The sequence below is a fragment of the Nomascus leucogenys genome, chromosome 20 (genome assembly GCF_006542625.1).
Source record: "Nomascus leucogenys isolate Asia chromosome 20, Asia_NLE_v1, whole genome shotgun sequence".
In the NCBI taxonomy this organism is placed as follows: domain Eukaryota; kingdom Metazoa; phylum Chordata; class Mammalia; order Primates; family Hylobatidae; genus Nomascus; species Nomascus leucogenys.
In genome coordinates, this window is record NC_044400.1 from 32713024 (window position 1) to 32856045 (window position 143022).

The window sequence follows — 143022 nt, forward strand, 5'->3', positions numbered from 1 at the left end:
GCTTCCTTTGGGATCACCTCCCAAATAAAACCCCTGCACCCAAGTGGGCACAGCAGCACTGTGCTCCATGGCATGGCCGGGCTTGTCTGGGACTCTCCTGTGCCTCCCTGTGTGGGGGTCTGGAGGGAGGGATAAGAGTGAGTGGTCTGTGGGGTGGCACTCCCAGGACAAGGGGATCCTGGGTGAAAGGAGGTGAGTGTGGGCTCCTCTGTGCCAACAAAGAGGTTCTGAAGACCCTCCAGGGCAGCGTGTTGGGTAGGGCCACAAACATGACAGCGGCTGCCTGAGCCCCCTTCAGCACAGAGCTGGGGCTGGACAACAGGGTCCCGCGGGAGCAGCCTTAGGGAACAGGCCGAGATGGGAGGCAGAGAGAGGGGTACAAGGAGAGCAGGCCCCAGTGGAAACCACAACAGCGGCTTGGTCCTGGGAACTCTGACCCCCCTACCCTACAGGGCTCCAGAGGGAAAGGCCTGGCAGAAGAGACCCTAGAGAGAGATGGAATTCGCTGCCAGCCTCAGCCCTGCGGACGTGCCCACGCAGGGTTTAGTTGCTGAGGGAGATTGTGCAGGTGCGGGTGCGAGAGGACAGCTCTGGTCTCTACCCCCAGAGGGGACTACGGGTGTGTGTCCCCAGGCCCACCCTCCCGAACAGTAGGCTCCTTCTGGGCCGTGGTTGTCCAGACGCCCGGAGCCACAGGTGGCTTGGCAGGTGCTTCTGAAGGGGCCACAGCCGGAGCGCCTCGAGACCACCACTGTCCACTTGTGCAAAGCGACGTCCCAGTTTCTTCACGCGTGGGCTGCAGCCTCTCCTCCCACGTGGCCCTGAGCGAGTCTCGGGGACCACCACGCGGGCGTCCAGCAGGGCTTCCTGCCCGGAAGAGGGGCCGCACTCCCCCTCTTCTCTGGCCCTCATTCTCAGGGTCAGCCTTCTTCCCTCCGCAGCCCCATGGGAATTCCACCTGGGCCGCCTCTACCCCTGCACCTTGTAGCTTGCAATGGGTGGGACTTTGCTGGGCCCAGCCCTTTTGTGGAAGCACATCCTACCGTTGTGGAATGGCAGTTCCCACGGAGGCTCAGCTCTACAGCGCCCTTGTGGCAGATTTAATCCCCCCAAAAAACCCATGATAAACAAAATATCAAAATCCTAAGTAAAGACAGAATTGATATTACAGATTTTTCCTTTTCCCTCAGGTTGCAATAAAATAAATAAATAAATCAGTGCACTAGCACTGATCCTGTCCTTATTTAAATTTTTGATATTTTGCTCACCATGGAAATCTCACATTAACTATTTTTTTAATATTGCATTAAAATATTGACGACTGAGTATTTTTGGTGCCTTTAAAATGTTTGCCCCCAGTAGAGTGCCTCACTCATCTCACTCTATCCCGCCTGGTCCCAGAGCCACAGTAGTGAATGGTTCACCCTCAGATAGACAGGGGGGTCCCACCAAGCTGTTTCCTGCTGTACCACTGCAAGACGCATGACAAACTACCGTGCACCTGAGGTTATTAAGACAGCCTTGGGAGAGAAGACGAGACCAGGCAGAGAGACAAAGACAGAAAAAGAGATGCAGGAAAACTGAAGAACAAAGGCAGAAAGAAGTGGAAAATATTAAGAACTCTTTTAGAATTTGTCTAGCAGGTTTTCTGGTTTCTACTGGAAGCTTCTTACCCCATCTCGCCCCCCTCCCAAAAAAAAAAGATTAAAGAGAACAGAATGGACTAGGGTCCAAGCTGGTGACTGGGAATTTATGCAATGCCTTTCTACCGCCAGTGCGGCCTTTGTCCCTGCTTTGCAGGCTTCCCTTCAAAGAACTAATATTTCTAATCTGCCAGACACAGTGGCAGTGTTATAGAACCAAACTGGGGGTCACTCTCCCTGCACAGTAAAAACCAGATACCCACACCAAGCTTTCTGCCATGGTAGAAAGGAGGGTGTTTACTGCAGAGCGCTAAGCGAAGAAGACCAGGCAGCTAACTGCTCAAGATCTGGCGTTCTAGATGGCTCGCAGGCCAGGGTTTTTAAAGGCAGGGGCAAGTTTCAGGAAAACAGAAGCTACAGGCAAAATCCTAAATCAATAAACACAGGTTACACATTGGTATAAGCTTAAAAGGATGGGACATCTTGAATGGGGGCTCACAGATCATGGGTAGATACCAAGATTTGATTTGCAATTAGTTAAGTAAGAGAAGCTTTGTTTAAACATTAGGGCGTCAGCAGCAATACCCAAAGGATTATAAATCATTCTACTGTAAAGACACATGCTACTATAAAGACAAGGGGAACTTCACACATCGGGGCCTGTTGGGGGTTGGGAGGCAAGGGGAGGGAGAGCATTAGGACAAATACTTAATGCCTGCGGGGCTTAAAACCTAGATGACGGGTTGATGGGTGCAGCAAACCACCATGGCACGTGTATACCTATGTAACAAACCTGCACATTCTGTACATGTATCCCAGAACTTAAAGTAAAATTTAAAAAAATAGGGAGTCAGTAGAAAAACGTTAACTTGCTAGAGAGAGTGACTTTCTCGAAGACCCTCACAAAGAAACTTAGAACAAAGGACAATAGCTGAACTTTAGTTTGTTTCTCCCTCATCCGGGGTCTCTATGCCAGCTGATCCATTCAGTGGGGGTCCTCAGGGGGGTCCAAGCTTCTGAAAGGCAACTCAGGGACATATGTTAAGACGTTATCTTTAGTTTCTATGGGGAAAACAAACATCTCTGGAGCTTTAAGTCCCTTGGCTATTATTCTTAAGCTACTATTCTTGTTAAACGAGTTACTTAATTACCTCTTGGGCTACTAGATGCCTGTAATTTCTCTTAAAGGAACTTTGGGATTTTCCTTATTTCCATGCTTGTGGGTTTGCAGGCCCCTAAAAGGGAGAGGGGGGTTGTTCCATCTCAGCAGGACTAAAGTGTGTAATTTAGTAGCTTCTAAAAACCAATCCACTGTTTATCTTGGATTATCTGAGGAGTTGAAATAATCTCTGTGAGGACCAAAAGCACATATTACTTTACAAGCACATTTGACATCATCTTCGGGATGCATGGCAACCCTGCTCACCTCCACCCAGGTGATGACCTGTAAGCAAAGGTCAAGGTGTAGAGGAAGATGGTCTTCCCTAGGAGGGTGACTTTCTGTGTAATTATGAAGTGCATACCCTGACCATCTCAAAACTGGCCCAGTTTGAACAGTAACCTGTGTGATCACCATACATGGTGGCTGAATGAGTTATTTGAGCCCCAGAGCAATCCCTTGGGGGCAGGCAGAACACAAAAGATTGTGTCTATTTTATAGATGAAGAAACTGAGAATCAGAGAGGTTCCAATCCTGCCCAAGTTTGTAGAACTACTAAATGGAACAGCCAGGATTTAAAGATCTATCTACCATGCCATGCAACTGCTATCCAGGTTCAAGGAACAATGGAAAGCCAGTAGGCTTCAAACCAGGTCACACTCTCAACCAGGTCAACCCACACATCCACCCTATGGCACCAACTGCACATACAGGTGGGAGCTTTGCAAACCAGAAAAGGGAGGTAACTGGCAGCTAAAGGAGCCAGCTCAGGTTGTCAAAATCCAGTGATATTAGTGGTGTCCCTCTGCTTTTCAGGTGGTAGAATTGTGATAAGAAACCAGAACAAACTTTCTCTTCTACTGAAGTCTGTGTCCCACAGGCTGGTGCTAAATAATCCCCTTTCTGGCCAAGTCCATTTTCCACTGTTGAACTAGAGTCAGAGCAGAGAATGAGATAAGATAAGGCAGGAGAAGTGGGCAAGGATCAGATCATGTAAGGTTTTGGCCCTGTTAAGGATCCCAACAGCAATGAAAAGCTGTTGAAGAAATGTTAAGTAGAGGGGTGATATATGAAGAGTCAAGTGTTTGGAAGATGGCAGGGGTGAAAATGGAACAAGAGTGTATGCATTCTGGCAGTAGAGGAGAAACTGACCAGATTTAGTTAAGATTGGCTCTGGGAGGGAAGAGAAGGAGGAAGGGGATCAGAATGTCTTAGGCAGCCAGGTGCAGTGGCTCACACCTGTAATCCCAGCACTTTGGGAGGCTGAGGCGAGCAGATCACCTGAGGTCAGGAGTTCGAGAACAGCTTGACCAACATGGAGCAACCCCGTCTCTACTAAAACTACAAAAATTAGCTGGGCGTGGTGGTGCATGCCTGTAATCCCAGCTACTTAGGAGGCTGAGGTAGGAGAATCGCTTGAACCCGGGAGGAGGTTGCGGTGAGCCGAGATTGCGCCATTGCACTCCAGCCTGGGCAACAAAAGTGAAACTCTGTTTCAAAAAAAAAAAAAAACAAAACAGAATGCCTTAGGCTCCTACATAGAAAATGATGCCTCTCATTTAAGGAGGAGCAAGTGTCAGGGGACCTCAAGCCTTGCATTTTGTCTTGGATAGTGGGCCAGATTGGAGATGCCTTTGCAAAATTCATGTTAGTAGCTGTGTAAGCAGCTGTATACTGTGGTTTAAAGCTCAGAGGAGGAGTCTGGGCTGGAGATTAAAAGAAATGATGAGTCATCTGCATAAACATGGTCACTGCATTTTAAAACAGCTTCTAGGTGCAGGTTCATTCAAGGCTATGGCCTTCAGCAGAGGTTGGGAGCATTGAGGAGGATAAAGCCTGGTTCATTTCTTTGCACAAAATACAGCCGACCCAGGGAACTGCAGTATCACTTGGAAGTTAAAGGATTTACCCAACAAAATAATATCTTCGAATACTCCATTCCCTTCTCTGTGCTCAGACCAATTGGTTTCTCACAGTTGTACTGCCCACCACCTCACCCACCACCCCGGCTATCCAGACCCCTTGACCCCTAGTTAATCTCCTCTTGGAAATTCCTCCAATGGCTTTTGTTTTCAAAAGGCCTGCACAGTGAACCTGTGAGCCAAAGGAAGCTCTGGAGGTGTGACACACCCAGCATCTCTCTGCAATGGAGACACCTCCATCAGTGGCTACTCAGGACCCAGCCTGAGGCTGCTGTGGGGTTGACAACACCAGCTCATTTAATCCTCACTACCTCCTGGGAGACCAGGGTTATCCCCATCTGAGAGACAGGAAGTCCAGGAGCCCTGCTCAGACACACAGTAGAACCCGGCATCTATGAAGGGAGATGACACGAGTGAGTCACCAGGGAAATGGGCCAGCAAGGCCAGTCTGCAAGGAAATATGAAACGCCCAAATTTACATCTTCGGCCTTGGCTCTGCTTTTAAAAGGAATGTTTTTGCTCTCGTTTTCAAAGGGAATTTTTTAGAATCCTTTGATGCAAAGCTTGTAAGCACTTTACCCAGGAATACAGAGTCCTTGTTACCCAAAGATGTTGGCAGCAAAAAAATAGTCCACTAAAGTTAAGTCTGCTTAAAGCAGGAACTGTAATCCATAGGCAACAGTGGGAAGAAAAGCTTATATTTAGACTTTATTTTGAAAAATAAAATAAAAAACTATGAAAGCATTTCATCTTATGTTCAATAAAACCTGGTTTATAATTATAATGATCCTTTACTTCTGTTTGGGGTTTTCTTTTTCATTATGAAAAATTTTAAGCAGAACAGAAAAGAGAATGAAACTAGGTTTCACAGTTATTAACATTTTTCTCCATTTACTTTTTTTGGCTAAAGTATTTTAAGGTAAATTACAGGTATTATGACTTTTCAATATGAATCACTTCAAAAAAATGACAATTTACCTACATAAACACATAGCCATTATCACACATGATAATCAACAAAACAATTCCCTAATATCATCTAATACCCAAATCACATTTAAATTTCCCCCAGTTAGTCCCCAAAACATCATATAGTTGGTTTGTTCAAACATAGAACCAATCAAGAACCACTCATTGCATGGAGTTGCTATGACTTCTAGGCAATTTATTTTTAGATGGAGTCACGCTCTTGTCACCCAGGCTGGAGAGCAGTGGCGTGATCTCAGCTTACTGCAACCTCCGCCTCCCAGGTTCAAGCGATTCTCCTGCCTCAGCCTCCCTAGTAGCTGGGATTACAGGCACCCGCCACCACGCCCAGCTAATTTTTGTAGTTTCACCATGTTAGCCAGGATAGTCTTGAACTCCTGACCTCAGGTGATCCACCCGCCTCGGCCTCTCAAAGTGCTGAAATTACAGGCATGAGCCACCATGCCCAGCCTAGGCCTTTTTAATGTAGATAATCCACTGCCCAATACGGTAGATGCTTCCCACATGCCACTGTCTAAAGTCATTGATAATCAATAAATAATAAATAAATAGCATTTAAAATGCAGCTCCTCAGACTCATAGCCACACTTTCAGTGCTTTCTGGTAGCACTTATATGATAGAGTATTTCTGTCGCCACAGAAGCTTCTACTGGACAGTGCTGATCTGGAACATTCCCCTGGCCCTAGGGGGTACTACGTAACATTGACCTGGTGAAGACATCAGGCCAGTTGTTATGTAGAATGCCCCCACTTTCTGGATTTGTCTGATTCTTTCTTCACGATGTCATTTAATTTGTTCCTCTACTCTGTATTTCCTTTCAACTCCAAGTTAGAGCTCATGAGTTGATTACATTTAAGTCTTAGAATGAACAGGGTGTCAAAATATGATTTTTTCTACAAAGCATGTGCAGACAGTATTGAGTGTGACCAAGTGTTCCTGGCTTCATGTTCAATTTGTCCTGTACAATCATACCCTATCCCAGGCCTCATGGTTTTGATATTCAAATTGTTCTTTTCTTTTTTTAATTGAGATGGAGTCTCACTCTACTCAGGCTAGAATGCAGTGGCATAATCTCGGCTCACTGCAACCTCCACCTCCTGGGTTCAAGCAATTCTCCTGCCTCACCCACCTGAGTAGCTGGGACTACAGACACATACTACCATACCAGGCTAATTTTTGTATTTTTAGTAGAAACAGGGTTTTGGCATGTTGGTCAGGCTGGTCTCAAACTCCTGACCTCAAGTGATCCTCTCGCCCTGGCCTCCCAAAGTGCTGGGATTACAGGCATAAGCCACAGTACTTGGCCCAAATTGTTCCATTCTGATGTGCCTATTCCACAGAGGACTTCACCAAAGTCACATTTAATTGCTTCAGAAAACTTTGCACCTTCCACAAGACCCTAATTTGGCTCAACAGTATATTTGTACCATGTGAGATTATCAGCACATGGCGGGGCAGGTAACTGGTGGCCAGGGAACACTCCACACAGCAGTGAGGGGCTTGAGGGGGCCTGGGGTCATACATGAGGAGCCAGCAGGGGCCATTCTCATCTGATGGCAACTGTGGTTGCCTCATGCAAGCTCATAACTGTGGGCTCTCGGAATTTTTTTAAATGTCTCATTTAAGGACTTCTGATAAACAAAAGTTAAATTTTAAAAAATAAACTGTGGGAGGATTTTTTTTACTATTTACTTGAGCTCTTCATTTTAAAAAAATTATTTAATTGACTCAAATGGTAAGAAAAATACTCTCAATGAAGGTTTAAAACAGTACACAGGACTGACTGATTAAATAAACTATCCTTCATCCACACAATGGAATATGGAGCAGCTGTAATTAGGAATGAGAAGTATCTCTATATACTGATATGGGAAAAAATAAATAAGCAAAGGAAAGAAGCAAATAGGGTAATATTTATCACTGGTAATTTTTAGGTAAGTGATGGGGAAGTAGATGACAGAGAGGTAGCTAGATGGTAGAGCATTAGTCAGCTGGGACTACCACAACAAAACACCACACGCTGGGTAACCTAAACAACAGGAATTTATTCCTCACAGTCCAGGAAGCTGAAAGTCCAAGATCAAGCTGCCAGTGGATTCTGTTCCTGGATGAGGGCTCTCTCCCTGGCTTGCAGACAGCTGCCTTCTCACTGTGCCCTCGCATGGTGAAGAGAGAGAGCAAGCAGGCTCTCTGGTGTCCCTTCTTATAAGGACACTAATCCCAACATGAGGGCCCCACCCTCATGACCTCATCTAACCCCAATCACCTCCTGAAGGCCCCACCTCCTAATACCATCACACTGGGGCTTAGCACCTCAACATATGAATTTTGGGGAAATACAATTCAGTTCACAGTGGATAGATAGATATTAATTGATATTATCAAAAGAAACCACGGGCAGATAAACCCAAAACCAAACTGTTTTAATAGTTATCTATTGGGAGGAAAAAGAAACAGGGTGAACGGGAAGTTACAGAAGCAAGATTTCTGTGACTGTAACTGGATAAATAGAGAGTTTGGGAAGACTATAAATGTTTTATGTGATTTTTAAAAATTAAAGTAAACTGAAATGAAAGAGCCTTCCTGCATATAAAGTGTGTGGCGTAACCACATAAAGAAAACAATTACTTAAAGTGGCTTTAAAACACAGCATTTTGACTATACATCCCAAGTGAGAGATATGCTACGGACAATAGAAAAAGGAAAAGAAAAAAGGAAAGAAATCATAAACGGCATTCAGTAGCCATATATTAGTACTGACATTTTTATTAAATTACTATGTTTCCATCATTAGGAACCATAATTTTCAACATAAAAATGACATAGTATAAAATCAAGGAAGCTTAAGTAAAAATCTTGTAACCTTAAAAGTGAATTGGAAATTGCAGTATGAACTCACATTGTGTTTTACTCTTTAAAAAATACATATTTTCTAGTTCTGTCCACTGAAAAGACCCAGAAGCAATGAAAACCCAGTAACAAGGAGCACACTTCCACGGCTGAACTCTCTAGATAACATTTACCAATGAAATTGGCTGATTCTAAGTCTAGGGCAAAAAATGCACAAAAGGAGACTGGATACGAGTCTCTTATTGTACCAGAAAGTGAAGGAGAAATCAAAGACTAATGAGGTCACGTTAAAGTGATACAGGACGACACAGGGCCCGCCTGCAGCAGCTGGTCAATAATGAAGGGATTAATCCATGACTGCAAGACTCGTGGGGAGGAGGGAGTGGGGACTGCAGGGAGGGTCCCAGTAAAAGCAGGGTGGGACTCGATGAGCACAGCATGGAGGGTGCGATTTAAATCCCATCGCTTGTGGGCTGAGCCTTGTGTGCAGAGACAGGAGTGAGGATGCCAGAACCTAGTTATCCCCCACCATCCCACACTCTCCCAGGAGGCGGCGGCAGGAAGCGCAGTCTACAGTAAGGGACAGCAGCCGGAGCTGGAGACAGGCTCTGAGAAGAGCTGGTCCACGAGCAGCGGGGGCCCTGGCTGTCAGACTCAACTTGCAGGAGCATCAAGTGCAGGTGTGGTTCAAGAACCGGGGCCGCTTGCTCTGCGGTAGCAACGGCAAATAATCGCAGAGATGACCAGGGCAGCCAAGCCAGCAGCCGGGACCCCGGGATGCTCTTGGCACGTGATCCGACTCCCTGCCTTTGCGGGTCCTGTACTCCCGCGAGGTCCAGGATTGTGCAGCCCCTCCCCAACCAGCCCTTGGGAATCTTCGCAGCAGCAGAACCCGCTGCCTCCAGGTCCGACCAGACCTGCGTAGGTAGAGAGTCCCCGCACAGGGCGGCAAGCAGGGCTACCCAGCTGCCCCAGGGCCTCGGGACCCCTGGGCCTGGGACCCAGGCCAGACCCTGCCTCATTCGGTGACCTCACAGGACTCCTCCCACCCCAAGACCCTTTCAGGGACCTTGCCTCTAACTCCACGACATGGGAGGCAGGGGCGGGCCTTTTGCATGGGAAAGGCTCCCCCAGCAGGACGTTTACTGAATCTGGAGGGAGTCGCCCTGCAGATATCCCGCGGAAGCCGGAGGGGACCCAGGTGCGCCCCACTGGCTAGCTGCGCCTGCGGGTGTCCGAAGCGGTGTCCAGGCCATCCTCACCGCAGTGACTCCTCCGCAGGGCCAGCGCACTCCATTTTCCGTCCACCCTGCCGGTGGGGGGCGTTTGCTTGTTTTCACTGTGCAGCCACCGCCAGTGGCGCCGCTACGAAGGTCCCCGCCTCGCCATCCGGGTCCTGCGTGAGCATCCTTATTGGTGCTCAGGACTAGGCGTGTATTGCTGCTAGGGGCGCGCAAAGGTTTAGCGTGGGTGGATGCTGCCCAGGGCTTGAGTGGTTTTTAGAGGTCTCGAGTGGCTCACTCTCCAATCAGCGCGTTCTAGAGACAGCGTGGTCAGCGTACTTGCTTACTTTCAGGATTGCGAGACGTCTTTAACCCTTGCTGATCGGCTGACGCTGCAACTTCCTGTGGCTTCATGCTCATTTCCCGGAAGATAGCACTGATAGGGTATTGGAAGTCCTTATGTAAAGTATCTGTTCACTGTTTTTGCCCATTTTCTTGATTTATTTGAACTGATTCTTCTATTCTCTTGAAGTTAATGTGTTGCAATTTTCACATCTATGTTGTTTTTTCATTAGCAGCATTTCTCAATTCCTTGATTTCTTGAATTTCATGTTGCCTATTTCAGTATGTCTTAAATTATCTGTGACAGTGGACCAGTTTTGGTTTGTCTGTTTGTTTTATTTCAATCAATGGCACACTGAAATTCTCAAACATTAAACTGTTGAAAAAATTTAATGGCATTCGCAATCTAAGCCCACCCTCCCCGGCTTTTTTTTTTTTTTTTCGGAGTCACTCTGTCGTCCAGGCTGGAGAGCAGTGGCACAATCTCAGCTCACTGCAACCTCTGCCTCCCGGGTTCAAGTGATTCTCCTGCCTCAGCCTCCCGAGTAGCTGGGACTACAGGCGCGGCACCACCATGCCCGGTTAATTTTTGTATTTTTAGTAGAGACGGGGTTTCACCATGTTGGCCAGGCTGGTCTCGAACTCCTGGCCTCAAGTGATCCGCTGCCTCCGCCTCCCAAAGTGCTGAGATTACAGCCATAAGCCACTGCCCCCAGGCTAAGCCCCATTTTTTTAATCAGTAGATTAAGCAGACATAAAATACATTGAGGCAGGGAGGCAGGCAGGCAGGCAGTCAGGAAGAGAAGGAAAACACACTGACAAATTGACATAAAAGTTTCTAAAAGTTGAGTTTTCAATGCGTTTACTTGCCCAGTCACGAACTGAAAACAGAGTGTGCAGATGGCACTGGTCTCAGGTCTCTCAATACTACTTTAAAAATACCTCCATTTATCTTATTTTCCCCCTCTAGAGTTAATAATACTTTTTATCTTTCTTAAGAAATATTTCACTATTAAAAGACAGTAAAAAAGCAGAATATCAAAGATACTAAAAGATATCAAAGATATTCTGCTTTTTCCCTAAAATCTTTAGCTTTACCTTCCATATTAAAGCCTTTGTGAGTTGGGATTTCAGTTTTTTTCCCATGGGTTTCTAATTGTCAATTTATTGAGAAGCTTGTAATTTACAAGATCATAAACCAAAGGTCTATTAATGTGTGGGTCTGTATCAAAAGCCTGTATTTTGAGTCAATCATCTATATGTCTATGCTCAAAAACATGCTGCTTAATTACCATAGCTTTAAAATAGGTCTTGATGTGCGGTGATTCAATTCTCCCACCTTATTCTTTTAAAATGTGGCTCGGCTTGGCCCTTTGCATTTCCATATACATTTTTGAATGCATACATACATATATATATATACACACACACACACACAGAGATACACATACTACACACACACACACACACGAGTCAATTTGAAAGGGCTCCCACTGCCCTAAGATGGGATCATTTGAGCACCAAAAAGTCAAGTGATTGAAATGGAATGAAGCATAAAAAATATATAAAACTCCGTGAGTTATAATAACATTTCTAAAACTCTTTGGTCATCACTGGAATTTGTTAGGACATTAACACATTACTCTAAAAATTGATGAAGGGACAAAAATCAAGCATTCATTCTGTCCTCCTCTTCAAAATTATATTTTAGAGGGGCCAAAGAGTTGATAAGGTAAAAATTTTTTTAAGAGACAGGGTCCCACTATGTTGCCCAGGCTGGCCCAGGACTCCTGGGCTCAAGGGATCCTCCTACCTCAACCTCCCAAGTAGCTGGGACTACAGGCACACACCACCACACCCAGCCAATTAGGTAAATTTGATGAAGAAGCTTGCAATGGGGGGACAGGTGGACCCCCACTTGAACCTACTAATCAATCTTATCATCACTAAAAGTATAACAAATATGATGAGTCTCACTGATGGGACCCATTAGAAAGTGACAGCGCTACTTATGAAGTGTTCTTGCCTTAAAAAGTGAACCTAAATCTAATCAAGTCTCTGGATCTAATCACCAATTTATAGGAAATATGAGGGACAGCAGAATAAATATTAAAAGCCCTCTAGGCTGCAATCAGCAAAATCCAGGATAAGGGCCATTCTACAGATCCAATGAAACAGTTTCTCCAGTGAACCAGTGGCATCTACGAATAATAAAGAATAAAGCAAAAAGAACAAAGGATATTTAAGATATACCAAACAATGTATTGGTCTTGTTTGGATCTTGATTGAGACAAAATAACTCTGAAAGACCTTTTTGAGAATTTGAACGTTAATTATGTACTAGATGATATTAAGAAACTAATTTAATGTTGATAGGTGTGATAATGTGTGGGGGCCTTGTTTTTAAAATGCTCTAGTTAATTAAAGATACATACTGTGGTATTTACAAGCAAAGTGGCATACCATCTGGGATTTACTTGAAAAGACTCCAGTTTAAAAAAAATAATGTGAGAGAAGAGGTAGGTCAAGTAAAGATGACAAAATGTTTATAATTATTGAAATTGGGGAATATGTACATGAGGTTCTTCATTACATTATCCTCTTTCATATATGTTTTAAATGTCCCATATTAAATTAAAAGTCTTTTATTGTTTTTAAATTTTAAAAATTTAAAATTTCATTTTTTATTTTGCTTTAAGTTCTGGATACATGTGCAGAATGTGCAGGTTTGTTACATAGGTATACATCTGCCATAGTGGTTTGCTGCACCTATCAACCCATCATCTAGGTTTTAAGCCCCACATGCATTAGGTATTTGTCCAAATGCTATCCCTCCCCTTGCCTCCCACCCCCTGACAGGCCCCAGTGTGTGATGTTCCCCTCCCTGTGTCCGTGTGTTCTCACTGTTCAACTCCCATTTATGAGTGAGAACATGCAGTGTTTGGTTTTCTGTTCCTGTGTTAGTTTCCTGAGAATGATGGCTTCCAGCTTCATCCATGTCCTGGCAAAGGACAGGAACTCATCCTTTTTTATGGCTGCATAGTATTCCATGGTGTATATATGCCATATTTTCTTTATCTAGTCTATCATTGATGAGCATTTGGGTTGGTTCCAAGGCTTTGCTATTGTGAATAGTTGTGCAACAAACATACGTGTGCATGTGTCTTTATAGTAAAACAGAAGTCTGTAATTTCAAAAGGCAAATAAGATACTAGGACAAATATTTGTATTTTATGTGATAATCACAGGTTAATATACATTCTAGATATGGAGTTCTTATGAAAATGTTAAGATACAAGTGAACACTGAGAGAAAGATGGGTTAAGAACTTGAAAAGACAATTTACCAAATTACAAATCACTAATAAACTTTAAAAAATTAGAGTCACTAATTATTAAAGGAATCAAATCAAAGGAGTGACAAAATATTATTTTTAGATCATTGCAGTGTAATGAGAAATAAGCACTCACACATTGCTGGCTGGCTTGTTCACTTTCTGTAAGCTTTTTGGTGGATAATTTGACAACGTGTATCAAAAACCTCTAAAAAGATGTACTCTGGGTTCCTTGGAGAAATGGCTGGATCTAGAACTGAGGCAAGAAATGTTTCCTGGAGCATCTTATAGTGCCAGAAAGTAAGAAAATATATGTGTATCCCACAATGATGGGGGCCTGGCAAGGGACGAAAGAGTCAATTGAAAGAGCTCCCATTGTGAAAGCTGGAACAATTTAAGCAAAAAAAAAAAAAAAAAAAAAAAAAAAGCATTCAATTATGACCCAGAGTATAAGATCAATAACCCTGGGTCCATTCTGATATAAATGAACAATTGAAAACACAAATAAATGAGAGATAACAGAGAAACATCACGCAGACACGTTCCAAAAATTTGGGTAACACCTCTGCCTCAAGCAGATGGAACGTTAAGTTCCGACCCCATAAGTGTGGGTGTGCCTAGTGACTTCCTTCTAGAGAGCACAGGGTGGAAAGGGGTAGAGAGGGAAAAACTAAACACTATCTCAACCAGGTGACCAAGGTCAACACCGACAGTAAAAAGCCATGTTGACACTATGCACCCTTGATAGAAGGGAAGAAAATGTCACTTTGCCTCAGTGGTCTTCAATCCCAAAACACAAAACCCCAACCTAATCATGAGGAAAAACATCAAACAAATCCCACTTGAGGAACATTCTGTAAAATGACCTGACCCTTCAACACTATCAAAGTCATCAAAAGCAAGGAAAGTCTGAGAAACTATCACAGCCCAGAGAAGCTAAGGAAAAGTGATGACTCCGCACAGTATGGGATCCTGGATGGGGTCCTGGGACAGAAAAAGGGCATTAAGGAAAAACTAAGGAAATCTGAATAAAGTATGGATTTCAGTGAATGATAATGTATCAGGGCCCAGTGCAGTGGCTCATGTCTGTAATCCCAGCACTTTGAGAGGCCAAGGCAGGCAGATTGCTTGGGCCCAGGAGTTCGAGACCAGCCTGGACAATATGGTGAAACCCCATGTCTATAAAAAATATAAAAATTAGCCAGGCATCGTGACACAGACCTGTAGTCCCAGCTACTCAGGAGGCTGAGGTGGGAGAACCACTTGAACTGAGGAGGCAGAGATTGCAGTGAGCCAAGATCGCACGACTGCCCCTCCAGCCTGGGCAACAGAGCAAGACCTGGTGTCAAATAAATAAATAAATAAATAACGTATCAGTATAGGCTCATTAGTTGTAATAAATGAATCCTACTAATATAAGATGTAAATAAGAAAAGAAACTGGATGCAGGTTATATGGGACTGCTCCCATACCATCTTCATAATTTTCCTACAGATCTAAAAGTGTTCTAAAATAAAATGGTTACATTTTTTAAATGTATGCCCTTTGTTCCAGCAATTCCGTTTTGGAAAATTTATCCTGAGGAAATAAATAAAGACACAAACAGAGAATAAGTTACAGATGTGACGTTTGTAATAGTTAAACCTGGAAACAGCGCAATAGTGCACAACAGGGGATGAGCGATCCACACAGCGCATAGAAGATGATAAGTCTGAAGAGAGGGGTTTCAGACATGCAATTAACTGATATTCACCGTACTTCATTTTAACTGCAAACTAGCAGGTAAGTGTTAATCCGTATTTTAAAATATACAATAAAATATAGATAAATAGACCTCAAAGAACATAGAGGAGATATTAACCGAAGCTGTCCTCACTTGGGGCATTTTCTGGTTTTCCTGGAAGGAGCAAGCTGAAATTTACAGGAAGGAAATAGACTAGCCGGCTTGAGTGAGTGTGCTCACAGCTCACATCGATTCTCATTGGTCAGTGCTGGAGCTTGATTGTCGCTGCCTGTGCCGTTTTGGTTGTTGAGAACTTTTAAAATCACTTCTGCAAGAAGAAAAAAAAGCATATTCATTTTAAAAAATCATTATAGTATTTAATTCTGTGCCAACTCCTCCAACACGTTGAAGATTAATTTTTTTTTTTTTTTTGAAGTGCCGTGGCGCGATCACGGCTCACTGCAAGCCCCGCCTCCCGGGTTAACGCCATTCTCCTGCCTCAGCCTCCCGAGTAGCTGGAACTACGGGCGCCCACCACCATGCTCGGCTAGTTTTTTTTTTGTATTTTCAGTAGAGACGGAGTTTCACCATGTTGGCCAGGGTGGTCTCGATCTCCCGACCTAGTGATCCGCCCACCTCGGCCTCCCAAAGGGCTGGGATTACAGGCGTGAGCCACTGCGCCCGGCCTAAGATAAAATTTTATTTGTGAACATTCCAGGCAACTTCACAGAAAAACTGGGGAAATAGAAAAACCAAGTGTACTTTCCTACAGGAAGCCACAAGCCTGTGTCCTCAGGCAATGTCCCCCTCCACTACCACCCTTCTCTGACCCTACTCTCACCAACACTTTTAGTCTCTTTCCCCAGGAAGAAAGAGGTCAACTCGGAGGAGCCAGGGATTCAGCCCACTCTGGACAACACTCCAGAGCCATGGCACCTACCTGTCTGAAAAAAATTGTTAAGCAGCTGCCACTCCTAGTTACTGGGTGACCGATGCGCTTCTAACATCCTTGTCCCAGGAAAAAAACTTTGTAATGGAGAAAAAAGATGGCAGGGATCCTTTCCATGGAATTTCGGCTGTTGTCTATTGGACCTTCCAGGAATTGTCTGATTCTATGGGGGTGCGCAACTTTGACTGTTTAGTTGGGCCAATTGGCAACACTGTAGAGACGGAAACTAACTTGTGGAGGGCTGAGGGTGATACAGACGTTTTCTGTCCGTGTTAACACAAAAGGTGTTCACAGCAATGCAAATGGGTTTTATCCAACGGCGAAGATAAATATTTGAACGGGCTCTCTTGTTAATTACTAGTTAATCAAAATATTTGACATGTATTCGTTCTATATTTATAGTGGAGTCATGATTCTACCTTTTTGGAAATGACCCTCTAGCAGTTTTATTGGTCCCATGAGATACACAGTGGATTCACAGGCCAGAGCCAGATGAGCTGCACAGCTGCCAAAAGGCACTTCAGATGCCACCAGAGCCTCCCTCACCTCCAGGGTGACTTCCAAGCAGCCACAGAACTTTAATTTTACTCACTTTCTGTTTATCTAGTTTTATTTTTCTAATCTTTACTGAATTTGTGTCTGGGGTTTTATTTCTGGTTTATTCCTGACTATAAGTTATTCCCTATTCTTGACAACAGTGATTGAGAATTTGGTTTTTGGCCTGACCATTTAGTCATCTCTGTAGATGGATGACATAGATCTAGTTCCTTTCGAGTGAGAGACAACAGGAAATCCGGTTTGTTGGTCCTTTCTTGTTTGTTTATTTTGAGCTCCAGGCAGTTAGAAATTTAGTGCCCGCTGCAAAGCACAGCTCTTTGAGACTTGGGATTGGTAAGAGGGTGTGTTGCTTACTTCTGGCCTGTGGCTGAAGTTGCAGGGCCAAAGCCAAAATCTCTCCATATGTCTGGGATCTGTGATCCATGTGTCTGCAAGTCTATCACTGAGAAAAGCCTTGATTCCTCGATACGTGAGTGTGAGATAAATTAATAAATTAGTTATGTCTCTTAAAGGAGCTCTGTTCTTACCAGTTTATAGGAAAAAAGGCACTTATACATCTTATATATCTCATATTTCTAGCTTCTAGTGCTTTCAATGTGTTAGGCTTTTAAAAATATCCTTCATACAGAAACTGCTACCTAAATACATTTTATAAATCCAAGTTCCCATAACTAACTAAGGTAAATCTGTGGCAAGTCAAACCAGCTTAATAATTTTGGTTTTTAAAAAACAGATTGGTCTTGTCTTTGATTTACAGTGTTAAGTATAATTCAGTTGTGTATTTGGTTGAATCTCTCATGAAGAGAATAATCTGGTCTTCTTAAATAGTTTATCAAAAAGATAACATTAGTCTAATACAATGTCACTATTATGAAAACCGAATATTGGTATTACTCTAAATTGAATCACTATTTAGACACATCTGTTACTTCAACCTATGTTTTGTAGTATAATTTATCCAATTAAATAAATTTCCAAGATCTTTAGATAACTTAGAACCTGGAATCTTCAGATAAATCAGAACCTGACCTTGAATGGAGTTAATTAATAGATAATCATCAGATACCTTGGTAAACTAAGTAAGATATAACACTAAAACATGGATTGCTAAGCCTACTTTTAGGCTTATCCACTTTTGCTTTTTTTTTGAGACGGAGTCTCGCTGTCACCCAGGCTGGAGTGCAGTGGCGCGATCTCGGCTCACTGCAGGCTATGCCCCCAGGATTCACGCCATTCTCCTGCCTCAGCCTCCCGAGTAGCTGGGACTACAGGTGCCAGCCACCTCACCCAGCTAATTTTTTTGTATTTTTAGTAGAGACGGGGTTTCACCGTGTTAGCCAGGATGGTCTCAATCTTCTGACCTCGTGATCCTCCCGCCTTGGCCTCCCAAAGTGCTAGGATAACAGGCGTGAGCCACCGTGCCCAGCCACTTCTTATTTTTATATTCTGCAGAAAGGCTGGATCTTTGAGTGGTGTTGACGGACGTATTCATGTTTGCCAGTTGAAGGAGTAAGAGGCCCATGTGGATCTGGAAGCGTGTGGCTGTCCGCTCCTGCAATCTGCTCACCTGCAGAAATGCTCGCGTAGGGTGGCTCTCAATTTTCTGCCACCTCCTCAGCTTTTTCTGTGAAATAGAAGTTGGTTACTTTGGATGAAAATTATCTTTCATATAGGTGGTTGATACACGAAGCAATAGTGACAAATAAATAAAACTCTGTGTGCATGCTTCTGTTTTGTCACGCAATAAAATGTGGTTTTGTTCCAGAATATGAATGAACACAGTGAATGAAGGTCTAAAGAAGTGAATGTTATTTGCCTTGGTTTGTAATACCTGAGTCTGAAAAGAGACATGAAGTATCTTAGATCTTAGCAAAGGTTCCTCACTTTTGATGGGCTTGCCGCCTTGGCTTACTGGTCACTGCCTTCATCTACAGCAAGGGTCCCCAATCCCCAGGCTATGGGCCAGCAACTGTCCATGGCCTGTTAGGAACCGGGCCACATAGCAGGAGGTAAGCGGTGGTTACAGCCGTTCCCCTTCACTCACAGTACTGCCTGCGCTCTGCCTTCTGTCACAATGGCGTTAGATTCTCATAGGAGTGTGAACCCTATTGTGAACTGCACATGCAAGGGATCTAGGTTGTATGCTCCTTATGAGAATCTAATGCCTGATGATCTGTCACTGTCTCCCATCACCCCCAGGAGGGACCATCTAGTTGCAGGAAAACAAGCTCAGACCTCCACTGATTCTATATTATGGTGAGTTGTATAATTATTTCATTATATATTACAATGTAATAATAGTAGAAATAAAGTGTACAATAAATGTAATGTGCTTGAATCATCCAGAAACCATCCCCCCACCTCGGTCCATAGAAAAAATGTCTTCCATGAAACCAGTTCCTGGTGCCAAAAAGGCTGGGGACCGCTGACCTGCAGCACGAAGGCTATTCTTTACCTTCCTTGTGGTCTGCCTGACAGCAATAGTGTGTCTCTTGCCAGAAAAATTTGTGTGCCTTATGCTGACTTTATTCAGTCCTTGAGTATTTAAACAAAACAATACAAAAACTCACTTGTGAAAGAGATGATTATTTAAACTGATGTCACCTTCTGTTTACTTTTACATTTGTTTGCATTACTAAAAGAGTAAGAAAGAATTATTTCTTGAGCACCCATGATACGCTCTGAGTTAAGTGCCTAAATCTTCTCTGACAACTCTTTTGATTTTTCCTCCCAGAGATCAGATCCTAAATATAGAAAGAGTAAAAGAAAACTTTTTATCTTGAACTAAAACATTCTTTGAAACTTCCCAGGGGACCCCTGGAAATTCACAAAGATTTGTACTTTCACCCTATGAAGCAAGAGCAAGAGAAGCCAGAAGTAATTATGTTTGTTATTCTTTAATCAGCATCTGAAGAGATGCTGAGCCTCCCTAGGTTAAGTTTTATCAGTAAACTGTCATTAGTATAAATATTTCAGACACTGCACACTTTGTAGGAAGCCCTGGAGCTTTGCCAGTGCCCTCGTCGCCGTCCGTTGTATGCTTTACCTTTAGTGAGACACTGATCAAAATGCTTATGAAATAGTTATTTCCCAGTAGAGAATCTTACTTTCCTGCGGTTTTGTTTTATTGGTTGCTGTAATAAATTAACCAACAGTCAACTACCAGTAGTTTTGTATTTACTCTGATGTGCACCCGGGACTCTGTTGTAAGCCACTGGCAAGCGGCTGCGCCTTCCACAAGGGGCTCAAGAGGACGTGCAGGGGCTCTGAGCTGAGGACGCTAGTGTATCACCTCACGGGGACACGGTCCTGAGCGGACCTCACTTAGGCCACCTTCAGATCTTCCATCAGATGGAGTCATGACTTCTAGGCCTCTAAGCTCAGAGCAGAGGCTCCCTAAAAGTTCTCTCTTGACTGGATCCAGAGAATAGGAATTATTACTTAGGATTGAATGAGGCAATTTTGTTGTGGTTATTTTTTGGAATATTGCTGATGTTGCTTTGATGTTCTTTCATTTCTAGATCTGTGAGGAAGCTCCTTCTCTTCTTTCTTAACCTACAATTTAATAGACTTTGCTTCTGTCAATTGAAAAGAAACATTTTTTAAATAGTTTCTTATTTTCACTAACCCTCCAGAATTCAGAAAATGACTTAGTCTTAACTTTTCATGGAAATATAGTTATTTTCATAAATTCAATGGAGAACTTTTCTTCTTTTGCTGGGATAAAATAGCATTACACAATAAGGGCTATTGCGGAGTTGTCATACTTGGAAGCGATTCTCATTTAATCAGGTGGGATAAGCCACTTTATATAGAGAATTGATGCCACAAAGCTATTGCAGGAGAACATGCCGGGCCCTTGAGTCCTAGCCTCACTGGTGGTAGGAAAGGTGGCTTCCTGCAGGCCAGGAGCATCAACCGATGTAGGGAACTCTGAGAAGCGAGGAAGCCATCCAAAGTTACAGGTACATAGGTGAGATCTGGTGGCGACAGTTCCTTGAACTCGGTTTCCTAGCAGATAAAAGAGGCTTTTATAAATCCCAGCTAAGATTTTCTATGCAGACAGACAGAAGCGAATTCCAGGGCCATGGCAGTTGCTCAATGCTGCACAGCACTCTAGATTTGAAAGCTACAGGCCAGGCGCGGTGACTCATGCCTGTAATCCCAACACTTTGGGAGGCCAAAGCGGGCAGATCACTTGAAGCCAGAAGTTCAAGACCAGCCTGGCCAAGATGGTGAAACCCCATTGCTACTAAAAATACAAAAATTGGCTGGGCATAGTGGCACACGCCTGTAATTCCAGCTACTCAGGTGGCTGAGGCAGGAGAATCACTTGAACCCAGGAGGCGGAGGTTGCAGTGAGCTGAGATCATGCCACTACACTCCAGCTTGGGCGACAGAGCAAGACTCTATCTAAAAAAAATAAGAAAGCTAACCCAAGGAGTTCTGGAAAGTCTAGAACATTCTCACTGCACCTGTGTAAATAGGCCAAACTGAGACCCATTGTCTTGTGATTGAGAATCATTTTTGGAGACTGTTGTGATCCTGCAGCAGGGAGATGAAGATTGTTCAGTTGTGATAGGCTTTAAATGGGCAAAAATTCAGTGTCCCTTTGATGGATTCTGGGCACTGGCTAGGGACCCTCAGGGATTGTCTGATTCTGTGGGGACACATGCCTTCAGTTGTCTGGGCAGGACTGTTCTGCAGTTCTGCAGAGAGAGCATCAGCTTGTGTGGGGCTGCTGAAGATGCAGAAGTTTCCTGCTCCTAGCTATGCACATAATTCTGGGCCAAAGCAACGCACATGCATCTTGTCCAGTAGAGAATATAAACTTCTGTAAATCCAGTTCTCATTTAAACTGCCTGTAACATCTTACTGCTTCCTTGTTAATTAGTTAAATAAAATGTGTAGCTTTTCTCTTTGTATGAGATGTGTGCATATATATACTTATATGTATATGTATAATTTTTTTTTGAGACACAGTCTCACTCTGTCACCCAGGCTGGAGTACAGTGGCACAATCTTGGCTCACTGCAACCTCTGCCTCCTGGGTTCCAGTGATTCTTGTGCCTCAGCCTCCCGAGTAGCTAGGACTACAGATGCACACCACTACGCCCAGCTAATTTTTGTATTTTTAGTAAAGATGGGGTTTTGCCATGTAGGCCAGGCTAGTCTCAAACTCCTGGCCTCAAGTGATCCAGCCACCTCAGCCTCCCAGAGTGCTGGGACTACAGGTGTGAGCCACTGCGCCCTGCCGAATGACTTAACCTTTTTTTGAAAATTGTCCTGTAATACTTCTTACTTCACACAACAGCCCTGTGAGTTAAGTATTATGGCCACCATCTTACAGGAAGAAAAACTGCAGCCCAAGGCAATGTCTCACCATAAAGGCTAGATGCTTCCAGCTGGAGAGCCCAGCTCTTGACAACTCAACATCTGCCTCCAAGCTCTTGGATGCAACCCAAATATCTGCCTTTTCATTGGCCCTGTGCCCTTGTATCTTCTGGGATCATCCTCTTTGCTTCCAAATAAAACCGCTCAAGGTACCTTCCTACATATTGTGAGGACTTCAGTTCCTGCCCCTCTCCCTCCTAGGACCTTTTCCAGGCAGGGCTGGGGAAGGTGGCATTTCTCCCTTTGCTGGGTCAAACCCTCTCCTCTCCTGTAGCAACTCTCCTCTTGTCTCTGGGTCAGACCTAGTGTGGAACTCAGCCAACTCCTGGAGCCCTTTGAAGGAACACAGACACACTCAGGGCGTAGGGTTACAGGTGGGATGTTCAGCCCAGCACAGAACTAGAAGTAACTTACTACTGAGTAGGAGCTGTGGGCGTCCTACAGACTCACCCGCTGTTTGCTGCCCGGGAGATTTCTCGAGGCTTGGCCCATCTTCAGGCCTGGTGAAAGGTCATCTCCTCAGGCCCCTGTCTCCCTCCACACTCTCCTCCTCATGCTCTTCCTACCCCACCCCTTTTTGGGGGTCTTCCACCCACCTCCCTTTTCTGTCCCCCACAGGCAGGGCAAAATTGTCATTCCTTTTTCAGACAGAACAAGTCGCCTCTTTGGTTTCTTCCACCCAGCCCATGGGGAGGGCGGATTAGCTTTTGGAACCAATCATGCTCTCAAGGTCATTTTTTTCCAACAAATGACCTTGTGACTCCGTCAGAGGAATGTTTTGCTTCTTTCTATTCTAATGCATTCCAACTTCAACCTGTAGGCAACTTTTCAAACAGAAATGTTCTTATTATTACACAAACATCAAATTCCCTGACAGAAGATCTTACCCAATTAGCATGGAATGTATCTGAGCAACACTGCCGCTAGCCTGAAGATGTATCCCAGCGAGGAAATTCTAGAATTCGCTGCACAGCCACAGCCTTTGTTAGAATAAGGACACACACATGGCACATCACCTCGAAAGATGCTCACATTTGTGTGGATGCTTTCTGTTGGCTCAAAAAATTATGGACACACATCTTAAAATGTGAGATCCCTGCCATGGGACCTCATGGTCTCTCATAAAATTCTTGTGAACAAAACAGAGAAAGATTAGCAGATTGCAGGACATCAAGGAGACATTAGATTAGCTGGGTGTGGTGGTGTGCACCTGTAGTCCCAGCTACTTAGGAGGCTGAGTAGGGAAGATCACATGAGCCCTGGAGGTTGAGGCTGCAGTGAGCTATGATCACACCACTGCACTCCAGCCTAAGCAACAGAGCAAGACCCTACCTGAAATTAAAAAAAAAAAAAAGGATAAAAGTTGAAAAAATCAACATTCTGAAAGAGAATATCTAACACAGTGAAAGGCAAGAGTCTACAGTAGTGTGCCCCGGGGTTCTGTGGGTGGAGTTTAATGATTTTATTACAGTGCATCACGTTCATCCAAACTCCTCACTTAAATATGGGGAAGCTGGGCTGGGTGCGGTGGCTCATGCCTATAATCCCAGCATTTTGAGAGGCCGAGGCAGGCAGATTACTTGAGGTCAGGAGTTTGAGACCAGCCTGGCCAAAATGGTGAGACCCCCATCTCTACTAAAAATACAAAAATTAGCTGGGCATAGTGGCAGGTGCCTGTAATCCTAGCTAGTCGGGAGGTAAGGTAGGAGAATCGCTTGAACCCGGGAGGTGGAGGTTGCAGTGAGCTGAGACTGTGCCATTGCACTCCAGCCTGGGCGACAGAGTGAGACTCCGTCTCACAAAAAAAAAAAAAAAAAAAAAAAGATGGGGAAGCTGGGTTTGTGATCTGTAAGTAGGCTACTGGAGGTTACATAGTGGGTTTGCCTGTCCCTCCATCTGTCCACCCACCTGGGCTCAGTCTGGATGACAGGCTTGGACCACATTAGGGTGCAGGCTGCCATGGCCGACTCAGAGAGTGCAGAGAGCCAACAATGCCCAACTGCCGGGTCAACTCTAACCAGGTGAAATGTGGCCAGGAGAAATGCCAGAGCCTGCCCTTGAGTTTTTAAAAGCTTCAATTCACACAGGCAAAAATGAAAAAGATTGCTGGGTTGGGGTGAGGGAATTATGACTCATTTTCTCTAGTTATTAGTGGACAGTGCCCTGTGGCTTCTGCAGTGAGCAGTAAGTGGCCACGTGGCAGGGGCCTGAGGAGAGTGAGGCAGAGCATATCATCCACACGCTGAGCCTGGACCCCGGCCTGGGCCACAGAGCTGCACAGGAGGCAGTGTCCAGGTGGGGTCAGAAAAATGGGCATCTCGACTGCAGGTACACGCAGTGCGACCAGTGCCATGACTGACAGGTGGACAAACCAGCGCACCTGGAGGAGGCAAACCCCCCCTCGGGCTGGGCCCGTGCACCCCGGAAGGGAGGGGGAATCAGCTGGGAGGGGGAGGGCACCTCAGAAATGTGGGACCACAGCATGGCAGAGGAAAGGCAGACACTGGGAAGCAGACCCGCAGCTCACCTGGGTTACCAGGACAGGCCATTCCAGACTAGGAGTGGTGGAAGATGGGGCTGACGAGCTGTCCAGGGGCCAGAGCTTCAAGGGGGCTGGTTAAGGGATCTGGGCTTGCATGAGAAATGGAGGCTATTGGAGGGTTGAAACACGGGGCAATGAGGCCAGAAAGGAGGTTCAGGAAAACCGCCCCTGCTGCCACGGTGCCCTCCAGGGACTGGCCTAGAGGAAGACATTGCAGAGGCTGCAGGCCTGACCAGGCCTGAACTAGGAAGGGCCGGTGCAGAGGGAGAAACCTATGCAGAATTCTCTAAGAGGCCAAATCTCAGGACTCTGGCAGGACATGGCAGCAATCAGGGAGGCTTCAAGCCACAAAACCCCCACAGATGTGATGCCTTTATTTGTTTCATACAAAAACAAGCCAGAAGGAGATAAATGGGGTTGGACTGCATACTCTCTGCAAAGCCATACCCCACCTTCTCGCTCTGCCATCCTCAGTGAGTGGCCCTTCATCCTCCTGAGTGTGGCCTCAGGGTCATAAGATGGCTGCTGCACCTCCGGCCCTCATTCCAGACAGAAGGAGGCAAAGGCCTTTTTCTTTTTCTTTGTGTGTGTGTGTGTGTGTGTTGTTGTTGTTGTTGTTGAGACAGAGTCTTGCTCTGTCTCCTAGGCTGGAGTGCAGTGGTGTGATCTCAGCTCACTGCAACCTCTGCCTCCTGGGTTCAAGCAATTCTCCTGCCTCAGCCTCCCAAGTAGCTGAGATTACAGGTGCGCACCACCGTGCCCAGCTAATTTTTCTATTTTTAATGGAGATGGGGTTTCGCCATGTTGGCCAGGCTGGTTTTGAACTCCTGGCCCCAAGTGATCTGCCTACCTCAGCCTCCCAAAGTGCTGGGATTATAGGCGTGACCCACTGCACCCAGCCCAAAGGCCTTTTTCTTAGCAAGGCTTTGATGTTTTCTTTGCAAAGGGATGCCCTCTCCCATCTTATTGGCCAGGACTATGTCATAAGGCCACCCACAGCAGCAAGGAAGGCTGGGAAAATGACTGACTTTAGCGGACTGCATTGGTACCCTGAACGGAACCAGAATTCAGTTGGGCAAGCGGAGGGGATGAGTATTGGGTGGGCACCTAGCAGCGTCTGCTCCAGGAGGAGGGTGTGGAATGAGTCTGAGGACAGCCCACACTGGACAAGTCAGCTTAGAAGCACTTCAAGTTCAAGGTGCCCACGGGCATGGGGGAAGATGGGCAGCTGGATACCTGGAGGTGAGAACACTGCCCTGAGCCACAGATTCAGGCCCTCAATTCCTAATGAAGGATAGCCTCCCAGGAGCTTCCAAGCCATCTGTGACTCTGCTTCATGGAAAGTGCATGTCCTCTAGACCTGGCAGCTTGAAAGTAGGTGGAGATGCACCAGCTTCCGGGAGACAAAAGTCTGCCGCCTTAGCTCTGAATGGCATCTGTGTGCCAACCTCGGCCCACCTCCAGCCTATCCTTTTCCTCAAGGAAGAGTTGTGCCCTCTCTCCAGCCACCCCTTGCAGGTCACACGGGGCAGGGACATGAGATAAGCACCCCGGGCTGATTGACAGGGGCCTTTAAGTCTCTGTCCAGCCTGGGATTCAAAGCCTCTCCGTGACAAGCCTGGAGGGCCCTCTCTGCCCCCGTGCACTGGCCGTGGCTGTCTAGGAAAGGAGGAGCATGGCTTTGCCCTTCTCCCTCCAGCGGCTGATCCTCACTGTCATTGGGGGCTTTCAGGAAGGCAGCTTTCTCACCCGTTGTTTATTATCCTTTTTAATTGCGCTAAGAAGGGCCTTTCCTCAGTGATTTGCTCTTCTGCATAATCAGGGTGAGGAGTACCGGTGGCAGCAGCCCGCCTGTGTTCCCTGGCTGCCCACAGCGGCCCTTCTGTGGATCCCCAGGGCCTGAGAGCAGGTGGGCAAGGCCACTGTCCTAAATCTCCCAGCCTTCTGGGCCCCATCCACCACAGCTGCTTCTTGAGGAGGGAGCTCTTCCTAAGGATGGCACTGAACAGCTCCTTGGCTGTGCCTGTGAAACCTCCTGCTTCCCTCGTCCTTTTTTTTTTTTTTTTGAGACGATATCTCGCTCTGTCGCCCAGGCTGGAGTGCAGTGGCATGATCTCAGCTCACTGCAACCTGTGTCTCCCTAGTTCAAGAGATTCTCGGCTCCTGAGTAGCTGGGATTACAGGCGCCTGCCACCATGCCCAGCTAATTTTTGTATTTTTAGTAGAGACAGGGTTACACCATGTTGGTCAGGCTGGTCCAAACGCCTGACTTCAGGTGATCCCCCCACCTCGGCCTCCCAAAGTGCTAGGATTACAGGCTTCCCTCCTCCTCCTTTTTTTTTTTTTTTTTTTTTTGAGATGGAGTTTCGCTCGGTTACCCAGGCTGGAGTGCAGTGGCTTGATCTCGGCTCACTGCAACCTCTGCCTCCTGGGTTCAAGCAATACTACTGCCTCAGCCTCCTGAATAGCTGGGATTACAGGCGTGCACCACCACACCAGACTAATTTTTGAGGGTTTTTTGGTTGTTTTTTTCTAAGTAGAGACAGGATTCCACCATGTTGGCCAGGCTGGTCTGGAACTCCTGACCTCAGGTGATCCACCCGCCTTGGCCTCGGAAAGTGCTGGGATTACAGGCATGAGCCACCGCGCCTGGCTGGCTTCCTTCCTCTTAAATGTGGTGGTCACCACCTGCCCCAGCCCTCCTTCCGCCTCCTCTACAAGCTCTCCCAGCATCTTCGCCTCTTCCCGGCCCGTCTCTCTCCTGAGCTCCAGACCTCCCCAGCTCAACCAACCTGGTGTCCACTTGCCTGTTCCACTGGCTGCCCCTGCCCGAGGCGACCTCCCAAGTGCCAGCCCCTCAACCGGGGCACCTACCCTGTGCGAAGCCGAGTGGCGGCTCCACTTCTGTCCCCAGAACCTCAGATGCACCACCCAGACGCACCGCTGTGGCCACGGCTGCTCTGCCTCCGTAGGAACCACATTTTATTATTTTCTCTTTTTCAACTTTTCTTTTAGAATCGGGGACACGTGCAGGTTTGTTACCCGGGTGTATTACGTGATGCTGAGGTTTGGGGTATGTGTTGATCCCATCGCCCAAGTCGTGTGCATTGAACCCAATGGGGAGCTTTTCAGCCCTGCTGCCTCCGTCCTCTCTCGTCTAGCAGTCCCGAGTCCACTGAGGAATGCATTTTAATCTTCTCTGTAGCTCAGTGCCTGCCTGGGAAATGGCCGGTGAATCAATGGATACAGGAGTGACTGAATGACCATTTGGGACACTGGATCTACAGATGCAACACATCCCCAGAGCACAAGCCTCCAAACAGCGCAGCCGAGGAGGGAGGGGTTCAGCCGTCTACCCTGTCTCCAGCGGAGGAGCTTCTTGAGACCAGGAGCGGGGGCCGTCGGGTGAGCATTCCCCTGGAACACGAAGGAGCAAACCTCCACGGCTGCATTCCGCCCTCACACTGCCCTAGGCCAGCTATAGGCTGGATAAAGTGAACCAAGCAAGTGTCCCAGAAACGTCACACGTGCACTCGCCCATTCACACTCACCCATTCCCATGTACACTCGCCATTCACTCAGCCATTCACACGTGCACACATTCACACACACACTCGTGCACACATTCACACTCACACAACCATTAACACACATTTACACACAGACGCACACTCGCACTCACTGATCCATTCACACTCACATTTACACACCCTTTCACACATATTCACACTCCCACATTCACACCTATTCACATGCACATACACTCACATTCACATTCACCTCACCTTTCACACACATTCACACTCACATTCTCTGACCCATTTACACATTCACACCCACACCTTCACATTCACACACATTCACACTCACACATTCGCACACCCACAGCTTCACACTCACACGTTCACACACATTCACACACATTCACACTCACACCCACACCTTCACACTCATTCACACTCACACATTCACACACCCACACCTTCACACTCATACGTTCACATTCACACACCCACACCTTCACACTCACACATTTGCACACATTCTCACACCTTCACACACATTCACATTCGCTCACACCCACACCTTTACACTCACACGTTCACACAGTCACACACCCTCACACTCACATTCACACATTCACACCCACACCTTCACACTCATTCACACCTACACCTTCACACACATTCACACACCCACACCTTCACACACATTTCACATTCACACCCACACTTTCACACTCACACATTCACACACATTCACACACATTCACACACAACGCAAATTCACATTCACACCCACACCTCCAAACACATGTTCACACACATTCACACACATTCACACTCACACACCTTCACACTCACACGTTCACACACATCACACATTCACACTCACATTCACAGTCACCATCACACACATTCACACCCACACCTTCACACACATTCACACCTATTCTCATGCACACTTACACACATTCACACTCACCATTCACACACATTCACACATTCTCTGACCATTCACACATTCAGTCACATCTTCACACTCACATTCACACACATTCACATATTCGCTCACATACACAGTCACACACACTCACGTTTGCCCATTCACACACATTCACACTCCCACATTTACACACATATATTCACACATACTCATGCACTCACACATTCACATTCACCCATTCACTCACACATTTACACTCAGTCACACTCATTCACACAGTCACACATTTACACTTATAGTCACTAACACATTCACACTCACACATCCACACACATTTACATTCATATTCACTCACACACACATTCACACATCTCTCGCAGTTCCCATCCAGGCAAGCTCCCTAGTCTCAGGGCCCTTTCTGGAAGCCACCATGGAGTGCACATTCCCAGATCTGAGCTCCTAGAACCTATCTCCTCAGAAGCCTCACCCCGATTTTCATTCAGGTATTCACCCCTCCCTCACCCAGTTCAGCCCACCTCCAGCTCCAGACCTTATTTGTCTTAATCTGCAAGTGCCACCCCAGGCCACAGCAACTGGCTCAGGGTTCAATGACACAAAAAAAATACTTTCCGGGGTGCTTCTCAGAAGGAAGTGTGCAGGCATCAAACTCGGAACTACTCAGCCCCGAGATGAAGCTGCTGCCCAGAGGCCAAGGAGGCCAAGAGCATCTCGGAAGGCCTTAGCTACAGCCACCCAGCACCCAGCACCCAACACGCCAGCCACAGCTGCTGAGCAGAGGGACCCAGTGTTTGGCCACCCCTCATGATGTCCCCGCATGCAGCCTGGTGTTGGGGTGACTGAGGCCAGGAGTATGGGCACTTAAAACCCCAGAGGCATGGCCAAGGGTCTTCAGGCCAGCAAAACTGAGAGAAGCGACACCAACATGATTAGCATATCCAATCAAGGACAAGGGCCGAGAGGCTGGGCCAGCAGCAGGGCCAGTGTTGGGGCCACAGTGGAAGACAGGGGAGCTGGCAGGAGGGCGGAGAGCAGGGTCGCTCCCTGCACCAGAACGGACACTTCTGAGAGACTCTGGCGGCGGAGCTGGTGCAGAGCCTGAGGCCTCGGGGCCATTTGCACTGACAGGGTGTGTGTGTGTGATAATTTTAGCTGCCAAGTCCCATGACTCAAAATCCTGCTCCTGCTAGCAAACAAGTTTGTAACATAGAGTAATAAATAAGTAAATCGATTTGTAAAGAATTTCATGGGGTTTCAAAAGTTGCCCACACCTTCCAGGAAGCCATGAGAATGCCTCCATGCAGGGCCTGGCCCTCCCTCAGGCACCTGGGGTGCTGCAGCCCACCCCACAGCCCCCACACAAAGGGCGGCCTTCCTAGACCTCACTCTCTCCAGTCCTGGCTCCAAACCGCCACTGTCATGCCCGCCACACGCTGGCTCCGGGAGGCTGGAGGGGAGCCACGCAGAGGGCTGCCCAGGATGGGCCTCTTCCCGAGCTCATGCTCGGCCCTCCCAGGGTGTGGGGTCTGCAAGAGCCCCCAGCCTCAGTTGGGTCCCAGAACTCACAGCTCTGGCCTGCCTGCTCTAAGAGTCAGGAGCCCTGCCCAGGGTCTGGGCCTCTGCGGCCACGTCAGCCCAAATCAAGCCAGATTGCCAAGCCCTCTGGGACATTGCACGTCCAGCTGCGAGGCATGGAGAGCAGCCCGCACCTCTCCCGGCCCCCACCATGGCCGACCTTCACCCCACCTGTTGCTATTTCCTCCATCCCATCCTGGCCTGGGCCCTCTGTTCTGCCCAGCCCTTCAGCTCACTGGCCTGTTTGTTCACGCTGCCTGGCTCTGAATGCCCCCTGCACTACCATGAACCTAGTGATACCCCAGCTCCCAGACACACATCTCAGTTCAGACTTTGGGCCGCTGCCCCTCCCCAGCAGGGTGGGAACCTCACACCTGGCCTCCCTCCCTCTGGATCCTCAGGCTTCCCAGCCCCGATCCTGGCCCTGCTCCCTCTGGCAAGAAGCTCCCTGCAGGCCCTGACCCTGTGGTACAGAGTAGGGCCGCTCCTTACCCCAGTGGCGAGGGCTGGGGGTAAAGCTGAAAGCTGCCATGGAACTTATCTTGGAATCTTATATTGTCATAAAACCTAATCTAAATGCTTTCTCCTGTATAATGTGTTTAGATGAGGGGTTTTTTTGTTTTTGTTTTGTTTTGTTTTGAATTTTCAGGTTGAAATAAAAGCAAAGACTTCCCATGATGGCACTGTGGCCGCACACCTCACAAAGCCCAGGGCACGTGCACCCAGGCTTAGAAGTGGGCTGGGCTCCAAGCCGGCTCCACCCACAATGCACTGTGGACCTTGGGCAGCGGAATGAGGCTGTCAGGGAGGAAGGGATGAAGGAGGGAGTGAAGGAAGGTAGGAAAGGTGGGAGATCTCCAAGCAGGGGCAACCAGAAAGGGGCTCTGTCCCAGCTGCTGCGACTTCCACTGCTCCTGGAAGCCATGGATGGCAGAGCCAACACTATCTGCCCTCCACAGAACCAGGCAGGGCCACAGCAATGACAATCCTGCCACCTAAAGCAAAGCCCAGGGGCTTTACCCCAAAATAAAGCTCAGACTCTGACAGTCACCTCACTCACCAGCTTTAACTATTACTAAAGGGAGCCGTGAGCTCCTTCCACCTGGAAGTGCAGGCTGCTCCCTGGGCCCATGGGCACAGCCCCTGCAGCTCCTGGAAAGCTGCTGCTCCGCTGCTGTGTGTCGCCGCTGCTCAGGCTTGTCCAAGTCTGCCGATGGAACTGAAGCGCCCAGGGCGGGGTCGGCAGGGGTCATGAGATGAGGGACAAGCCAGGCCAGCATGCCTGCCCCCCACCCAGGCCCTTCAGACCCCACCAGACACAAGCATTGCCCTTGGTCTGGGGTCAAGTGCTCAGACCCACAGCCCAGTGCCACCACTCACCTGCCGATAACTGGACCTCCGTGGGCCTCAGCTTCCTCATCTGTGAAAGGTAGTCCTGGTACCTGAACCACAGGTTCTCATGCATATTAAATAAGGTCACTGGGTGTGGTGGCTCATGCCTGTAATCCCAACACTTTGGGAGTCCGAGGCAGGTGGATCACCTGAGGTCAGGAGTTTGAGACCAGCCTGGCCAACATGGTGAAACCCCATCTCTAATAAAAATACAAAATTAGCCCGGTGTGGTGGCTCGCGCCTGTAATCCCAGCTACTCAGGAGGCTGAGGCAGGAGAATCGCTTGAACCCAGGAGCGGGAGATTGCAGTGAGCCAAGGTCTTGCCATTGCACTCCAGCCTGGGCGACAAAAGCAAAACTCTGTCTCAAAAAAGTGAAATAAAATAAAATAAAAAAGGTCACTTAGGATAGCACTCAGCAGACTTCTCGGACGGAGATGGCTCGCCAAACCCCTTCACCCAAGCCCCCAGTCCCTGACCTCCAGCTGACCATCCCTAAAAACCCCAGAGGACAGGGGCTGAAGCCCTGTGGTGCACCAGCCCAGGGTAGCGGGCCTTCAGGTGCAGACCATCTCGGTGAGAAAGCCACAGATAACACGGTTCCATCCGCACTCACGGACAAGAAGAGGGAGAAAAAATACACATATGTTTTCTGAGAGTTTTTATCATTTTTTTGGTTTCATTTTGTTTTGAACACTAAGATTTATTTTCAAACAGCACACAGACCATCTGCGGGGCAGAGCCAGGCTAGGCTGGTGTCTGGGCCCCACCCACAGCAGCTGCCAGGAAAAGAGGGCCCTTGCCCGGGTGGCGCGGCCGAAGCTTCAGGCAAGCATGGTGGCTGGGCAGCCCCCAGCCCCGCCCTGCGGCCAGGCACACATGCGGGCACGGGCAGGGGCGCCAGGAACTCAACTAGGGGACACAGCAGCTTCAAGAACACTGGTGAATTCCGCCGGACTTGCCGGGACGCAGCTCTTTGGAAAACGACCTAATCTTTGGGAGAACGCCCCTCTGCCTGGGGGTCTCCTCTTGATTTCCCTTTGCTCTTCAGAAGATTAAAAACGAAAACAAAACAAAAAAAAGAACCACACATTTTTCGGGAGGAGGTGTTCTTCACACGCCCGGAGGCTTCCTGGGCCCCGCCGTCATGGGACCCTCTCAGTGAAGTTCTCGGGGAAGACACCGCGGCACTTCTCCAGCTCCTTGTGCTGGTTCCAATCGCTCTCCTTCACGCCCATGAGCCAGCCTTCATCCTGAGGGGCAGAGCACCAGGTCGCACAGGGATGAGCAAGGGGCTCGACCCCACAGGGCACACATCCCACTCCAACCTGCTGGGAAGACGGCCCCTCCTCCTGTTGTTCTTGGCCCCTCAGCCTGCCAAGCCCACCTTGAGAACACCTCCTCCGGGCAGCACTCCCTGGTGCTGCTGGCTGAGGCTCCTGCCCACAGGCACCACAGGAGCCAGCCTGTCGTCCGCAGGTGGATCTCACCTTTCGTGGCTGGTTTTGGTGAGTCCCACTGCATGCAAGATGTGCATGCAGAGCACATCAGCCCTTCCAGGCTTCCAGGCTTCTCAAACAACACCAGAAAGTTTTGGGAGTGATAACAAGTTATAAGTTCTAGAGGGACTTGGGGCCATCCCACCAGTCCCTCCAACTTCAACTTGCCCTTTGCTTCAATCCTGACCCCTGCAGGGCTGTCTCTAGGAGTGCTGACAGGCCCCTGGCCCCAGGTGGGTCACGGGGAGCTGTATGGCCATCCACTCCTGCCAGTGGCTGGGCCGAGGCTGCCCCTGCAGCTGGGCTGTGCCTGGGGCCTCCCTGGGTCTTTGTTATTTCCCTCTGTGTCATTGTCAGCCTGGTCACAGACCATACTCATGCCCTATCTGAGCCCCTTCCAGCAGCCCCAGGGCAATTCTCATTGTGGGCTCTGGGTAGGAGTCTGCTTGAAATCCTACCCAGCCAAGGCTGGCCCACTAGGAGGTCCGTGAAGATCTAGGGGCTTAGGAGAAAGGGCCGAATCAGTGCCAGGCCCAGGAGGTCATCATCACTCGGGCCTCCTGCCCCCGACCTCAGTAAGTACCTGGTACCCCTATATCCCAGCCCAGGACTCCCAGTAGGGTCAGCCTCATCCAAGACCCAGGCAGACCCACTGTCACCCTCAGCCGCTCTGATAACCCATTCATACAGATGTGTTGATGGTTAAACATGTTCTCTGGAAGCAGGAAGAAGCCAGCCAGGCCCTCTGTGCACAGCCCAAGGTGCTCAGGGGCTGAGCTGTGGAGGGAGCCAGATGCCCACATGGCACCACCGACCCCCCACAAGCAAAGCTGGCTCTACACAGCAGGGAGGCTCCTGCCAAGAGTCCACGGCCCCCTGGGCGAGGCAACTGACCCAGATCCAAGAGGGTCTCAGACCTAGGAGGGACACAGCACCCGCCCAGGCTCAACAGGAGCCCTCACTTCCAGAAGATTAACACGAAGCCACAGAAGGAGGAGAAGGGTCTGGAAGGCATCGTGGGTGAGCCTCAGCTGAGGACACAGCTGGGAAGCCCATGGCCCTGCGTGCACAGTGCAGGGCCCGCCTCGAGGGAGGGCACACGGGGCTTCATGAGCCCAACCAGTGCTCCGGCCGGCTGCAGGGTGGTCACCTTGTGGGCGGGGCAGGAGGGGTCAAGCATCCTGTCCCAGGAGGGAGGCAGGCCTCAGGCACAGCCGCCAGGAGAGGAGAAGGGGATAGACAGAGGCAGAGCTGAGAGCATCTGAGCAAAGGGGGACGTGGGGAGAAGAAAGCAGAGGCTACAGGAAGAAGGGGGTATGGGGACAGGGAGAGAGAGAGGCCTACAGGAGGGGCCGAGCAAAGGGAGAGGAGAGGAAAGGAGAGAGGAAAAAGCCAGACGTGGAGGGTGGGGAGGAGCAGTTGGCGCGGGAGCCCTGGTGCTAGCGGGCCTCTGCTGCCCCCTGCTGGCCTGCCCCCACCACGGCGGTGCCAGCCACAGCCAGGACGCCTGTGGTCCTCCTGTGCTCTGGCGGCCCCACCCAGCCCTCACCTGCTCTTCAGGGTTCTGGAAGGGGATCACCAGCACCACGTCACCAGCCTTGAGCTGCAGCTCGTCTGTGTCGGTGGCCGTGTAGTCGTGCTGGGCCTGTACCTGCAGAGGATGCGGATGGCGAGTCAGACCTTCCGTCCCACCTCCAGCCCTGCACAGAGCACGGGCCTCGAGTGTGGGAGGTGCAGGTGGCGATATGGAGACCAGGAATACTCAAAAGCAGCAGGACAGTATGGGGCTCAGATGCCACCTTGCTGGCTGGGAGCGACCTAGTAGCGCCTGCACGACTTTGGGCAAACCACAGAGCCTCCTGAGGCTCAGGGTTCTCATCTGCCCACCAGGGCACCGAGGGACTGCAGCAGTCAGAGTCTGTGGGCTTACCTTGAACATGAAACCTGGGGGCAGGTCCAAGCGCCCGGCCCCACTGCTGCCCTCCACGGTGCCATTCACAGTTGCTGGGAAGGTCTCCACCACGACAGCAGGAAGAGAGCTCTGGTGGCAGAGGTACAGGTCAGCTGGGCAGGGAGGTGGTCCAGGGACAGCCAGGGCCACCGAGGAGAAGAGGGGCGGGAAGGGGAGAAAGGTGTCTGCGCCTGGTGCCAGACCAGCCCACCTCCAGCTTCCTCAACAGGAGCCAGGCCTGGACCAGCACCAGCAGGGGCCACAGGGGAGCCCCGGGCAGGCAGGCGGGCGGCAGGGAGGAAAAGGCAGGGCTTTGTCCCTGCTGTCTTACGGAGGCTGCTTCACTTGCCGCCGTCTCCCCTGGCTCCTGGGCTCCAGCCGCAGGTTGGGTCCCACCCGCCACCTCCGAGGCCTCTGCTGGCTGCAACATAAATGCCGGCTTGGGGTCAGACACAGGACAGGACACAGGAAACAGGCCACAGGAGGGCAGCACCCAAGTGACAGGGCCAGGGGCATCGCCTAGCTGGCAGCAGGGTCTAGAGCCGCCCAGTGCCTCGAAGAATCCAGGGAGCTTCTGCTGGACAGGCTGGGCCCTGGGTCCGGGAAGCAGCTGAAGAGTAGGTGCTGGCAGGCCCAGGGATGTGAGTGACATGCTGTGAAGAAGCCCAGTGCAAGCCCCGGAGTGCCACCCCCAACCCCACCTCACAGGCCCTGCCCTCTCGGCACCAAGACCTCGCCCATCCACAGCCACCGCCCGCCCACCCTGCTTGGCCCGGCAGGTGGCAGGAGCTTGCTGAACCTATAGTCCATGGCAGGGGACAGCAACACACATCTATCTGTCCCAGCCTGAGCACAACCCAGCGCAGGCGGTGCAGTGCAGCCTGTGCGCAGCCCAAATCCAAGAAGGGTGTGGCACAGCACGGGCACCACAGCACGGGCACCATGGCAGGCCCTGCAGGAACCCCAGAGCTGGGCTGACCTGGGCCGACACTCAGACTTGGCCATTTCTGAGTGCTGGAACCAAGTTACTCAACCCTCCTGGCCCCCATCTCCTTATCTGTAAAAGGAGGAAGTGTCTGGCTGGCAAGGTGATGATGAAGATTAAATGAGAAGATTCTGGAAAGTGCCTGGCATAAACCAGTAGGTGCTCTAAATGCTCCTCCTCCTGCGCTGGGAGGCTGGGCTGGGAGGCTGGGCTGGGAGGCTGCGCTGGGAGGCTGGGCTGGGAGGCTGCGCTGGGAGGCTGGGCTGGGAGGCTGGGCTGGGAGGCTGGGCTGGGAGGCTGCGCTGGGAGGCTGGGCTGGGGTGGGCGAGCAGGAGGGGCTGATGCACCCAGCTGCGCTCACTCACCCCTGGCAGCCTTGGTGACAAGCCCGTGCTGGGGCAGCCTAGCCCAGGACCCTATCCTCACCCTCACATCCGTGGTGGCCTGGTCCCTCCTGCAACCCCTCCTCGGGGCTTCCATGCTGCACCCCCAGAGACTGGGGACAAGCCAGACAGGGGCTGGAGGTGGGCACTTACTTGGGCAGGCCCCGGCTCGGCCGTCTGGCTGGGCCAGGACACAGCAAAGGTGCCCTCGGCAGCGCTGGGCTCCCCGGAAGGCAGGCTGCCAGCTGGACTCTCTGTGGGCTGGTAACAGGCCACGAGGAGAGAACAGGGAGGGGGCAGGGAGGCCGGGGTGGAAAGGCAATGGGCAGGATCACAAGACAAGAGAAAATGTCACCAGCAGCTGGGGTGGGTGGGGTCAGGGTGGGCACCAGCGGAGCCCGGCCAGCCACCCACCTCCCTCATCCTCTCTCCTACCACTGTCAAAGGGACAGGCAGGTGTGACTGTGCTGCCCAAGCTCAGCACCTACCAAAATCCACTTGTCAAAATGGCCCTACCAGCTCGCACCAGGCTGGCTCTTTCTGGCTTCCTCCAGAGGGAAGTCCTGCCCTGGAGCCTCCAGAGCTCCCAGGAGCCTGGGCTGCCAGCACGTGCCCCAAGGGCACCTGCACACCCGCCTGCCCCTCCCAGCATCTCTGCCTGTATCAGGGGGTCTCAGGGACAGAGCCCAGGAGCCCCTGTTGGAACTCTGGCTCTACCATGACCAGTTCTTGGGCAAGTACTGAGCCTTCCCTGAGCCTCTGTGTCCTGAGCTATCAGGTGAAAGTGACACGGTCCTGTGTGAGATGGCCTTGCACCTGCCTGCAGGCCCTGCTCTCAGAAGGCACTCAGCCACACCCTGTCTTCCCTGACTCTCTCAAACCATCCATTCCTCCCCTCTCCCCTTCCTCCCAAACAGCTCCCCACTGCCAAAAAGCTCAGAGAAGGCAAGAACCTTCCACCCTGAGGCCCTCCTGCCCCACACCCTGAGGACACTTGTCCATCCTGGGGGACCGGCCCGCTTCTGTCTGGAGGCAAACACTCACAGGCTATGAAAACAGGACCAGATCTCAGGGGACCCCCGTCTCAAGCTAAACTGAGGATCCCCTTTTCCAAGGGCCTGCCAGAGGCAGAAGCAGCAGAATGGCTGGAGGCGGGTGGCCTCACCAGCTCCCTGTGCATGAGCACGTGCCTGTGTCCTGCGTGTGGGGTGTGTGTGGGGTGCATGCACCTGTGAACAGGCTAGGAGGAGGCCAAGGCATGTGGGCCTGGACACATACGGAAGAGTGGCTACCCCAGGGGCTGGACAAAGAGCAGATGTGCAGCTTACCTCCCAGAGGTCCCATGGAATTGACTGAGCGCAGCAGTGAGGGCGAGAAGGACAGTTAGCACAGAGGTTAGAGACAGGGCGGCAAGCAGTCCCCAGGGACCCTACCCCCGCTCGCCCCAAGCCCTCCAGCCCAGCAGGCACAGGAGTGGCTCGGAGCCAGCTAGACTTCAAGGTTTGCAGGTGGCCGAGCTCCTGACACCTCTCAGGGAGCTTCAAGACCCCAGGCCAGGATGCAAGATGAGCACAAAGTTGCTGGGAAGTGTTCAGTGACCTCCTACTGAGAGTTCTCCCAGCTAATCAGGGGCTGCTTCCTGCCCTACAACCAGGAGGTGATGAGGGCTGAAGGCTGAGGTGCCAGGGGGAAGGGCAGTGACCCAGGCCTAGCTGGGGTCACGTGGCCAATAGGCAACGTGAGCCCAGGGTTGGGTACCTGGAAGCTGGTGGGCCCATGGGCAGTGGTGGGCACAACCAACCTGACCGGAGGGCGTGGGTGCCTTCACAGGGCTCGTCACGGGCGGGAGGGGGTCAAAGTCCAGGTCCAGCAGACTGGCCTGCTCCGAGAAAGGCCCCGGGGCCTCAAACTTGGCAGCAGCAGCAGAGGAGGAAGCAGTTAGTGTTAAGCTGGGAGCCCTCACCCCAGGCAGACACTGCAGGCACAGGCACAAGGGTGGACACACACACACACACACCATGCATGCACAGAGCAAGCGCACATACACGCACACACGCTGGCACACAGCCCAGGCACCAGCTCATCCATCTCACACATGGGTGCACTGCCCAAAGCCACGCGTCCCGGCACAGGCTCCCGCCCATGCCAGGAGGACGACCCCAGTGCCTGCCTCAAACTCCCAGTTATAGGCCCACCCGTGGCCACCACCCCGCAGGGCCAGCGCCAGGCCCCAGCTCTCTCTCACCTCCATCCACAGGCTGGTGGGCCCCCCACCCTGATGCCCGCACCTCCTCTCTGCTCCCTACCCCAAGAGTTCTGCTGATCTTGCTACCCCCCAGTGGCAAGAGTAACGCCATGCCACAGCCACCCTCAGTGCTCCCGACTGGGAAAGTTCCAAAGGCAGAGACTTCACACTGGCTTTTCCTCAACCCCAGACAGGCAGGTCACTCTCTGGCGACACTACCAGCAGTCAGCTCCAGGGAAGGAAGAAAGGGTGGAGGCAGCCCACAAAGCCCAAGAGGCCAAGCTTCAAAGTGGGGGTCTTCAACATTCGGGGGCTTCAGAACCACCTGGGGCACCTGGGTTAAAACTGCAGGCCCTTGACCCCTCCCAGCAGCCCCCCGCCAAGATCTCCTTCCAGTGAGCCCAGGAATAGGCATGTGACAGGCAAGGCCCCAGGGATGGGACACCGTGGCCCTGGCCACACTGTGACAAGCCTCCCCATAAGCTGGGCCAGACTAGCATGGGAGGAAGGGGCTTCCTTAGAGCCCCCGGCATGGGCGGGGACAATGACTCCGGTAAGCCCTGGGGCAGCACCCATGCCTAGCGCACAAGCTGCCTTCCGAGGAGCAGGGACTGGCTCGGCTGCGATCTCCATCTTGTACCTGGGGCTTCCCTTTGGGGGCCAGGGAGAACTTTGCCAAGGTTTAAAAGGAGAAGGACGTGGCCGGGGTGCTCCCCTCCAGGGCCCTCAGGCAGTGCTGGAAGAACCCCAGCCCCACAGCCCAGGCCAGAGGCTTCCCAGCTCCACACGCTCTTGACAGGCACCAGGCACTGATAGGGGCGCCCTCCCACCCGGCCTCCACCATGAAGGATGTGAGACCTGGGGCTGTGGGCCGGGCTCCCCAGAGGCACCTCCATAGCTAAGCCGAGGGCCCATCGGGAGAGACCCAAGGCCCTCAGTCCTAAGAGGACCCAGCTGTCCTGCAGCTCAGGGGACAAGGTGTGGAGCAGTCCACATGGCCAAGCCGAGGTGTCAGACAGCTCAGGCCAAGTGGACTCACTTCCTGGAACCAGGGGCCCTAGGCCCCAAGCCCTGCCCTGGGCCCATCCCAGCAGCTGACTTTCCTTTAGGTCCAGCCCTGTCTGGGGAACCCAGGGCGGGGAGGTCACTGCTCTGCCCCATAACCGGCTATCTCTGAAGGAGCCCTGAAGATGCCCGTACACAGCCTCGAGGTGCCTCCCACCAGCGGGCGGCCAGCATCTCTCCACAGTGGCCCCCACCCTGCCCCAGCAACACCCCTCCCTCCCGTCTCAGAGAAGTCAGCCAACCCAGGCAGCAATACCCGTCATGTGCTGAGGGGAGGGTCATCCGCCAGAGAGCTGACCATCCCTTCACTGTCCTGCCCCAGCAGGTGGCACCTTGCCATGCAGGCCCAGGACTGTCCCTCCATGCAGGGACACAGGCTACTCACTACCCCACAGCCAGGAAGCCCTTGGGCACCAGTGTCATGGACAAGGGCAAGCCCACCCCTGCCCCATCCCCCACCCAAAGATCATGGCTCCCCCATCCCAGACCAGACCGGGAAGATCAGTTGCCTGGAGATGGCACACGCAGTGGCCAAGGAGGCAGGTGTGGTATGGAGGGACAGGCGCGCTCAGAGCCTGGGTGCGGGTGGTCTCTGGGGCACCTCCTGGCCTGGCACACCTTGTTCTGGCGTGGGCCTGCAGCATAGGCCCTAGGTTCCTTTCCTCACCTGTTAAATGGGGGCACGATGCCCTCCTAGAGGGTGGTTGAAAACCAAACAGTGGGGTACAGAAAGTGGCTGGCACCGTTCTCCGCTCAGTATTTGCCAGTGTCCATACCATCCCATCTCCGTCGCCTGCACACACACTGGGCATCCCCAGGGTGGAGGCACGCTCGAGCCAGGGAGGCCAGCAGCAAGCAGCCCTGGAGGTCCTCAGCCTGGCCCCACACTGCTCTTTCTACATCGCCCTCTGCCACTATCCCACAGAGAGGGGTTCCTGCACCTGCCAGGCCCCTGAGCTAGGGCGTCACCCACCCAGACACCTGCAGCCTTGTATTTAAAGTTCCTTAGTTCTAGCCCTAGTCTTTGCATAGGGGCTTGAGGCCCACCATCCCCAACCCTTCCTAGCAGCGACCACTGTTCACAGTTCCCAGCGGCCACTCCCCACACTCACACCCTCCAACCTATCCCCGCTAGGCATCTGAGCTGTGTGAAGGGGTTTGCTGGAGGCCACCACAGCCTGGACTGGACAGCCTTCCCTACAGGCGAGGCTCCGTGTGGGAAGAGTCCTGGCTCACCCACAGGAGGGAGGCTGAGGCCTGGAGGGCTGGCCTTGAGGAGGCAGTCAGCTCTGGGCAAGTGCGGGGAAGGCCGGCCACCCCTGGGCAAATCTGACAACACGTCAGCCCACTCCAGCACTGGCAAGATGCACTTCCAGCACAGGCACTCCCACCCGACCTCCACCATGAAGGACGTGAGACCTGGGGCTATGGGCCGGGCTCCCCAGAGGCACCTCCACAGCTGAGCCAGAGGCCCACTGGGAGAGACCCAAGACCCTCTGCGTGGCTCCTCGCTGAGCCAAGGGCCCGTCAGGAGAGACCCAAGCCACCCTGGGTGGCTCCCTGCTATATCTGGGCATTCCGTGCCTCTTAGGGAGTGTGCACACAGCAGCTCTGCTCTTCAGCCTGGCCGCTGCCCCCGCCCTCGAGTGGCTGACAGCGGCTGTGGGAGCTGAAGTCCAAGTGCTTCAGCCATTCCAGGACCTTCCAACTCTCCCTGCCCCTGGAAGCCTTCCCTGATGGCCACAGGTCCTCCATACTCCCCGATCCCCTCTGCCATAGCACCCACTGCACCGCGAGGGCGCTGCTGACGTGACTGCTGCGCCGGGAGGGGCGGCACCTTTCCCCTCTGTGGCCCTGCATCTGGCCTTAGTACATGCTCAGAGATGGGTGATGGAGGATGATGGAGGATGATGGACGGAGGGAAGGAAGGGTGAGAGAGGGAAACTGACACTCTCTCTGGCCAGATTCCTGGCTCTTGAGACAGAAGCATAGAGGATGAAGGCCATGCACGCCCTGAGAGGGCAGGAAGAGAGGAAAGCTGGGCCGCGGCGGCCGCGGCTGACCTGGGAGGGGGTGGTCACGCTGATCTCAGGGACAAACGTGTCCTCAAACAGGCTGAGGATCTGCTCCTGCTTGACTTCCTTGGACGGGGTGTGTTTGGGAGGCGGAGGGACTGGTGGGCCTTTCCGGAGCTGTGGGTCGGCGGCGGGTGAGGGGCCGTGTGGGAAGGCACAGCAGAGCGCGGGGTTTGGGGGAGACAGACAGAGACAAAGACACGGTTAGTCACACCTCAGGCCACAGCCCCACCCAGGCCACTGAGCAGGATGCAGCAAATGAAGAGTCACTGCCCTCCCAGCCCCCCAACATAGACACCAAGACCCCAGGCCACCCCCAAGAGCGACACCGAGGCAGGCGGTCCAGAAACGCTGTGTGGAGAGAGAAGAGATAGAGAGGTGAGGGGAGAGGAGGGAGGAGAGCAAAGAAGAGAAAGAAGCCCCAGGCTGCCCACTAGCCAACTGTGGGAGGGTCTGGCTCCCACTGGCCTGGTGAGAAGACTGGGGAAGGAAACAGTCATTGAGAGACAGCCGGGCCCCAGCCTCCCCCTGCCCACCTCTCCCTTCCCGCAGGCCCCTCTCTCCACCTCCCAGGGCACAGGGCTGCCCACAGGGAGCTCAGCTCAGACGACTATATCCCAGAGGAAGCCAGCGTGGCACCAGGACGGGGCAGAGGCCACACCCCTGCCCACCAGGTGGGGGACCTCAGGCAGGTCACACACCCATGAGGCTGGGCTTCCTCATGCATCAGGTGATGACAGCGCCTGCTTCACAGGGGGGTTGTGGGGACTCAGTGAACGAAAACACAGAAGGCACTGGCACCATGTCCAGGCCAGGGGAAGTGCTGTTCGGCACAGGCTCCCACCATGTCCGTAGCCCTGCTATCCTAGTCAGCAGGAGAGCAGGGCGGCAGCAGAAAACGGGGAGCTGCAGAAGCCCCAGCTATAAGAACACCCCTACCTGGCCGGCCAGCATCTAGGGCCCTGCAGACACTTGGAGGGCCCGCTGGGAGCAGGCGGGGTGGAGACAGGGACAGTCCGGAAGCCCAGGACCTGACCCCTTAGCCACCCCACACTCTCCTCTGAGCCTTTCCTCTCCCTGTCCCTTTAAAGGTCCTGCATGGCCACCTGGCTGGGCTCCTCCCTCTTCCTGCCCCAGGAAGAGGGACAGGCAGCCCACTCTGGAGATCTGGATGCTCTGTGGGCTGAGGGCCCAGAGCCTCTGCTAGGGAGGAAAAGAAGATGGAGAAAGAGTCAAGCAGACAAAAGACCAGGGAGAGGGAAGGGGAGGGCACTGCAGTGGGGGTGGGGGCTGGGGAGGAGCGAGCAGTCACAGATATCTCCCAGAAGCACGCCAGGCTGGGTGGGGGGAAGGAGATCCAGGTCCAGGCCCAATCCCCACTGGGCAAAGCATCGGGTCCATAGCTGCCCAGGCCAGAAAGGGGACAGAGGAGTGGGAGGATGGGGGACAACAGCAAAGCCGGAGGAGAAGGAGGGAGGGCAGGGGACCTGCTACCAAGACATCACTCCTACCTGAGATGGGGACTTGGGGAGGGTGGCCCCGGGCGTGGCCCCGCCAGCCGGCTCTGGCTCGTGGTTGACTCTGATCTCGGGGGTGGCGGCAGGGGAGCCATCTGGAGGCGAAGGGCTCTTGTTCCCTTTTGCAGGCGCGTTGTCACTGTGGGGACACGACAAGAAAGGCAGCCCAGTGTTGGGGGGCCAAGGCACAGGAGACGGAGGGGCAAATGTATTGACGTCTGTGTGAAGAGGTGTGTGCATATGGAGGTGTGAAACTGTGTGTGTGTGTGTGTGAGAGAGAGCAGGAGGGTGGGGGGAGCCAAGGGACCTGGGCTTGGGGGGCTGGAAGTGGGGAGCCTGCCTCAGAAACAGGAACAGCACAAGGCGGGACTCCAGGCTGGAGGTCTATGGTCCCCAGGAGTGCAGGCAGGTCCCTTGGAACCATCTGTCACAGAGGCCAGACCAACCACCCCACAGGCTCCAGGGGGTCCACCAGGGCCCATGCTGACAGCCCAAGATCCACAGCAGGAGAAAGCCAGACATCCTAGAGGCACAGTGAGTCTCCCACACCACAAGCAGCAGCCCCTCTGTTCTGGGGGCTGCTCCCCAGCCTGCTGCCCTCCCTGCCTGTCCATCACAGCACCCTGGTACATGTCTCCAGACCTTGGCTCTCCTGTCCTCTCAGCTGCTAGAGGCCACAAGCAGGGCCTAGACAAACTAAGAGAGGCGTCCTCATCACAGAGGAGTGGGCAGCTGGCAATGGAGGGGACAGGTCCTGAGCCATGGCGTTCAATGCCAGAACCCAAGGGGGAGGTGGTGTGATGCTGTGCACCCCAGGCACAGGGGTGACGGTGCAGGGAGAAAATTCTCTACCAGAACCTGTACAGAGAGGCCTAGAAAGGTGCTGCCCAATAGGGTTGCCACTAGCCACAGGCGGCAATGCAAACTCAAAGAAATGAAATTTACGTGTAATTCAAATGAAAAGTTCCGCTGCCCGGTCACACTGGCCAGTTTCAAGTGCTCAATAGACCCATGGGGTAACTGGCTCCTGTGCTGGACAGTGCAGATCTAGAAGCATCCAGCAGGAACCAGTGACCGAGTCACCTGAGGGCAAACAGTGGAACAGTGTAAGAGATGTCGCTGACACCATCTTTCCTCCTGGAATTTGTGTTTTATGGGAATGTATTCTCCTTAAAGAATATATATCAGTATAAGTATATAGTATACACATAGAATTGTTTAAAAAACAAAAAACCCCACCGTGCTGCAGTGTCACCTCCCTGGCCCTCCCCAGGCCTCCTTCCCAGCCACGTCCTCCATGGCTAAGTGCGCTGGTGGCCCGGGCACCACCAGGGCTAGACAAGTGTGGGGCGCCCAGAGGAACGTGCTAAATCCAGCCAGCTGCTCAGAGGCCTGCCCGCCCCGCTCCGCCTCTGCCTTCCCACCCAACACGCACACGACAGCCCTGCCGGGCAGCACTGCACACAGAGCCAGATTACGGGTTAGTGGCGCCTGGGAGCAGGGCGCAAGGCGCATGCACAGGGCCGGCCAGGGCGCGGGCCTCTGCGCCCCTCCGCAGCACTCACTGCCGGTACCTGTTCTTCTTTCTGCGCAGCCGCGAAAACAGTTTACTTTTCTTTCTGTAGGGACGGACGGGAGGTGGAGGCCTTCATTCCGGAGAAAGGCCAGGTGCAGAACTGGCCTGTCCCCTTCCCTCTTTGCCAACCCTTCTGCTCAGAGGACAAAGGGGCAAAAGCTTCTCCCAAGTGCCAGAGGCCTTGCAGAGGGCCTGGGCCTGCTATCCCGGGGTGCCCTGGCTGGCCCCTGCTGTGGCCAGGTGCCTGGGGTGATGCTAACAGGACCTAGTGAGGGGCAGGAGGCTCGGGGCAGCGGAGAGTCACGCTGCCTGTGGTCCCAGTCCCCAGGAGCTCCAGGGGTGCCCAGAGTGAGAAAAGGCCCCCAGGCAAGCACAGAGTGCACAAGACGCCTCTCTGCTGGAAGGGAGACTCCTGGGTCTCCACTGCCCCTCTCTTCCCTCCACCTCCTTCCTGAGGGGAGCCATGGTTCTGGCCAGGACGGCCCCACTTACCCCCTGCTGACCCGTCCCAGTGTTCCCACCTGTGCTTACAGGCCAGGCAGCTGTCCCTCCCGGCCCGACCTTGGATTCACCTTTTGGCCTTTATTCCACAACCCCTACCCTCCGCCCCCCGCCGCAATGCCACCATCCTAACCTCCCCCCTCCCAGCCTCAGGTCACCACGGCCCCTCTCTCAGCCACAACGATTTTATGTTCAGGGAAGGAGGGGGCAATCACCACCACCCGGTACCCTCATCATCCCAGGCAATACCCCAAGAAGCAGACAGTCATCCCGCTTTAGAGTCCATCGGTGCTCTCTGCGCTCTGCTGTGATATGCGTGTGGGTATGCACACACTCACACCTGTCACACACAGTCCCCCTCACACACACACGCGCACACATGGCCAGAAGGGAGGGGAAGTCCCAGGTTTGCTGCTTCCTCTGATCCACAGCCAGGAAAGCAAGGCATTTCCCTCCTCCCTCATGGTTTCCCCTCAGGAAACAGAGACCTCCTTGCAGCTGGGATTCCCGGAAGGGCTGAGGCTGAGGACAGGAAGAGGACGCCCGTGCGGGTGAGCAGAATGCTGCCATCCAGGCACATGAGCTTTTCCAGGAGCAGGAGAGGGAAGGGCAGTGCTACCTCCCTGCTCTGAGAGGACTGCACACCCCGGAGTCTTTCAGTCCTGTTCACACCCCCCAGTCCCCAAAGCTGAGCAGGCTGCCCACCCCAACCCTGGATGCTCATGCTCCACAATGAGGGGGTCAGCCGGCTCAGGGACCCGTGGACTCCCTAGAGTGTTCCTTCCTCGACAAACACAGCCAGAGGGGCAGGGACATTCAAGACAGAGACCTGCCCTCACCTGCCTCCCTGAGCAGAGAGGCCAAGACAGGAAGGTCCCTAGACCCCCAAGGCCAAACCCATGGGGGACCAGGGAGGGCACCAACAGGGTCACAGGAACGAGCCCTGTGCCTGCCGTGCACACAGTCAGGGGTGCCAGGGCTCTCCCCGCACTCACCTGGGCTGGGCCTTGACCGTGAAGGTGTTGCTCCCGTGCTGCTTCTCCAGGCTGACCAGCACGTCGTTGAGGTTCTGGTTGAGCTGCGGGAGGGACAGTGAGGAGGTGGGGGACCTCCAGGGCCACCAAACAGCCCCACCTTCCCCAAACACCTCTGCTTCTCCCCACCACCCCCAGCCCCTGCCAGGAACAAGCTCCTCTTTCCCCATCTGTGAGAGTGAGGAACCAGCACACCAAACCCAGAAAAACCAAGGGGGCAACAAAACGGGGCAAGTGGGCTACACCACTAATGCCTGCTGTCTCTTGAAGCCATCTTTTCCCCTCCTACTTATAGGATATCCTAAAATGCCACAGAGAGCTTGCCCTGTTTTTACATTTTTCTCTTAAAAATTGTTTTGGCAGCCTGTTAATCTTAATTGTTAAAGTCATTTTGCCAAGATGCTTTCAGACCACACTACAACTGCCAGATATTTCACTGAAAGCACAGGCACGACAGGACGTTTATTCCTTATACATGGTGATTCTCATTACTGAGAATATTCCTCTCTGATTTGGCCACTAGGGAGCTCAGAGCCGAATTTTCATCCTATTTATAAACAACTATGCCCTGTGGCATATATTTTTACAGACTAATTTTATATAAATGTTCCTTCTCTAAAACACCTCTCTCTATTTTTTAAACTTTTCATAAGTTGTCTCAAATCTTCGAAGGGAAAGAGGAAAAGTTAAGAAGGAAAGAGAAAGTCTAAAAGGCAGGAAACCGTACTTAGAAGTGTGAGTCAGGGGAGGCCCCAAGCTGCTTTTCCTCCTCCGACCCTGGGCCTGGAATCCACCATCATCACTTCATCCATCTGGGCCCAAGAGACAAAGTCAGACCCACCACTGGGGGCGGGGGTGCCAGCCCTGGGTCTCTCCAACTGCAAAGTTCAACAGCTTTGCGTTTTAGTTGCCAGATAGGTTAAAATGAAAATAACACAACAGAGAAAGGTACGCTAATCAGACCAGACCCTGTCGCACAGTGGATTCACGCAGACGAAACAGCCTATTTAAATGTCTCAAAAACATGGGAGAAAAATTAAAATTGAGAAAATGCTAGTAATTTTTTTCCTACAAATTGAGAAACTGCCACCATTGTCCAACACTGCACTCCCTGGGCCAAGGTTGTTAGAGAATACATTCACAGTTTGAGAGGGCCTGGTCTACGTTCTCAGGTGGTCTACCCAGGCAAGGACCCAGGACACTCTCACCACCTCCCCTGCATGCCCTGCTGCCCTCCTGGGCCCAGGCACTCCTGAAGGGGGCTGCTCCACAGGGCCGGGAGGGAGCCTTGTGGTCACTGGTGTGTGCTGAACCTGGCAGGGAAGGAGGAGCTCAGGCTGCCCCTCCCACGACTCTGACTCTGACCCTTGGCCAGGGTGGGGTGTGGCCCCTCAGAGGGGTCCCCAGGGCCTACCTTGCTCATCTCCTTGTGGAAGTTTTCCTCCAGACCCGCGATGCTCTGGAAAGTGTTGACGTAGAAACCTACGCGGCTACAGAAGGGCAGAAGGATGGGGGCCAGGTGAACAGGCAGGTCGGGACAGCAACTCAGAAACACCCACCCACGAGCGACCACACACGCTTATCAGAGACACAAACCAGGGAGGGCCCAGGCACCGCAGCACGCAGGCCGGGCACCGCAGCATGCAGGCTGGGCACCGTGCCAAGCCTCACCTGTTCCACAGGGATGGCAGCTCCTCCTGCAGATCCACATTCATCTCCTCAAACACCTTCTGGGCTTTGATGAGCTCCTCCTCGGCCTGGGGGGCAGCACGGGTCATTCCCCTCTGCTGGGCGTCTGTCCCAGCCAGCCCAGCCCCATGGCCAGTCCACCCACCTCCTGCCCACCCCACCTGGCCAGCGCGCTGGGACCAGGGCTCTGGGCAAGACAGAGGCTGAACTGGATGTGGACACCCACGCTGGCGACCTCCCCCTGCAGCCCTTCAGGACCCTGAGGACATCTGGGAAAGGGAGAGCTGAGCAGCCATTGCCAAAGAGAGGCCCACGCGGCCGGGAGGGCAGTGAGCGTCGAGTAGGGCACGACAAGAGGGGCAAGCCTGGGGCTTGGCGAGCTGGACACAGGACATGCACAGAGGCAGGCCCCAGACCCAGCCAAGTGGGGACCCTGCCCACTTCCACATGAACCCCCTCAGGCTAGGTGCCAGCCCTGCCGCTGCCTTCTGGCTCTCAGGGCAGCATCTGTCACTGCCCCCCACCACCCCCGCCCCTGAGTGCTTCCTCCCCATTTCTGAGGGCCAGCTCCTGGCAGCCTCAGCCACCAGCTTTCACTTCACCTCCCAGGGACAGTCCCCACAAAGCCCTCTCCTGGGACCTGTCCCCACCAGAGGGAGACCAGAGGCAGCCACTCAGGCACCTCTAGGAATGTCAGGGGGACCCTAGAGGAGGGTGCAGGGCCAGGGAGGAGGCAGCCGGGCAGCTGGGCCGAGCCTGGTACCACTCCTGGCCCACATCTTCCCCAGGGCAGGCCCTGCACCCTCCAGGCCACTCACACCCACCAGGCGGTGGCGCTCAGGCCCCATCGCACGGCCACAGAGTGCTGGGGAAGGGACTGCAGGCGGCAGGTGAGTCACAGACCCCGCCCGGTTCCCAGCCCGCCCCGGGGAAGGGGCTCTGCTGGCTCACTGCGGGAGGACACTGCCGGAGAGTGACTCAGGGATTCGGGGTCTGAGTCACAGCCCAGGAACGTGTCAGGCCCCGCCTAGGGAAAGTTCCCGCCAGCAGCCTCACGTTCTCAGGCCAGGGCTGGGGCCCGGGCTGGGCCGCCTTCTGGCAAAGGCAGCCAGATGGCCGGAAGGCCACTTAACCACAAAGCACACGATTGCCCCAAGCCCAGCCAGCTGTCCCATCCAGTCTCAGGCACCAGCACTAGCCCAGGTCAGCCCCTAGCCCCAGTGACTTGGGTTGGGACTGGAGGAGGGGCCACCATGGCTTCTGACAAGTTACCTCCAGCTACTCGCTAGACTGGGTGTGGGCTCCTTGCCTGGCTTTTCAGAATCTAATAAAAATTTAAAGGCAGAAATGGTGGGGTGGGGAAGAATGCCTATTCCAACATGAACACCTCTCTTGGATCCAGGGGCCCTGGGCACCCCACACCAGGAGGGGAATACTGCCCCTCCTCCCTCTCCAGGCTATGGCTGGGCCATCCCTGCCCTACTCCTCTGGGTGTCCTATTACCTGGCAGGGGGGCTGCCAACCATGGTTCTATGGAACTCATAAAACGAGTGACTCCTAGGGGTACTGTTGTGAGTTGAGCACCATCACACATATCCCCTGCCCTCAACTGCCAAGAGTAGGTCTAAAGTCCCACATTCCACAAGAAACTGCCTGGACCACCCGGCTCCTGTACCCACTAGGACCCCCTCTCCATGAGGATGCAGCCACCACCCCCACAACTCCCCAGATGGCAACGGTGGGGACAGCAGTGAAGACGGCACTGCAGCTTGTCTAGGGGGCACATCTGCACCTAACCGTGCTCTCACCGCTCAGCAACACTGCCGAGAGCAAGAGCGGGGACAGTTCCACTTGAGTTCCTGGAAGTCAGGACCCATGTCTTGTATTTCGTTTGGGTGACATTCCTTATATTCTGGCTCTTTCGGAAGCATGTGGAAGGGGCAGGGAGTAAGGTGAGGGCTGTCTGCTGTGAGGAGAGAATGCCCCCACCCCAGCTCCACTGAAGCTAACAGTTGGGGAGGGCAGAGTCACATGGGCCTGGGGTCCCAAGGGCAGCATTCGGGACGCTGAGGCAGGTGTGGAGAGCAGCTCAGAACTAGCCCAGGGTCTGCATGGAGCCAGCCAGCCCCCCTGGTGCAGCCTAGAGAGGATGCACTGTCTCCCCAAAGTCAAGTTCCCCAGCAGGGCAGCCCCGGAGTCCCAGCTGTCCCATCTCACAGCCAGCCAGCTGCCCACAGGCCACTCCAAAGGCTCTCCAGCCTCCAGCCAGGTATGAGTGGGGTGAGGACAAGGAGGATGTGCTCAAATAAAGATGGGACCCAAATGGGACAGCCAGTTTGGCCAAAATGTGAAACACCTACAGCCCAGCACCCAAAGATGTGATCACCTGCCTCACCCTCTCGCTGCTACCCCAGGGCGGGCGTGGAGGCAGGCCCTCCCAGCAGAATCCCAACCACACCTGTCCCAGGAGCCCAAAAGCAGTGGGCAGGCCCCATAGCCTCCTAAGAGGTTCTCCCATCCACAAAAAATGTTTCACCTGTTTCAGGGAAAATTCTTCAGAAACCCCGGCCCTCAGTCAGTAGTCCCATTCCCTTCTAGCCCAAGTGCTGAACTGACTGGCAGAGCACACCCACTCCAGCCCCTGGTTCCTCCTCTACCTCCAGAGGCAGATGAAGTCTCAGGCCTACTGAAGTCCCCCTAGGCATCACCCCCAGCCCCTGGTTCCCCATGGGCACCCTGACCTCAGGATGAAGCTGTCAACACTCAGTGCCTCCAAAGTCAGCCTTGGCCTTAAATAAATCAGGCAGCAGATCAGGTGAGAAATTGGACAGCCAGGCCAGGAGCAGTGGCTCATGCCTGTAATCCCAGCACTTTGGGAGACCGAGGCAGGTGGATCACTCAGCCCCAGGAGTTCAAGACCAACCTGGGCAACATAATGAGGTACAGTCTCTACAAAAAATCTTAAAGATTAGCCAGGCACGGCGATGCGTGCCTGTGGTCCCAGCTACTCGGAAGGCTGAGGCAGAAGGATTGCTTGAGTTGGGAAAGTCAAGGCTGCAGTGAATCATGATCACACCACTGCACTCCAGCCAGGGGAACGGAGCAAGACCCGTTCAAAAAAAAAAAAAAATAGAAAAAGAAATTGGACAGCAAGCCATGCCAAGCCCACCCAGAGCTCTCCACGTCGCAGGCACTCAATGAAAATGATGAAATCAAGAGGAGGCTCAGAAAAAATTGGACAGCTGCCCAGAGAGAAACCCAACCTCCTGGGCCGGGCCCCTATCGCCGGCCCCTCGGGAATATGAAGAAGTGTGAGGGCCACATCCAGGCTGTGACTACACTGACCCGAAATGTGCCTCCGTTTCATTGCAGGGAAACCACATGACCCACCTCTCACAGGGCACTGCATCCAGCAGTTCCTGGCCACACTGTAACCCATTTGGAGGACAGGGGGCTGAGAAGACCATAGCCTCTGTGGCCAGGATGGTGAGATGGCCCAGGAGTCTTGTAAAAACTCCTCCTCCGGGAAGCCCCCCAGGAACACTGTGGTGCTGGTCACTTGCCCTCCACGAATCCCCAGAGGCCGAGGACCTATGCTTCCCCTCCAGGTCTCAGCATCCCAGCCAGACTGGAGGGTCCTCCCAGTAACTCCTCCAGAGGCACCACGGGGACCACAAGTCCCAGGAAAATGACACAGGGGCTTCAGTCAGGAGAGCCCCAACCCTGCCCCTAACCGGCTCTGGGACCCTGGGGCCCTGGGAGGAGGCTGTGATGTGCCTCTCTGGGCAGCTTTCTCTGCTCAGTAAATTCAAGATGATCTCAGAGTTGTCATGAGGCTTGAAGGACAGGCATGGCAGTACAGGGGCCTGATGATGTCACCTCCCTCCCCAAAGGAGCCCTCACAGAGGACAAATGGCTCAAAGGCATTCCTGGACCACTAGGATTTCAGAGGAGTCTCCAGGAACGACCACAGATGCAGCCACGGAGCGGGCATAGCTATGCCCCCACCCAGGTCACACAGAGCCCCTCAGCCGGTTCTTTGACCCCTACATTTGACTTCAGGTCTCCTCTGAAGCAGAGCTCTCCCAGCGGAGGCCTTTGAAAAACCCTGCCTCAGCCGGGCTCAGATGCCAGCCCCACATTCCACCGCAGGGCGAGAGGACAGGACGACAGACCGGAAGGCGCCAGCACGTGCAAGGTTAGAAGCCAGTGTCACCTGATTTCGGAGCAGGTTAGTTTGAGCTACGAGATGAGCCTGCAGTTTGCCTTGGCACCACTGGGGGGCGGCTTTCTCAAGCAGCGAGACAGGCTGGGGTGGGGAGGTCAAGGCAAAGGAAGGTGGAGAGATCAGGGAGGTGGGGAGAGAGAAACAGAGACACAGATTAAATGCACGTCCACACGCCCCACGTGCGGGGGCCACCCCAAGCAGATATGGGCCCTTGAGGCCGAGAGAATTAGGGGGAGCCCGAGGGGCAAGGAAAGGGGGTGAACTCCAACTGCAGAGGCAAAAGGTGAGCGTGGTTAGCAGCACAGGGGGCCCAGCAAGCACGGCCCTGCCCGGAGGACAGGGCCGCCCCAGCCCCTCACCACAGGATGAGTGGGGCCAGCTCTGCACCTACTGGCTCGCTCCAGCCAGGGACAGGTGGCCTGGGATCGCATGACGAATTCCACCCGGCTCGCCAGGCAGGGTGGCGCCGATCCAGGGAAACCCAGGAGGCCCATTCTCAGGCTGGCAGGTGGCCTGGATCGGGGCTGAGGGGCCAGGGTGGCACGGGGGGGCAAGAATGGGCCTAGGGTGGACCTCACCCAGGCACCCACAAGGACCTCTCACTCACCGGCCTGGGCCCGGCATCGTCCCCACCCCCAGCTCAGCCACCTGGGGCCAGGCAGGAGGAAGGCTCCACCCTCGGGGTCCCAGACACCCGCCCTCTCTCAGCCCCCTGCAGACGCTGCCCCAAGCCGCCTCCAGCCCTTACCTTGGCAATTTTGGCCTCATCCTTCTTTTTGGCGGTTTGAAGGGACTCGTAGTGGTGCCGGGCACTGTCGTAGTCCACCAGCTTGCGCCCCCGCTTGGCAATGCGTGACTGGGGCAGACAGAGGAGGGCGCTGAGCGGGGCTTGGCACCCCTGCTGAGACTCCAGGTCCAGTGGATCCCGGATGGACCCGCAGGGCGGGCAGGAGACCCCAGCTCCACAGGAACCCTTGAGCCCTTGTTGCTGGAACCCTCATGGCGGCAGAGAGCTCACCCCCTCCCGGCAGTGCACCCCACTGTGGGAAACCACTTCCTTGCACATGAGCCCATGTGTCCGTGTCCACCAGCTGGTGACGTGTCAGCCAAGTCTTTTCCTTGGCGTGGCCCCTGGCTTCTCATCTCCAGAGCCACCAACATCAGACTCAGGGAGCTTGAGGCATCTGCACTGGGGACCCCTGAGGCTAGCATGAGCTGACACCCCCATCCTGCCCACCAAGGGGGTCTCGTCCAACCCAATGGTCAACCCAGGCTTCCATGTGCACATTACCGGGGACCACTCGCCTCGGTGGATACCAGAGACACTGCCAGCTCCTAGCACCAACCCAGGCCCAGCAGAGACAGCAGGCTTTGAGAATGCACACAGCCACACAAACACACCCACACATGTAGACCCACACAACAGGTGACACGCACACATACCCTTCCAAGCACACATGGTGTAAACACAGGGGACCTGCAGGCACACACATGCGTAGGCCCTACTCACCCTTCTACACCTTCCACAATCATCCAGCCAGCCACTCCGCAGCAACACACACACACACACACACACATGTGCCGTGAGGCTTCCTCCCGTAGCCCTGAGACCCAAAGGGACAGGAAGGCCCGGGTCTGGGGAATGGGGGACGGTGGGCTGGCCGCAGAAGGAGCAACCCTGGAGGGACGAAACACCAGGCCAGGCGCTTCCTGCCTCCAGGACAGCCTCCTCCTGGCCTGAGCCGCACACCCTAGGCCCTGTCCTCTCTCCAGTTCCCTCCAGGCAGGAGCAGGGCAGATCTGCAAGTGGGCCTCTCACCTTGATGTCGGGGAACTGGCCCAGGTACGTGTCCATGGTCAGCAGCGCCTGGTCCACCAGCTTCTGGTGGTAATCCATCCACAGCAGGTCATTGTTCTGAGACAGGCAAGAGCACGACAGTGCCACCAGGAGCGCTGGGCCACACCTGCCCCAGCGCTCACCTCGCTCACCTGGGGACCAGCCCCAGCCCCATCTCTTCACAGCTCAGTGGCTTCTCAGAGCCTCACTTTCCCCATCTGGAAGATGGGGGCAAAAGTTCCTGCCCTATTGGGGTGACTGTGAGGATCAGATACGCTGAGGACTGGGGTCAGCCAGGGAGGCTTTGTGAGTTGTGAGCCATAACACACAAATAAGGACGACCACGACCCACCATCTGACCCACCTTGGTGTGAAGGCGTGTCAGGAGAAAGGCCCTCAGAGAGGGAGGGCAGCTTGCCCCAGGGCACACAGCACGCGAATGCCCGAGAACCAGAGAGGCTTGTCCCACAGGGCACGGCAGAGTGGGACAGGAGCTGAGACCAGGGGGCCCTCTGAGAAGGGCAGGGCCACCTGTCCCACACTCACCTCTGCGATCTTGTTTGCCTCATCCCTGCCGGGCCAATCGGGCTCATACACCTCCTGCAGACACTCATTCAGCTTCTTGGAAGCCTCATGCATGGCTGTGGGGCAGAAAGGAGGTATGTGGGTCTCCCACTGCTAGCCCTTGTCCCACCCTCCCCAGCTCTGCACCCACCAGCTCCACACGGGCCAGGTGCGCTCTGCCTGCCTCCTACCTTTGACGGAGGCCAGGTAGGTCCGGAGATCCTTCTGCAGCCGGGTGCCCTCAGTCTCCAAAGAGAAGGACAAGGACCAGGTCAGGGACTGGTGGCACACCCGGTCCCTGACCCTTCTCCTTCCTGCCACCCTCACATGAATGAACCAGGCTGCTCTCCTGACAGCAGCCACTGATCAGCTGACCTCCTAAGAGGACAGCAGCTACGGTCACCACCCCTGCCTCAGGAGCCCTGCATCCATAGGCACCCTTGCCCGTGTTTGTGGGCACCTGCCCTCTTCCAGATGCCATTCTCAGCCCAGGAAGGAAGGCGGGAAGACAGAGACCCCCCTCCAGGATGACACGCTTGGGGTATGGCTGAATGACACACAAACAGCACAGCACCAGTGTGCAGCAGCCCCGGCACTCACAGACCTGCCCTCAGACACCTGCAGACAAGTGACCAACGAGCACAGGAGTATGGGCAAGGCAGGTGTGGTGACCGCCAGGCCCCCTGCTCCACAAGCTCAGGTGGTGCCCAGGGACACAGAGCTCCCACTGCCTCGTACTAGGAAAAGAGAGCCTGGTGCGAGCCTGTATAGGGTCAGAAGACCTGCGGAAGAGACAGCATTAGAGCAAGGGTGCAGAATGCGGTGGTCATGGCCAGGACTCACTGGCCCCGCTGAGAGCAGGGACATAGGATGTAGAGGGAAAAGGCTGAGGGGGCAGTGGGCTGGGTGGTGAAGCTCCCTGAGCTGGGAGAGTGTCCTCCAGGGGCTGCCTGAGACAGCAGGACCAGCAGAGAAGGTAGAAGCTTGGGCCAGGCCTCAAGTCCCTCTGGGACATCAAAACCAGAGCCAGGAAAGCTGAGTGGAGAACTCCAGGTTCCAGGAGGGGTGAACAACAGGCGAGGCCAGCACTGAGGTCTGAGACCATGCTCAGCAAGCTGCAGAAGTTTCCAGAAGCCACGTGCAAAGAGTGGGCTGCACACGGGCTTTGAAGCCATTCAGACCCAACTGTGTCCCTTACTAGCCACGCAGCCCTAAGTAAGCTAGTGAGCCTCTCTGAACCTCAGTCTCCTCGTCTTTCAATGGAAGGTGAATGATCCCTGCCTGGCACTCCTCAGATCCAGTGAGCCGGGCCAGGCCCTGGAGCTTGAAGGTAGGCCTCAGGAGATGGGCTTCATGCTAAGGACAGGAACGCGAGGCAGAGAGGGGACTTGGGAGAGCGGCAGTGGCTGAGGCTGACTTTCGTAATGGAAGGGCACCCTCCTGGCCTCCCCTGCCTGCTGCCAGCCCAAGCCTCAGGGACACCCATGTTCCAGACGCCTCCTGCCCTGAAGGAGGGGCAGCTGGCCATGGTCCCAGGAGATCCAGCATGCCTGCAGAGCTCCAGACTGGCCGGCTTCATGCTTGCGCAAGAGCCGGAAGGTGGGCCCCATCCGTTCAGGTCCATCTCCAGGTGAAGGCCAGCAGGGACCCGGCCACCTCCACAGGCTCACCCCCAGTACCCTCAAACCCTCTTCTGTCTCCCCACTACAGGCCTCTCCCTGTCCTTAGCCGGGGCCGCTCTTCCTGCCCTGGTGCCCTAGGGGCCAGCACCTTCCAGGCAGTCTCCTCAACACCACTGCCCCACCTGACAGCAAAGAAGCAGACAGAGGGTCGGCAACCGGCCCAGTCACACAGAGACTGGGAGAGCCCATGAGCCCCTCCAAGCCTGGGCACGCAGCCCGCAGCGTGTTTTGTGGGTAATGGGTAGTGATGCGGCCCTGAGAACCCACAGATCTGCCTATTATGATGAATGCTTCCATGTGACAGTAGAGACATCACAGGGAGAGCTTCAGAGCAGCACATAAGATGTATAATTTAAAGAGAGGACGTGTGAAAAAAAAAATCTCTAAAATTCCTTTAATCCCCCATAGAGTAGGGTGTATAACACTGGCTAATCATCATCTTTATGAACATCCAAGTTCAAGGCCCGCCGATGTGAGACTGAGTGAAGAAACAGAAGACCGCTCCACGGACACTGAGACCTCCCTGGAATTCCATCAGGGGGTCGGAGGGAGACCCTGCGGGGCCGAGGAATGAGGAAGGGTCCACCTCACTCCTGACACAGCCACCCTAAGTCTTCACAATTAAAGGCTTTGTTGGTTGAGATGAGGATTAAAGTGTGTTCATGATGGGATTCTATTGTGTCCCCTGATGTCACAGAATCTTCCAGATCCAGCTTCTCTCCCTGCCAAGCCTCCACCATCCCAGCCACACCTCTCACGCCCTCCCCACCTCCACCCCGCAGCAGGGGTCCCCATGGGGTGGGTCGTTGTGCTCCCCCGGACTTCAGGCCGTACCAGGGCTCCTTGTGTTCCCCAAACAACGCTGGGCTGTGCGCTGGCACGTGGCACGCAGATGTGCAAGGGGCCGGCCAGAGCGCTGCCTCCCTGTGCCCACTGCAGCTGGTTTCCTAAGCTCCTCATCAGTCCCCAGGGTAGACAGAGCCCTCCCCCGACGGAGGCCCCAGCCAGCTACCCCCTGCAGGGCAGCGCCCAGGCCAGTACAGAGCAGTGTGTGTTTGCTTCCAAACCGGCTCCCTCAGCCCCTAAACAAGGATCTGAGAAGGAATTCTCTGGAGGTCCCAGAGTTGACAGAGCCCAGCTGGGGGAAGATAAGATTTGGGAGCCATTGCCCACCTCGGCCCGTGTCCCAGCTATAGGACTTGGGGGAGTCAGGAAGGATCTGGAGCAGCTCCAGTGTGGCTGGGCTCAGCCAGCATCCCCAAGCCCTCGCTGCGCCTCCCTGGATATCAGTCCCCACAGGTGGCCTGAGCACCCAAGTCCCTGTGCTCCCAGTGGGTCTAGGGGGCAGGGACTGCCCTCCTATGTGGACCCCCTCTGGCTCCAGCTCTGACTTTCACCCCTCGGCCATCATTCGGGGGGCAATCTTCACTCAATACTCAGGGACACCCATTTTGAGCAAAACCTTGGGTGGGCCCTGGGGACAAGAAGGAATCAGACTTGCCCCATCTCAGTGACAGGCAAACAGCAATGACAGCCCTGCAGCCTGGAGAGCTACAGACGGACCCTAGGAATAAGAGCTGGGATGCCCCGGAGACCCAGGATGGCTTCCAGAAGGGCCTGTGCCGGGTGTGCAGTACTCTGGGGGAGGCGTATGCAGGCCCCCATGCGCTCTCAGAGCAGGGGCAGAAGGCAGGGATGCTACTGTGACCAGCGCCAGGTGGGCCCAGGAGGGGCTGTGCATCTCGGTCCTTGTGAGAGCAGGTGACAGCAGGGTGATCTACACCCTCTCCTAGGGCCCCCCACCCCATAAGAAGGGGTGGGAGGTCCGCTTCTTTAAAGACTAAATCACCTGCCATCCTTGTCCCTTCTAGTGCTGGGCCCACTAGGCTTGGGGCTCACAGAATCAGGAGCAAGAAAAAGCTCCGCCTCCAGGCTTCCCATGCCCCATTCTCTCTCTCCTTTCCCAGGGCCCCCAAGCCCACTGCAGCCTCCTGAATTCACTCCCCCAACAACAGTGACCTTCACCCCATTCCTTCCTGGTCCCCACACCCACCCCCACACCCTGCCAATCCCCACACACCAATCAAATCTAGAACTGGCTGCCTTAGCCCCAGCCTTGAACAAGACCTTAAAACCCCCACCCCAACTACCAGCCCCGGCCCCTGAAAAGCCAGCCACCCCACCAAACCCGAGCCCGAGGGCAGACAGAGGCCCAGCTCAGGACTGCTCCACACCCACAGCCCAGCAGCCACCTGGCAGCCTGCAGCACTGGCTATCTTTAGCCCTGGACTCTCTGCCCAACCCCTCTGTCCAAGGAGCAGTGAGTGACTGCTTGCCCGGAGTCAGAGACCCAGAGAGGGATGACTCTGAGGGACAGTGGAGACAGCAACACTGTGGTTTCAGCCCTGGGGCCAGGCCACACAGAGCCTCTGCTCCCAGCTGTGCTTCCCTGACTCTGCCAAAGCTCAGCCTGTTTTTTGTTTGTTTGTTTGTTTGTTTGTTTGTTTGTTTGTTTGTTTTGAGACGGAGTCTTGCTCTGTAGCCCAGGCTGGAGTCCAGTGGCATGATCTCGGCCCACCGCAACCTCTGCCTCCCAGGTTCAAGAGATTCTTCTGCCCCAGCCTCCCAGGTAGCTAGGACTACAGGCACACACCACCACGCCTGGCTAATTTTTGTATTTTTAGTAGAGGTGGGGTTTCACCATATTGGTGAGACCACCAGGCTGGTCTCAAACTCCTGACCTCATGATCTGCCCGCCTCCCAAAATGCTGGGATTACAGGCGTGAGCCACAGTGCCCGGACAGCTCAGCCTGTTCTAAGGGGACCCCACCACCTCCACCCCTAACCTGTCTCCCCAGCCTAACCAGCTGCCGTCAGGACAAGGCATCAGCTCCAGAGAGGAAACTCGAGAGTGAGCCAAAGGCCACGGAGCCTGGATTTCAATCCCCAACACCCACACCAGCTACATAGCCTTGGAAGATGTGCTTAACTTCTCTGAGCCTCAAGTGCCTCATCTGCAAAATGAGGAGAATATCAGCCCCCATCTCAAGGATTGCATAGATGTCTGTCAAACACAGCAGCTCTGGCCCATGGCCACAGCAACTCCCTAAAGGGCCTTCAGAGCAACCCACAGCCTGATGAAGCCAGCTGAGTAGGGACATGCCCCGGGGCTTCCCAGACATGGAATCAGAACCTAAGACCAGGTTTCTTGTACAAGCCCCTATTTTGCAGGTGAGGAAACTGAGGCCCAAGGGACTCCGGGAAGGAATTGCCCAGAGCCACAGAGGCAGTAGATATCCCTGCCACAGGGTCTACCTGGGCCTTGAAACTCCTCCCATAACTGGCCTAAAGGACAAGCAGCCAAGGTGGCTCCCCAGTCCCTGTCCAGGGAAGCCTGTCAGGCTGAGCCCCTCTGGCAAGCCAAGGCCGACTTGGCCCTGGGGCCTCTCCCCCCTGCTCCCAGCCCTGTCTCAGAAAGCTCCCAGCCCTCCCAGCTGCTCCCCAGCCCTCTCCCAGAATGCTCCGAGCCCTCCCAGCTGCTCCCCAGCCCTCTCCCAGAATGCTCCCAGCTCTCCCAGCTGCTCCCCAGCCCTCTCCCAGAATGCTCCCAGCTCTCCCAGCTGCTCCCCAGCCCTCTCCCAGAATGCTCCCAGCTCTCCCAGCTGCTCCCCAGCCCTCTCCCAGAATGCTCCCCAGCCCTTCCAGCTGCTCCCCAGCCCTCCCAGCTGCCCCCCACCGCCCTCTCCCAGAATGCTCCCGGCCCTCTCCCAGCTGCTCCCAGGTCCTCCCAGCTGCTCTCCAGCCCTCCCAGCTGCTCCCCGGCCCTCTCAGCTGCCCTCAGCCCTCTCTCAGAATGCTCCCAGGCCGATTGCAGATGGCTGCGGACGCCTCCCAACAGCCCAGCCTTGAGCCTGCCACAGAGCCAGGCACACACCATGCTCAGCAGATGCCCAAATCAAATCCAGCCTGCTCTGCCCCCACGCTAACCGCTGCAGATACCACTCTCCTGGCAAGGAGCTTCTATAGCTCCCACTTGCCCCTGACATGCAAAGTTTCCCCAAGTCTGGCCACAGTCTATTGCCTGCTCCTATCCCACCCTCCCCCTCCCCCTCCCCCACCTACCCTTTCTATGTCTCCTACCAAGGACCTAAAGCATACATACCCCATCCCTCTTCTTTCCCAGCATGCATTGCCAGTGCTCCCTCCTCTAGGAAGTCTTACATGATCTTGTCAGCCCACACTGATTACCCTCCTCCAAGCTCTCGTACTCCACAAATTCAGCTCGTGCCATTTTTCACCTGGCAGCCGAATTTTCACAAACTCCCTAAGGCCAAGGGCCACCCACACTCACCAGCTGCTTGTTGAAATTCTGAACGCACTGCTCAAACTGCTCATCCTTGGTCTCATCTGCCTTCCCCAGCTTCTGGAGAACCTGCCGAAGCCAAGAGAGAAGGGGAGACTGTTACCTTGGAAAGGAGAGTGGCCAAACCAAGAGTGCTCAGTCACCAACAGCACAGACCAGGGGCTGGGAAGCCTCTAGCCAACATCACCCAGCCCAGGGTGCCCACCCAGGGCTGCAATCCCCCAGGGCACGGCTGGGTCCATCAGGTCTTCAGGCCTCCCCACCCTCTACCCAGGGCTCGACAATAGGCCAAAAATGGAGCTTAGGACAGGCTTGATGTAGTGACCACAGCCAGGAGGAGGGAGGTTTCAAAGATGGCAGGAAGGATCAGGCACCCTCCTTGCTGATCTCACACTGCACCCCTGGGTGCTCCGCCCCCGCCCTGGAAGCTGAAAAGTGAGCCAAGCAGGGGAGGGGCCAAGCAGGAGCAGCCTCACTTCTCTGCATGACTCTATTCCCTGGGCCCAAGGCCCATGAATGCCACAGGCAACAGCAGTGCAGGCCCTGAACCGACAGGAGCTGTCCTGGAACAAGGAGGGCAGCCAGGGGTGGCCAGGAGCTGCCGGGGGCCACGCAGAGTCTGCTTCCGATCTGACTGGGTTTTTAGATGTGACCTGCCCCCCCCCGCACACACGCACACCACACAAGGGCACACACATGAGCTCACAGCTCTGCTCCCAACCCCCCCTCAACCCCCCACGGTGAGTGGCAGCTGTCCTTCTCCTTCAGCTGTGTCGGGAAGGGGAGGGGGAGGTGAAGGTGAAGGATGGGTGGGCAAGGGCAGAGAAGGGGAGCCACACCAGGAGAGGGGAAAGCTTTAGGAAAGGAGGGCGCTGGCCAGGACCCTGAGAGCATATGCTGACCACCGCGCTATCCCAGACTTCCCTCTCTGGGCCCTGCTCCTCCAATCCCAGAGCTCCACATGATGGAGAGAGAGGTGGGAGGAGGGAGACAAAATACAGAGGCAAGGAGGGGTGGGGGGGCACGGTAGGAAAGAGCAGGAGAAGAAAAAGACAAAGAGTTGGGGCACAGAAAAGGGATGAGGAGTGCCAGATGGGTTTGCAGGAGAGCAGAGGGGAAGACCAGGGTGGCGGCGGGACACACCGTCTGCAGCCCAAGAGGCACCTCCATCAGGGCGGCAGAAAGGCCAACACTGATGTCTCAGCAGAGGCCTCTCCCAGGCAGTGGGCAAGACCTCACAAGAATGAGAAGGAAATGGGGGTAGGGGATGGGAGTGGAAAGCAAAGGGAGAAAAAGGTGGGCCCAGGAGCAGTGGGGAGCCCCAGGAGCAAGGGGCCAGCCCAGCATCTGCCGAGGCCAGCAGGTCTGAAGACACCCCTCCCTTCCAAGACCCGGAGCCAGCCCACGCTGCCGGGAACATCAGCTTTGGGGCCCAGGGCCCAGGCCAGGGTCCTGGACCAAGGGATGCCTGGTACCAGGACAGAGCCAGGACCCTTCCCACCCTGCCGGCCCTTGCAGGTCCTATGCTGCCCTGCTGCACTTCCCCCACCCGGCCCAGGAGCCTTGGCACGGCCAGCTGCTCTTGGCCATCTCTCACCAAGCACCTGCTCTGTGCCTGGCCTTGGGTACCTTGGCTGCTACAGCAGAGAGGAATCAGATGTGGGTCTCTGTCCTGACATGGGGGAACACTTAAGGCTGTGGGACCCTGGGGGTAGAGATCTCTTCTAGCCTGGGCAGTCAGTGAGACTTCCTGGAGTGGGTGGCAGCTCAGACAGAGGGGAGAGGTTGCAACAAAGGTAAGGAGACCGGAAAGATGGAGCATCTTCCTGGGGAGTTTTGAATTGCTCAAGGTGACTAGAGGTCACAGAGGATGGTGTGGGAAAGTGAGAGTGGCAGCAGGGGGCAGGTGGGCACCGGGAGGCAGCCACCGATGATGCTGTGCTACAGTGGTCAGGACACAGCCCCTTGGGCAACTGCAGCTGGATGCCAAGGGCTGACACTGGGATGAGAGAAAAACCAAAACAAAACCCCCACATGAGCAAGAAAATGTACACTGCACAACTCGCAGTCTCCCCACTGCTGCCCCTCCCTGGCAGCCACATCCAGAAGGGACCCCCCCAGAAAGTGGGCTGAGCTGGGGAGGTACCTCGCCCGGCTCAGCACAGAGCTTGGGTAGGCAACTCAGGCCCTCTGCTCAGGCACCCGCCCCACAGCCCCACCCCCTCCAAAGAGCGGAATAGACCATCAGACGGAAAAGAACTCCCAGAAGTCTACCAGAGTCACCAGAGAGAGCCAGAAGCTCTCAGAAACAGGGCAGGGACTGGCCAGCTCCCAAGGCAGGAGCACCAGGAAGGATGCCCCTTCCACGCCCTGCTCTCCCTCTCCGCAGGAAGACAGACACACTCAGCCAGCAAAAGGTCCCCAGTCTACCTCACCCACACTGGCCACCAGGGCTCCCGAGGTGTGCAGAGACAGACACACACTCGACCCAGTTCCCAAACACTGCTGTGTGCTCTGCACAGACAGCTGGAGAACTGGGGAGATCTTCCAGCCTTGAGAACGAGACACCAGCCCAGGTGAGACTCCACCCAGCAGTGAGAAGACCCTTGGGAAAAGGGACAGCTACTCTCTGAACCTCAGTCTACAAAATGAAGTGAACACTGGCACCCTCCTCAAGGATTACAAAGATCATGTCTATAACGTGCAGAGCAGTACCTGGCCCATGATATTCAAGAAATGGCAAATCCCTAAAAGGCCTTCAGAGCACCCTTCGCACAGCTGCGGGATGGGCCTGACTGACACCGCCAGCCCTCACACCAGGTCCAGGCTGATGGCATCGCAAGATGTGAGACAGAAGTCACAGATGCGCACACTCTACCTGCACATGGCAAACTCCTATGCATCCTTCAAAACCTCACTCAGGTGACATCACTGTGAACTGTCCCTGATCTCTCCTTCCCTCAAAACACTCTGTACCACTTAGAGCCTGGGACCGTTCCTCACTGCTATGTGATGTGACTGTGTGCCTCGCACCCTCACCCTGAAGGAACAGCTTGAGGTCAGGACACTGTTCCAGTCATCTGTGTCCCCGACACCCACACAGGGCTAAGCACAGGACAGACACACAAGACATTCTCAGCAGCTGCTGCTCATCTGAGCTGTGGGCTTTGAGGGCAGAGACATGACCCTAAACAAAACACCCCGCCTCTCAGTCTCAGGCTCCTCCCAGGCAAAATGGAAGGGTAATGTACAGAAAGCCCTCAGCCCTGAGGGGTGGAGGGTGTGACAGCGTGACAGCACGGAAGCCTGAGGCTGAGCCAGTCTCCCCAGTCTGCGGGACCTCAGGCTGCCGAAGCTCTCAGTGCTCCACCCCACCTTGGAAATGGGAGGAACAACAAGGCCACAGCATGGCCTAGGCCCAGGGAAGACCCATGGGCGAGGCTGGCCTTGGCCACATGTCATCCTCACTGCACCTACCCCCATTTCATCCATGAGGGAACGCAGGCAAGTGGCCTGGGGTCCCCATCCTCGAGGAGCTCCTGGTGTGGCTACCATAGGGAAAAACAATCTGGGCACCCCCTGCCCCAGAACAGGAGCTGGGACAAGGCCATGAGCCTTGGGACACAGATCTCCCACCTAATCCGTTCCACACTTGGTTAGTGGGGCCTCCCCTGTTCCGAGCTCACAGGCAGACCACTGAGGGACACAGGGGACTCCAGGTGTCCAGGAGGGGCTGGCCCAGCAGCGACTCAGGAAAGCTGGGCAGGACAGTTGTGCTGGGTTTTGAAGGATGAGCAGGAGTTGGGTGAGGAGGAGGGTCTGGCGGCACAGGCCAGGATTTGCACTCTGTCCAGGGTTACTGGGTGAGGGTGCCTTAGACAATCAGTTCCACTGACACTCATCACACACTGATCATGCACACTCACTCTGTGATAAACAAACGGGAGCCTTTGAAAACTTGGCGGAGGATAAGACACACAGAGGCCCAGGCAGCAGAGGCGGCCACAGAGCCAACAGTCCCAGGAGCTTGATCAGTGCCACACCCAATCACCTCCTATCAGAGCTTCCTCTCACCATGTTCTCAACCCAAGGCCAGATGTGAGTGGAGCTGAAGTGCCTTGGAGGGGACACCCCAGGGCAGGACAGGGAGGGGGGGCAGGTGGCAGGAATGACAAAGTGTGAACCCGTGGCCAGCTCCAGAACCTCCTCCTGCAAACATCCACAGGGTTCAGCCTCGCTGGGCCTCGGCTGTGGAAGGAAACCGGCCCAAGGCTCCTCCCTAGAAAGGCTGGGTGGTTCACTGAGTTGGCGCCGTGCCTCCAGCACCAGGGTCCACAGGGGCTCGGTGGGAGCATCCCGTGGGCGGGTGCCCCTCCCCAGCCCTCCGCCAAGATCTTTGTCATGGCCCAGTGAGAGGGCAGAAGGCCCTGGCATCAGCCGCTCCCTGTGGGTACAGGGAGTCCTGCCACCCTCCAACAGCCCCCGCATGGCAGGCAAGGCCCTGACCCACAGCGTGAGTCATGGGGCACAGTCAGTGCACGGCCACCGAACCCAGAGGGAGGAAGGGCGCCCAGGCCTGTCTTGTCTGAGCCAGGAGCAGCTCACCACGTACAGCACCCACCCACCATGCACGCACTTCAAGTCACCAGGGCCGCCTCCTCAGAAGGGAAGTGTCCTCATCTCCATGTGACAGATGGCAGGTGAGCACAAACAAACCAGGACACAGCCTGACACCGTCCAGTCAGGAGGGGCCGGAAGCTCTAGCCGCCACAGTGAGGAGGGCCGGGTCTTCGGGCTCACCCGGCTGGGCCCCAGCAGCCCCTCCTGGGGTCTCTGATCCCTCCCTCGGCCCCAGAGACCAGTGGGCTCCCTGCACTTGCGGGACACACACCCACAGTCTGAATGGCATGGCCCAGGGCAGGGATAAGCACTTCCCAAGGCCCAGGAGGCCCAGGACGAAAGCCCAAGGGAGGAGGGGTGACGGCCGCGTTCCCAGTCACTCTGGTCCTGGCCAGGGCCAGGCAGAAAGCTAGGGGCTCCTCCACCAGCCAGCGGCACCTCTCGTCCCCGCAGTGGCTGCAGAGTTCCCAACACCCCACCCCCCCACACACATGGAAGGGGGGCCTCATCCAGCCAATCTCCCTCCCAGGCACCCACCACCCAGCTGCTGAGACCCCAGAAAATGCATAAGGCCCTCACCTTCCGCATCATCTCCTCCCCACCTGCCTGCACAGGAAGGGCGGGCAGAGAAGTGAGCCCTGTCTTGCCCCTTCCTCCCTGCAGAGCCTGCGGTCGGGGGCCACAGAGACAGGATGCACACCCCCGTGCCCTGGCGTTCTCACACTGAGGCTCCCCAGGCAGGCAGACACACACAGAGGACAGGCAGGCAGGCAGGGGGAAGGCCACTGTCAGACACCCGGCCAGGCTTTCTCTGGGCCCAGTCCCAAGGGAGACACCCCAAGAGGCGAAAGGGAGGAGGGCTCCTAGAACAGGACAAAGGCGAGACTTCTCCCCACCCTCGCCCCCCACCTCTGGGTCCAGTCTCGCTCCCTGACTCCTGGGGGCTGTCTCTCTGTCAGTCTCTCCTTGCCCCTCCTCCTCTATCCTCTCCCACACACAGCTTGGGTCAGCCAAGCTGGGGAGCTGTGGCTGACGACACAGGGCTGGCCTCAGGGATCTTTCTGCCCTGGTGCTCCAGGGGCCCCTTCAGGGGAGACAGAGGGCAGGATGGCCAGCTGAAGGCCTCCCCGGTCACAAGCTCTGAGGCCTTGCAGGCACTGAGCTGGAGATGCCAGGGACATCGCAGGACAAGTCTGCACCGAGACCAGGGTTGGCGTGGGCAGGCCATGGTGGGCGCCCAGGCAGGGGAAGGGGTACAAGGCCCTCTGCCTCCCCTCTCCTGCCCCGAGATGCTGCCTGCTGTCTGACACATCAGGCCGGGGTGGCAGTGGTGAAAGGGGTACAAGGGAAGTCTTAAACCCCCAGGGGCAGAGGGAGCCAGTCTGAGGACAATCCTGCAGACCCCATAGTCACCTAGTTCCCCAGCACACAACCCCTCCTCCAAGCCCATCTCTCAAATGCGAGCTGCCCCTGCAACCACACACACAGGACCCCCTCTCCCAGCTGCTCCTCACACCTCCCCAGCCCCACTCCGACAGTGGAGCCACCTAAGCCGGCTCCACACCTCCAAGTGGAGGGTCTCGGTGGCCTCCAACAATCTAGATGCCATGCAGGAGGCCACAGCGCCCTGACGAGAGAGCAGAGGGAGGAAAAGAGGTTCTAAGCCCACCACTCACCTCCACATTTCATGTGCCCCTCTCACCTCCCTATTTTCAAAGTATAAACCTCAAAGAAAGTGGAGAGGATACTGCAGGGACTATCATCTACCTTTCACCCAGATTCACCAATCAACTGTTACCACTTGGCCACGTTCATTTTCTTTCTTCTTTTCTATTTTTTTTTTTTTTGCTTTTCTTTTTTCTTACTATGTTGTCCAAGCTAGAGTACATGGTGCAATCATGGCTCACAGCAGCCTAGACTTTCTGAGCTTAAACGATCCGCCCACCTCAGTGTCCCGAGTAGCTGGGACTACAGGCCACTGCACCTAGCTAGTATTTTTACTTTTTGTAGAGACAGAGCCTCACTATGTTGCCCAGGCTGGTCTCGAACTCCTAGCCTCAAGTGATCCTCCCACCTCAGCACCCCCAAAGTGCTGGGATTGCAGGTACGAGCCACTGTGCCCAGTCACTTTTCTCTACATATGAACAGTTCCTGCATTTGTATGTTTGCCCAGCCAACAGAAGGTAAGCAGCAGAAGGGTCACTGGGATGACCTTCGCTCCAGAATACTTCACCGCTAAATACTCCAACAAATTTCCTAAGAACAAGAACATGCTCCAAAATGCCCATGATACCATAAGCACCCCCAATACGCCCAATATGTATTTTAAAATACCATCTACCACACGGTCCACATTCAAATACCCTTGGGTGTCCCCCAAATGCCCTTTATGTCTGGGTCTAGGATCCAACTGTGGTTCACATATTGCTTCTGATTGTCGGGTCTCTTGTTCCTTTAGTCCAGAATATTCCCCGTATGCCTATTTATCAATGTTATCCATTTTTTTTCTTTCATGATACTGGTATCTTTTTAAGGGTGCAAACCAATCACTTGGAAAATGCCCCACACTCTGGATCCATCTGATTGTTTCCTTGTGAGGAAGTTCAAGTTAAAGGCTGATTTGGCGAGAGTCCTGCAGAGGGAGGCTGAGCCTTCCCACCGCACCACAGCTGTGTTAAGCTTGACCGCCGGGTCTGAGTCGTGTTTGCCAGATCTCTTGGAAAGAAAGGTCACTTTTCTCTTAGTCATCTGCAGGGCAATCACGGTCACTGTGGCAAGGCAAAAAGTTGTTGAACTTTTTGCACATTGCCTTTACTATCCATCATTCTTTGCTATTCAGTGTGAGGTCTGTGGGCAGCTGCATCACAGTCTTCCGAGAGCCCGGAGGAGAGAAAAAACTGCAGACCTGCTGAACCAGAGTGTTCCCTTTAACAAGTCCCCCTGGCGCACCGTATGCGCAGTGAAGTCTGAGAAGCACTGCAATATCATCTTGGCCGGAACCCACTGTTACCCAATCTTCTCTTCCACGTGACCCGGCATTCTCCTCCACGTGACCCGGCATTCTCCTCCACGTGACCCAGCATTCTCCTCCACGTGACCCGGCATTCTCCTCCACGTGACCCGGCATTCCACAAAGACGAGCTTCCCTGGTCTTGCCTTTGCAAGGAGGGCGGTGAGGATATCGTGAGTCCTTCGTTTTGCGTTCATGATTCATTTTGATGCTCAAACATCCCAAGTGCGACCAGTGGGAGGTTTCGGACACATCTTCATTCGTCTGCACGCGCTTCCTTACTTTCTGGCACTAGCAGATGCTCCAGGTTCAACCTGCACTGCCTCTGCCCCAGCGCTGGAATCAGCCATTTCTCCAAGGAACCCTGATTTCCTTTAGTGGAGAGGCATGCTCGTTGCTCTTAGGCATTTCAGCTTTCCTAGGCATTTCAGCTTTCCATCGTGCTCAGAGCCGCAGGTTATTACCCCTACTTTAGAGATAAGAAAGGAAAGGCTGCGGCACTGAAGGATTTGGCTCTGCAGCTAAGAGGCAGCAGAGCTCAGATTCTGTGGCTTTGTGGTGGCGGTGAACAAGCATCATCACTCAGGTCTGTCTGCTTCAAGAAGTGAGAAAGGAGACAGACCCATGGCCTAGCAGCTGCCCTCTGAGTCCATCGCAGTGTTCCTTCAGAGGCCACACTGACTGTGGGCTGTGGCACCTGCCCCAGGCTGGTGACTCCACCAGGGGCAGCTTCCTGGTCTCATCCAGCCCACGGAAACTCTCTCCCTCCTCAGAACCCAGTGAAGTCACATGTACAGAGGTGTCTTCAGAGCAGCAGTGCTTAACCCAGAAGCTAGCACTCTCCTGGTGACGAATGAGGCCTTGTTCTCCCTCCACCCCCCTGCCCCGCCCCACCCCAGAGCTGCTGCTGCACCCTCAGGTCGGGAGGGGAGGGCATCCAGACCTGCAGCCAAGGACATAGGGGCTAGAATGAGGGTCCCAGACTCCCTGGGAAAGCTACGGGCAGCTGGGCCCCTTGCAGCCGCCCCAACTGTGGCTGCAAAGGGGAGAAGTGGCCCAGGTTCCTGCTGGAGAGCAGAGCCCAGGGGCACTGGGAAGTGAGTCCCAGGAAGCAAGCCCAGGACACACAGCACACTTCTTAGCGCCTAGCCACCCTTCAGGCTATGCCTTCCAACTTCTCAAAGGCACAATGACTTTAAAGATAAGTGCATTCCATCCAGAGGCAAGAATGCTCCCCAGCCCTCAGGGCCCCACACAGCAGCACAAGCTCGGCCATGTACACACAGCAAGCACCCCCAGTGTGAGATGATGCCCACACACGCTCACACACACCCTCCCTGGCAGAGCCACCTGTTCATGGCCCTCCAGTCGCTCCTGGGCACAGTAGGAAGGCGGAGGAACCCTGAAGAAGCCACAGAGACAAGTAAGAGGCAGAGGGAGGCCTGGGGAGAGCCCATAATGAGGAAGGAGCCCAAAAGAAAACCAGAGATGGAGAAACCAAAAGTGAGCCCAGGGCAGCAAGATGCACCCTCACCAAGAAGGGCCCAGCACCTCTGGGGGAATGGGGTCCTCCCCCTCAGCTCACACACTCAGGGCTGCTCCGAAAGGGGGACCTGAGCCAGGCCTCAGCCTCCTTCCCTGGCTCCTCTGTGCCCCCATACCTGGGGCCCCCATGTCCCCTGGACTGGATATGAGGTGGTGGCAGGAGGGGCTGGCTCTGGGGACAGGCATCTGTCAACCTGCCCTCCCTCGAGGGAGATGCTGGCAGCTCAGCTCTCACTTCAGAGGGCACCCCCTCCCCATCAAATTCCTTCCCCACGGAGCCCAGTTGAGGCCCCCACATGTGCCCCTCCAGGTAAGCTCCACAAAGCTCACAGCACAAAGCATGACCACCAGGGAATCTCTCCTCCAAGGACTTACCTTGGGGGGCCCACCACCCTTGAACCCCCTCTCGTTGGGCTCATATCCCTAGGCCACCCTGAGATGATGACTGTTGGTCCTATTTTACAGATGAAGAAACCGAGGGTCAGGGCGGTCACTGGGCTAATGAGCAGTAGAGCCAGGATGCCACGCCTGATCAGTTCCAAAGCCCAGACTCAACTTTGGACTCCAAAACTGGGGCACACAGACACTGGGGGGAGCGGGCGGTGTGTCTGGAGCTTGCTGAAGAAGATTCACACTCCATCTTGCTTTGATCCAAAGATCGAACTGGTAAAGAAAACACTTTTGTGACATAACCAACATAGACAGCTTGTGGATTAGAACGCAAAGCTGACAAAGATTTTCTCTATGAAATATAAAACCGGGAAGACATTCCTCCCAGGAAGGCCTGGCCTCGCCCCCACATGGTGATCCATCTTTTTTTCTTTTTTTTTTTTAAGATGGACTCTCGCTCTGTTGCCCAGGCTGGAGTGCAGTGGTACAATCTCGGCTCACCGCAACCTCTGCCTCCCGGGTTCAAGCGATTCCCCTGCCTCAGCCTCCAGAGTAGCTGGGACTACAGGCGCACGTCACCACGCCTGGCTAATTTTTGTATTTTTAGTAGAGATGGGGTTTCACCATGCTGGCCAGGCTGGTTTCGAACTCCTGACCTCGTGATCCGCCCGACTCGACCTCCCAAAGTGCTGGGATTACAGGCATGAGCCACTGCGCCCAGACAGTGATCTGTCTTTTTAACAAGTCCGTGACCCCCAGGAAGCGCCTGGCCTCGCCCCCACATGGTGATCCGCCTTTTTAACAAGCCCCCATGCTCCGTCCCCTGACACCAGTCCACAAAGACTCATCACACTTTCCCATGGTCCCCTGCTCAGAACGGCTGACTGAGGAAGCTGCCTGGCCTCTCTTGGGAGGCTGTCACTCTAAAATGATGATCTCCCTCTTTTTGGTGATTTTCCCTTTCCTTTGTGAAATACTGGTGAGAGCAAAAAGTGGTGTTGGGTTTTCTCTTTTACATGCTTAACTGACAATAAAAACTTGACCAACTACGTCAGCCCCACAACAATGCCTTGCCGGTCAAAAACGAAAACACAGAGAGCCCTCCCAGCCCGGCTGGCCCCTGGAGGTCCTTTCTGCATCAGAGCTGGCAGCCCAGCCCCGCCCCTGAGAAAGAAGGGGGAGGGGAAGGGAAGTTGGCAGGGTCTCCTCCTCCACACTCATCTCTGCAGCTGGAAGGGAAGGCTCCCGCCCCGGAGAATGAGTGTCCAGTTGACTCCAGGCCAGGAAAGCCCCCTCCCCGTCCTCTCTCTCATCCCTCCCAGGGTGCCTGAAATTCCAGCCGGTTCTGTAGATAAGCCTATGGCCTGCAGCCAGGGTGGTGCCACGTGGACCCCAGAGGAAGCCACGGTGGGCTGCGGTGGCCTGGGGAGCCCATAGCAGAGCACACAGCATGAGTGGAGGCAGCAGGGGCCAGAGTCAGGCTGGGAGCGGGCTGGGGTGAGCACTCTCAGAGTGGCCGATGGGGCTGGACCAGCCCAGGGCAGTGCAAGACAGACGGCAGAGCAGGAGCCGCTCATCCAAAGGCCACGTGTGCTCAAAATCCTAGCAGGGGAGGGAGGCGTTTCACAGTGAGGAAACTGAGACTCCCATGTCAGTAAGCAATGAGCTAGAATCCACACAAGGCCCACCGCTCCCAAGCCCATGGATTTTATCAGCCACCCCACCACCTTCCACCCAGGAGGGCTGGAGGACCCCCTGGATCATGACTGGCTCCCCTCCCCTCGGGACTATACACCAAGCTGAGTCCATTCTTAGCAATCAGCAGAACCAGGTGTCCACCAGCAAATAGAGGAGTTTCTAGAAGGGCTAGGCCCACCCAGACCACTATCGAGCGCCCAGCCAGCTGCCCAGGCCTCCCCCTCCAGCTTCTTCCCCACCCAGCCAGCACTTAGTGGAAGAAAGGAACCTTCCACCAGCCCCTCCACTGTGAAGAGTCCCCACCCCGGCTCTGGGACGTGGCCTTTTGGCTGTAGGGGCTAGTGGCTGTGGTGGTCACATTGTGGGTGAGCTGGCCAGACGCAGGAGGAATCTTCTCATAACTCAGTTCCTTGAGAGGGGTGCCAAGAGCAGGACAGGTGCAGAATCAGAGCCTCCCCTGCCAACTCCCACCCAAAGACGAAGGCAGCTTCCTCTTCTGCTCTCTCATCTCACAACAGGCATTTGGAGGCTCAGCAACATGCCCTAGTGGCAGTGTGCCTGGCCCTGCTCTGTGGGAAGCCAAGCAAGTTCTCTGCCCTGGAGGAGCCAACGCTCTAGGAGGGAGGCAATGTTGAAAGGTGCTGTGAGCCTCCGAACAAAAATGCAGCAGGGGGGCGGGTGCGGTGGCTCACGCCTGTAATCCCAGCACTTTGGGAGGCCAGGGGGGGCAGATCGCCTAAGGTCAGGAGTTCCAGACCAGCCTGGGCACCATAGTGAGATCCCACCCCTACCAAAAATAGTTTTTTAATTAGCTGAGTGTGATGGTGTGCACCTATAGTCCTAGCTGCTGGGGAGGCTAGGGCAGGAGGATGGCCTGAGTTCAGGAGTTCAAAAAATGCAGTCATCCATGACCACACCACTGCACTCCACGCAGGGTGACAGAGCAAGACTGTATCTCTTAAAAAAAAAAAAGAGAGACACTGAAGGGCAGGTGAGGAAACTGAGGCACGGCCTTAACAACTCCCCAGGGTCACGCAGCCAGGCCCAGGATCCCAACCTCAGGCCTGGGTCCAGCGGTGAGGAGCTTTAACCACTGCACATGCGGCCTCGGCCCCCAGGACCAGAGGCCCCTGGAGGACTCTGGCCCTTAAAACCCAGCGTAGAACGTGGAACCCTGGAAAGCTCTGAGCCGAGCCTTGATTTTGCAGCCTGTAAAGCTCCCAGGCTGGCGCATGTGCACACTTCAGAAGCGCAGTGGGGCAGGGCGCCTGTTCAGAAGCTGACTGCACTGACCCAGGTGGGAGGCAAGGGGACTGTGTGATCTGAGCTACTAGAGGGAAGGGGCGGTCATCACCTGAGATGGGGACATGTATTGGGGTAACAGCTGGGGGTCACAGTGAGTTTGCAGTGCCCAGAGATGTCCAGGAGGAAGGTGCGGACACAGTGGCCAGGAACCCTGGGGTGGACTGGACACACCCCACCGTCAGGTTTCTATCACACCCCAGCCCCACCCACCTGCCCCTTAGTCCTTCCCACTGCCCACTCTGGATGACCAGCTCAGGGCATCTAGTCTGGGCAGCTGGCCAGGGACCCCTTCTGGTAGGAGACACTGCTGGGGCAGAAGGTGCCGGGAGCAGGCCCAGGCTGTGCAGCCCTGGGCAGGTAAGCTCACCTCCCTGACCTGCTGGGTCTCACCACTTAGTCAGAGCCAAGAACTCCCTCAAGGGTGTTTAAGGGTGAAGTATGATCATGTAGGTAAGAGGGCCCAGCCGCTGGCACTGGATTCCCCCCTGCTCCCCCTACCCAGGGCTGAAAGTTCCTGCAGTCTTCCCACCCTAGTCCCCAATGCCCTACTCCCCCAACCCCCAACCCACACAAGCCTTCCCCGCACCTGCTGCCCAGTGCACCTGCTCCTGTGGCTCACAGTCCACTGCAGCATGGCCAGTTCCTTGGAACAGCATATACCAACCACCACCCTTCCTCTCTCCAATCAAGCTCTCCTCTGCAGCCTCCTTGCCTGCAGCTCTGCAGGGAACCTGCAAGCCACCCCATTACCCTGGGCCCCTTTGGGAAAAGGGTAAACCAATAAAAGGCCCCATGGAAATCAACCAAACAGCTGAATATAGTGGCCATCGCAGGAAGGCCAGCCTGGTGCAACCCGCTGTGGCCACACGCAGAGCCCTGATGGGCCTCGCTACTACTCCACATCCCAGTGCCACCCCCACAGGCCGTCAGCAAGGGCATGGCCGCGGGACATCAGTGACACAGGGTGACCCTCCATCACTTCAGTTGTGCTGGGTGGGGCTCGCTGAGGACAGCCTGTCTCCACAGGCACGCACTCCACCCTTGGCCCCAGCCCTCCACCCACCTATCCCTCCACACAAGTGTGGGTGCTATTCTCAGCCCAGCTCCAGGACGCTGGCCATAAACACAGGGTGGAATCTGCTTCTCCAGCCCACCCACCTCCCACCCTCATCACCTGCTTCCTGAGCTCAGTGGGGGAACAGCCTGTGCTGGGAGAAGCAGAGCACCAGCCCAGCCCCAGCCAGGGCACAGCTGTGGGTGGGGGGCGGTGACAGCTCTCCAGTAGCCAGGGCAGGGGAGGGGGAAGGTCTGGCCAGCATCCACCCGCCCTGGGGCCAAGTGAAGGTCTGAGCTGGGTGGGAGGGCAACCGGCCACGGGTCACCACACACTCAACAGTCTTCATTAGGAAACTCTGCCTCCCTAGCAATGCCAGGCTATGCTGGCCCTTCCCATCACCTCCTCCAGGCAGCCTTCCCCGTCTCCACTCCAGGCACAGGGGCTGACTTGTTCTTCTAGATGCCTTCAGGTTCTTACACATCTGTTTCTGTCTGAGAAGCTCAACCTAAACATGCAACCAGGCTATTCATTCCTTAATCAAAATCCTCGGTTTCTACATCTATGACACTGGAACTAGTAAATGGTGCCTATGGGAGGTATGTGTTTATCTCAAACACATCATTGATATTACTTCAAACAGTACTGTTGTCATTTCTGCTATTCAAAGGAGTGAATGCCCAGAGTCAGCTTTAGATAGCACCCACCCAGAAGTGCCCACTGAGGCACCAACAGGCACCCCACGCAGCACAGTACTGAGGAGGCTGCCCTCACCCCAGCCCCGGGGCATTCTCAGGCCTTCCTCTGCCCAGTGCTGTTCTAGGGGCTTCCCTGCCTCACCCTGGCCTGTCCAGCATGCCCTGCCCCTCCACACAAGTGTGAGTGCTGTTCTCAGCCACAGGGGCTCCCCCTCTTTGCAGATGCAGAAACAAAAGCCAAGGCTGGCAGGTTCTGAGTCCCAGAGAAGAGGAGAATGGACCTACTTCGAGTCCAAGGCTGATTCCACTGTATTTGGCCCCAGAAGTAGGAAACCAAGGCTGGAGGAAAGTTGGGAAGGAACCAGAAGGGGACGAGGTGTTTGATCAACAGGTAATCAGATCAAGAATAAGGGCTGGCTGACCAGGCGTGGTGGTTCATGCCTATAATCCCAGCACTTTGGGAGGCCAAGGTGGGAGGATTGCTTGAGGCCAGGAGTTCAAGACCAGCCTGGGCAACATAAGGAGACCCCATTTCTACAAAAAAGATTTTTTTTTAATTAGCCAGGTGTGGTGGCATGCACCTGTGGTCCCAGATACCCGGGATGCTGAAGCAGGAGAATCGCTTGAGCCCAAGAGTTGGAGGCTGCAGCAAGCTATGATTGTGCCATTACACTCAGCCTGGGTAACAGAGCAAGACCCTGTCTCAGAAAAACAACAAAAGAATAGGGGCTGGTGGGTGGGGGGAATGGAACGGAGAGCCAGAGGGGACAAGAACATGCAGAGGAAGTCACGTGGCTACCCCTGCCCTACCCCATGGCCCCTACCTTTGGCCCTGCCCCCAGCCTTGCCCCTTCCCCAGGCTCTTGGCCCAGCTCTCCGCCTGGCCCCTACCCCACATGCCACCCTCCACCACACCCCTACACCCTCCCTACCCCCTATCCCTGCCGCTGCCCCTGCCCCAGGCCCTGGCAGGTGGAATGAACATTCAGGGGAGCAGAGAGGCTCCGGGCTTCCTCCCCCTAACCCTGCCCGTCCTGTGCTGTGTGGCAAGAAGGAGTGGAATGAGATAAATATGAAGGACTACAGGGACATGGATGTGGGGGACAAAGGCACTGCCCACCCAAATAAGGATGTCAGCACACAGTGGGACAGAAGTGGACATAGCCCAGCCCCACCCTAATGGGCTGTGTGACTTCAGCAGGTGCCATCCCTCCCTGGGCATAATCCAGGTCCCACTAACCTTAGAGGGAGGTAACAAGAACAACAGGGCCCAGAGAGGCTGACCGCTGCTCAGCGGGCTGCCCCGTGTGGGAGGCAGTGCTGCTGACTAAAGGCCCCGAGCACCTGCCCGCAGTCCCTAGCACCACCAGGCTCAGCCCTGAGGCCAGCCACCAGCTCAGGGGCATGCTGCAGGGGGCAGCAAGGGCCTCCCACTGACCCGCAGCCTTGGGCAAGTCACTAGCCTTCCAGAGGATCAGCCCTGCAGTCCCAGTCATCATCTAGAACGGTCCCCAGAATGTGCCCAGGTCCCTTCACTAACACATCCAGGCCTCCTCCAAAGCTCCCTGGGAAGGGCCAACACAGTGCAGTGCACTTGGGAAGGGGAGGCAGGGACCCCATGCAGGAGAGAGGACAGAGGTCCCAGAAGCCACAGACCACACCTACACCCCCTGTGCCCGAAGGGAAGAGGAGCTCCTCCTGCACTGTCCCCTCGTCCCCCAGGGCTCTCTCCACCAAAAGCAGCACAGTTCAACAGTAAGGGGCTGAGTAGACAGAGGGGCTAATCCCTCTTAAAAAAAATCCCAGGAGGGAGCCAAAGGAGTGGGGCACAGCCTGGGGGCCCCCCACAGATGCCAGGTCAGCCCCCGGCCACCCCCACGCTAGGGCTGTCCACAGAGAGAGGGGTCAGGGCAGGAGGGCAGAAGGGGAAGTGGGGGCTTACAGTATCACCTGGAGCCTGGCCCCCACAAGGCCCTGTCGGGGCTCAGAACACAGCACCCCAAAGTGTGGTGCTGTGGCTCACCGCAGACTCTGAACAAAGGGCATGTGAAAGGCCTCAGGGGTAAGCTCTCTGGGACCTTCTCCTGCCCTTCTGTCTCTCTCCCCTCTTTTTCCCTGCCCAGGTAAGTCATCAAAACTGGAATTTTTGTTTCCCAAGGTGAAGCATAAAGACCAAAACCCCTTTTCCCCAAAGCCAGCCATGAAACCCAGAGAGTTCACTCTCTCCCACTCCCTTCACCCCTGAAGACCCTCATTCCACAGAGGTCCTGCACTCTATGTGGGAGGAAGCCACACAACACAGAGAGGCTGGAAAGAAGCTGAGCCGACAGGCCTTGCTGGGTTCCCCCTCGGACTGTCACCATTAGGTCACACCCGCTGTCCCGTCACATGTCTACACGGCTGTCCATTCCTCACCAACTTATGCCTGAAAACAGACAGTTCTCTCTGGTCCTTGCGTCTTCATTGTTGAAGGCTCCCGTGTCATGTAAAATGGTGATTAAAGAAATGTGTTGCTTTGCCCTTGGAAACCTGTCTTTCGTTAGAGCGGTGTCAGCTGTGGCCCTTATGATGGGTGAGAACTATATCACACGTTTCCGCCCCTGCCATTCTCTCTGGACAATCCCCTCCCCTTCCTTCCTTCCCAAGGCCTCAAGCCCTACCATCTGGATCCTGAGCTAGGCCTGGACTCCCTGGACTCCTCCAGTGCTGGGGGGCCCAGGCCTAGACTCAGACGGGACGGCCCTAGAGGATACACACGGAGGGCATGGGTGCAGCTGGACACCCCCCACTGGCCTAAGGCCCCGCTCCCCACCCTGGAGCAGGGCTAGTCCACGAGCCGGCACCCCGACCTTCAGGGTCCTTGTGTGTGAAATGGAGATACCTGTTCTCCCGTTTAATCCTCATGACAACCCTCCCACGCAGGATACTATCCCACCTCACAAAAGGGGACACTGAAACTTGGAGGGGAAGTAACTTGTTCAAGGTCAAAGCACTTAGGAAGAGCAGAGCTAGGATTTGAACCTGGGGCTCTGAGACTTGAAAATCATATTCTTTCCACCTTGCTGCATTGTGTAAGGTGTTTGCAAAGCCTTATACAAAGGCTTTTATCCTCTGAAGCCTCACACGCCAATTCACTTGTCACTGTGTGCCTACTATGTGCCAGAAGCCAGGAACACAGGCACGATGGGTCTAGCCTCCCCCTTCAGGATTGAGACCAGCAAGCAGCGCTATTAGCCCACTTTATGGAAGTCAAAAGGAGATGAGGAGGGAGAGCAGGAGCAGGAGCCTGGAGGCTCCCACTGCCTGCTAGCCAGGAGGCCAGTGCAACCTGGAAGCTCCAGGTCCCTCTCTCCCTCCCCGCATGGCTCAGGCACACAGTCTAAGCACTGGAGTGGCGCTGAGCCGACTGCAGACTGTGGGGAAGGCCTCCCTAGTCTCTCGCAGCGCAGCAGGCAGGGTGACCCGCAAGTGCAGTGGCACAAAGCCGGACGCTGGCATCAGGTTCTGTCCTTGCTGTGATCGGGGCTCCCACAGTGCTGACTCAGCTCCCCCTGCCCGGCCCTGCAGCCCACACCCATTCCTCAGGGAGGCTTCTGAAGTCGGCCCCAGGCCAGACCAGCCCAGGATCAACAGACCCTGCCCACTAGCCCCCAGGTGGTGCTGCCCCCAATGCCCTCAGGGAAGGACCCCCTCAACTGGGGCCTCCTCCAGGCCCATGGTTCACCAGACCAGGAGGACAGGGTGGGCGGGTCAACTCGGGGAAGGCGGTGACATTCCAGCTCAGCCAGGCTGCCTTCCAGGACAGGCTGCTTCACTGAGTCCTTGCAGGGAGATGGGGACACAAATAAATAAACTCCTGGCTTGGTTTATATTTCAGAAAAAGAACAAGATTTGGGTCCTGTCCCAGGTTCAGCAAATGCATCCAATTAATTGTGGATTCTGTTTCTCAGTTTAGAACAAGAGTCAGCTCATTCCTCGTCCTGGAGTCCCCTCCCAAACCACTAACATCCCCCAGGATCCCTGCAACTTTTTCTTCGTGGGAGGTGGGAGGTGTGCTTCTCCAGAGCACAGTCAGGCCAGCTTCATTCAAATCTGATCCTCCCAGGTCCCTGGATTCCTGTGGGTACCCAGGTCCCCTGCACCACGCCTCCCTGGTGGGGTCACTGGTGGATCTCAGGAGTATGGAAATCCCAAGGTGAAGGGCCCAGCTCTGTGGGTTCACCTTCCCTCTGGTGTGCCAGCCTCCTGGAGCCACCCAGGGGCCCCACTCCCACCCCCAAACATATGCCAGGTGTTCCCCCAACAAAGGCAGCCCCCACACTGATTTTCATTTGAAGACAATGAAGACATCCACACCTTAACAGTCCCTTCCAAGCTCTTCTTACCGCCTCCTTCCCACTCCCTGGACTCGGGGATGGGGGTGGCAGTGCCTGGGAAAGGCCAACTTGGGGCCAAGTCTGAGGCCCAGGAGGGAGGGAATCCCAGAGTTTCTCCAGCCTCTGTTCTCATCTGCCAGATGGGGCCATAGTTTGGTCCCACCTACCTCACAGGGCACAGAGAGAAACAAATGGAAAGCAGCGGGTGTGATGGTTCTTAGTAAATTACATAATGCAACAGAGGTGCAATGGCTCTGCCCCCCTGAACCTTCCAGACCCAGCCGGACCCAGCAGGAACCCAGCTGCTGCCATTCTCACTCACAGGAGTCGGGAGTTCACCTTGTTTTGCTGAGAGAGGAGTCTCCCACTTCCCAGTTCCCAGGTGGGCACACTGAGGCTTGGTGGCCCACCTGGAGCCTGTGGTCTTCCACTACACAGCAGGTTCCTCCAGTAAGCCAGTGAGTGAATGAATAAATGATGCCAGACCCTCTCCTCCACCCCCAGCTCTGTGCCCCTCATCTGGCCCCTCCAACCTCGGCCCCACCCTCTTTCGCCCTCTCCTCCCCATTCCGTCAGGGTCTAAGTCAAAGGAGAGCTGACTTCTGTCCCGGGGAGGTGAGACCATCAGCTCCCAATATAGCTTTTTCAGCCTCTACAGATGGTGGGGAGAGAATGGCGGGGAAGCTCACTGAAGTTCACTTTCAAGACACCTGTCATAAGCACAGACAACAAGCTCAAAACACAAAAGCCAGAATGATGCCTATGGGCTGTCATGAGATGCTCCCCGGGAAAGAGCGTTTGCATCACCCACCAGGGAGGGCAGAGCTGCGTGCTTCCCCCATACATCCTCCCGGACCCTCCAACAAGCCCTGGGCAAGTGACTTGCCCAGCGCCACACAGCGGGGGAGCGGCCCCAAGGGGATGAATTCCTTCCTCCCTACATCCTAACTTTCCTCTTCCCCTTTCTCTCATTCAGTGTCTCCCCTCCCTTTGCCCATCTGCCTGTGATCCCAGGGTCCAGCTCCAAGCTCCATCCGCCCCATCACCTGCATCTGGCCCCTGACACATAATTAGACGGCTCATGCCACTTCAGGCCAGAGAAAAAAGGGGAGCTGCCATGGGCCAAATGGATAGGAGGCCAAAGACCCTCAAGGGGTCTTTCCCACCCAGGCCTCTCTGTGCCATTAGGGCCCCGGCTTGCTCTGGACTCAGGCATCTTGGCCGCCGTCCCAGGGAGATGGCGAGCTGAGCAAAGGTCCAAAGAAAGTAGCAGCAGCTGTTGGAAAAAAGGGCTGGGCTGGCAAAGGCTCTCCCGGCACCCACTCCTGCCAGCCCTGTGGTTCCAACAAAGCTTCTCCAGCCACGGGCCTGGTGGAAACCCCTCGCTGCCAGCCACTGCCCCCATCTCCATCCACACAACAGAGACTGCGGCGTCATTCACATTACTGTGCCCACTCCCCATTCGGGGGTCTGCCCTGGAGCCAGGGGTCCCCACAGCTGGTAGGACCACTCCTCTGAGGCCCCTCCCCAGCTCTGACCCAGCTCTGGAACAAAAGGACCCCCATGGCCATCCCAGTCAATGGCCTGGCCACACAGGGCCGTGAATACAGGGGCGCCCTAAAAAGGGTAAGTGGATCCACTGATAGACCTGCCAGCCGCCAGCTCTCCAGGCCCAGCAGCGTCAGCCCTCCAGGCCCAGCAGTGTCACCCCTCCAGGCCCAGCAGCAGCGTCAGCCCTCCAGGCCCAGCAGCGTCAGCCCTCCAGGCCCAGCAGCGTCAGCCCTCCAGGCCCAGCAGCGTCACCCCTCCAGGCCCAGCAGCAGCGTCAGCCCTCCAGGCCCAGCAGCGTCAGCCCTCCAGGCCCAGCAGCGTCAGCCCTCCAGGCCCAGCAGCGTCACCCCTCCAGGCCCAGCAGCGTCACCCCTCCAGGCCCAGCAGCAGCGTCAGCCCTCCAGGCCCAGCAGCGTCAGCCCTCCAGGCCCAGCAGCGTCACCCCTCCAGGCCCAGCAGCGTCACCCCTCCAGGCCCAGCAGCGTCAGCCCTCCAGGCCCAGCAGCGTCACCCCTCCAGGCCCAGCAGCGTCACCCCTCCAGGCCCAGCAGCGTCACCCCTCCAGGCCCAGCAGCGTCACCCCTCCAGGCCCAGCAGCGTCACCCCTCCAGGCCCAGCAGCGTCACTCCTCCAGGCCCAGCAGCGTCACTCCTCCAGGCCCAGCAGCATCAGCCCTCCTGGTGTCACCCTGGGCTGTGCAGCAGGTGGAGAAGCAGGCATGCATGGGACAGGGCAGGTACAGGATGTTTTCCACCTGCCCTTCCAGTGACAGGTGTCACCTGGCCCCTGTGTCCCCAGCCCTAACAGGGGTGGACTCCAGGCCCAAGCCCTGCCCCAGACCCTGGGCGTGGCTGGATTCCAATCTGGCCCAGGCCACTCCTTCTGGAGACTCCAGGCTCATCCCCTCACCCGAAACCCAGGACAATTAAGATACAGTCCTTGGCTGAGGCCAGACCAGGAGACAGAAGGACAGTTCAGGCAACACGTGAGGAGGGAAGCTGAAGAGCCCAGGGCAGAGCCTGCCTCTCCCAGGGGCCCCAGGCTACAGCCCAGGCCCAGCCTCTGCCCATCTTCTCAAACTCAGGCCCTGAATGGGCCCTGACAAGCACTGTTCCCGCTGCCATCCGAGCATCTCTCCCCACACTACCACCTGCCTCCTTTGCCCTCCGAACTTGGCTCAGGTTCTGAGGAGCCTTCCCTGACTGCCAGGGCCTGAGGGGAAGCCCCTCAGGCTCCAGTGCCCTCCCCAACCCACAGTCCTGGGATGCGTGCTGCGTGCAAGGCTGGGAGCTCCTGAGAGCAGGGACCCACAGTGGGCAGGCCACAGACAACAGAATGACTAAGGGTGTAAATGCGAAGCCATCGCAGCCTCTACCCAAGTGATCTGCAGGCTCCTCGGGGGACTTCATTCAGAGTAAGAAGTTGACCCACAAAACAAGGACCATATTTCAGGGGCCAGCAGGGATGCCCCAGGGGCCCTGAGGATGGGGAGGCCTGCAGGGAACGGAAGGCCTGAGCTCCACAGACCCTGGTAGTGATAAATCCTTCCCCCACCCCCAACCCAGTCCCGTGGCAGCTGCTGCAGCCACCCACTCACTCCCCATAACAATCCGGGCTCAGCCTCCCGACACTGCGGCCTTCACACTGCAGAGGGGAGATGTCTGCAGGCTGGAGGCAGCAGTGGGGACTGGGCATAGTATGCGGTCACGAACGCCCACTCCCAGGGGCACCACAGGACAGTCCTCGGTGCCCCAAGGCCACTGTGGCCCCAGGCTCCAAGGCCCAACCGCCCTACCCCCACACCCCATGCTGTTGCTGTGACCCCAGTCCCACCCCACCTGCTGTCGCGCTTGGGATCTGGGTCATGACTGGGGCTGAAGGTGCAGGCCTGGGAAGCAGAGGGAAGAGCCTTTGCAAAAAGCCAGCAAAATGTGTCCAACGACAGCAGCTCTCACAGTGATGTCTGGGTCCAGCAAATCACACTGAACCCCCAGTCAGCACTGCCCAGTACTGCTGTCACCTGAAAGCTTTCTCTTATAGGACAGCCCCCTGCAGAGGACTGAGGCCAAGCCCTATTTGGCATCTGGCCTAAAATCAAGCAGGACTCCTCGGCTGCGCCCGGGCCAATCACAAGAACCCCATTCGTGGGCACCAAGCACTACAGCCACCAGCTCGGGTTAGGCCCCGCCACAGGCCTGAGCAACTGACCACGGCTGCTTTACCACAGGGGAGTGTGATGAGGAGTGATCCTGGGTCCCTCCAGGGTGGCCGTGGCAGCGTGGGATCTGCACCCACTAGCCTAGCCCCAACCTAAATCCTGCAGACACAGCATCCCTCCCCCTCCCACCCTGCACCCTCAAACCCAGGGAGCCTCCAGGGCCTCTGCCAGCCATCAGTGCTGTCTCTCCACTGCCTGAAGAATCCATGCAGCCACATGTGCAACAAGTATGCACCTACTGTGAGCCAAGCTGAGGGAATGAGATGCCTTGGTGACCACAGGGACCAGAGACACATGGGCCTGCCTGGGTCAGGAAGCAAAGCAAAGTGCCCAGAGCATGGGTTTCCCCCCAGGAAGTCTTCCCAGGGTGCGTGTGTGTGCGTGGTAGTGGGGGCAGTGTCAGCAGCATGGTTCTTTCCCCCCCAGGAACATTAAAAAACAACTAGTATGACCATCATCTCATTAAAAAATACTGTAGCAATAACAGAAACAAAATTAGAGGGATGTAAGCTTTATTTTTATTTACTTATTTATTTATTTGTTGAGACAGAGTCTCACTCTGTCGCCAAGCTGGAGGGCAGTGACGCGATCTGGGCTCACTGCAACCACCGCCTCCTGGGTTCAAGCAATTCTCCTGCCTTAGCCTCCCAAGTAGCTGGGATTACAGGTGCATGCCACTACATCTAGCTAATTTTTGTATTTTTAGTAGAGACAGGGGTTCACCATGTTGGCCAGAATGGTCTTGATCTCTTGACCTCGTGATCTGCCCGCCTCGGCCTCCCAAAGTTGTGGGGTTACAGGCGTGAACCACTGCGCCTGACCTTTTTTTTTGAGATGGAGTCTCGCTCTGTCGCCCAGGCCAGAGTGCAGTGGTGTGATCTCAGCTCACTGCAACCTCTGCCTTGCGGGTTCAAGCGATTCTACTGCCTCAGCCTCCCGAGTAGCTGGGATTACAGGCACCACCACCATGCCAGGCTAATTTTTGTATTTTTAGTAGAGACGGGGTTTCACCATGTTGGCCAGCTCTGGTCTAGAACTGCTGACTTCAGGGGATCCACCCGTCTCGGCCTCCCAAAGTGCTGGGATTACAGGCATGAGTCACCGCGCCCGTCCAAGAGTGTTCTTTTAGACTGGAATAAACTGGAGACGGCTTCTACTATTTGGGAAAAAACACACAGCGCAGGGTCCTGTCTGTCCTCATTTGCGTCCCATCTCTGGACTTGCACCTAGAAACCCCAGGTGTTCCCATCACCCCAGAGTCTACCACACACTCCGAAGTGCAAGCCTAGAGCCCAGGTGGAGCTGAGGGGCCGACAGGGGACCCAAGTCTTGTTAAACAGGGGAAGGTCTTGGGGACCAAAGTCTGTCACAGTGACACCCCTTCCCCATCAGGGCTTTATGCAGGGAGTCTGCTGGATGCCTCCATCTCATTTGCTTGTCTCCAAGGCCTTGCCCCAGGCCAGACCCCGCTACTGATCCTACTGACCACAAGGGAAGTGGAAGCCCAGACAGCCCACTGGGGAGTCACACAACCACTCCAGCTTCAGTTTCTTCCTTTGTGGATAGGACGTATAACACTCTCACCTGTCCGCAGCGATGATGGCATGCAGCCGGTATGCAGGAAACAATGCCATTATGTTTAAGTTAATATTTGACAAAGGCTTCCCTGGCGCAGGAAGAGCCTGCCTTTCTCTCCTCGGCTCCCCAGCCCTGACCCCTGTCAGCCCTTGGCAGGTCCACAACCCTGCGGCCTCTTTAGGAGGTGGCAGCTTCTCAGAAGCCCGGGTGCTGGGCCTCTTCCACAGCACAAGAAGAGCAGTAGGCCGAGTCCCTCCAGTGGTCTCCGCAGGAGCAGAAGCTGGAGCCCCACCTGATCGGGCAGCCTCTCCAGCACGTTTCCATTTCGTCTTCACCACAGCCCCAGCGGCAGAGATCATGACCCCTGTTTCAGATGAGGAAACTGGGATTCCAAGAATTCAGTGAGACTTGCCCAAGGGTAGAAATGTGCGGGGGAAAGACTCAAACTCAGCTGTCTAGAGCTTTCTACCGCACCCAGAGTTGCTGCCTGGCATGAGAATCTTACAAGTGGCCCTGGGCAGCAAAGGCCATCTTTGATGCCCTCCTCCTCTCCTTTAGCAGCCCCTCCTGCCTCCCCCATCCTCCATTCTGGGCAGGAGCCCCTGCCCACCTGCCCTGCACAAACACCCAGCGAGGCTGCACATCTGCACTCTTAATCCTAAAAGGAGGCTTGCCAAAGAGGCAGCTTTAGGAAAACACAACAAACCAGGGTGGCATCCAACAGGAAGCCATCCTCCCGTGGGTGCCCCTCACCTGGGACGGGAGCTGCCCACCTGCCTCTCTCCACCCGATCCACTTGCTGTGTGAGCTCCCACAGTCACGTCCACACCTCAATCCTCAACCCAGCACACTCCTCCCACATGGGACACATGCAGAAAGTCCTGAGGGCAGGCGAGTCCCTGCCTCACCACCCCTCTAAGCACCTGCCACTATACTTGGTGGCTTCTTCACCATCTCTCCTGGTGAGAATATCAGCTCCAGGAGAGCAGGGGCTTAGTTCTGTTGACTCCTGGGTCCCCACTCCCTAGAACAGTGCCCAGTGTATGGTGGTGCTCAATATTTGTTGCATGAATAAAGGAATGAATACACAAACTTCATCATATGCCAGTGGTGAAAAGTTAAGCCCAGAGACAGGAAAAAACTTACAGTTTATGGTGGGAGTAGTCAAGATTCACTCTAAAGCTGTCTGATTCCCAAGCCCCAACCCTCCACCCCTGTACGCTGCACCCACACACATGCATGCACGTACACTCACTGCCCCGGGTCTGTGAGCGTCATAAGCCTGATCAGCCCCAGGCTCAGGAGGGATTAGCTGTCTATAGAGGCCTGTAATGGACACTCTGGGGACAGGGGTTAGGAAGTGGGGCCATGCGGGAAGAGGGTGCCCCATGTGGGCTCAAGATGCCGCTCTGCCACAGAGCTGGCATTCAACGAACACTTGCTATGCCCCAAGCACGTGCCTAGGGCTTTACTTTCCACAACACATGTGTGAAGAGGAACCGTTCTTATCCCCTATTTGATACATGAAGAAACAGGGCTCAGGAAGGGTCCGCAGCACGTCGGGGAATCCCAGAGCATGTGCACGCTCTGCTGTTCCTTACAGAGATATGAGGACAGAGGGCCTACCTCCAAGGGTAGGACTCAGGGATTCTAGAACCTCAGGGACAGTCACACAGCTCGTAAGGGACCAGCTGGGCCGGACGCTGAGTCCAGGGGCAAGGACCTGGTCAGATGCCAGTGAGAAGGGAGCCCCGATGTGGTGATCTTGAAGAAGGCGCAGAGAGTTCAAGCCTCAGCTTCTCCGAGAATCCTTGGGATCCATAGATCTTCCTGGCCTTCACAACTTCATGACATCTGGAGGGAATCTACCACCCAGGCACCCCTTCTCTTCAGAGAGCTGGCATCTTCAATGTCCTCACCCCTCTCTCCACACCTTGGACCATGCCTGCACCTCCTGGAATGCTTTCTCCTTCCCCATGCCCCATGCAGCCTACCAAGCTCCCTTTCTGTGTCTCCCTGGACAAGTAGCCTGTGCCTGGCTTGGTCCCTGTATGAGCCAGAAGGCTGTACTCAGGTCATCCAGGGCCCCTGGGAGATTGGGGAAGTCTAGAAGCCATGCTTCCAACCTCCCAAGCCACATGCCTTTACCGAACACCCAAGAACCCCCACACACCTGGGCCCACCCACAGAAGATGCCCAGCTCAGAAGCCTTCCCTGCAGGGTGAGATGAACCATCTACATAAGTAACTCGGGTCCAGGGGAAGCTGAGACTGGAGAGATACAGGAAGAGCCTGAGCAAGTTCAGAGGGAAGAGGCCCAGAGCAGGGAGGTACAGACAGAGACAGAGAAAAAGACAAGACAGCAGTCGGCAGGGAAGAACCTCAGACATTCAAGGACAGAAGGACAGAGATGGGCTCCAAGATGGACAGAGATGGAAATGTGGGTAGAAGGGGGCAGCTTTGTGCTAGGGCCTGGGAAGGGGGCGGGACCCCTGCAAAGTCAGTGGCCAAGGTGAGGAGACCAGGGCCTCTGGGTGGGCTCCCAGTGCCGTCACTGAGGGCCTGGGTGACTTGGGCAGGTGGCTGGGCCTGCCTATGCCCCCATTGTCCTTTCTATTACAGGGACCATGCACCCACTCTCCGGTGTAGCATTGCTGCTTCTAAGGTTGCTGCAAAGATAAGGCTTGGTGTACAGGCCTGGCTCCTCCGGAGGAGGCTAAGGTGGCTACTGCGTGAGGAGACCTTGACCATGCAGCTGAGCATAGTGCAATTCATGGCCATGCATCAAGGCTCTAGGAATCGCCACCATTGCACCTTCCTTTAGCGAGCCTCTTCTCGGCATGTCAGCGCTGTGCTGTGCACTGACAACCCTGGGCCCTCCCTCCGCCCAGCTGGCCCTCCCCACTGTCCAGCCTGCACCCCTCCAGCATGCTCAAGACCTTCCCGGGAGGGAGGGACAGCGTGCACACTCCCACCCTGCCAGAGCCTTCCTCCTGTGCTGTCAGCCCAGCGCGGCCAGAGCAAGGCCCAGCTCCGTCAGGCCGGCTCCATGAGGACTCCCAAGCTATGGGCCTTCAGGGGCCAGCAGGCCAGATCCCCACCCCTTCAGCTGTCCTTCTCCCCAGGCGCCCCATCCCACGAGGGGCCCAGCCTGCCAACCTCTAATCCTCCCCGTCATCTGACCCAGGCTCCACCCTACATTGGCTTTGCCTAGCCACCGTTCTGAGGCCCAAAAATGGACACAATCATTTATAGAGGGTTCGACAAGCCAAACGCAATGGGAAGATGACCTCACGGCGCCCACAGGCTCAAGCTCCCAGCACACACAGTGCACCCCAGGCATTCCGGGGGCAGTGGCCAGGGGGCCAGGAGCAATGGTGCCATGCTGGCAGGCCCTGGCAACCCTTCCAATTTATTCTCATACCCTCCTCACACCAAGGCCACAGGCCATGGGACCTTCAAGAAAAAGCTCCAGACAGGCCAGAGCCACATGCACCCTGCCTGAGACAGCATTGGGGTGGGGCTCAGCCCAGGAGGCACCGGGCCTGTGTCCAGGCAGGATTTGATGAATGAGTGACGGCAGAGAACAAACAACACAAATCAATCCACCATCAGCCTGCGTCGGGCCCAAATCCCTTGTTCAAAAACATTCACTAAGCACCGACTGGGGCCAGGTAACATCCTCAATGCACACACCTGGATGTGCCCTGCCCTGCCCTGCCCTCAGGGAGCAGCCAGACCAGTGGTGGAGGCAGGAGAGTCAACAGGTAACAACAGTCAAAAAAGAGCTGGCTTGGGGACCCTAGGGCCCAGGGTACAAGAGTGCAGGCTGCCCTTGACCACACTGTCACCCTCACAGTCTGGATGTTTGGGCTGGAAGTGGATGTGGGAAGGCTGGGGGAGAAGGGTGGATGCAAGATACAGGCCCTTCTTCCTACACCAGGACGCCAGAACTTGCCCAGCCTCCCAGCACAGCTCCTGCCATCCTTGCTCAGGAAACACCTTCCTGTGGCCACAGGGAAACTGGAATTGCCCCATTACCCATTGATTTCACCAAGGCAAGGTAGGTATAGTGGTGGGGCTGCCTGTAAGACTAGGATTCCAGTTTCATTGACAGTGGGAGTTAGATGCGGCACGGATCACCAACAAAAGACACTGAGGATGACCCTCCAGTGATGGCACAGACTCTACAGGAAGGCACACACCAGAGGCTGCTATGGGTTGAGGCATGGGGCTTCCTGGGAGCAGGGCCTTTATCCCAAAGGGAGGGGAAGGCTACTTTCAGAGACCTGGCCTGGATGCCTGTCGTGATGGTCATGCTGCCTTGGTTTCTGATGGGGGGAGGGTCCGTAACTAGTCTCCGGCTGGCAGAGAGCATCTGGAACACTAAACTCCAGTCCCAGGAAGCCCGGCATGGGCAAGGTCAGCTGTTGGCCAAGACCAACATGCATAGCTGACCAGCTGTCAGCCAACTGCCCGTGGCCACAGAACAGGCGCTCAAGAGAGAGGCATGGTGGCTCAGGAGCTCAGTGATACATCACCACCTCCTTGGAGGGGACACAGCCCATGCCTACTGCCCCGAGAATGACATCAAAGATGCTGCTGCAGAGAAAAGACAACCAGGGCAAAGGGGACACACCAAGAGCCTTGGGGAGCCAGGAAGGGGTGGGACAACAGTGGGATGGGGGCAGGGAACGCATCTCAGCTAACCTCGCTTCCCATTCATCTCCCTGGACCTTTAGGTAAGGAAGCAGGCTCTGGCCCAGGGCTGCCTGCTCCAGGCACCCAGATGGATTACCCAGTCATGGCAGCCTGGAGCAGGGGTGACTGCATCTGTGCTGCCACCACCCCACCCCACAACCTGAAGTCTTCCCAGCCCCCAGCCAGCTATTCCTGGGGATTTAATCCCTCCCCCTCCTCCTCCTCCTGCTTCTCCTCCTCCCCCCCCCACCCCCGCTGGGGTCGGGGGTTGGGGAGCTGGGTCTGGGCAAATCTGGAGCTTGGCTGAGGGCCCTTCCTTCAATGCACACCCACCCACCTCCTTAGCCAGGAAACAGAGGGATGAGCAGTAGGACTCTGAGGGAGGTATGGGGAAGCTCTAGGCGCCCCCCTCTGCCCCCTCCCCCAGCAATCACGTGGTTGCATCCTTAGGGAGCCCGCAGGTCTCAGAAGCAAAAGTCATTGTTTATAAACAGACACCAGGCCTGGCAGGGGAAGGCCGGCCTGTCCCTGCGCCTCCACCCGGCGGCCGCGCAGCGGGTGGGAGAGGGGGCAGGCCTGGCCGCGGGGCACTGGGGGGCCACCCTGGCAGAAACACAGATTCTGCAATCTCAGATTTCAGAGTTGGAGTCGGCAGGGGAAGTGGCGTCAGCAGCTGGCGTGATCCAATTCAATAAACCAGAGGTGGCTTGGGATAGACAGCTGACCGGGTGCAGACCCCCGCCCCTCAATCCCTGCATTTCCTGCACGCTCTGGGCACCCTGGGAGGCCCCGGTTCCATCCCCTACTCCAGCTCTCCGCGAGGAGGGGTCGGGATTCCTGTGGCGCCTTCCACGCCCCTCCTCCAGGCCAGCTCCCCACCCGGCCGTGGGCTCCCAAAGCCAGTCCCGCCACCCGCTCCCCGGCCGCCGGAAACGCTAAGCCCCTGCTGGGGCGAGGGCACCTCCTTGCGGGGCTGGCTCCGGCTCCCGGTGGGGCCGGGCTGGGCGGGAGCTTCCAGGCCGCAGGAACCTCTCGGGAAAGGAAACCCAATCCCTCCTTCGGCCCGCGGAGAACGAAAGTGGAGAAGCAGTGGGAAGGAAGGAACTGCGGGTGCCGGTTCGAGAAGCAGCCTTCGGAGTCCGGGGCAATAGTGGCCCAGGGGGGCAGAGGGACATACTCCCTCTAGCCCCGAGCGCCGGCCCCGCCTGGGTTGCCTGCATGGGCCTGGAGAGCTGAGGGTCACCACCTGGCCTCCCAGCCTCCCGGCCCTTGGCCTCCAAAGCGGGTTAGCCTGGAGCGCGCACCTGAGAAGAGCCTGAAGCAGGGCCGGCCACTGCTGTGCAGCCGAGTCACGAAGGTGCAAAGCGGGGCCCTGTTCTGCCGCGGCCGGGTGTGGGGAGACAGAGGACGCAAATCTAAGAGGGCACCCAGAGCACCGGGGGACGCAGCCTGGGGACCTCGAAGCCCCTCGAAAGCGCTCCTCTAGAGGTAACAGCACCAGATCCTGGCGGAGGACAGGCCCCGGGGTCGGAGGATAGGGGGACAGGTGGCCGGGACTCCGCGGCGGCTGGGGCTCCGGCTCGCTCACCTTCTCCTGCGCGCGGGTGAGCTTCTTCTGCACGTTGCTGGCGATCTTTCCCGCCGTCACCCCCTTACTGCCCATTTCTGCCATCGCGGCGCAGGCCTCGCCTGGTGGCAGGGGCCGATCTCGCGCGGGGAGATATTGCGCGCCGCGCTCCCAGCCCCCAGCCCCGGCCGCGCGTCCAGACCCGCTGCCGCTCCACGCCGCGCACCCGACAGCGGAGCCAACTGACGGAGGCGGAGCGTGCGCCGGACGGGCGAGCGAGCCAGCGAGCGACGCGGGGACAGAGGGAGGGAGAGGGGAGGGGCCGGGCCTCAGGCCGCGGTCGGCGCCCCCCGCCAGCCCCCTCCGGACAATAAGCTGCCTTTTAAAGGGCCACTCCGGGCGCCGGCACTGCCAGGTCCGCGAGGAGGGAGGGGCGCGCGCGGCGCTGGGGCTGCGGCGAGCGGGACTCCCCTGACGCTCCAGCGACACCGCCCCGGGGCGGGGACTGATCCGCGGGCCTGGCGTCTTGGTCTTCCCCGCAAGCAGTAACCTCCGGCAACCCAGGAATGGAGACTAGGTGGAGGAGAGGAGTGCTTTCGAAATCAAAGAGAAAGTGCGGCGAAGGGGGTGCGGCCCTGAACAGAGGAGCTGCGGCCACAGGGAGAGCGCGCCGGGAGCCCCCTCCTTTTCCAGGGGCTCACCTCCCACCCGGTGCCCGACGCTCCGCCTCCTCCCAGCCTTCGGCGCTCGGGTTTTCGCCCGGATCCCCTAGGCGCCTCCGGGACATCTCCACATCTTTGCCTTCCGCGCCTAGCGCAGTACCAACCGGTGCTTGGTCTTCCCGTTCGCTAAAAATTTATTATAATAACAACAACCTAGCATTACTGAGTGCTTACTGTGTACTAAGTGACTTGACAGGCATTATTTCATTCGGTCTCCGTGGCCCTAGAGGTAGGTGCTATTACTGTTCCTACTTTACAACCACGGCGCCGGGATCAGGGAACGAGATCTCTGCCTCTATCTCCCAGGTGCTCCACCACCATACGCCGGGTTGTCTCCTACACCCGGCAGGAAGGAATGATTAATGATCATTATTCCTGGAGAAGATAAGGTTATTGCTAACCAGCTTTGCCAATAGACCAATGACACTTCTTGTAAGTTAATAAATACGTATTAAGTCTGCTGATACCCACCCCCATTCAGCAGCACTTTGCTGCCCCTGGAAATTTCTCAAGAACTGTTGATTGAGTTGAGCAGAGAGATTGGTCCCGCTGAAGAGGCCTAGACGTGCCTGGTGCACACACAGGAGCCAGGGCCAGGGCCTGCAGGACCCGCAGCAGTCAGAGGGGCAGAGCTGGCCAGGGCCAGAGGTCCCTGAGAGGCTTCCTGGAGGAACAGGAAGGGCTCTTGCAGACCACGAACCAAGCACTTTGTACAAACAGAGAAACCGAGTCCCAGGAATGAGTTCAGCCTGGGTTCACACAGGTCATTCCCTCTTCCCTGGAAGGCCCTCCTGCTCTTTCTCCGGCTACTCGGGGTTCTTCCACCACCGCTCAGTGCTGCCCCATGGCCCAGTGTGTTCATCTGTCCTCTTCCGGGCCTGTTATCATGATATCCCTCGGTATCCCACTGGGGACTGGTTCCAGCACATTCGTGGATACTAAAATCCAGGGATGCTCAAGTCCCTCATGTGAATTGACACAGTATCTGCATAGAGCCTACACAAATCCTCCAAAATACTTAAAATTATCTCTAGATTCTTGTAATAGCTAATACAATTTAAATACTATGCAAATAGTTGTTAATGCTGTATTTTTTTTTTTTTTTTTTTTTTTTTTTTTTTTTTTTTTTTTTTTTTTTAGACAGAGTCTCGCTCTGTCGCCAGTCTAGAGTGCAGTGGCGCGATATGGGCTCACTGCAACCTCCGCCTCCCGGGTTCAAGTGATTCTCCTCCGTCAGCCTCCTGAGCAGCTGGGACTACAGGCACGTGCCACCATGCTCAGCTAATTTTTGTATTTTTAGTAGAGACGGAGTTTCACCATGTTGGCCAAGATGGTCTCCATCTCCTGACCTCGTGATCTGCCCGCCTCGGCCTCCCAAAGTGCCGGGATTATAGGTGTGAGCCACCGCGCCCTGTCTTGTTTTTTATTTATATTATTTTATTGTTGTTGTCTTACTTTTTATTGTATTTTTCCAAATATTTTCAATCCACAGTTGGTTGGATCCATGGATGCCCAACCCACAGATATAGAGGGCTGACTGTATTCTTATTCTGCAGGAAGACAGACTGAGGCGCCGCTGATGTAGGTCACACAGACAGCAAATCATAAACAGAGATTCTGCATCAAGACTTCCTGCGCCGAAGCCCTCAAAAGCACCAAGCGCTGCATGAGTGAAAAGCATCTGTCAAAATTATTATAAACTCATGCCCGATTCGTGAGTCACAAAAGCAAAACCTACACAGTCTGGGCTTCTAAAGCAGCTTCGTCCTAAAAGCTCAACATGCTTTCAGCTCATGATCTCCTTCCTCCTCATTTTCTGTTGGTCGTTTTTCTAACCATTCTCTAAAAGCGATTTCTTCCAACACTCCTCTGAGGAAAGGAGGAAATGAGCAAAGTCAAATTGCATTACAGTCAGCCCCCAGGGAACAGTGGGAGATTCTGCTTCACTGGACTCTGGTGTTTCTAAATATCGCTTGACAGAAAAATTGGAAGCAACGGAAGTGTTCATTAGAGGGATGGGGTCAGCTGTGACAGCACAGCCACAGGAGGGGCCATTGGGAATCATTTAAAACAACCATTACCGAGACTCTGTAGCAACAAGAAAATAATGCTTAGGGCATAATTATGAAGGAAAGGAAAAGATAGGAAATTGCACTTACAATCATATAAAAATAAATTAAAATAAATTAAAAGCTCATGATCAATGTCTTGAAAGAACAATGCATAAAGGAAGCAAGATGTGCAGGGTCCAGGCACTAAGGCTGACTTCTTTCCCCCTTAATTTCCTAAATATTCTATAATATGACATAATGCCTTGCCTATAATCCCAGCACTTTGGGATGCCAAGGCAGGCGGATCACTTGAGGTTGGAAGTTCGAGACCAGCCTAACCAACATGGAGAAACCCCGTCTCTACCAAAAATACAAAATTAGCCGGGCGTTGTGGTGCATGCCTGTAAGCCCAGCTACTCGGAAGGCTGAGGCAGGAGAATCGCTTGAACCCGGGAAGCAGAGGTTGCGGTGAGCCGAGATCGAACCATTGCACTCCAGCCTGGGCAATGAGAGCAAAACTCCATCTCAAAAAAAAAAAAAGAATCACAGCTCTGTTTTTTTAGAGATGATTCTTTATCAGATCGCTAGATTAGAAAGACATTTCTAAACACAAAAGCACTGGAGAATATATTGAAATTTTAAAATGCTTGCTTTGAGGTACATAAAAATTAAAATTCTTAAACTTCAGAAAATACCATAAAAACAGGATAAAAGTTTGGGAGGAAATGATCTAAAAATGTTAGTACAAGTTCAAGGGGTAGAATGTAGATTTTTACTTTTTTCGTATAATTTTCTATAGTACTTTTTTTTTTTTTTTTTACCATGACAGCCCGTTATTTTAATTACCAGGAAAAGAGTTACTCCCATTTTGAAAATAAGTTTGACATAAAAATTAAACTGTAAGAAACTAGGGAAAATTTTTTTTGGCAATAAAATAGAACTCTTACAAATTCATAAGAAAAACATTAAGACCCCAATATATAGTGGACAATTTATAAAATTGTATATTCAAATAATTAATAAATAGGTTTTTGAAAGTCATACTTACCAGAAAAAAAGAAAGGTTCATTAAATCAATGAAATACCATTTCTGCTTTCATTTTCGTCAAATCAACAAATTATTTTTTAAATTATGTTACTTAATAAAACCATAGAGACAGAAACTCTCACATTCTACTTCTGAGAGTGTAAACAGATAACAGAATTTCTAGAAAGCAATCTTGTAATAGAATAAGGATAACCAAAATATCCATATTCTTCCACCTTATAATTCCAAGTCTACGATATAATTCAAAAATTTGGCAAAGCTTTCACCACACAGATGTTCATCACGTTATTTATAATAATGCAAAACTGAACACATCTAAATATTACCACCTGAATGCCGAATGACTAACTCAACTATGGTATGGCCATGTATGAAATGTTTACCAAAATAATATGTTCTTGAAGTTTCTCATGATAGGGAAATGTGATGTTAACAGAATAATACAGTTTAATATAAACAGGATCGTGCTGGCCACTATCCAAAACGTGATTGATGTCTCCAGGTGGAGCCATTCGGGGTGGGTTTTTTTTCTCCTACTTCTTTTTCTTTTTATTTTCCATACTTTGTACATGTACTCTTTTTGTCTTCAGAAAGAAGTGCTATTAAAAATACAAATTGAAACGAGGACAATGTCCCCTGGGGCAATAGTTGGGAAGCCTCAGTGTGGCAAAATAGAAAGATAAAGCACACAGGCAGAGGGTGTGTGCTGTGCATCTAAACGGTGAGGGCTGAAGAAGCCATGTTTCTGTGTTTGCTTGCTTATTTGTTTTCAATAGACTTTATTTTTTATTTATTTATTTATTTATTTTTGAGACGAAGTCTCGCTCTTGTACCCCAGGCTGGAGTGCAATGGCTCGATCTCAGCTCACTGCAACCTCTGCCTCTCAGGTTCAAGTGATTCTCCTGCCTCAGCCCCCCGAGTACCTGGGATTACAGGCGCCCACCACCACACCCAGCTCATTTTTGTATTTTTAGTAGAGATGGGTTTTCACCATGTTGGCCAGGCTTTTAGAACACTTTTAGGTTCAGACCAAAAGTGAGCAGAAGGCACAGAGATTTCCCATAACCTTTGCCCCACGCATGCACAACCCCCCTCACTATCAACATCCACAGCACAGTGGGACATTTGTTACAACTGAGGCACCTCCGTTGATGCATAATTATCCGCCATAGTTCATAGTTTATGTGAGAACTCACTCTTGGCTTGTACGTTCTATGGGTCTGGGCAAGTGTACAATGGTACGTGTCTACTATTAGAGTACCATATAGAATAGTTTCACTGCCCTAAGAATCCTCTGTGCTCTGCCTGTTCATCCCTCCCTCCATCCCCCAGCCCCTGGCAACCGCTGATCTTTTTCCTGTCTCCACAGTTTAGCCTTTTCTAGAATGCCATATCATTGGAACCAGTTTGTACCCTTTTCAGACTGTCTTCTTTCACTTAGCAGTATGCATCTAAGTTTCCTCCATGTCTCTTCATGACTTGATCATTTGCTTTGGCACTGAGTAATGTTCCATTTTCTGGATGCGCCACACTTTGTTTACCCACTCACCTATTGCAGAACATCTTGGTTGCTTCTAAGTTCGGGCCATTATGAATAAAGCTGCTATAAATACCCATGTGCAGGTTTTTGTGTGGACATAAGTGTTTGACTCTTCTGGGTAAATATCAAGAAGCATGATGGCTGCATCGTATGGTAAGACTGTGTTTAGTTCTGTAAGGAACTGTCAAATTGTCTTTCAAAGTGGCTGGACCATTTTGCATTCTCACCAGCAATGAATGAAAGTACCTGTTGCTCCATCCAAATCCTTGAAAGCATTTGGTGTTCCGGACTTTGGCCATTCTAATAGGTATGTAATGATATCTCATTGTTGTTTGGGAAATGATTTTTTTAAAACCATGAAGAACAGAGGCAAGCAAAGGACAGTCCTCCTATGCCTTGGAGAGAAAAGATCAGCTGCCCCATTTTCTTCTCCAACTCAAGGATTGATTAAGAGGCTCTGAGCTAGCGATATTACTATCCTCATCATCATTCTATCTTACAAAGCAATTTTTGTTTATACTATTTTGGCTATCATAATAATCCTGCATTTGATAGAACTTTTGCTGACCTTTTATAGATGGAAACTTGGAAACAGTGGGCTTACCTGAAGGCACTCAGCTGGTGGGTCCCATACTGAGATCAGTTAGCACTTGGTCATCTGTGGTGTCTTGAACAGACCAGCTTTGTACCTCCCTCCGAAGACAGCAGACTTCACCTCTTACAGAGACAGGGAGGGAGCTGTCTTGCTCAGGATGCAGAAGATTCTAAGGCAGCACCAGTTATTTCAGGGCAGCATAAGTGTGGTGTGGTGTTCAGGAAGGGCTCCCTAACTCAAATTGTCCTCTATCTTTCTCACATGTAAAATGCCACCACTCTCAAGTTCCATGATATTTTGGAAAGGGCAGATAGACCTGGGTTCAGAAATCAGCTCCTTGGCTGGGTGCAGTGGCTCATGCCTGTAATCCCAGCATTTTGGGAGGCTGAGATGTGAGGATTACTTGAGCCCAAGAAGCTGCAGTGAGCCAAGATTGCACAACTGCACTCCAGCATGGGTGTCAGAGCCAGACCCTGTCTTGCAAAAAAAAGAAAAAAAGAAAAGAAAAGTAATCAGCTACTCCATTTACCACTTTTCCATCCTTGGATATGTTACTTAAGCTGTTCAAGCCTCATCTATAATGTGGGGGTAAATTAACCTCTTTAGGTTATTGTGGAAATAATGAACACTACATTTACAGCCCCTGGAGTATCAGAAGTGACTCTGTAGATGGTGGCTATCTATAGTGGGTAGCAGATGCTATAACTGTGGTGTGCCCTGCTCATTGTCCTGCTTTTCTTTGGAGCTCCTTCCTCGGTGGGTGTGCTTTGATGAGCCTTGTCTCTTACACTGTGAAGTGCACATAGCCCAGGCTTGAGGATGAGCACATGCAGTTTGGGCTCTCTTGGGAAAAGCCCAAGAAGAGCTTTCCTGGGATGCTCTATACTTGTAGGACCCATAAGTTCCCTTTTCTTCTAGACTCGCAGAGTTGGGAGGATGTGAGTCTAGAGCTACCAGATGCCAGCTTGCCCACTACACGAAAGACCTGCCTAGAACTTGAGGTCAAGATGAGTGAAGAGATGGAGAAACAGGGACAGAGAGAAATGGAATTAATGACATTTCTTAAGAACCTGGTCCCAGTGACGCCCAAATCCTGCCCACTCCCACCACCAACTATCAGCCATAGGAACCAATACATCTTTTTCTTGCTAAAGCCAATTTGATGCCACTTGCAAGAAGTGTTATGACTAACATACCATTATCTTTTTGTTGTTGTTGTTTTGTTTTGGTTTGGTTTTTTTGAGATGGAGTCACCCAGGCTGCAGTGCAGTGGTGCTAACCCAGCTCACTGCAACCTCTGCCTCCCGGGTTCAAGTGATTCTCCCACCTCAGGCTCCCACCAACATGCCCGGCTAATTTTTGTATTTTAAGTAAAGATGGGGTTTCACCATGTTGACCAGGTTGTTCTCAAACTCCTGACCACAGATGATCTGCTGGCCTTGGCCTCCCAGAGTACTGGGATTATAGGCATGAGCCACCGCACCCAGCCAACATACCATTATCTTAATAAAGACCTTCAGAGAGCCAACTCCAATGCATTTGTTATGCTATAGGTATCATCAAGCTAGTCTCTCCTGAGTGCCTGCACCTGACCCATCTGTCCAAACTGGGACAATTTTGAGCAAAAGGGGAAAAAAATAATTACACCTGAGTAGCAGGTGTAAGCCAGAACTGTCCTGGGCAAATGGATGTATAAGTAGTATAATGGGTGAAGGGGTAGGAGTTCAGAATGAAGGTTGGCAAAGAGGCTAAGGACATGGTACACTGTGCTCGGGTTGCCACCGAACACTGAGGCTTGTGCAGACTCCCCAGCCTGACCAGCTTTCCTTGAGTCGATCCTTGCAGAGACAAAAAGACAACTCCCCACAGAACCATCTGGAAGGCCCTGTCCCTGGGCTTCTAAGGGACCCAGATGTTTAGATCCAATTTCACCAGGCCGTGTAGGAGAGGCCTGTGGAGTGAGCCAGTGAGTGGATCCCCCAACTAACTCCAGGATATTAGCAAGGCCTCCAGCAATGAGTTACTTCCTTTTGCCACAAGCAAGTAAAGTCTCCAAAAGCAAAACCTTTTTCAAGATGATTGGCTTAGCCAGGCACGGTGGCTCATGCCTGTAATCCCCAGCACTCTGGGAGGCTGAGGAGGGTGGATCACCTAACATCAGGAGTTCAAGACCAGCCTGGCTGGCCAACATGGTCAAACCCAGTCTCTATTAAAAATACAAAAATTAGCTGGGTGTGGTGGTGTGCACCTGTAATCCTAGCTACTTGGGTGGCTGAGGCAGAAGAATCGCTTAAACCCAGAAGGCAGAGGTTGTAGTGAGCTGAGATCGCACCACTACATTCCAGCCTGGGAGAGACAGCAAGACTCCATCTCAAAAAAAAAAAAAGAAGAAGAAAAAAATCAGCTTGCTTGTGTTTGTCCTGCATGTCTTTAAACCTTAACCCCTGCATGGTCTATGTTGTAGCTAAAAGGTAGTAGACTGAGATGCTGATGACGACAACACAGGCTTTAGGCCAAAGGCCCTGGCTCCATCAGTATGAGTACTGTGGCCCTGGGCCAGTCACTGCCTGCTTCTCTTAAGTGGGGCCTTCATACTCACCAGGAAAGGCTGCTGATGAGGATTAGGGGTACCAGGCAGTCCCTGGTAAGGGCTGATTGAGCTTGGTAAAGCATAGTTGCTGTTATGACATAGTGGCTGTTAGTCCCTTAATCTAGTATGTGCCCGCATTGCTGGTGAGACACAGGGGGCAGACCTCTGTTGGCTCTCCAGGTGGTCAAATAAAGGTGCAGAAAAGCAAACAGCCCTTTGCCCAGCACTCCTTCTTTAATAAATCACTGCTTAGTTCCTGTAGAAGATTCCAGACTTCGGAAATACTCACTGGAAATTTACCCTAATTATCTATTTAAAAACGGCTTTCGAAACAGAGTGCTGAGATAAGATTGCACATCTCCGTGTTTAAGCATTTCTAAAGTCTCGTTTGTTTATCAACACATCCACAAGCTATGAAGCTACTAAGATGACTGACCGGTTCCTTGAAACTGGGCTTCATTTACAAGTTACTAGGTGCACTTTAGGAGGGCAATTTCAGGTGTCTAACCAAAGCCTGACAAACATATGCATCTGAGATTCTATCCTTAGAATATAGTCACTAGTGCAGTGATGTCCTCACAAGTGAAATAGTGAAAAGTTGGACACAATCTAAATGTCCAGGCATGGATTCTTAAATTTGCTTATTTTAAAATTTGGTTTATCCATACAGTTGATCCTTGAACAACATGAGTTTGACCAGCATGGATCCACATATATGTGAATTTCCTTCTGCCTCTACCACTCCTGAGACAGCGAAACAAACCTCTCCTCCTCCTCTTCCTCCTCAGCCTACTCAGCATGAAGACCTTTATGATGATCCATGTCCACTGAATGAATAGTAAATATATGTTCTGTTCCCTACAATTTTCTTATAACATTCTCTTTCCTTTAACTGACTCTAGTGTAATACAGTATATAATACATATACAGAATGTGTATTAATCAACTGTTTATGTTATCAGCAAGGCTTCTGATGAAAGGTAGGCTATTAGTAGTTAAGTTTTGTGGGGGCCAAAAGTCATGCACAAATTTTCAGCTGTGTGAGGGGTCAGTGCCCTCAACCGCCGCACTGACCAAAGGTCAATTGTATTTTGAATATTAAGCTACCGTTAAAAATTGATAAATGAGACTTCAAAATTTTCTTTTCTTTTTTTTTTCAGACGGAGTCTTGCTCTGTCACCCAGGCTGGAGTGCAGTGGCACGATCTTGGCTCACTGCAAGCTCTGCCTCCCAGGTTCACGCCATTCTGCTGCCTCAGCCTCCCGAGTAGCTGGGACTACAGGCGCCCGCCACCACGCCCTGCTAATTTTTCGTAGTAGAGACGGGGTTTTTTAGTAGAGATGGGGTTTCACTGTGTTAGCCAGGATGGTCTCGACCTCCTGACCTTGTGATCCGCCCGCCTCGCCCTCTCAAAGTGCTGGGATTACAGGCGAGAGCCACTGCGCCCAGCCGAGACTTCAAAATTTTTAAAGCCTGCTCTTCCAAAGACACCATTACGAAAATGAAGAGGTAATCCACTCAGATAAAACTTTTCATGGTACAGATATCTAACGAAGGACTTGTATTCAAGAACAAATTAAGAATTGTCATAACTCAATAAGGAAAGCAATCTTTTTATTTTTTTAAAGGCAAATGATTTGAAAAGACCCTTCACTACAGCAGATATACAAATGGCAGTAAGCATGGGAGATGAGTCTTTATGAATCTTTAGGGAAATACAAATTGAAACCACAGTGAGTTAACGCCATACACTCACAAAAATGGTTACATTTAAAAGGCTGACAACACCCAGCACTGGTGGGAGTGGGAGCAACTGGAGCTCTACCCAAAGCCACTGTCCCTTATAGCAGGGTCCTCCTTCGGTCATGATGAATTTTTGCTTTTCTTTTTTCCTCCTGCGCCACCTCCTACCCCAGTTCATCATACATATCTGAAATCTGATCGTGGGCCCAGCTGCTGTTTTATCTCATGAGTGTCCCTGTGACCACAAATAAATACCTGGATGGAGACGGGCTCCTCAACTCCAGAGCTGACATGGCCACCTCAGCCTTGCCCAGACAGCCCCCCAACACCTGCGGGGCTTTGCATGTATCCTTCCTAAAGACATGGGCATACGTATCTGACTTCCCCAACTCTCCTCCCCGATTTCCTCACCAGGCAACTTGGCAACCTGCCTCACCTTTACAGACACGCACAGGTTTCGCCTCCTCCAGGGAGTTCTCTTTGACTCCTCTCAGGTGGGGCTAAGTGGCCCTCGTCTATCCTCCCCCGAGGTCCTGCGCTTGCCTTTCTCACACACCCAGCACCCCTCCAAAACAGTCATTCTGCAATAGTGGGGGAAAGGTGCCCTGGGACCCAATTCTTAACTCTGGCAGTGAACGAGGTACATCCACTGGGATTCCCTTTGCCTGGTGAGGATCGGAGTTGGGGGAGGAGGTTATGAAATCACCTCCTGCTCAGAGGCCACGTTGAGAAGTGACAACTCCTTGTACAGAATGTGGGCTGCCTTTCAGTAGATGTGATGCTCAGAACCGCGGCTTCCAACTGTGGCTCCTGGAGGCAGGGCTGGGTCTGCTTAGCTCTGACCCCCAGTGCCCTCCCTCAAGCTAGCCACAGGTCAGGCACCCAATAAATGTATGGATGTGGTCCACCCAATCTCAGGGAAGAGTCTCAGCACGCAGGGTGGGGCCCACCTGGAGCCGGGGACTCATCCTCCAAAGTCACCTACTTATCTGTCTTTTTGCTTATGTCCTGCCCTGTCACCTCGTCTCTATTACTGACATTTGGCATGGGTGTGATCTTAGGGTTTTATAAGTCACTGGACATATTTAACTCACTTTTTCCCTGCTGACCTGTATTGCTTCCAAAGCTGGCTTCTATCTACCCACCACCTCATTATTGTGTTCTGGGCACGGGAGGAAGTGCAGGACCCAGTGAGCCTGATTGGCAGGACCTCGGGTGGCAGCGTGGCAGGACAGACAGAGATGAACATTCACCAGGGCGCAGGTGGTCCACGTCACTCTTGCAGTGAAATCATGTTTCTCGCATTTTAGATTTTACAGAAGAGGACACAGTACATAATCATCGTTTTTGTTCATTCTAAGTAAACATCTGACAATGCTCAATTCAATGGGTTCTGTCCTACAACAACAATGCTGGCTTAAATAAAAAATGCCTGAAAATATATGCATCTCCACCCACAATCCTGGCTGTGCAAGAAACACTTGACTTCCTTGACTCTTGTCTTTCAAGTCCTTCTTTCACCCTAGGTCACTTCTGTCCCCCGCCCCCATTCTTAGAAAGCGCTGGTCCTCCTGTCTGTCCCCCGGCCGATACTCCAGGCGTGGCGTGTTGGGGTGCTCCTTCCCTCCTCGGCCCTCCCTCAAGCTCATGTGTCACCTGTACAGCTACACCCCAGGCCTGTTTCAGGGCATGGGGAAACAGTCTACATCCCTCAGGCCTTAGGACGCTCAACTCTGGTGGGTGTCTCAGGTAGGTGGCAGACACACGTAAGGAGTCATTTTGCTTCTCCTTCCAGGTTGGGGTCGGGGACAACACTTTGAGGCTTCCTGAAGCCTACTGCCCAGACTGGGGCAGATGTTTCTCCTGCCTTCTGTAGGACTGCTGGGGGCAGCTCCAGGCAAGGGCTTCTCTGCTCTCAGATTCTCCTAATCTTGGCTGGGATTTCTGTCGCCCTCTCCCCACCCCTGGGGATTGGTCCTGGGTCTAGGGTCTCTCCTGGGAACCTAGAAACATCCACGTTTTCTTCACTTCCTCTCTGATTCTTAAACATCCTGCCCTCAGGATGCTGTTCTGGTCAGGCAGGAGGAAATCTTCCTCTGGGATAACTCATCCGGCATTGCCCCCAGTCTGCTGGTTTATAAACCGGGCCGGGCTTTTAGAAGTCAAAAGCCAAGATTTTGATCCATTCGTCGAGGCCGTGAAGGCAGAGAGCTCATTGGCTTGAACAAGGAGGGTAGAGGTAACAGGAAACATGGAGGGGAGACCACTTGTTGGCTAGCATTCCAAATACTATTCTGTGTATAGCTATATTTACATATGATCATTTATGCAAACCCCACTGTAAACTCAAAGATGAAGATGTTTTTTGCAGTCTAGTTAGGACCTAGTGCAGGCTGCCTCTAAATGCAAAAACAGCTGTTTGATGTGAATTCTGCCTCCTAGGCAGTAAAATCTCCCCAGTCAGCATTCACTGAGCCCTGAGCAAGCCTGGACACTGGGGACATGCACAAAAGAGAATCCATTAAGTCCCTGCCCACATACAGCCCACAGTCTGGAAGGAGACAGATGATCATCATTAACAGAATAAAGTGCTGCCTGTTGCCAAAATTCCTTCAAGTAGGAGAGCACCCTGAGCAAGGGTAGACATCTAAAATTGGCCCATAAACTTAGCATCTTTGGAGGAAAGCAATTGCCTTGTGTGAGACCTCTCCGGGGCCTCACTCACTGCAGCTGAATCTGCCTCGGGGTGGGGCGGTCCCTGCAGCCAACACTGTGACTTACCATTCTAAAAGGCTGGCCCTCATGCAGGCCATCTGCAGGAACTAAGGCATTCTCAAGCAGTGAGCCTGCTCTTGGCGGCGATCTTGGAGAGTTATGAGGCAGCCCAGGCCTAGGTCCACCCTGCCCCAGGGTCCAGGTGGGGTCATTTTGGCAGCCTGGAGGGAGCTGGGTTCCAGGATTCTTGGAGGGGGCCTGGCTGGGGCACTTAGCTCCCGTGGTGCTCTGTAATGCACTCCCCATTAGAGATGCATGCATCTACACCTCCCTCCAACGCTATCTTCCTGAGCTGTGCTTATGCCCGTAGCCTGCCCTCCTTTAGGTCTCCCCACCTCTTGCCTGCATTGCTCTCTTGCTTGGACCCTGGCCTTCCCCCTCCAACTCACCCTCTCCTCTACTCAGAGGAGATTTTTCTAAAATGTCCATCTGACCATGCAACTCTCCTGCCCTTCACTGCCTCCCCAAGGAGATTTTAAGATAAATTCCTAATATCTTAGATTAGTACACAGCCCTTCCTCCCACACGCCCACCCCCAGCCCCATCCTCGGCTCAGCTCCCTCCTATTTCTGCCCCTCCCTCTCCCTGCATATTCAGCTTCAAGCCAGCCCCAGCCCTGCCTGCCAACCCTCACCTGCAGGCCTCAGCACAAGCTGCACTTTGCCTCACTGGTTCCCACTCATCTTTCTAGACCCAATTCAAGATCCTTGCCATCCTGGAAGCCTTTCAGGTTCACCAGCTGGGCCAGCACCATTGTCATGAGGTCTCACAGCACTTGTTCCACCCTATTAGCTCCTGTCTCTCCCAACAAGGAGGTGCCGCCTTATTTATCACTGATGTGCATCTGGCGCGAGTGTACTCAAATGTGCATCCTGGGAGAAGCAGAGGAGGAGAGCTGGAGGGAGCGGGGAAGGAAGGTTGTTCTCCTTGCACCTTCTCCAACTGGATGAAGCCCTTCTCTGGGGAGGGCGCTGCTCATTTCCCCAGTGCACCCTCAACAGCAACGAGACAGCGGGCCCTGGAGGTGGACGGAGATGCACAGGAAGGCCCATATGCTATATTATCTTTTTTTTTTCTGAAGAAGTCTTTATTTCATTTATTTATTTTTTGAGATGGAGTCTTGCTCTGTTGCCCAGGCTGGAGTGCAGTGGCATGATCTAGGCACACTGCAACCTCCGCCTCCCAGGTTCAAGTGATTCTTCTGCCTCAGCCTCCCGAGTAGCTGGGACTACAGGTGCGGCGCCACCACGCCCAGCTAATTTTTGTATTTTTACAAAATACAAAAGGTTTCACCTTTTGTGAAACAGGGTGAGACTGGGTTTCACCATGTTGGCCAGGCTGGTCTGGAACTCCTTAGCTGCAGCTTCCCAAAGTGCTGGGATTACAGTGTGAGCCACCGTGCCCAGCCAAGATGTCTTGATTTTGCATTATATTTTTTTTACTTTTTATTTTGAAATAATGACAAATTCACAGAAAGTTGCAAGATAATATAGAGAGATCCCGTGTACCATTCACCCAGTGTCCCCCAATGGTGATGCCTTGCATAACCACAGTATCATATAAAACCTAGGGATTTGACATTGGTACAATATATGTGTATAGGTCTGTCATTTTATCAAATGTGTAGATCATTTCCCGGACCAAAGTCAGGGTTGGGCTGCTATTTCTTGTGGCCCGATAATGAGATGCAGATGAACTGGGGAGAAAGAGAGTTGGTTTTTTTTGTTTGTTTTTTTTTGAGATGGAGTCTCCCTCTGTTGCCCAGGCTGAAGTGCAGTGGCGCAATCTCTGCTCACTGCAAGCTCCACCCCCCGGGTTCATGCCATTCTCCTGCCCCAGCCTCCCGAGTAGCTGGGACTACAGGCATCTGCCACCACGCCTGGCTAATTTTTTTGTATTTTTAGTAGAGACGGGGTTTCACCGTGTTTGCCAGGGTGGTCTTGATCTCGTGACCTCATGATCCACCTGCCTCAGCCTCCCAAAGTGGGAAGAAAGTTTTTATTTCTGCAACTGGTTACAGGGAGAAGGTCCGGAAATTATTGCCAGACCAACTCAAAATTACAAAGTTTTCCAGAACTTATATACCTTCTATTTTTTTTTTTTTTTTTTTTTTTTGAGATAGAGTCTCTCTCTTGTCATCTGGGCTAGATAGAGTGCAGTGGTGCGATCTCAGCTCACTGCAACCTCTGCCTTCCACGTTCAAGCAATTCTCCTGCCTCAGCCTCCTGTGTAGCTGGGATTACAGGCACCCATCTCCACACCTGGCTAATTTTGTACTTTTAGTACAGACAGGGTTTCACCATGTTGGCCAGGCTGGTCTTGAACTCCTGACCTCAGATGATCTACCCACCTTGGCCTCCCAAAGTGCTGGCATTACAGGCGTGAGCCACTGTGCCCAGCCTACCTTCTAAGCTATATGTCTATGTGTAAGTGTGCATTCATCTAAAGACATAAGTGATTAACTTCTTTTAATCTATAACTAAGGTCTGAGTCCTGAAGACTTCCTCTGGAACCTCAGCAAATTTACTTACTCTAAATGGGTCCAGGTGCTGGGGTGATTACCCTTGTCTTGTCTCCTGCTAAATCACGGAGGTTTGGGGGGTTCCTTCAGACTCTCAGTAAGCTTGTTTGTGGAGGCCTGGGGAGTTTCTTCGGACCCACGATAGAACGTATTTAATCCTAAATGGGTCCTGTTAAGAATTCCTTCATTACATTGTTATGCGTTAAGCCCCAGGAAAGGCCTAGGCAAAACTCTTGGTGGGCTCTTTGTTACATTCCAGCCTTTTCATAAGGGCACTGGCTTTTAATATTTAACTTAACCACTCAGTACTGAAACAGTTGTTATGGAGGCCTGCATTAGTGAGACCTGGCCTGCCACAATAGTAACCACTGCCACAATGGAAACACCGCCCCGCAAGGTGACTGGTGCTACCCCTCAGTCACATCGGCCCCTACCACCCTTCACCTGGCAACCACTCACCTGTTTTCCATTTCTAAGGTTTTATCATTTCAAGAATGTTATATGGGCTGGGCATGGTGGCTCACGCCTGCAATCCCAGCACTTTGGGAGGCTAAGGCAGGCAGATCGCCTGAGGTCGGGAGTTCTAGACCAGCCTGGCCAACATGGTGAAACCCCATCTCTACTAAAAACACAAAAATTAGCCGGGCATGGTGGAGCATGCCTGTAATCCCAGCTACTCGCGAGGCTGAGGTGGGAGAATCACTTTAACCTGGGAGGCAGAGGTTTCAGTGAGCGAAGACTGCACCACTGCACTCCAGCCTGGGCGACACAGCAAGACTCTGTCTCAAAAAAAAAAAAAAAAAAAAATGTATGGCCAAGAGCTGTGGCTCGTGCCTGTAATCCCAATACTTTGGGAAGCCAAGGCAGGAGAATCACTTGAGCCCAGGAGTTCGAGACCAGCCTGAGCAACATAGTGAGACCCTCACCTCTACAAAAAAAATTAAAAATTAGCCAAGTATGGTGGCATGCACCTATAGTCTCAGATACTCGGGAAGCTGAGGTTGGAGGATCCCTTGAGCCCAGGAGTTCAAAGTTACAGTAAGCCATGATCACGCCACTGCACTTCAGCCTAGGCAACAGGGCAAGACCTTGTCTTAAAAAAAAAAAAGTTGTATAATGGAATCATAGAGTATGTGGTTTCACTGAAAACCACACCTTTGAGAGCCATCCAAGCTTCAAGCTGTTGTATCTATTATTAGTTCATTCTTCAGCATTGCTGAGTAGTATTCCATGGTGTAGGTGAATGGATCACAGTTTAACCATTCACCTATTGGGAAACATGTACGTTGATTAAAATTTTTTTTTTTTTTTTTTTTTTGAGACGGAGTCTCACTCTGTCACCCAGGCTGGAGTGCAGTGGCGCGATTTCGGCTCACTGCAAGCTCCGCCTCCCGGGTTCACACCATTCTCCTGCCTCAGCATCTCCGAGTAGCTGGGACTACAGGCGCCCGCCACCACGTCCGGCTAATTTTTTGTGTTTTTAGTAGAGACGGGGTTTCACCGTGGTCTCGATCTCCTGACCTCGTGATCTGCCCGCCTCAGCCTCCCAAAGTGCTGGGATTACAGGCATGAGCCACCGCGCCTGGCCGATTACAATTTTTGACTATTGCAAGTAAAACTACTTTGAACAATGGTGTACACACCTTTGTGTAAACATAAGTTTTCATTTCTCTAGATAAACACCCAGGAGTACAATTGCCAGATCATTTCACAAGTATATGTTTAGTTTTCTAAGAAATTGTCAAACTCTTTTCCAGACTGGCTGTACCATTCTCCATTCCCACCAGCAAAGTATGGGAGATCTAGTTTCTCTCTATCCTCTCTATCCTCACCAGCATTCGGTGTTGTCACTGGTTTCCATTTTAGCTGTTCTGATAAGCATATAGTGATATCTCATCATGGTCTTAATTTGCATTTTCCTAATGGCTAGTGATGCTGAACATCTTTTTATGCACTTGTTTGCCATCTGTATCTCCTCTTCAGTGAAATGTCTCTTTATGGCTTCTGCGTAATTTCTAATTGGATTGCTTGTTTTTTTCACTGTTGAGTTTTGAGAGCTCTTTATGTATTCTAGATAATAGTCCTTTGTAGGAAATGTGGTTTTCAAATATTTTCTCACAGTCCGTAGCTTGTCTTTTTATCCATCTAAGAGGGTCTTTTGAAGAGCAAAATTTTTTAATTTTGATGAAATTCAATTGATCCATTTTTTTTCTTTCAAGGAAGGTACTTTTGATGTCATATTTAAGAACTCTTCACCAAGCCTTAGGTCCAAAAGATTTTTCCATATATTGCCTTCTAAAAGATTTCTAGTTTTATAACTTACGTTTAATCTATGATCCATTTTGAGTCAGCTTTTGCAACAGATGTGAAGTTTAGGGCAAGGTTTATTTTTTTTGCCTCTCAATACCTAATTGCTCCAGCACCAGTCATTGAAATGACTATCATCCTTCCATTGATAACCTTTGCACCTTTGTCAAAAATCAATTGGCAACACTTCTGAGGGGCTATTTCTGGATTCTCTTTTTTGGGAGTGGTTCTTTATTTTGTTCCTTTATCTATGTGTCTGTTTCTTTGCTGATCCCATGTAGAGTTAATTACTGTACCTATGTAAAAGCAGGTAGAGAGGTTTTCCCCGATTTATTCTTCCTCTTTGAAGTTGCTCTAGCTATTGTATAATAAAGAATTTGATTGGCTTTTGTCCCTGGTTCCTGGGAAGGAGACTAACTCCTCAGAATTTTCCAAAGAACGGGAATGTCTGTTATTCACGAGGGCCTTGGATCCCACCTGGGTTTATGATGAGAGATGAAATGACTCAGGATGGGGCTGGTCACCAGAAAGGCCAACCATGTGGTTAGAGGGTCTGGGCTTTGAGCAAGCCCAACCTCCACAGAAAGGAGGGGGTTGGAGAGTGCATTCAATCAGATGATCCATGTTCAATCAGTCATGCCTGTGTGATGAAACTTCCAAAAAAAAGTCTGGACACTGAAGCTCAGTGGAGCCTCCAGATTGGTTAACACATTGGTGTACCAGAAGGGTAATGCATCTCGATTCCACAGGGAGAGGGCACAGAAGCTCCACATCCAGGACCTCCAAGGCCTCTCCGCATGCGTCTCTTCATGTGGCTTTTCCTGATTTGTATCCCTTATTTAAAAAACAGTAATCACAAATATAGTGCTTTCCTGAGTTCTGAGTGCCATTTTAGTGAATTCTTGAACCTGAGGAGGTCATGGGAACCCCCCAGGTTTGTAGCCAGTTGGTCAGAAGTGCAGGTGTCCTGGGAACCCCACTGTGGCTGGTGTCTGGAAGAAAGCAGTCCTTGTTGAGGTCCATGCCATTTAATTTGTGAGGTCTGTGCTAACTCTGGATAGCTTCTGCCAGAATTGTCCTGCAGTACACCTCACTGGTGTCAGAATAGTTTGGGTTGGTTGAATGGAATAACTTTTCCAGGCCCTTTGCCTTTCCATATAAATTTTAGGATAATCCTGTCTATATTTACAAAATTTCCGGCTGGGATTTTGATAGGAATTGCATTGTATATCAGTCTGGGGAGAACTGACATCTTTTCAGTGTTAAATCTTCCAACCTATGAATACTATATATCTTCTATTTATTTAGATTTTCTTTGACTACTTTCATTAGAATTTGTTATTAGATGATCAAGTCATTTACGGAAAGGGATAGTTTTATTTCTACCTTTCTTATCTGTATGCCTTTAATTTCCTTTTCTTGACTTACTGCCCCGGCTAGAGCTTCCAGTACTATGTTGAATAGCACTGGTAAGAGTGGGCATCCTTGCCTGGTTCCCAATACTAAGGAGAAAGCACCAGTCTTTCACCAAGTATATTAGCTGTAGGTTCCTTGTAGATGTTCTTTATCAAGTTGAGGAAGTTCTCCTAAATTCCTAGTTTTCTGAGAGTTTTCATCATAAACTAGTGTTGAATTTTGCCGAGTGCTTTTTCTAGATCAGTTGATAGGATCATATGATTGAATATTAAACCAGCCTTGCTGGAATAAATCTCTCTTGGTCATCATGTAGAACCTTTGTATATATTGCTGAATTCTATTTGCTAATATTTTTGTTAAGAATTTTTGCATCCATATTCATGCCATATGTAATCATCTAAACATTTAACATCAGTATTTTCTGAATGAATCATTTGAGAATATCTTTTTTTGTAAGTTAAGTCAATGAACACTGGATTAAACACTCAAGAGTTTATTTTTCCCATATAATAATAAGTCTGCAGAAAGGTAGCCTTGGGCAGATGCAATTGTGCAAGGGTATCATCAAGGACAGAGGTTCCTTCTGTTTTCCAACTCAGTCTCTCTGAGAATAGTTTGTGAGAGATTTGTCCTCACAGCTGCAGGACAGCTGCTGTGCCTCCTGCATTAATTAGGGAGGAGGGGAGGGGCAAAAAGAGCCGAAGTGACAGCCCCCCAAGTGTTTCCCCTTGTACAGATATCCAGAAGCGCCGCCCAGTGACTGACTTTTGCTTTCATCCTGTAGGCCAGACCTGGGTCACGCACCATGCTTAGCAACAAGGAGATTTGGGAAAGTGAGTATTAAAGCAGACACAGCACTCTGACCACCCTGCTGCCAGTGTGGAGGCAAAGCAGGCAACCGGTGCAGGCGCCCTGGATTACCTGCCTGACCACGTGACAGCGAGGTCCTGTTGGCCACATCTGCATGGAATTTCAGTTTCTGCTTAAGATCATACAGGCACCAAGTAGAATTCTGTGTCTCCAGGTAAATGTAAGAGAACAGGGCAGATTTCATAATGTCAAAGTTGGCGTCAAGTCAAGAGAAGGCCGAACAACTTCACAATGCCCCATAAATAAAGTTTCACAATAGTTCAGGTAAAGTAGTTGGAGAATTGGGTCTTCTCCTGACACCAAGTTCTATGGGCATGCCAGCTAAACCTGTAAATTAAGACAGAGCCACAGCCTGTACCCCTGCAAAGAGGATAATAAAGCAATATCCTTCATCACATTCAATTTATGTTGTTAATTTTATTTTATGGGTTTTACTGATTGTTTTCCAACTTTTCCTAATGGAAAATTTCAAACATAAATAAATGGAAAAAATAACACAACAAACACTCATATACCCATGATCTCCATGCAACAGTTGTGACCACTTTGTCACACATATATGTGGTGAAAAAATATATATTTATTATAAATATATATACGAACCATTTGAAAGTTCATTGCAGGTGACACTTTACTCCTAAAGATTTCAGTGTGAGCTGGGTGTAGTGGCTCATGCCTGTAATCCCAGCACGTTGGGAGGCCAAGGCCAGTGGATCACCTGAGGTCAGGAGATCAAAACCAGCCTGGCCAACAAGGCAAAACCCCGTCTCTGCTAAAAAATACAAAAATTAGCTGGATATGGTGGTGTGCGCCTGTAATCTCAGCTACGGAGGAGGCTGAGGCAAGAGAATCACTTGAACCTGGGTGGTGGAGGTTGCAGTGAGCCAAGATTGCACCACTGCACTCCAGCCAGGGCAATAAAGGGAGACTCCATCTCAAAAAAAATAAATAAATACATAAATAAAGATTTCAGTGTGCATCTCCTAAGAATAAGAATTTCTACATAAACACACTGCCATTATCATGCCTTAGAAATTTAACAATATGTCTATTATCTAATATCTAATCCACATTAAGTTTAATTTAACTTTACCAGTTGTCACACTGGTGTTTTTAACGGTGTTAAAAACAGGATTCAGTTAAGGTTCACACATTGGATTTGTTACTAGGATATTTTAGGCTGTTTTGAACAGTCCCCACCAGCTTTTGAGACCATATGATATTACCTGTTTGAGGAAACCAGGTCAGTTTTCTTAAAGAACGTTCCATATTCTGAATGTTGTTTCCTTGGCCTTTGGTTTAACTTGTTCCCCTGGACTTATCATAAACTGGAAGTCAGCTCTGGATCCTTTTCAGCAGACACACTTCACACTGCATCACAACAGGAGGTGCTTAATGTCAGCTGGTCCCGTTGTTAATGAGACTCGGGTTGATCACTTGGCAGAGCTGGTGACAACCTGCTCCTTCCGTCGTCAAGGTTTATTTTCATCTTGCAGTTAGCAGATGAGCTGCGGGACGGTCATTTGGCACCAGGCAAGTATCCTGACCCCCAGCAAGCTGTAACTAGTGGCTTAACCATCCCTGGATGATCGATTTCCAAATCAGTTATTTCACTGGGGTTTGCCAAGTGGTTATTTTCTAATTCTGTCAATCTTTCTAAAAAGCATTTTTGCTAAAAAGATAGTATAAATGTTTAATTCCTTCTCTTTATTTCCAGAATAAGGAATTGGTAGAATAGTCATCGATGGGGGCAAATGAGACGGATTTCCTCTCTTTCTTTCTCTCTCTTTCTTTTTAAACTTGCTACGGACTCATGGATTTCTATTTATTCAATGTTTCCAATCAGTTCAGTCCTTATTCTTTTTGATGCTCATGTATCTCAAATCTGGCCAGCGGGAGTCCCTTCTAGCTGGCTCCTTGTCCTTTTGGTATGTCCCTATTAGTCTTTGAAAGTGATTTAGTGAGGGTTCCCTAGAGAAACAGAACCCAAAGGAGGGGCGTATGAGTGTGTGTGTGTGTGTGTGTGTGTGAGATATATATATATACACACACATATATATATACACATTATTTTTAAGGACTTGCTTCACACATTTGTGGAGGCAGGCGAGTCTGAAATCTGTAAGGCAGGCCAGCACGCTGGACACGTAGGCAAGGTTTCTATGCTACAATCAGGCAGAATGGCTTCTGCTCCAAGAAACCCAGTTTTGGCTCTTGAGGCCTTCAACTGATAGGATGAGGCCCCCTCACACTATCAAGGGTAAACTCCTTTACTTAAAGTCAACAGATTGTAGCTGTTAATCACATCTACAAAACACCTTCGTGGCAACATCTAGACTCCTGTTTGACAAAACTACTGGGCACCATAGTCTAAGGTGACACATGAAATTTTCCAACACAGAATGCTCCCGTTTTTCCTGATATACTTCAGTTTCATTGATATAGGTTAAATGTTTGTGTCCCCTGACAAAAGTCACATGTTATAATCCTGTCCCCCCATGGAGAGGATTTGTAGATGGAGTCTTTAGGAGGTGATTAGATCATGGGATTAGTGCCCATACAAAAGAGACCCCAGAGAGCTCCCTTCTGCCTTCTGCCATCTGTGAAGGCACAGAGAGAAAACCACCATCTAGGATCAAGAAAGTGGGCCCTCACCAGACCCCAAACCTGCTGGTGTCTCAATTTTGGACTTCCCAGCCTCCAGAACTGTAAGAAATAAATACTGGTTGTTTATGAGCCACCCGGTCCAGGTAGTTTGCAGAAAATTGACATTTAAAAAATCATGTTAATATTTCCAATTCAGTTTTAATATTATAGGGTTTCTTCCCCTCTAACTTTTTTTTATTTTATCTTCATATATCTTTTCCTTTAAGCTGAAAAATCTTAGTTTCAGTTAGTATTTTTACTTATTTACTTTCACCTACAACATGCATCAGATAGTTTCAAAATTACAATACTGATATTACTTGGAGGACTAAAACTATCAAGTGAAGTTTAAGACTTGTTTTTCATTTTTTTGACCTTAGAATATGTCAGAATACTAAACCTGCTGAACAAAGACAAAAACAAAACAATAAGATAAAAGAAAGCCTTATGCCTGCTAGTGGTACTATAAATTGTTCATTTTCATTAAAATATTATCAGCCCTCATGTTAAATTAATGTTGTTATTTTGTATTTTATTGGCTTTGTATAATTGTTTATATATGATTTCTAAATTTGCTTTGGTTTTATAGTATAAGAGCTATCAGCATAAGAAGTTTATGCTTAATTTTATATTTGTATACATTTAAAAGACATAATAATCAAAACCATTTAGGCCATAGTTTCAAGTAAACACGTCACAGTGAAGTTTGTTGTAAAGTCTTCTTTCCTGAATAGCAAGAAAATGTACAAAGTTAGTTTTTAAAAATTTACAAATTTAGTTTCTTAATATTTCTATAAATGAGTTCTTTATAATAAGCCTGTATCATTCTCACAAATTAAAAATAATAATATTTTAAGAAGCTATTTTTAAAATATAATTTAAGCCCACACTTCCACATTTGGGTTAAGTGATAATTTTTTCCTCTAAAAGACAACAAATACTACCACAGGCCCAGACTTGGCTTTTGTGAGTCAACTAGTGATCTGAAGGTGAGTGGTATTTAAACGTATGATGAGGGTAAGATTTGATTTATTTTACATATATATCTTCTGTTCTGTGTGTGTTTTTTTGTTTTTTTGTTGTTTTTTCGGTTTGGTTTTTTTTTTTTTATTTTTTATTTTTTGCAATTTTGGATAATACATGTCCAATTTTAGAAAGAGCAGAAAACACAGTCAAGCTCAGTAAAGAACAGATGTCCTGATTCAGGGCCAATAATAAATCAGCACCTCCCTAGAAAGAAAAGGCAGAGGCTGGGCGTGGTGGCTCACACCTGTAATCCCAGCACTTTGGGAGGCCGAGGCGGGCAGATCACGAGGTCAGGAGATCGAGACCACGGTGAAACCCCATCTCTACTAAAAATACAAAAAACTAGCCAGGCCTGGTGGCGGGCACCTGTAATCCCAGCTACTCCGGAGGCTGAGGCAGGAGAATGGCGTGAACCTGGGAGGCAGAGCTTGCAGTGAGCCGAGATCGCGCCACTGCACTCCAGCCTGGGCGACAGAGCGAGACTCCATCTCAAAAAAAAAAAAAAAAAAATAGAAAAGGCAGAGAGGAAGGATCCCCGATGCCCTGACGCATTCCCATGACAGAGTGAAGCGCTTGCCCATGCTGCCCTGTGCCCCCCAACACCCTGGCCCAGCCATGGCCGCTACAGCCATCCTGAGCCTGACAGCCACACCAAGTGTGCCGAGCGCTGCTGCTCAGGCCACACATGTAACCACAGCCTGCTCACTTCCATCTGGTTGACCCAGCATGGGGGATGCTTCAATCTAACATTTCAGGTCCAGCTGCCTACAAATATATCTCTCTCGATGCGTATATCCTCAGATACATGCGTATTTTTTCTCTTTGTCCTTCGCTCTGTTCTTTCCCTCTAGCCTCCACACAGGACCTCACGAAGCCAGACCATAAGATCTGCAGGGGCTCTCAGACACCACCCCATCCAACAGCTCCATAAGAGGACAAAAGCCAAGGTCCGGGGAGGGAACTAGCTGAGGGTCACACCTCTAATAACACAAACCTCCTGCCCCAGGCCCAGATTCTGCACTTGGCTTTCCTCTTTCGTGTATTGTATTCCAGGCACATTCCTGATAAGCCCCCAAAATGCCTCTACCCCACAGTCCCATCAGAAAGAGGAGGGCAGGAGAATCTATGGCAGACTGCAGGTAGAAAAGTGAGAATTTCAGCCCCTGTCCCTTGCCACCTCCCCAAAGAGCCTGAGAAAGGTAGAGACTTGCTTTACTAGCTTCTTCCACAATGGAGTGGACATTTGACACAGCTCTGGGAAATGAGACTTGAGTGAAAATCTTCCAGGATTGGGAAAGGTTTGTTTTTCCTTTTTCTTTTTTTTTTTTTTTTTAAGAGACAGGGTCTTACCCTGTGACCCAGGCTGGAATGCAGTGGCACAAACATGGCTCACTGTAGCCTCAACCTCCCAGGCTCAAGCAATCCTCCTACCTTGGCCTCCTGAGTAGCTGAGAACACAGGTGCATGCCATCACACCCAGCTAATTTTTTTTTATTTTTCGTAGAGATGGGGTCTCACTAAGCTGTCCAGGCTGGTCTTGAACTCCTGGCCTCAAGTGATTCTCCCACCTTGGCTTCCCAAAGTGCTGGGATTACAAGTATGAGCCACCACACCTGGCCTGCTTTTCTTGATTAAAGGGAAATATGCAGCTGGCATCTTCTCTTCCCTCTCCCTGCTGCCTTGAACACAAATACAATGTGTGGAGCTACAGCAAGTCTTTTGTAATCATGAGGCAACAAGCAAGAGCAAAACCCAAGAGGCCTGCAGACAAGGCTCCACAGACATCAGGGCTTGCTGAACCAACGTAGCCAGTTCGCTGGTTTGGCCTCTAGCAAAAAGATTTTCTGTTTCTTGTAGCAAAAACATTCTTAACTGATGCTTACACCCACCACTCACAAACAAATCCACTTAACAGATAATTACTGAACACTGATGTGAACCTGACTCTAAGGATACAGACATGAATGCATTGGAGCTAGGAGTAAATGTGTTTTCTTCAGACAATTCTGTAAAATAAATATTCTTGTCTGGGGCAATCGATGCATGAGCAGGCCAGCACCAGACATGATTTATGATGGCGCTGAGCCCAAATGATAAGATGTGTCTACAGACCTCTTCCCCTCAGGCTCCTTTCTTCTTTGAATAAGAAGCTCAAAGAAAATCAGCTGGTTGGCAAGGGACACTGAAGTGCAAGGTGGGAAGCGGGGGCACCCCTGGAGTGAGAGAACAGAGTGCTGGGGGACAGAGATGGACAGAGAGAGAGAGTGAGAGAGAGAGAGAGAGACAGAGAGAGAGAAAGAGAGAGTGTGGGAGTGAGCAGCACACACAGGCAGGAGCGCAGCAGGTCCAAGGACCCCCACCCCTGCCTGATAGCCCCCATGAAACCATAACAGGCAAGAAGAGACCCAGAGGTGCTCAGACCCGGAGTGGAGCTACTGGGGACCCACAGTGACCTCCTCCTCGGTCTGTGAGGATGTGGGCCACTCACTGTTCCCTGAAACAAAACAAGTCCCTCTGGGTGCAAACGACAGAAACGGAGGCCAACTCCAGCAGCAAGGGAACAGCCTGCCACGGGTGCAGATGGAATCGAGGGGCCTCCTGGCCCTGCACTCACCTAATTGCCCCCCAACTGCAGCGCCTCATCCCCTAGAGCATCCTCCGAGCAGACACACTTGGAGGGGCAAAGGCTTCTGAGTGCAGGGGATCCCCCACCCCCAGCCCCTGAGCCCCACTAAGATGACTTCTTTCATTCCCTAGGCATAGCCAGTGACTTCCGCTGACTTTTCTGGAAACTGGGACTTTAAATAGGATTTTTTAAAAAGGAAAGAAATCTCTGTTCTGCTTCTTAAAAATACCCTTTTCCCCTTTTTACTTTCAGAAGAAGGAACCAGAGAAGACTAGAAACAGGATGGAACGGGAAGGTGGAGGGAGAGGCGAAGGGGAAGTCTCGATGCTGACTGCAAGACCCCCTCATCCTCTGGCCTCCGGCTTGCAGGGACTGCCCCTGCCTTGGGAGGGTCCTCACAGGCCACATCTGCCACTGGGCCAGGCCCAGAGCAGACACTCATGACAGATGATAAGAATGACAGCTGCCCGCGTTTGAGCAGGCTCTCTAGGTGACTGTTGTACACAGTGCTTTTCAAGCATAATCTACCCTAACCTTCACACCAGCCCTGTGGGGTAGGTGAATCTCACCCCATCTTACAGAGGAGGAAACAGGGGTTTGGACTGGTTGAGTGACTTGCTGTCAGACAAGTCTAAATCTGACTGCAATGCCTGTGTTTGGATCCCATGCCACAGACTGCAAGCTGGCCCCAGGCCAATTCCAGCCTGTACACAGGTTTCACTTGATTCACACACGTGGGGCCTCCTCAGTGTTTTAAATTTGATTTGTTGTCAACGTTTAGCAATCTGAAGAGTTGACATTAAATCTCACATTTCTGAATTCTCTAGAAAAATTAGGACATCAGGCCCCACTGGGCCTATGTTTCCTCCTGGGAATAATTGGTTGAGCTGGGTAGCAGCTGATCCCTTTGCATCAGACTCTTCTGCCTTGTTTGCCCCAGGCCTCACCACTCCCTGTTGTACCTCCAACACCAAAGACAAGAATCAAAGGCCACTTTTCACCCCCTTCCTGGTCCACTCCACTCACTCATGGTATCCACGTAGCCCTGTGAACAGGGGTTTGTGACTCTGCACTAAGCTATATGGCTTCATGGATGGATGGATGAGGGGAGGGAGAGACAGATGGATGGGAAGCGCTCGGGAGATTTCAGCTGCCTGCTCAGGAAGTACCTATGGACAATGCCCAGCATCCTACAGCCAGCTCACCAACCCCTAACTGTGCTGCAGGACTGCAGGATGTCTGTCCTGACAAGTTGGCCTGCTCGTCCCCTTCTCCTGAAACCCAGGCCCTGAGAGTCCCCAACATCAAGAAGGACTCATGCAGTGATCCCTGTTAGATGCCACCTAGGGCAGAGCAGGCCCACCGTTGATGCAGAAGCAACGAGATGAGGCAGGCAAGTGCCTGCCAGTGCCCAGTACAAGGTGGGAAGTCAGGGAATTGTGGCATCAGAGAGGCCACGTGAGCAGTTGCCATGCTGGCCCCTGATGCTGGGATGGTAGGGGCCCAGGCATTCAGGAGCAGAGAAGGGCATGGGGTGGGAGATGGGGGAAGATGGAGAGAGGAGGCATCCTGGGGTGGGATGCGCGTGCAGGAGGACAGGGGTGGGGAGGAATGAGGAAGGAAGAGCGAAGGCCTGAAAGGGGCCTTGTGGGAAGCTGGAGTCTGCTGACCCCATCTCCATGCCCAAGATGGAACAGACGGGGCTGGGGTGACCCAGGGACTCACAGGAAGGTCTAGTGTCCATTTCCACCCATAGGGGAAGGAAGTTTTGGAAGTCTGCCCAAAGATTAATGCTGGAACCACATCTTAGCCACGGAACAGGAGCTCCAGGGGTGCAGGAGGGGTGTTAGCCCCCATGGGGAGGGAAGAGAAACAGGGCAGGAAGGACATTGCTTGGTCAGTGTGGATGAGGTGTGGGAGCTGAGGGATCTCACCTCTGACCTGACTAACTCCCAGGATAAGCCTGGGAGACACTGGAGAAGTCCTGGTCTGAAAGCCAGGGCAGCATCATGGGCAGCCTCCGAGAGCCTCAGACCTGCCTGTCCCCAGTGCCTAGGTCACCAGCAAGGCCTAATTTGCAGTGGAGGCTGGTCATGGGTCTTGTGGCAATTTTCCCTTCAGCCTTTGAAGTCCCTGACATACTAATAATCTCCTGCAGAACTGGGCTGCAGCTGCTTTTCTTGCAGAAAGACAGGAGGCAGTTTAAGGAGGAACCTGCCCCTCCAGTCAAGGTCCAAAGCACCCCCTCCTCCTTCAGAGCCCCTGCAGCACCATGGCCCGAGCCCACAGAGGGGTGCTGGGAGAGCAGAAGAAGATGGACTGGCCTGGGAGTGGGCAGCATGCCATGTAGAGGGCTCACCCTGGCGAGCTCAGAGGGCCCCTGATGTCAGCCAGTCCCAGAGGACAGGCCCGGGGGCTCATCAGAGACGCAAGCACCAGCCAGACACCAGCGCATGAACTGACAGAGAGAATGTTGCTGTTGGGGGACTGTCCCCCTCTCTGCAGCTGCAGCGTCCTCTCACAGCAGGGGCATTGCCATAGGAAGCCAGGGGACCACTCGGAAGTTCTGGGTGACACCAACTCAGTGCAAAGGGCAATGGTTGGCCAAATTCCAAGGCCCTCATCCTGGAGCTACGTCCAGGTCCTGACGCTCCTTCTCAGGGTTTCTTCACACACTTCCTTCAGCTCCATTCCTCACATCCACCTAGAGGGCAGGGCGTGACAAGGACCGTGTCTGCGGACCAGGCCTGCCACTCATGGCGTGTCTGTCACATCAGCTTTCTTGGGGGCGACCCATTCCTTGAGGCCACCTCCCATAGAGCCACTCAGCAGGCGTGGGGGTGCGGGCACAGCCTGCCCTGCCGACCACAGGACAGAGTGCTGGGTACATCTCCTCAGCTGCACTCACAGACAGCTGTCTTCCAAGTTCAGGGCGGGACGCAGGTCACTGGTCACCACCACTCGCCCAGCAGGCAGGCTGAGCCCAGTTAGGCAGCAGCATCAGCCGGTGAGGAGGAACACCTTTGAGAATATCCTGTCATGAAGCCTCGCCCAAACGGACTTCAAGCACCAGGGCATTCGGCCTCACTGCAACAGGACGCCAGGGGTAAAGGCGGGGTCGGGAGCGAGGGCGGCGGGGTGGGGGCACAACCCTGGGGGTTTGCATATCTTCCTGCTCTGCCTTTCTCACTGTCAGCTTCTGGGGCTGCCCGCTGGCCCTTTAGGCAGACATCCCACCCCCACCTCCACTCCCCACCCCACAGTGGCCCTGGGGGCACCAGAGATTGAGAGCCACTGGTTTAGGCATTAACCCTTCTGCTGGGATGCACCCTCCCTTCCTCGGACTCTGCCCTGTGCTCAGCCGTGCGCTTCGGGCAAGCGGAGGCCTGGAGGGTCGATTGGCCACAGCCACCTTTCCCACTGCCCGACAGCAGGGTCCCATGACTGCGGCTGCATGCCCTCTTCACTTTCCTCTGGGGGCCTCCCAGACCCCCCACTCTGTGTACCAGCACTTAGTCCTGCCTAAAACAGCAACTCTTCTGGGGCGAGGGAGACTCAAGGCAGAAACAAGGTCTCCACAGCCCCTGGCTGTATCCGCTCTGGACCCCATCCCTCCTCCCTGGTTCCACCCTGGGCTAGGCTCTCCCATCTGCTCTGGCCACCCCAGAGACAGACGTTCAAGCTGAGGCATCAGGAGATTCAAGACGGCTTTTCTGGAGAGTTTCATTTTGAAAGAGCAGCCTGCTCAAGAAAATAAGTCCCTAATAGTGGACTGTGGTGGTGGTGGTGGTATTTTCAACTTCATTATTGTTGGGACATAGGAAAGGCCTACGTTAGCTTGTTGCTATTGTAACCTGGCCAGCATGCTAAGTTCCTTCATTAATTTTAATCATTTGCCAAATAATGTTCTTGGATTATCCAAGTAGAAGGTTGTACCACCTGCTAATAAAACAGTTTTCTTCCTTTCCAATACCTATGCATTTTGTCTCCTTTTTGGGTCAAAGGAATATCTATTTTAAGAGGTACCAATGGGCATAGAGTAGAAGAACAGTCTCTTCTTCTCATCCCCCAATCACCCAGATTCTTTCCCTGTGAGTAGGCACTGTGACCAGTTTCCTGTGAGCCCATCTGAAACCAAAAAAAAGCCCACATAGCCAAGACAATCCTAAGGAAAAAGAACAAAGCTGGAGGCATTATGCTACCTGACTTCAAACTATACTGCAAGGCTATAGTAAACAAAACAGCATGGTGTGCTTCTCTCCCAATACTTTGATGTTAGGTTGTTAGGTGAATAAAAGTTCATAATTGTTATATTATTATGAAATATTTTCTTTTTTCCTTTTAATTTTGTTTTGCCTTGAATTCCATTTTTATGACATTATTAAACTTGCTACCTTTTTTGTTAACATATATTTGATGTACCTGTTTTCCATCCTTTCATTTTCAATTTTTCTGTCATTTTTTCTTTGTATCTCAGAAATAGCATGTAGCTGCATTTTAGGGATTTCTTTTCCTCCTGATTTGTTGTTTTTCATGGGATAATTCAAACCATTCCCATTTATTGTGATTACTGACATGTTAAAGCTTGTTTCAGCCATATTGTTTTATATTTATTAATATATGTACCATGCTTTCTACTTTTCCCCATGGTTTTCCTTTTTTATCAATCAACCAGCTCTTCTTCATTTAATTTCTTATTAAGTGCTTACCTTTAAATTTTAACTCCAACATCTGTCCATTATTTTATTTTCCCTTCATAGCCTGTGTAAGTGTAGTGCTGCTTGTCATTATGCTCAGCAAAGCACAAACCTTAGCCCACTTGGACTTCCTTCCTCTCCTTCTCCTCCCCACCTGCAATGTTAATACCATTTGAGCTTTTAGTTCCAGTTCCATTTAGACTTAGCAGCAAATTCTAATTCCTTTACTCACCACGCTTCTTGAATCTGAAGCTTTCTCTTGGATTTATTTTCATTGTGTTGAAGTACCTCCTCCTACAGGTAAGATGGAAGGTGACTCATTTTCTCATCTGTGGATGTCTGAAATTATCTTTACATATTTTACCTTCACACTTGAATGATAGCTTTAGCTGATTCAAACATGTGTCCCTTAGATCTCTAAAAATATTTCCCCTGGGTCTCTGAAGATCTTCCAACATGCAGTGTTGTAGCTAAATCTAATATTAGTCTGCTTTCTCTTATGAGTAATCTGTTTTCCTTTTCTCCATCCTTCATGTTCTAAGTTTCAGCCCAGCAGGTCTATCATTTTCTGTTCTGCTTGTCATGAAGTGGGCCCTTTCAGGATGAGGACTTTTGTCTTTTGTAGACTTGAGAAATTTCCTTCTCTATTAATCTTAGCGTTCACCACATCCAACCTCTCTAGTCCCTCTTTCTGGAGCTCCTATTTAAAAGGTATTAACATTTCTGAGTCTATTCTTCATATATCCTCACTTTTGTTTTATGCTTTCTACCTCTTCTTTTTGTGGGGCATTCTAGATGAAGTCCTCAATTTGATTTTCCAGTTCACTAATGTGCTATTATTGACCTACATCTAGTCTGATCATACTCCAAAAGCCCCCTTTTTGAGTATACCTTTGAGCGTCTTCTTTTTTATTTCTAAGGCCTCACACCGTTTCCTCTCACAGCTCTCTGAGATTAACTGTGCTTCGTCCGTGTGCTCTGCTTGCTGTTTATCTGGGTGTCAGTCTGTTTCCTGTGCTCTGCGTCCCAGTCATGGCAGTGCTTTCCTCAGGGTTCAGCGGCTCTGGTGTGCGCTCGTCTTGTGTTTGAGGTTCTTTGTTACCCAGTCTATGGGTGATGCCTCCAGCCATCACCCATATGTGGGAGAGATGACCATGGGTGGCAAACAAGCTGGTGGACGTGGTGTGCCTGCATCCGAGGTCCGTTTGTCCAGAGTGTCACCTTGCCTCCCTAGGCGGGGCACCTGCATTGGTATGAGGGAGACAGAGATCCCTGCTGCCTGCTGTTTGGCCAAGTGGGAAAGGTGTGGTGGGAGGAGTAGGTAGCTGGCTGGCTTTGTGGTTCCTCCTGCAACATCCTAACCCTGACCTATCAGTCACCACCACCCCATTCACCATCTTCAAGCTTAAATTCCCTTCAGAACTGCCTATGACAGCAGGTCTCCCTATACATATTTTGGGCAGTGGTTTCTTCCTTTCAACCCCACCAACTTTCTTCTTTCAAGAATTCCTCACAACTTTATATCCACCGAGGCCCCTTCTTGTCTCCTAGAACATTTTTGGATGATATGTATTTATCTTTTCTGGTATTTCTAAGGGTTTGGGACATGAAAAAGTGGCTGGGGCTCAGTCTCCCATTTTTAGCTAATTTCTAAATAGATTTTTCGAGTGCTCAGAGCAACCCTATGAGCCAGGTATTAGTAATAACTCTCAGTTTACAAACAAGGAGACAAGCTTAGAGAAAAAAAATACAAAATTTTCTCAAGATTTCACTGCCGGCAAATAGCAGCACTACGTCCCCAACTCAACTCTGTTCAACACTAAGCCCACTGCCTCCCATGCGGGTAGGTCGAATGCAAAGCTCTGCCCCGTGATTTTTCCAAAGCATCCAGAAAAAGCCCTACAACCTCCCGGGCTTCTGCCTCTGGAACACAGTGGAGGACCACCGCAGCAGGCCATGTCTCCGAAAGTCTCCCACTCATCACAGCCGCTAATTCCATATACTCATGCACACACTCGTTAATGTAGTATACACAGAGCATAGCCTGTGCTACAGACACTGCCAGAACAAAACAGACATGGTCCCAGCTCTCGCAAACTTCCTGTCTGCTAACAACCCCTCGTGTTACAGATGAAGACTCCAAAACCAGAAAGGAAAGGACTTGCCCAGGATCGCACAGTCAGTTAGAGGCAGAGCTGCCGTCAGAATGCAGAGTCTCCTTACTCCCAGCCCAGTACCCCCCTTATCTTTTTATTTCTTGTTAATATTTTATTTATAACTAATACATAATAGCCATACATGTCTATGGGGTACAGTGTGATGTTTCAATGCATATATACATTGTATCATGATCAAGTCAGGGTAATTACCATATCCGTCACTTCAAACATTCATCCCCTGTTTTTCTAAATAAGTAATACATGAACGTTATTGAAAAATTAGAAAATACAGGTGAACAATAAAGGAAGGGGTAAAAAATCACCCATAGCCCCATCTTGCAGAGGTCCAGGATGAACATTTTAGCATTTATCCTCCAGACATTTTTCTATGCATACATGTATTTTTTTTCTCCTAACAATATTTTTAAGGTCTTACAACGTTTGTTTTATCTTACAAAAATACAATAATATTATATATATACGATTTCTCCTTAAGATATACTGGGCAACTTATACACGTTTTAATGAAATATTTCATTTCATTCTCATTTATAGAAAATCTATCCCTGTAACATATTTTTCTTGATTAAATGATTCACACAGAAAGTTTATGAACTTCAACTACGTTAATAAAGATGAATGACACCATTTTCTTAAGGAAGAAATAAATGGCATATGAAATAAGGTAATTTACTGAGTATTACAAGCAGACCCACAGCTAGATGTTTTCTATAGCAAAAACTACATGGTTTAGGAAATTGGTCGCCAGAGTTTAGAATATATCCCCACTTTGACTTGAGTTCCTGTACCTATATTATTAATAAGCACTTATCTATCTTTTTTTAAGACATACTGTGAAAAATGTTCCCATGTCAACAAATACTGCTGCATCATTCTTAATCGCTGTACAATACCCTACTGTGTGGTTGTATTACACATCAACACCCTATTGTTGGAAATCAAGGCTGATTTCCAATTTTTCACATTTACAAATCAACCCTCCAGTTGCTATTCTCATATCTCAGAATACTAATCTTCATCTAGCTTTGTCACCTGCATGATCTTTACCTCTTTATGTCTCGGAGTCCCCATCTGCAGAACAGGATTAAGTGGCCCAGACTACACACCAAGTTTGTCATTATTAAAGGAGAAAGGCCTGGTGAGGCTGCTCGTTCCGGCTGCTGGTTCCAGCTGCTGTGTGATGGTGATAATGATGAGTTACCACTTGATGTCCTAGGAGTCCTAACCTAGTATAAAGGAGAAAAAAATGAGGGTGCCTGGTCCACCTCAAACATTCCCCAAAGGATTAGCTTGAGTGTAGCACTAAGGGGATGTCACTCACAGAGCCATCTCCAGTGTAAGTGGACTTAAGGGTCACCAGCTTTCCACAGCCACCATCCTTCTGCTCCTCCAAAGGTCCTCTCACCTCTGCAGAGCACCTGTAGACTGGTGAATTTCCAGGAGTGAGCAGTCAAGGGTAGTGGAGAGAGAGGGTCAGTTGGACCCCTGGGCTCTGGAATGAAGAGGAGTGGCCAGAGCCAGGATCTCACAAGAGCTAGCTCTCCTACTTCTTAAGCCTTGTTATCCAGGAATTCTACACGGCAGACACAGCACAGCCTGCTGGCTGCTCTCAAAGAACCCAAATCAAGATCAATTCACAGGCCGGAAACGGTGGCCCATGCCTGTAATCCCAGCACTGGGAGGCTGAGGTGGGAGGATTGCTTGAGCCCAGGAGTTTGAGATCAGCCTGGGGAACATAGTGAGACCCTGTCTCTACAAAAATAAAATTAGCTAGGTGTAGTGGCACTGCCTGTAGCCCTACTCAGGGGGCTGGGGTGGGAGGATTACTTGAGCCCAGGAGGTTGAGGCTACGGTGAGCCATGGGAAAAAATTCACAGAGGAGGTGAACATCAGAGCACATTCCTGATTTAAAGAAAAAGACCCTTTTCTTTTCCCACTTTTATTGCTTTCACTTCCTGTTCCTCTTTGGTGCAGAAACCAGGAGGGGCAGGAGAGAAAGTTCAGAGAGAGACAGGGACGCGCAGGGAAAGCACAGACAGGCCCATCACAGCTTTCTCACATCTCACGGTGGGCGGAGGAGAGACGAGGCCGACCCACAGGTGTTGCCTCTAATTCTTACTGAGAGCTCAATGCTGTCATTTCCATTTTTAAAGAGCAGAAAGTTGTTCTAAGCGATCAACCACTAATATTAATAGCTAGTGTTTAAGGAACTCTGTGTACCAGGAAGTTGTTACAGACACACACAGGTCATTCTCGCTATGAGAACAGAGACTAGTGTTATTCCTGTTTTGCAGATAATTTAACTGAGACACAGAGGGAGACTCTGGAGTCAGGTCTGTGGCCTCTCGACCACTGAATCATACTCTCTTCCAAACCAGGCTTTGAAAGCAAAGGGCTACTGATTTCCTGGGCCTGCCCACCCGGCCCTCTCTCCTGGGCCGTCTGCCCCAGGGCCTTCCTGGCTCCCAATGCAGAGGAAACTTTCAAGGCTGGAGCTTCAGGGACCAACGCCTTCTTCTCCAAGGACTTTGAAGAAAAACTGGAAAGTGTGACAACCCTAAAAATTCGTTCACTCATCCATTTGTTTATTCATTCACTTATTCAGCACAGATGCATTGAGCATCTACTCAGGCTGAGCCAAGCCCTGGGGCAGTGCCGGCAGCATGCAGATGAGGCAGGCACTGCCCTCTGATGAACAGTCCTTCAAGCCTCAGATCTCTGTCCCTCAGAATACTGAAGGCATTGTTCCATTGCCTCCTATTGGCCATTGTTGCCATCTGATGTTACTTAAGTATGAAATAAAAAAAATTCTTTCAAATTCTGTGTCTTACTTTTTCAAACAACTACTAAATTGTTGTTTGGACCTAACTACTTAAATGGAATTATTAGGTGCATCTTTTGGCCTAGGAAAAGCCATGAAAACATTTCTGAAACACTAAAGGCACCAAGAACCAAGAAAGCTTGGGAAACTCTGCTCTAAGATAAATTCCTACCATTGTATTTGCTGCAGCAGCGGCAGGTTTGTCTTTTTGTATATATACATGAATCCAACTGTCTTCCAGAAGAATTAAATTTAAATTCATAATCTAACAATCAGACAGAGAGAAAGGTTAAAAGTGACATTGATGTAGAGCCTCCAAATAGCTGATTTCTTTCCTCCAACAGACTTTCTTGTCACAAAGAAGCCAAAGACTTTCTTGGAATTACCATTTATTTCCATATATGCAAATTATGCATTTTTATTTTTCAAAGTCTAGAGACTTTTACGGGTTTTTTTGAAAAGCACTGGGAGGGTTTTTTATAAGTATACATCAACATGCCAACAATTGTTTCTCTCTGGATAAGGGATTTCCAGCAATTATTCCTTTTTTCTGTAGAATTTCCTGTATTACCTGAATTTACAATGTTCGTAGTCAAACTTTTTATTCAGAAAAAATAAAAACCCATCTTGAGAGGAAAAAAAAACTGAATATATTGGATTAATTTGTATCCAACTTCCATTAATGAGAGCTTAGGACACGGTACTAAAATATCTACCTCCTGTCATCCTCCTTTTGAGAAATGAAACCTCTGGTCATAAAAATAGCCTTTGCTTGCAGTTAGAAGGGAGAGGATTAGAAGAAAAAAAAAAAAAAAAAGGAAAAGCAGAAAGAAAACTGCCTGTTAGCAAATCTAAATTCAGATGAATATCTGAGGGGCTGAGAGATGGTGCTGGGCCAGAACCAGCTCCCTCAAGCTCCCAAGACCTCTGTGGGGCCAAGAGGGGCTGGGGACTTCATGCAAGGTGCTGATTTCAGACGCGGCTGTGATTAATTTTAGAAGGCCCTGACATTCTAACTGAGTCATCCTGAGGTGGCCTGATTGGAACTAATCGGGTGAGCCCATTTCAAGCTGGCTGTCTTCTCAAGTGTCCCAACCCTCTGGGGTTCTTCCAGCTCCTGGAATTGGAAGGTCTTGATCCTGTCAGTAAGTGCCATCTCACCAACAAGGAGGGCCAGGGTCTGCCCGCCCGGAGTGACAGGACCACCTCAAAACATGCAAAGAGGGTCCTGGCAGCTCTGTGTCCATGGGCAACTCAAAGACAGCCAAGATGATCACTCCTGGAAAACCGACTCCAGTCTTTCCCATTACACTGGCAACTATAAAGCACCTACTGTATACAAACACCATGCAGCAACCATTCCCAAAACTAATTATTCATATTCCCTACAGAGCTTATTAAAAATATAAACTCCTGGGACCAGCCGTGGGCAGGGGCCCCTGGGGGGGGTTGTCAGGTAGGACAGGTCTGGGAGCCACCATTGTGCCGCACCCAGAGCTGAATGGCATGCAGACCCTGCCCTCAAGGTGCTGGCAGTCTGCTGCGAGCCAGGGCTGTGGTCACAGGAAAGGGACTGTGCTGGCTGATGGTCCCGGCCACGTGTTCCACTCCTAGGCCCCATGAACACACGGCTGCCAACAGGGTGGTCTCCAGAGGAAACTGGGGTTGTTGTTATGGCAAAGAGGATACTGCGCAGGCACAAGTAGTGACTGTCGTCCTCAGCCTGACCTCCCAGGAGTTTAACATCCGAACAGCTTCCACGGCACAGAATCGGGGAAGTACCAGGCACCAGTACCGTCGCCGGTGCACCCAGCCCCACTCGCACTCCTCTGCCAGGCATCCCTCTTGCGAGGGTTTGCGCCTCCCCTCCACCAGGTAGTCTGACCCGCCTCCTGAGCTCAGCAATTGGTTCAGAGGAGAGCACCTGACTCAGGTAGGGCCAATTAGAGCCCTTCCCAGGGATTTTCCAACCCGGGAGCCAGGAGGAAGCCCATTAGGAGTCCAATACAAGAGGAGGCAAAGCAGCTTCTACAGCCATGTCCGTGGCTGTATGGAAAAGCCCAGTGTGCCATGGAAGAGAAGGCAACATCCAGGCCACAGGGGAGATGGTGTGCTGGTAGCAGTGAGTTCATGTTTCCATCACCCTGGCTACTACCCAGGTTTGGTCTGGGTTTCTGTCACTTGCAACCAAAGAGTTGTAACTAATACTTATGTGTACATCAGGTTGTCCAAAAAGAGGATGGGTAGGCTGGAGAGGAAATGCTGGGGCCAGAGCCCTTCCTCACAGCCAACAAACCTGCTTCTCAAAGGGCGCTGACCGCTTCATCAGCCTAATTCAGGTTTAGTCATTCAAAAAATTCAACCAGGGGGGTTTGGTTAAGTCAAGATATGCTTCCTGGAGGAGGGGAATTTAAGGCTGGATTTTGAAGGGAGAGACCACAAGGCACTCCCAAGCAGTACTGCAGATGGAGGAGCTCTATTCCAGGAAAGGCTGTAAATACTCCTGACTCGCAGGAAGATCTTCAGAGACACACATACTGTACTCTCGCTATTCTTAGCGGCATGCCATGCAGGGAGGGCCCAGGATCCCTGTGGCTGCACGTCCTGGGGGAAAGATGAGCTGGCCCCTCAGCTGTGCTGCCCTGCTTAGTTCTTGAGCTTAGCAAGTGAGCCCGGCTCACATTGCAGCCGGGGATTAAAGCCGAGGGGCTCCAGGAAGCATCTTCTGAGAGTGCCCGAGTTGGAAGTGTGTCCAGCCAACAGGCCTCTTTAATTCCAAGGGTCTGTGCTGAGGCATCCTGACAGCTTGGGGGACCCCGGTCCCCAAGGGCTGCATAGCAGTAGAAAGTTTACCCTCATCTTGATAACTTTGCCTGAACTTCTGGACTCACCTCTGTCCCAGCATGGGACATGCAGATTGACAGGGCCATCCACAGGGTCAGGGTTTCCTGGAGTTTCAAGTTTTCTCCTGAAGATATTCACATGTATTGTTTAACAGCTTTATTAAGACATCATTCCCATACCATACAATTCATCCATTTAAAGCACACAATTCAATGGCTTTTAGTATATTCACACAATTGTGCAACCACCACCACAATCAATTTTGTAACATTTTCATTACTCCAAAAGGAAACCACCTCTAATCGCTCCATCCCCAATACCCCTCCCAATCGCTCCATCCCCTGTAGCTCCAGATCTGTTTTGTGTCTCTATAGATTGCACTATTCTGGATATTTAATATAAATTGAACCACATAGGATAGCTAGATTTTTTTCTTTTTCTTTTTCTTTTTTTTAGACAGAGTTTTGCTCTTGTTGCCGAGGCTGGAGTGCAATGGCGTGATCTCGGCTCACTGCAACCTCCGCCTCCCGGGTTTAAGCAATTCTCCTGCCTCAGCCTCCCAAGTAGCTGGGATTACAGGCATGCACCACCACGCCCGGCTAATTTTGTATTTTTAGTAGAGACAGGGTTTCTCCATGTTGTTCAGGCTGGTCTCAAACTCCTGACCTCAGGTGATCCGCCTGCCTCAGCCTCTCAAAGTGCTGGGATTATAGGCGTGAGCCACCACACCCGTCCTGATAGCTAGACTTTAAAAAGCAGATAATAACGAGTGTTGATGAGGATGTGGAGAAGTTGAAGCCCTCTTACACTGTTGGTGGAAACATAAAATGGTGCAGCCGCTTTAGAATGGTCTGGCAGTTTCTTGAGAAATTAGTTATTTCACCCAGCAATTTCACTCGTAGGCATGCCCCCAAGAGAAATGAAAGCATGCCCAGACAAAAACCTTTACATGAATATTCATAGAACCATTATTTATATTAGTCAAGAGTTGATAACAACCCAATATCCATCAACTGATGAATGGATAAACAAAATGTGGTATATTCATACAAGGAATATTATTTAGCCATAAAAATGCACTGATTCATACAACAACATGGATGAACCTTGAAAACATTATGTATTTATGATTTTTGTTGTAATTTCTTTCTTCCTTCTCCCTGCTTTTAGTTTGGTTTGCTCTTCTTTTTCCAGTGTCTTATGATGGAAGATTAGGTTATTGATTTGAGATCTTTCATGTTTTTTAGCATAGGTGTTTATAGCTATAAATTTCTTCTTAAGCACTGCTTTATCTGTTTCCCATCAGTTTTGGTATAGTGTATCTTTATTTCATTTATCTCAAGGTATTTCTAATTTATCTTGTAATTACTTCTTTGAGCCATTGATTAAATAATCAATGTCTCTGTAGATTGCACTTATTTCTTATTGCTTATTTGAGCATATATGGTTAATTTCTACATATTTCTGCATTTCTCAAATTCATTTGTTATTGATTTTAATTTTATTTTGTTTGGGGGAGAAAATATACTTTGTATTATTTAAAAGTATTTCTACATAGATTTCTAATTATTGCTTTATGCAGTTGTCTTTCAGATGAGATGGGGAAAAAAATTACTAGCAATATACACTTATACTGTCTTTTATATTTACCTATGTAGTTACTTTTACCAATGCCCCTTATTTCTTCACATAGATTCAAATTACTGTCTAGTGTTTCTTTTATTTTAGCCTGAGAGACTCCCATTAATATCTTTTGCAGGGCAGCTCTCCCAGTGATGAATTCCCTGTGTTTATCTGGGAATGTCTTCATCTCCTCTCATTTTTAAGGAATAGTTTTGCTGAGTATATAATTCTTGTTTAACAGGTTTTTTTTTTTCTTTTACCATTTTGCATATATCATCCCATTACTTCCTGGTTTCCATGGTTTCTTATGAGAAATCAGCCTTTAATTTTATGAGAATCTCTTGCACATGATGAGTCATTTCTCTCTCACCATTTTCAAGATTTTTCCCTTTGTTTTTTAACAACTTGATCATGATTTGTTTAGCTGTGGTTCACTCTGAATTTTTTCTAATGTTGGTTGAGCATTTGGGATGTATAGACAATTATTCATCAAATGTTGGAATTTTTCACCCAATATTTCTTGATGTATGTTTCCTGCCCTTTTCCCTCTATCCCATTACGCATACATTGGTGTGTTTAATGGTGCCCATAGGTCTCAGTCTCTGGGGCTCTGTTTCTTCTTCTTTTTCTTTTTTTTGAGATGGAGTTTCGCTCCTGTTGTCCAGGCTGGAGTGCAATGGCCTGATCTTGGCTCACCACAACCTCTGCCTCCTGGGTTCAAGCAATTCTCCTGCCTCATACTCCCAAGTAGCTGGGATTACAGGCATGTGCCACCACGCCCAGCTAATTTTTGTATTTTTAGTAGAGACAGGGTTTCTCCATGTTGGTCAGGCTGGTCTCGAACTCCTGACCTCAGGTGATCCGCCCACCTCAGCCTCCCAAAGTGCTGGGATTATAGGCTTAAGCCACCACACCTGGCAGGGGCTCTGTTTATTTTTCTTCATTCTTTTTTGTTTCTATGTTTCAGACTAGATAATCTCAATTGACATGTATTCAAGTGCATTGATTTTTTTTCTGTCTGCTCAAATCTGCTGTTGAGGCCTTCTGATGGAATTTTCTTCATAGTTATGGTACTTTTTGACTCCATAATTTCTATTTGGTTTTATATCTGTAAAACCAAGTATATATAATGTATACATAAATAATATATATTATATATAATGTATACATAAATAATATATATTATATAGGTATAAAAAATATATATTATATATAACCAGATATGTATAAAATGCATATTTTTGTATATATAATCCTTTGAACATATTTAAAGTAGCTGATTTAAAGTCTTTGTCTAGTAAGTCCAACATCTGGGCTTTCTCAGGGACAGTTTCTATTGACTGTTTTTTTTCCATGAATGGCCCATACTTTCTTATTTCTTTCCATGCTCCTATTTTTTGTTGAAAACTAGACATTTTAAATAAATATATTATGGCAGCTCTGAAAATCAAATTCTCTCTCCAAGGTTTGTGGTTTTTGTTGTTTTTTGTAGTTGTTTTCATTTTGTTTAGTGTTTTGGGGTTTTTGTTTGTTTGTTTGTTTCTTTTTTGAAATGGTGTCTCACTCTGTTGCCCAGGCTGGAGTGCAGTGGCATGACCTCAGCTCACTGAAAACTCCACCTCCCAGGTTCAAGCGATTCTTGTGCCTCAGCCTCCCAAGTAGCCAGGATTACAGGTATGTGCCACCATGCCTGGCTAATTTTTGTATTTTTAGTAGAGACAGGGTTTCACCATGTTAGCAAGGCTGATCTTGAACTCCTAACCACAGGTGATCCGCCCACCTCAGCCTCCCAAAGTGATGGGATTATAGATATGAGCCACTGCACCCAGCCTGTTTAGTGTATTTTTTTTTAACTAATTCTGCATAGTCTGTATTCTTTGTTGTATGTAGCAATGAAGTCTCTGCTCCTTTAGCCTAGTGATCAGTTAATGATTGAACAGAGACTTCCTAAAAACATCTGAAACAAATAAGTCTCCCAGTCTTTGCTGGGGGGCTCTGTGTGTACATTAGGCGTGCCTGCAACCCTCAGCCAGGCAGTTTACAACTCTGCCTTAGCCTTCACTTCCTGAATGCACAGAGTCTCAGGGAAGCCAGAGATGAGAGCTTAGGACCTTCTCAGGTTTTTTTCAGGTCAGTCCTGGCATGCTCACAGCCTTACACAAGAACATGACCTTCTTGATTCCCAGGAATATTTCAGAGCTTTTCAATGCCCTCGTTGACATCTTATTCCCCAACTTTTCATTTTAAGCTTTTTGGTTGGTCTGTTATTTGTCCCAACTGTTTTCTACTCTCTCAGGCATCCATGAAGTTAATCAATTGCCTGTAATTGTATCTGATAAATGCCCCTGGAAAAGAGCTTTTCACACTGTGTAAGTTCAGAGTCAGGTCAAATACAGACAGCCTTACAAGGGGCATCTTCCAGAGAATCACCAGACAGGTCAAATAATGACAGCTCTCTGGTAATGGGCCTTTAACGAGCTCCAGGCCAATTCTGTTCCCTTAGGTGGCTGCCACCATGCTAATTTTCACTGTTAGTGTAGGCTATAATTTTTCAAGGTTACCATAGGGATGGGACTAGGATAAATTAAAATGTCACAAAGCTTTTTATTCTTACCAAGATTCTGCCACTTTTCTTAAATATTAACACTACTCGGATTGTTGCGATTTAATTTCCAAAGTTCAAAAAAAAATTGGCTCTGATAATTTTTGTCAATTTTCTCATTGCTTTTATGGAGAGACTTTTCAGAGGTCCTAACTCTGCCACTTGTTTTTCTTAATAGACAGAGTCTCAGTCTTGTCAGGCTGGGGTGCAGTGGTGCAATTATGGCTCACTGAAGCCTTGACCTCCCAAATGCAAGCAATCCTCCTGCCTCAGCCCCCTGAGTGCCTAAAACTACAGGTACATACCACTATGCCTGGCAACTTTTTTTTTTTTTTTTTTTTTTTACCAGAGACAGGGTCTCACTATGTTGCCCAGGCTGGTCTCTAACTCTTGTGGGATGAAGTGGTTCTTCTGGCTTGGCCTCTCAAAATGCTGAGATTACAGGCATGAACCACTGTGCCCAGCCCTAACTCTGCCACTTTCACCAACATCCACTTTGTATTTTGCATTCTACTCCACAGTATATCCGAGCACATTCATATAACCTAATTAGGTTTACATTATTTAGCATGCAATGAAATCAACTCTCTAGAAAGATACACTAAGTCTATTCTGGGGCTTCACACTCCCAGCATACTCTCAAGTAGTTCAGCTCATTATAACTTTCTAATTATGTGTTGTCTTCTCCACATCCTGTACCTCCCGGGTGCAGGAATAAGTATCCTTCATTTCTGTCAACTGTGGCTGGCACAGAACTGAGGAAATAAGGTGGGTGTAAATGTGGAACCAAAATGAATGGCCCATGTTCTTATTTATCTAAATGTCCCAACGTGGAGCAGGACATGCCAATAACACCTGGGGAAAATGCCCAGATAACTTCACTAGACTGAGTTCAGTACTCATTTCTGAGCTCTGACGTAAACCTCAGTCATTCCCAAACTGCGTATTTTCTGCCATAGGCTGTAAGAGATTTCCTAATGGGAATCGCCATCTTGAAAATATGGGTTAGAAGCCTCAAATGCTAAGAGAGACATTGCTTTCCAAATGAATAGAAAGTAGACTAGAGAGTGGCTGTTTCCATGGACATTTCCTTCACAGATTTTTAGTTTTTTTTCTCTGAACTCAAATAGCAGTTGCTGAAAAGAGTAATCTGAACAGTGACTGCCAATGGCATGCCACAGTCCCACCAGGGCACATATAAATACATATAAATGTTTGTGTAAGATTAAAGTTGACTGGGCACGGTGGCTCACACCTGTAATCCCAGCACTTTGGGAGGCTGAGGCAGGAGGATCACCTGAGGTCAGCAGTTTCCTGACCAACATGGTGAGACCCCATCTCGTCTCTACTAAAAATACAAAATTAGCTGGGCATGGTGGCACATGCTTGTAATCCCAGCTACGTGGGAGGCTGAAGCAGGAGAATCACTTGAACCTAGGAGGCGGAGGTTGCAGTGAGCCAAGATCATGCCATTGCACTCCAGCCTGGGTAACGAGCAAAACCACATCTCAAAAAAAAAACACATCCCAACATTTTGGGAGGCTGAGGCGGGTGGATCACCTGAGGTCAGGAGTTTGAGACCAGCTTGGCCAACATGGTGAAACCCTGTCTCTACTAAAAATACAAAAGTTAGTCAGACGTGGTGGCGGGCGCCTGTAATCCCAGCTACATGGGAGGCTGAGGCTGCAGAATCACTTGAACCCGGGAGGCGGAGGTTTCAGTGAGCCGAGATCACACCATTGCACTCCAGCCTGGGCGACAAGGGCAAAACTCCGTCTCAAAAAAAAAAAAAAAAGATTTTAAAGTCAGCAAGAAGTGATCTTTTATGTTCAGCGTTGATGCTGTTGTTGAACACACACACACACACACACACACAGAGAGAGAGAGAGAGAAAGTTCTTTTGCCAGTTATTTCAAATGCATGGGTGATGATTATTTGTGATTAAGATACCGCAGTTCCTTGGCCACTGTAATGGACATTTGATATTTAGAGATCACCCAGTCAAGGGAGCGCCCTTCCTATCTATCTGGTGGGAGTCTTGCTTTACTTGGTGAGAGCCAGGCTTTGCCTCCTACTATGTGGCTGGAGGAAACCAGGCACTCTTCCTCCTCATGCCCTGGTAGCCAGAGGAGGTCGCATGACTCAAGCTTGGCTGGCTTGCTGTTTCTGCCACAATCACAGAGCTGGTGAGATCATCTATCCCAGCAGAGGCTCTGAGGATCCAAGGGGGTGCAGGGGGTGTTAATTGGAAATGGAGCCAGCGGACCAGCCCCCTCCAGATGGCCTCTAGGACAGGGCCTGTGTAGTCCTCAGGCCCATGGGCCACCCTGGGTTCCTGCACACTTTACTCTCTGGCTCCCCAGCCCATCCGTGCACCCCACTCCCCACCCCAGTACTCTCCAAACCAACCCAGCTCTCTTCAGGCAGCCAGGGTCAGGTATGGCTGCATTCCTTCCTCAGGCCCCTGGTCATTTCCTATTTTTCCTATGAACAGTCTAAGGACCAAGAGCCCACTGGCATAGGATGTGTGATCCTGAGTTTAAGCAAGAGTGGAGTTTCAAGCTTTTGGAGATGGTGGGCTCACCGTTTCTGTTACACCCACCAAGTGCACACATGGGGCCTCTGGATTCCAGAAGCTTTTTCAGAGTCCCCCAGTGCTGTGTGGCCAGCCCGTGTTTGTACTGATTCCTTACATCCTCCTCCACAGCTCAGATCTCAGAGCCTTGCCTCGAAGCATCCTGGAAACCCTAACCCACTTGATGATCACCATCCTGCTAAGTGAGTGACCCTGGGGGCTCAGTGGGAGCCCCGGCATAGGGCAGGCCTGGGTGCAGCTCTGCAGGCTGGTCGTGAGGTTCTCCAGAGGCCAAAGAAGCTGATGGCAGGTGGGCAGGGAGGCCAAGGAGCTGTGTCCTGGGGACTTCACTAGGAACCTGGAGGAGCTTCCAGTGGCTTCTCCTGTGGGTGGAGGTCAGACAAGAGACGTTCCTAGAGAGAGAGATCTAGAGAACACAGCTGTCAGCAAGGTCCCAGGTAAAGGGCACATGCCTCTGCATATGTAATTTTCATATTCCCAAATAACAGCTTTTCTCTTTTTTTTTGGGGGGGGGGATGAAGTCTCATTCTGTTGCCAGGCTGGAGTGCAGTGGCGTAATCTCAGCTCACTGAAACCTCCGCCTCCCTGGTTCAAGCAACTCCCCTGCCTCAGCCTCCCAAGTAGCTGGGACTACAGGCACACGCCACCATGACTAGCTAATTTTTTGTATTTTGGTAGAGACAGGGTTTCCAGATGTCGGCCAGGATGGTCTCAATCTCCTGACCTCGTGATCCGCCCAACTCGGCCTCCCAAAGTGCTGGGACTACAGGCGTGAGCCATCGCACCCAGCCTCACTCTAGTTCTTTTAATAGGAAGTAAAGCAACAGTTCTCCCACCCCATGCCAAGAAATTCTGTAACCCTTGTCCAGTCACTACTGTGATTGATTCCAAATAAGAAACACTGCCGGGAAGACCAAGTGCTGCACCAAATACCTCCAACACTCACGGGTTACGGTGTAGAGAGGCCTTGAGAAGACAGGGATTGAACAGTCTGCATGAAAAACGGTAGAAATCTTATCTGAAACCCCAACATAGAAAAAAGATGGAAAAAGCAACAAGACACTCAAATATATTTGATGAGTTCCATATGAATTTATTTTACCAGTTCAATTTGTAATGTGCTGCTAAGGGGGTGGGACCCTGGAGGCCCTCAGTGGGAGCTCAACTGTGCGAACACCTGACCACAGAAACTGTGCAATAAAAAAGCTGTGTTGGTTTCAGCTGCAGAGTCTTGGGTTAATTTGTTATGCCACAATAGATAACTAACAGGATATCTTCTGCTGTGATCTTCATGCAAAAGTTATTTTCTTTCTAATTTCTTCCGTGGCCAAATTAATATATGTGCTTTAAAAACATTTTAAAAGGGAAGAAAAACTAAAGTCACCAATTTTGTCACCATTCAAATGTCATTGTGTTAATAATTTGATCTGTTTCTTGTTTACTTTTTCCTGTATTGAGGGTTTTCTTATTGTTGTTGTTGTTTTTCATTTTTGCCAAAGTTGTAGTCAGTCATTCTGTATATAGAACATTTTTCTGTTTTGTTTTTACTTAACGTTTTTGGGTTTTAATGTTTCTTAATTTTATCCCGAATGTGCACATGAGGTCCTCTGGATCTGAGACAGACTCCTCCCCAGTGACCTTACAGTAAATCATAAGCCTAGAGCCCCTCCTTGCTCCAGTCCGTGCTTGTGGGTGAGGCAGTGAGAGCCAAATGGAAACTCTCCACAAGCAACTGGACACTTTAGGGGAGGACTGAGAGCAACAGGCTGTGGCCAGTTACACCCAGGAGAGGCACTGGGGGCCCCCTCTCCTGAAAGAAGGGAAGACATGCTTGCTTTTTGGAGAGTGCATGGCTAGAATCCTGAATTCTCACTCTGCTCTTTGGAATGTAAAGACATTTCTCTAGGGACCAAATAACCTAGAGCTAGTTTTCCCCTTGATATGCAAACACATAACTCCAGAGTGAGGTAAACCTCTCTAGAGTTCTTCACTATCTTTATAATTGTAAATTAACTTTTAAGGCTTGATCATAGCCCAGTGTTCTGGACTGTACATCTGTGTCCTCCCCAGATCCATATATTGAAGCCCTAAACTCCAGTGTGATGGTACTAGGAGATAAGGACTGTGGGAGGTGATTGGGATTAGATAAGTTCATGAGGGCAGGGCCCTCATGATGGGATTAATGACTTTATAAGAAGAGACACCAAAGAACCTGCTTGCTCTCTCTCTTCACCATGCAAAAACACAGTGAGAAGGCAGCTGTCTGCAAGCCAGAAGGAGAGCCCTCACCTGAAGCTGCCAGCATCTTGATTTTGGACTTCCCAGCCTCCAGAACTGTGAGAAATGGAATCCTGTTGTTTAATCCACCCAGTCTATGGTATTGCATTATGGCAGCCTGAATGAAAATGCCCAGGATTCCAAGTTTCAGCAGATTTTGTTCAGAGATCTGGCAGAAACACAAAAATATTGTGTATACCCCACAGCATTATAAAATAATGCTTTTTTTCTTACAGACCCCTAGTGCTATTGAGGAACTTGGTCTTCAAGATTTTAAATGCCTTTTTGGAATTGATCACCAAAAAATGAACATAATCAATGAAAGTACTTTTCAGATTTCAAATACAGTTCTGGCTTGATAATCTTTATATGCAGGCTACAATGAAATACTGCTTTAAAACAAAATATTTCCAACCAGCATATGGCTCTGCCTTCCACCTGGCTCTCAAAACATCATCTCTGGTTTTCCCACTGAATAGTCAATATTAAAGAATAAATAAACTGGCCAGGCACAGTGGCTCATGCCTATAATCCCAGGAGGTTGGGAGGCTGAGGCAGGAGTTCAAGACCAGCCTGGGCAACATGGTAAAACCCCATCTCTACAAAAAATACAAAAATTAGCAGGGCATGGTGGCATGTGCCTGTGGTCCCAGCTGTTCAGGAGGCTGAGGTGGGAGGGTCATGTGAGCCCAGGGAGGTCGAGGCTGCGGTAAGCCCTGATCACACAACTGCCCTCCAGCCTGAATGACAGAGTGAGACCCTACCTCAAATAAATAAATAAATAAATAAATATCGACCAAAAAAACCCAGGATCTCTGCTTAGCCATGCATTAGAAGCACCTGGGGAGATGTTTAGACAAGCAGCCCACGGGTGCTCCCTGGAGGGCAGAGGACACTTACAAATGCCAAAATCAAAAGTACCACCAGAAGCCAGGACAGCTTTGTCCTCCTCAGCCCTTCCACCTATTCACAGCCACAGAAACACGCCAGGAGAGAGGTTCACAGATGGATGGCCACGGCCTGCAGGCCCCAACCTCTAGCACTGTCCCTAGACAGAGAGTGCCCGGGGCTGGAGGGCAGTGAGGTTGGCCAGGGACACAAAACCTGGAATCCGTTTGCCCCATTCAGAGTCACAGCAGTGACCTGCAACGCCAAAGACGGCCTTTCTCAGAGTGAGAGGAGCAAGGAGACCCCCAGTGGAGGGCCAGAGGGCTGCATTAACAGGGACCTTGGCCTCCTAACCTTGCCCAGAGTGACTCCAAAACTCTGCAGCAGAGCAAGGGCACATGCCCCAGTGGCCCAGTTCCTTCCCAGTTCAGAAGCTTGTTGCCCTCCCCCAGTTCCAACAGCACCCAGAGGTGCCAGCCCTTCATCCCTTCCAGGGGGGACTAGCCCTTCCCACTCCATTCTGTGGGAGGGCATTATAGCCCGGGTCTGCGGTGCAAGGTCAAGATTGCCCATCTCGATTGTTTTAAGCAGAAACCACGGAAGGGGAAACAGATGTCTGTGGACTTCTGCCCTGTAGTGAGGACTCCCTTCTGCCCTTGGCCTGACAGCTAAGTTCATGCTAGATGGTTCCCTCGCAGCAAGATTTTAAAATATTTTAAACATTTTTAAAATACCAATGCCTGGCCACTGCCCCAATGCAATCAACCACCAGCGCGCAGCCCCAAGCTCTTTTTTTCTTTTCTTTCTTTTTTTTTTTTTTGAGACAGAGTCTTGCTCTGTCACCCAGGCTGGAGTGCAATGGCACAATCTCGGCTCACTGCAGCCTCCACCTCCCCAGTTCAGGCAATTCTCATTCCTCAGCCTCCCGAGTAGCCGTGATTACAGGCACACACAACCACACCCAGCTAATTTTTTGTATTTTTGGTAGAGATAGGGTTTCACCATGTTGGCCAGTCTGGTCTCCAACTCCTGAGATCAAGTGATACGCCTGCCTCGGCCTCCCAAAGTGCTGGGATTATAGGCATGAGCCACTGCACCTGGCCCCAGGAGCTCTTAACATTAACTTCCCAAACACAAGCACCTCTATCCAGACCCTATTGCCTCAATTTGCATCACAGAGATGCCAACCCTTCAGCCAGCAGGTAGGTAGTGAACTTCCGCTGGGTGCTCAGTCCATGGGGACTTAGGGGCCATGGGAGGAAGAGGCTGAAAGAATGCACCTGTCACTGGCTTTGAGATGCCTTCACACCACCCAAGGCAGCGGCACCCGGCTGTGGTGTGATTCTTCACCATGCACACTCACATTTTTCTTTAAGTGTCAATTTATCATAAGGTTGTCCTTGAGGAAGCAGTATAAAGTATTAATTGTTATAGGTCTCATCCCTTCGATTATGGCCTTTTTTATATCCTGAGTGGAAAAAATGGGAAGTTGGCATGCAGAGCTTCCATTGCACACTGAGTGTGACAGTTGTTTGGAGGAAAGCCCCTGTAGAATTGCTGGAGCGTTGAGTGATGTGGACACTTCTTCTTTCATGAAACACTCTTTTTACTTGAAAGAGTAAAATGCCATTCTACCTGAAAGAATGACTGACAAACAAGCAATGGTTATTCAGACTGGGGTATTTGACAGATATTTCTTTGAAAATGAACAAAGTAAGCCTCTCATTTCAAAGGAAATAGTGACAGTCTTTGCTGCCAATGATAAAATGTGGGCATTCAAGCAAAAATTAGAACTTTGCAAAACTTGTATCCACCATCCCGAGCTTGACAGCGCCTGAATCATTGAAGACTTTTCCGATGAGATGGGCAGCAACGTTATGAAGTTGGATTTTGTGATGTTGTAGGATGGAGGGTGTCGACAGTGGGAAAAACTCCACAACTCAGTGAACCAGTGTCTTCCCAGTGATCGGTGCATGACATTACAAAATCAAGTATAAGTAAAAGATCTGCACAAAGTGCAAATTAGACCAGTGGTTTAAGAATAGAAGATAAACTGTTTCAGATTCCACACTGAAATTAGTCTTTAAGAAACTATGCTTGTCACGTTTTGGTGCCAGAACAAAGACACACATCTACAACTACATGAAAAGCCTGGGAAAGAAAATGCACCTCTCTGTTCCAGCTACAACTCTCTTCATATGTTCAGTCAAAACAATATATCACAACATGTTGAGTGTGGGGGCAGAGATGAGACTCCAGCTGTCCTCCATGAAGCCAGATTTTTTTTTTTTTTTTGAAACAGAGTCTCACTCTGTTGCCCAGGCTGGAGTGTAATGCACAATCTCAGCTCACTGCAACCTCCGCCTCCTGGGTTCAAGCGAATCTCCTGCCTCAGCCTCCCGAGTAGCTGATTACAGGCACCCGCCACCATGCCCAGCTAATTTTTGTATTTTTAG

At 51.6% G+C, this 143022-nt stretch overlaps 1 protein-coding gene and 1 non-coding gene across 10 annotated transcripts; one reads left to right on the top strand and one right to left on the bottom strand.

Annotated features, from left to right (window-relative positions):
• Positions 1-1608: 1608 nt before the first annotated feature.
• Positions 1609-1670, top strand: LOC115832015. Its single transcript, XR_004027491.1, has one exon. It is a non-coding gene; the product is annotated as a U7 small nuclear RNA (small nuclear RNA).
• Positions 1671-32705: 31035 nt separating this feature from the next.
• BIN1 (bridging integrator 1) lies at positions 32706-92105 on the bottom strand. Of its 9 annotated transcripts, XM_030800891.1 has the most exons (19): positions 91583-92105; positions 61240-61320; positions 55398-55452; positions 55189-55283; positions 54625-54720; positions 53554-53661; positions 52794-52886; positions 48560-48645; positions 48303-48378; positions 46850-46932; positions 43772-43916; positions 42249-42377; positions 38677-38784; positions 38204-38227; positions 37029-37136; positions 35839-35928; positions 35487-35597; positions 35106-35207; positions 32706-33310 (listed from the first exon to the last, which is right to left on the bottom strand). In XM_030800891.1, the coding sequence occupies exons 1-19, from the start codon at positions 91664-91666 to the stop codon at positions 33203-33205; spliced, it is 1782 nt and encodes a 593-aa protein (XP_030656751.1). In that variant the 5' UTR covers positions 91667-92105; the 3' UTR covers positions 32706-33202. The 9 variants fall into 9 exon arrangements, with proteins under 9 accessions (XP_030656751.1, XP_030656752.1, XP_030656753.1 ...); XM_030800892.1 differs by lacking the exon at positions 52794-52886; XM_030800893.1 differs by lacking the exon at positions 37029-37136.
• Between the last annotated feature and the right edge of the window lie 50917 nt (positions 92106-143022).

Bases quoted from the DNA above. Each gene is read 5' to 3' on its own strand.
- BIN1 (XM_030800891.1), bottom strand. From the start codon at position 91,666: ATGGCAGAAATGGGCAGTAAGGGGGTGACGGCGGGAAAGATCGCCAGC. The intron at 54,721-55,188 runs GTGAGTGTGGGA...TGCCTGTCTCAG, and splicing joins AGGCAAACAAGATCGCAGAG to AACAATGACCTGCTGTGGAT. The intron at 35,208-35,486 runs GTAAGCCCACAG...CATCCTCTGCAG, and splicing joins CCCCAGGTTTCATGTTCAAG to GTACAGGCCCAGCACGACTA.